Genomic DNA, 144,179 nt, shown 5'->3' with positions numbered 1-144,179 from the left:
ACCTTTATTTTCTGATGGTCTTAGACAACCCCTGTGAAAGAGTCTTTTGACCTCCCCTTCAAGGGGTCATGACCCACACAGGTCAAGAATCGCTTATACTCTAATGGCTTCTCATTGTCTGTGGAAACCTAAAAAAAAATCTATCAGGTCTCCCCACTTTTCTACTTGTCACCTCTCATTGGCCTGCCACAGTCCTGTCCTGCCTGGGACATCTGTCCACTTATAAGTCTGCGCATGTCACTCCAGCTCAAGGGCCTTAGTGTCTCTCAGAGTGGAAACAGAATCAAGGTTCTGTACTTGTATACTCTGTATTCACACACACACACACACACACACACACACATACACACACACACACACACACGTTTACTACTTACATATGCACATATACTTGTGTAGATATTAAAAAGCCAGGTGTATTGACATACACCTGTAGTCCAGCACCGGGGGAAGCAGAGGCAGGAGGATTGCCGGTTCTAGGCCAGACTTGGCTGCACAGGAAGACTGTTTTCAGAAAGAGAAAAGGCAAAAGCTATCGTTGGTAATCCTGGAGACGCTAATGTTTTCTGACTCTCCACGGGCTCAGCAACGCAGCATGTGACACGCCGTAGGGGTCACCCCAGATCTGACTGAACCTCACGCTTTGAGTGACAGCCTCAGGTGGGGCTATGGCTTCTGGTTATCACACATTCTTCATGGTCGTGCGCACGAGGGCTTCTCCTGATCTTTTGAGACTTGACTTGTATAAATAATCCCTTTCCCCCCTCTCTTAAAGCACATCAAACTTTGTGAGTGAACACTGCCACAACTGAGCTAAGTGGGAAATGGTTTTGTTTTTTTTTTTTTTTTTCCGGCACACTCTTTCACTTCCCCAAGGACAATCACTTAGAATTTATAACAACCTTAATAAAGAATTAATTGAGTACATCGTTGTGACTAGGGAAATTTATTTCAAATTAGAATTTTTAAGCAAAGTAATTTTTATTTGTACCCATGACAAAGTAATTAGTGATAGTTGTTTTGTGTAAAAAATGGGTTTGGGGAGCTTTGTAAGAAAGGTATCATTTATTTCGGTGGCGCTTGTGCGAGGGACTCTTTGTCCCGGACAATAGTCTTTTAGCCTTGTTAGTGTCTTATTCTATATAAATGCGCCTAATTGTTACAGTTGCTAAACAGAACCCATCCCTCGAGTATGCTCATTTAGCCGTGAGGAGGCATAATAGGCGCTGCATCTGAAATTTACAGCAATTTCACATTTTCTTTCCGCAGACAGTTCCCCCTTGTTGCCAGCGGCCCTGAGGAAGCACTGCTATTCCTCCCATTGTCAGGGGCAGCTGTCTCTCTGTGTTGACGCTCTGCGCCCACAAACCAGGCAGATGGTGACTGGTAGCTGAAGCCTGTCTTCTGCACACAGGACCCACTTTGTTGGCTTTGGGGAGCACAGCTGCCACGCCGTGAGGAAAGTGACGGGAGGCGCTGCCTGCATTTCAGATGCGGGAGCCCTTGTAAAGAGCCATGTGTTTGGAAAGGGTGCTTGGGGTCTCTGGAGCATTGAATAGGCACTTGCATATTCAAACCGCCAGGGCTGTGTGAAAATATAGATTGCTATTAATTAGAATTTTGGATAGGAACCAGGCAGGAGGTGCGTTGCGAGTACTAGGGCAACTGTTCCGCTGGGGGCAGGTTATTTATTGTCTCCGTGATGCCGGTACCCTAAGCTCTGTCTCAGACCAGCTAAGGCCCGCATCTCTTCCACCCGCGTGGCGCCTTCTTGCCAATCAAATCTACACAGCAGAGGCTTGGGTAAAGCACTCAGTCAACCTGGACAAGGACTTATTCTGCTTTGGGTTGGGGATCGTGATACTCAATGGCCGGAACTCATTCTTTCCTTAGTACCAACTTGAGCTTCCAAGGCGTGGCTTCAAATCTGTTTTCATACCCTTTCATACCTGTCGATGTCCAATGACCTCAGTAGTGGATGTCCATACTTAATCCAGATACATATATTGTATGCATGCAAACCATCTCATAATTCAAATAGCATCTAACTCACTGATTTGATGTATGGAAGTCAATGGTTTCTAACATATTTACAGATGTGTGCAATCATTATCACAGTTGATTTTAGGACATTTTTATTACTGCCCGTTCTTTCATTTTATTTTCTTAGTTTTAAGTAACCATCAGTGTACTCTCTATCTGTATAGACCCAGAGACCATGTTGCAGAAACAGTGTTGGGGGTGCTATAGAGGTCTGTGTGTGTGTGTGTGTTAGGGTCTCTCTGTGTGTGTATATGTAGGTAGGGTCTGTATGTGTGTATGCAGGTACGGTCTGTGTGTGTGTATTTAGGCAGGGTCTTTGTGTGTGTGTATTTTAGGTTCAGTCTGTGTGTGTGTATATAGGTAGGGTCTCTGAGTGTGTGGGTATGTAGGCAGGATCTGTGTATGTGTATGTAGTTAGGGTCTGTGTGAGGGCGGTATGTAGGTAGGATACAGGTGACGTGGAATGGAAGAGGGGTCATCTTGAATAGATGGGGATGCAGTCCTAGCATGGAAAGTCACTGAGCTCAGGGATCATTTTAAACACTGCTAGTTTTACCAAGCCAGCACGGCAGCTGATCATCATTAACTTCCTGCCAGTCTTAGTAGCGCCCTACTCAGCCTGCAGTTGACATACATTTGTTAACACTAGGGTACGTCACGCCACGAGGCGGTCTGCTTGTGTGGTTCATTCATCTTGTACCTCTAGGTAAGAGCCCACTTACTTTTCAGGACCTCAGCTCACCAAGTTGCCTGGTGAGTCAGAAAGTTCAAACAGGGATAACTCGTCCTCAAACAGGCCAAAGTAAGATTTGATATGTCTGAGGGCTGATCTGATAGTCTGCTTACCTTTTGAGAATTGTAATGCCTTGTTTTTATGCCATTTTTTTTTCCTTTTGAGACAGGTTTTTCTATATCTTACTGGCTGATCTGGACTCCCTGTAGACCAGGCTGGTTTTGAACTCGCAGAAAGTATATCTTCTTATATCTGCAGTCTGAGTTGCTTGGGTTAAAGGTGTGTGCCACCATGCCCGACTATTTTTATGTCATTAGTTTTGGCTATTTGATCTAGTAACTTCACTTCCTCTTCATTCACTGCCCAAAAGAAACAGAGTTTTATAAATTGCTTAGAGGTTCAAAGAACTTGGAACTGGACAGGACTTTAGGGACAGTTCCATCAGAGCTATTTGTGGACGTGGGTGAAAACAGACAGGGTGGGTAAGTCCGTATCTTTCTCTCATCTCTTTTCATGTGGGTACTACTCCATCATGAGAGTTCCAACCTCTAATCCGGCAGTTATCAACTCACGGGTCATGACCCCTTTGAAAGGAGTCAAACAACACTTTCACAGGGTTCATATATCAGCTTTCCTGCATATCCGATATTTACATTATAATTCCTAACTGCAGCAAAATTCAGTTATGAAGTAGCAACGGAATAATTCTATGGTTGGGGTCACCGCAACATTAGGAACGGTATCAAAGGATCGCAGTGTTAGGGGAGTTGAGAAGCACTGCAAACAGTTTCTCCGAAGCCCTGTCCCCAAGTGCCATCAAGCCAGGTCGGGCCTTCCAAGAATGATTTTGTTGAGGGAAAGCACAGTTTAGCTCACAGCATGACTCATGAACTCCTTCCTTCTTGCTAACCTGCAATGAAAACCACCTGGCTTAGAGGCCCCGTTACATTTCTGCAATGGCTTTTGGATCTGACAGGATCTGAAAAAAAAAAAAAAAACCACAGTAATTTTGCTGTCTGCTTTGGAGCTCCATCGTGAGCTCCTACTGGTGGATATGGTGGAAGGTTCTCAGAAGTTACGCTGCAATGGCGGCAAAAAGATGAAGCGGCCACGACACAGAGAAAACACAGAGATGGGGATCCTGACGGGAAGGCTCTCCTGGTTCTCTTCCCGAGGGGATGCTGCGGCGGTGGAAGCAGAGTGTGGCTGAGGAGAACCTGAGCATGGCCCCAGAGGAGGCACCGTCTTTGAATGTCACTGCCCTTGACATACCCACCATGCGGCCAAGCGTGAACACCTGGCTGAGCCTCCTGCCCACACTGTTTCTGCTGCAGGAGGAAGTGGCGTCCTCAGCGTGGGTGTTCCCTGCCAACTGGAGCCGCAAGCTAGCTACTTGTGTAAGTCAGCGTTAGCCTGGTGGCTGAGCAGGGAGAGAGATGCGCTGACTGGCAGTTCTCATGAACCTCTTTTTACACAGGTACTAACCCCACCACGAGAGTTTGCCCCTAGTGACCGCATCGAAATTTAATCACCACTCTCTAAAGCCCTACTGCCAATGCCATTGAGTTAAGGGGTAGGGCTTCTACACATGAAGCTGTTATTTGGAAACGAACAGAGACAGACATCTCAATTGGCCTCTTTATCGGGAGGCTATTCATACTTCCACGTACAAGAATGGTGCCCATAGAGGTTACACAGGACCAGTCTTGTTGATCATAAAAGTTACCAGACTGAGACATTTGACCTGTGGTTTACTCTCTAAGCAAATCAGACACAGGCAGGATCTGCAATGAATGTATTCTCAGACCTGATGCTTTGGGATTCAAATTTAGTGTCCTTCCTTCCTTCCTTCCTTCCTCCCTCCCTCCCTCCCTCCCTCCCTCCCTCCCTTTCTCTTTCTTTTTTTGCTGAGGGATAATTTGATGCTCTAAATCTATATTTATATAAAAATATATTAGGCAAGCCATGAGTATTCAGCAAGGGGCATGTTTAAGGACAATGTCAAATTCTTATGATATAATTAATATGAATGTTTCAACAAAGATTGACTTAGTACACAGTCTTCAGTCATGTGACTAAGATCAGCAAGATGAGCTTCCCGGGGTGGGCCCCAGACAGCTGCAAGCTCTCCCCCGTGCTAACTGGGAGCAGAGCGAATAGGCATTTTCTTTCTCTTTCTTTTATTGAGTTCAAACATGAAAGCACTGACCACTGAAGGCATGGTGTGTCCCTGTTGTTTCTCGGGTTTTTGCCGAGTTACATCTGTTCATGCAATATTCCAAGAAGCACATCATACATGCTGGGCTTTGGAAGAGTCTACATACGTGATGCTGTGGAGCTGTCTCGAAGCGCAGAGCTCATGAAGACCACCTAACGACAGTTTTAGTCCTGGACACAGTGCTTGGGAAGTACAGCTATGCTAGACAGTCTGAACAGATATTTGTGTAGACAGCAGACATGTACAGGCAACGTCCTTTAACTATTGGCTTTCATATTGAGTATGGAGGGTTTTTTTTTTTAACTTGTTAAGATTAGGAACAAACTATCCAGTTAACCAAGCCAGTAATTCAATTTCTGTTTGGCTCAGGAAATGGCTGCTGCTTTTAAATGACCACATGCTTGCTTTGGAAGAAGTTGACTGTTTTTATTGGACTCATACTGGCCTAAACCATACGCTTCACACTGTCTTCTAGTTTCCTGTCAAGATGAAAGTGTGCATGTGTGTGTGTATGTGTGAGTGTGTGTATGTATGTGTATATGTGTGGATGCGTGTGTGAGTGTGTGTGTATGTGTGAGTGTGTATGTGTGTATGTGTGAGTGTGTGTATGTATGTGTGTGTGTGGTATGTGTGAGTGTGTGTATGTGTATATGTATGTATATGTGTGTGTATGTGTGTATGTGTGAGTGTGTGTATGTATGTGTGTGTGAGTGTGTGTATATGTGTGTATTGTGAGTGTGACAGACAGATAAGTATCTCTTTGAGTGAGAAAGTTGTTTGTAGGAGATTTATGCACAATTTTCTCACTATTTGCTTAAAAATGTGTGTGTGTGTGTGTGTGTGTGTGTGTGTGTGTGTGTACACGTGCGTATTTTCAATGCTGGGATCACACCAGGCACTGCACTATCGATTTTGGACCAGTGGCACATTTCTCACAAGCATGGCATATCACTGTTGCTTGTTCTAGTTTCTACACGACTAGTGAATGGTTTGAGGATGGAGTTTTGAGCCCCCACTGCTGTTGACGTTTGCATTAGACAATGCGCTTCTTTGGGCAGGCCATTGGCCAACAGTCCTGCTTCAGGATGGGAAGATTAATTTAAATAAACCAGTCAGAGTTGGGATGGGCAGACCTCGACATGGTATACTTCAGCTCTTTGATAGACATAAAGCTCAAAGGTGGACAAAACCGCAAGCTCTATTGTTATACAAAACATCGTGAAAGACACACAAAGTCATCCATTTGATTACCTTGACACAAGACGTAGAATTCGTCAATTCTAAGTTCGTTGTCAACTGGTAAGACCCAAAGTAAAATGGGAGCAAGTCAGTTTTTCCCAACAATACTTTACGAAGAGGTGTTTCAGATACTCTTTAGTGACCTGAAGAGGAAGTCCGGGTACTGCAGAGCAATCTGGAATCGACAGAAGTCTAGTCAGTTAGCTTCCTTCTGCTCCTGAAACAAATACCCGCAGGAGGGAGTTAACTTAAAACAAGAAAAGATTTGTTTGGCTCATGGTTTTGGAGTTTTCACCCTGACCAGTGGTCCCGTTGCTTCCTGGAGCAGCACACATTACAGACCATCCGGTTCTGAAACACTGCTCATGTTGGATCCAGGGAACAAAGACAGGATGAGGGGCATCCTCCCTACCATCTCTTTTAAAGACTTTCCTCTTCTCTCCCCAGGAGTACCAAGCCTCCGATACAGGGACCTTTCAGCTGGATGCAGAAGCAGAGTTGCTATGGCAATTTGCCTCATGGAGCTGTAAGTGCCAAACCCTCTTCTGCACAGATGACCTAATGATCACCCCCCCCCCCCCAACCCAGGAACTTGGGTTGGCATAGGATGTGTGGTCATACCCCTGTGATTTCCCCAGTAATGTCTTCTGTACCATGTTCTGGAACCGAATCGTTGTATGTATTGTCTTTGCTGTGTCTCCCGTGACAACCGCTGGCATCTCCAGCCCATCAGATGGGGTGAGGTGGAGGGGACCGTCATCAGGTAGAAAGGCATTTTTGTTGCTGTTGCCTCAGTGACATTCAGTGGCTGAAGGTCTATTGAATATAATTAGTGCTTATTAGCTACCCTGCGCGGTAAGTGCTTTGCTGGAGCAATAGCAGGCAGTTTCAACAACATGGTCACAAATCAATCAGGGTGAGTGGATTTAGGATTAATGGGGGTTTAGCCCAGGGAGTGCCCAGAAGACCTTTTGGTCCTGGGCTCACATTTATGTAGAGTCTTGAAATTTACATTTTGACATTATCCTCAAATGAGGCTACCTGTAGTCAGGGGAGACACTGCCAAGAACACTGAAAAGAATTCTGTTGTTTTTGTCGCCCTGCTCCGGCATGCATTTCCCTTTCAATATACCGAGGGCCTCAAACTGTGGATGTGGGCCAGGAGTCTTACCTCTATTGAGAGGCCCAGGCAAGCTTTCCCATGCACATGTAGGCCTTCCACTTTCTGCTGGGGATGAAAGGAGTCAGCCACTGTTTCCACTTTTGAAGTCCCACCAGAGCTAGGATGGCAAGGCCAAAAGCGGGAATACAGGCATTTTCTGTTTCTGTAATAAAACACTCTCAAAAGCAGCTTAAGGAAGAAAGGGTTTGTCTTGACTTTCAGCTCCAGAGAGACCGAGTCCATGCCACACTGTGTCAGACAAAGCAAAGTGGCGGGATGCTGCTGGTCACATTTTCATCCATGAACAGGGGGCAGAGAGAGAACAGGAAGCGGGGCAAGACTCCAAGACACCTTGGTGAGACAGGAAGTGGAGAACAGCTTCTCTGGGACTTTCCATTAGTATCTGCAGTTTCAGGTGCTGCGAACGTCTCGCTGTTTGTTTGCTTGTTGGTTTTGGTTTTTGGAGACAGCATTTCTCTGTGCAGTCCTGGCTGTGCTGGAACTCACTCTGTAGACCAGGCTGGGCTCGAATTCACAGAGATCAGCCTGCCTTTGCCTCCTGAGTGCTGGGATTAAAGGTGTGCGCCGCTACCACCTGGTCTCAGCTGTATTCTTTTTCTAATGCATTTTAAAATGTTAGTGAAGTCGGAATAGTGTGAGCTGTTTGTGTGTGTCAATCAGTTGCCCCTCAGAGCGGTGGATGAACGTCTATTTTATCAGCCATGTGCTATAAGGAGTTTTGATTATAGTATGTTCTGGAAATCTATTGAGAGACACTGAAGAAAAAATTACAATAAAATGAAGTCACCAATCTCTTTCTGTGCTCAATATCCAGTTCTTTCTGGAAGCCTTTAGGTGCAAGTTTCCATGCGTTGTATCATCATGCAACCATGAGGATTGGCGACTCATGCATTTCTAACATAGAAGACCAGAAATGTAAGGTGTTTTTTTTTTTTTTTTAATTTTTTGCTCCTTGGGGGCCCAGCACCCAGCTCCCAAATAAATATGTGGAGACTTATTCTTACTTATGAATGCTCAACCTTGACTTGGCTTATTTCTAGCCAGCTTTTTGTTCTCTCTCTCTCTCTCTCTCTCTCTCTCCCACCCTCCGTCCTTCCTTCCTTTTCATCTTTTCTTTTTCATTTTTCTTTTCTTCTTTTTTTCTTCTTTTTTTAAAAGAGGGTTTCTCTATGTATCCCTGACTGTCCTGGAACTCACTCTGTAGGCCAGGCTGGCCTCAAACTCAGAGATCCACCTGCCTCTGCCTCCTGAGTGCTGGGATTACAGGTGTGGCCACCACTCCGGACTCTAGCCAGATTTTCTTAACTTAAAGGATCCCATCTACTTTAAGATCCTGTGCTTTTAGCTTTCTTTATTTTATGTATCCTCTTCTTTTCTTCCTGCTCCATGGCAGGTGGTGTGGCTGTGTGGCTGCCTCCTGGCATCCCCCTCTCCTCCTTTTCTTACTCCTCCCTCTTTTTTTCTCTTCCTCTATTTATTCTCTGTGCTTGGCAGCCCCCACCATCCCTCTCTTGCTTAGCTATTGGCCATTCAGCTCTTTTATAGACCAATCAGGTGTTTTAGACAAACTAACACAGCTTCGCAGAGTTAAACAAACACAACATAAACGAATGTAACACATCTTTGCATCAAGAGAACTAGCCTTGATGTAATGCCCAGGGAACTGTACAAACAAAGTGATGCTTTCCCTGCATCCTAGTTCCCTAATGGCTGTGGTTGGAAAGCTGAAGCCCTCCGATTGTTACATAGTGCTGCCTCCTCAGGGAACACAGAGAGTGGAGACTTCCTAATCTACAGACAGTCCCAGGAAATAAGCCCCCAGCCAATGGCTTCATTTTAAAACATTTTAACATTTAGATAGGAATTATATTTAAATACATTGTATGGACAGAATTCCTAAGGCAATGTTACGTATTGTTGAGGAGAATGTTCTCTTCTCCTCCTTTCCATTTCTTTTTCTTACTCTTTTCTTTGAGTCAAAGGCTCTCATTAACCCCGAAAGTCACTGATTCCAGTCAGTGCATTTAGCCTGCCTTGGGCATTGCCTGTCTCTGCCTCCCAAGTGCTGGATTCTCAGGTAGTTGCTACCTTGGCTACCTTCTACATGGGCTCTGGGGATCTAGGCCCTTTCCTCATACTTGCACGACAAACAATCAACATCAATCTATATCCTTAGCCCCACGCCCAGTTTCTACAATGCTTTTAAACAAAGATTCCTACACCGACAAAATTATTGTGTCCTGCTTCGAAAGGTCATTCACTTTAAATTAGATTGTCCATCTATTTATTGAATAATCCATTTGTTCACTAATCTTTCTTGGACTGTCCTGCAGTCGAAACCAGAACAGATTATTTAGTTGGGTGAAAATAATTTCTGTCAGAACTAAGACAACTGTATCAACTATTTCTATGTCCTTCTGTCTGTCCAATCCCAGCTAAGGAAAACACTCGACTGCCCTTCACAAAAGTGTAGGCTGCAGAATCCTTTGATGGTCTCTTTTGCTGTTGTTAGCTGTTAGATTGACTAGGCCTGGATAGAGAGCCAGACTGACGAAGATCGAAAGACCGAGAATGTCAAAGCGCTGTGTTGACTATGAACGAAGTGTTTGGGGATTAAGAGAACCATTGGCGGTAAGCAGAGCCCATTTTAGCAGCAGGGGAGACAGGGTAGGTTGTAGGACACACACTTTTACAAGGAGTGGGCCCCAGTGGACCCAGCCAGCAGGCTCTTTATTAAGTAGCCTTGAGTTGACTCTACCCTTGAACAAATGGCCAGCAGTCTCCAGAGCGCCCCTCCCCGGTGATTCTCAACCCCAACTCCAAATCAGGGAGTTTGCTTTCAAATGAAACTCTATGTAGCATGCTTGTAACGAAACAGCCCCAAACAGGGCTGTTCAGTTGACTGGAGGAGAGGTCCTAGAAGAGGTTTGCAAACTGAAGTTTCCTGCCTGCCATTCTCCACGGCAGGAGACTGTGGTCGTGTCCTCGTGCATCCTTCCCCCGCCTGCCTCTAGAGCAGGCTAATTTCCCAATCTGGAGCCAAGAGACAGAGTGAGAACTGGATGAGCTCTTGTGTTGTGTTGTGGTTAAAGACTGTGAACGGCAGAGCAGGGGGCTGACGTCAGGTGTGACTTGAATAGATTCATTCAGCTGAGAAACAAAAAAACGCAAGCAAACAAAATTTAGAAAGAAACTTAAAGACTGTCTAAAATCTGTATTAAACTAACTATAAAACTCAACCACTGAACAAAAATCTAAATCCCTGTGTGTGTGCATGTGTGTGCCTGTGTGTGTGTGTGTGTGTGCATGTGTGCGTGTGTGTGTGTGCGTGTGTGCGTGTGCGTGTGCGCGTGTGTGCGTGTGTGCGTGTGTGCGTGTGTAGCTGATTCTGAGTTGTTTTTTTTCTGGAAAATGAAGTGTACAGAACAGCCAAGCCCCCGTCCTAGTTACAGTTCTCTTGCTGTGATAAACAGCCTGAAAAATGTCTCTCTTAAAGGAGAAAGGGTTTGTTTCAGCTTACAGTTCCAGACCATAGTCCATCACAGCAGAGAAGTCGAGGCAGCCAGAACCCACTAGCCACAGGAACCTACAGGCCGGAATAGAGAGAACCGGATGCACGGTTGCTTGTGCTCAGCTCGATTTCTCTATTCATAAACAGTTCAGGATCCCTTGCCTAGGGAATGGGCCACCTTTAGGGTGAGTCTTCCCACATCAGCTAATGTGTTTAAGATGAGGCCCTACAGATGGGCCCACAGGCAGCCAGTGTAGGGCTGAGGGGGGGGGGGGGTCTGAGGAGGTGGGGGAACTGTTGGGTTCAGTTGGCTTAGGCGTTGCACCATCTTGCTAGTTATCAAGCAGACACTGAGACTTTAGTAGTTAACGATCATTTCTAGCACAGTCATAGATCAATGGAAGAGAATATGGAGTTCTAAAAGTAGAAAAAACTGGAGTTTTAGTGTTTGTATGGAAGTTTAAATCAGAATAGAAAGAGGAAAGCTGTCCTAACTGTAAACTACGGACAACAAAGGAAACACATGTTTAAAAGCACCATTCAAACTCACTGGCAGTCAAAATACTAGAAATTACCCCAGTAAAGTGCGATTGTCATCCACCGGCTTTACTGGAAGTCCACTGGCGTACAGTGGTGGTGAAGAGAACGGAAACAGGCACGCCCGCTGTAATTGGTGGAGGTGTGAATTGGTGAGGCCTTGGGGAATATAATCTTACTCAAGCTGTTTTAATTCATAGCAATTCCACTTATAGGCTTTTGTTCCAAAGAAAGATTTGGATAGGTTCCAAAAGTTTTACACACAAGGTTCATTACTGCTGTACTATGGTGATGGCAGGGGAAGAGAGAGAGAGAGAGAGAGAGAGAGGCAGCAGCCGCCAAAGGAAGCGGGAAGGGAGTGGATAAACAAACCAGGGTGCTACAGCCTCCGCAGCAGTTTTAATTATGCAGCGGTTAGAAGGGATGGACTAGCTGGGCGGGTAGCCTGACGGAACAGCATGTGCTTAGCATGTACAAGGCTGTATGCAGTCTCCACCACACACACAAACTATGGATGTACTGCCATCAAAACACAACCACTGGGTCAGCCAAGACGGCTTATCAGGTAAGGGTGTGTGCTACCCTAGTCTGATGAGCTGAGTCCAAACCCTGGAAGCCACGCATGGGTGGGAGGAGAGAACCAACTCCCCAAGGTTGTCCACTGACTTTCATGCATCCGCTATGGCCTGCCTGGACAAACACATGTGCTTACACACACACACACACACACACACACTTCCAAGTTAGATTTGTAAGTGAATCAAACAGGTTAAAGGCCAGTTTGTATTGTGTAATACCATTTGCATAAAATAAAATGTATATTTACCATATAGTTCACATAGTTAGATGTCCATAGGTACATAAATAGCTATTAAGTGTGTTATAAAAGGTACGTACTAGATTGATTATAAAGTTTGCCCTTAGTGAAGAAACAAAATTGGAGCATTGGGGATAGTGGGGAGGGATGGGACTAACAGTTACAAAAGACACCATAACTTTGGCATCATTTTGTGTTATTTGGCATAATAAGTACAACATAATTTTCAATAAAAGAAAAACCAGATGAGTGGAATTGTATCGAATTAAGGATTTTCTCATCAGGAAGCGAAATGAAAGGTGACACAGAGAAGATGTTCGCAAACCATCCATCTTCAAATGGTTTGCAGATACAAGAACCAGAACTATCAACCCAAAGGGAGCAAGAGATAGTTTATTTCTAGAGCTGAAGATGAGTGAGCCCCATGAAGGACACAGAGTCAGGGTACCCCAACCTGATAACAACTTCATGAACACTTCTTTTTTCGAGACAGGTTTCTCTGTAAATTTGAACATCATTTAGGAAAGCAGCAAGAGTCCACAGAACATCAGTAATACAATCACTAAATGACCCATCAGTGCCGCAAGATAGAGCTACACCCTTGTGTAAAGATGTGGATCTAAGCACAATCTAACTGTCCATCAAAAGGTAAATGGAGACAGAAAACACAAAGTGGGTACTTGATGGAATATTATGTAATCTTAAAAAAAGAAGGAAATCCAGAGGGCCGAGATGATGGCTCACAGGTTAAGAGTACTTGCTGGTCTTAAGAAGATCTAGTTTTGGTTCCTAGTACCCACGTTGTGACTTCCAAACCTTGTTACTCCAGTTCAAGAGGATCTGCTGCCCTCTGCTGCCCTCTGCAGGTACTGCATGCTCATGGGGTACATACATGCATACGGACGGGCAAAACATTCATCTAAGTAAACCAAAACTTATTTTTTAAAAGTATTTTTTTTGTCTTTGTGATGTCATGTGTGAACTAGAGAACACTGAAGGAACTGGAATAAGCCAGCCATGAAGAGACAACTGCATGTCCTCACTAATGTGAGATAAGAAAATGGCCAAACTCATAGAGGGACAGACAGAGTAAAAATAATGGCTACCAAGGGTTGAACGTGCCCCAAAGGGAAGATGCTGGCCCAAGTATCAGTCTTCAGTTATGCATGATGAGTAAGTTCTGGAGATGCAATGTGTAGCCTGGGGTTCGTAAGCAAACAGTGTTGCACACTTGACAGATCCTAACTGTTCTCACTGCATACGCAATACACGCAGAGGACATCGGGAGGTGGCAGAGGTGTTAACTATCTCGATTGTGTCATTTCTGAATTTACACACTTTCCAACACATCGAGTTGCACACCTTAATAATATACTGTTTGCATTTGTCAGTTATATCCAGATAAAGACGAAAAAATAATTTAAAAAAATCATGGGAAATATAAGCTGCAATAATTGATTAGTTCAGAAAGTTATAGAACTGAGAAATAAGCCAAATTTTCTTTTAAAGTTCTAAAAAGCAGACAGCTACACGGGATACTGGAGCAGGTTGTGCCTTAGGGAAGGTGGTTTTCTTGGACTCAGACAAGATAGAGATCCCATGGTCCACCCAATGTATGGCTCTTCTGTTGGGGGCCTCAGTGCAGGGCCTGGGAATGGATTTCCTGGTCTTTCCTCAATGCAGAGACCTCCTGTCTCCTTTGGATTTCTTCGATGTTTCCAGGACGGTGGGCTGCAGTGACTTTGGATAAAGGCAGACCCTGTCTTCAGCAGGCCTTTATTAATCATTATCTATTCATTCTTCTTGACTTCTCTGCGCATGTCACACACTTCTACTTGAAGCAAACATTCGAAGTATTTCCTGATCTCTCCTGCAGGAGTTCAGTGGATTTGTCTGTGTGTGAGGCTGTCATGCTGCATAACTGTAGGGGACCGAGACACAACGGCGGATGCACCTGATGTACACACTGGGGACCTCTCTGTCCTATGATGACACCCTTCAACCGTGACTCTAAGCATGTCAGTGGTGGCATCCTCACACTGCCTTGGTCATCTTCTCTAGCCCTTTCGTCCTCTTCCCTCTCTTCTGAAAACCACTAACAGGGCATATTGCTTAGTCATGTTTTCTTCTTTGATGGTGACATCCAGGATGCCGCGAGGGTGACTCTACAGAGGTCCCTGCAGCCTTCAGCGTTCTATACGGTATTCTGGCCGTCTAGAAGGCAGGGGATGTCTGATTCTGTGTCCCCATTTCTCAGTGAGGATTTGGGCAGTGAATAAAAGCAGGTACTGGAGTCACCTGCTTGTGTTTAGATCTCAGTTCAACCAGGTGCTCACCCTGAAACCAGGACAGTTCCGTCCTGTGGCTTTTCTTGGCTCATCCCCTCCCCAGCCCCCAGTAATTCCCAGTCGAGGACTCGGGGATTCATTTGATTTCCTTCCATCCCCACCCCCCATTGCGCCTCCCAGGTTTTTGGTTCTGGCTAGAAGACATTTTAATTGTCTACCTTTAGCCCATCACCAGAGACATATTGCTAACTCAGTTCTCAAACTCTGCTGCCGGCTCTGGTAGCTGTCCTGGTGTCCTGAAGCTAAGTACCCAGGAGGGAGCCAGGTCTCCTGAATCCCTGCTAACACCTCTTTGCTGTAGCATGTAAGCGCCATGTGTAAATTTCCCACAGCCTGATGTCTCCCATGGATCTGAACTCCTGGACCGTAAAAGAGTGTGCGTTGTCCTATGTTTCTGAAGAAATACATATGTCCTTTGGGAAATTGTCCTAGCTGAAGAAGGACTGATTCTTGCTGATTGAACGCATCTTGCATAGGCTGGTTTTGGAACCAAAATACCTAGCTGTTTCTTGTGACTTATTCATGGGTTCGTTCAACGGCGAGCACTTGTTTCTGATTTGTTTTTTATAGTGAGAACAATAATACAAGCTTCTAGGTCAATAAAATTGCTACTTTAAGAAATGGGGATTATATATTATTTTGAGCGATCATAAAAGTAATAAGCATCTATATGAGGAAAACTGGAAACACAGGAAGATATGAAGAAAATCGCAAAAATCATCCATGTATGTCATGCAGAGATAATCGCTGTTAATGACTTTTCATTTGCACATATATAACTCAGTATAAATGCTTTTAAAAATTGGGATCATACTTTAATCGGGATATCACTTTGTAATTAGTTTTCTACAATATAGTATCAAAATTTCCTAAGTCAGGAATCATTCTTTGCAGCATGGTCTTTAACAGCGGGATCCAATCAAATGCCCTAACAATGATTGAGCCATTGTCTATTGCTTCACTAATTGGTGGCTTTTGCTCCCTTGTTTGTACAACTCGGCTAGCTACACCATTATGCACTTCTTTTTATTATAAAATGTTCTTCTTTAGTTCCTGGTTGCATCTGGAAATAGTGTCTAGACAGACCTCTTCTACTGAAATCGAAGGCCTGAGTCCACTGGGTTTTCTCACAGAGACTGCGCTGATGCTGGTTTAGCGTGGTGATGATGGTAGCGCTCATGAGGACCTTTGAGGAGTAACTCATGACACAGCTCCGCCAAGCAGAGAGGAAAGCAAATCATTTTGGAGGTGGAAACACAGCCAAGAGACCAAGTGTGTTCACCGAGCCCCAGGGCAGAGGCTGGTTTGGAAGGGTCCAGTCCCTAACCCTACCTGGTGGAGATGGTACCCTATGGTGTGATGGCTAACTGGATCAAAACGAATGGGAAGGGATGCTCAGAGAAGAGGAGGCTTGCCGCTGGATGTGGTCCTGTCCTTGCTTGCTAATTTTCCTGGCTTAATTAATTAATTCAGGAACCGTCTGATTGACTAATTGTATATCCTTAATTTGCTAGCTGCCTTTGCTGATGAGATGGTGTATGTGGAACTACTGTAAGCACAAAGTTGCTTTGCTCTTGATTCCGATTCATCCTAATGATACAGGCTCGTGTTTTGCTGGGCTTGAGCTAAATCATTACATTAGTGAAACTGCCATCAGACATTGCTGTAAACATTTCCGTTACACTAATTGCCATGATTTAGTCCAATTCTGTGAAAAAACTAAAGAGCAAAAATGACCCTCTCAGAGACATTCGTTTTTTTGTTTTTGTTTTTCTTAGAACACAAAAATGTACCCCTAATTGCCAGATAGACAGTATTTAATCTACCAAAATGGAATCTTAAAATAAAATAATGACAGTAGTTTGATATGAAGGAGGCATGTTTGGTTTTAAGAACCGTGTCTCTTATGCTCTGGAATCGCTGGGGTTGATTGTCGCTGCACTTTAACCTACGGGATGTTGTGCAAGGCTTAAGTAAGACCCTCGGGCCAAGCTGTATTTGGAAATCCACTAATAGTGTAGCAATAACACTTGAGAGAGCTAGAACCAGGGCACCCAGCCCCCAGAAACACAACACAAGGCTAGTTACTTACCTACTAAGTCTGCCTAGCTTAACCTAAGTTCCAGGAGTTGGGTGGGGTATTTGAAGTTGTGTCACTCCTAGATGGAATTGTCCTAGAGACAATCTTTTGAACAGATGTGACTGTGTAGGATATACCTGTTATTAGCTTCTTTGCCTAAACAGAGAAGGACCAGAGAACCACTTTGTGAGCCTTAAAACCTTTAGGCTTCTTCCCTTCTTCCCCTGTTTCTTTTCTCCTTCCATCCTTTCCTGGGGTGATCTTTCCCTGAAGTCTGCTTTTCCATGTTCCTTCGGTTTTGTGCAATAATTTGAAGTCGGTTAGACAGGCTTTCAAGAGCATGGCCCCTGTGGGATTATTTAATCAACTAAACCAGACCTTATTACTGCACCACCGTACCACACACATGGCTTTGAGGTTGGGGTGGAGAGCCGCAGTACCTTAATTTCTTGGTGGTATCTTTGACGGCTCATTAGTCCTGGTATAGATGTGGATGCTGTTTTCCTGACCGCTGCATAAGTTGTTAGTGCCTGGGATTGGTCAAAGGGGTCTTATTGAGCTAAAGTCTGAGTCTTAGTCAGGGCCTCCGTCTCCCAGGGCTGGGGACTGGAGGGACACATGGCTCCCTACAGTGGAAGCAAGCATCATGGACAGTGTGTCCCCTGTCCTGAGGGCAGCACTGGGTTAAGAAAGTGCGGTGCGCGGGTCTACCCTATGGTCCAGGTATTATCAGCATACACATACTTTTTGATACTCTTGTATTTCTAATAGCAGGTTTAGCATACCCATTAACTGTGCAACAGTAATGTACCTTGAGAAGATGTGAAACCTTGATTAAATGCTCAAACCCTGGGGAGTGGGGTAGGGAGTGGGTAATAGGTGGGTAACCCGCAAGCCTCATTTTGAAGAATTTGGTTTTTCTCTAGGGCAGAAAACCCTTGTAAGCCAACCCCAAATCAGCCTTGACTCAGGAGTAAGAGGGATAAGGAAGAGGGAAGGTGAGAGACTGAGAGGGGACTCTGGAGGACTTGGTGCATGACCCACAGAAAGGGCTGGCATGTGAAGAAAGGCGGTTCCTGCTGGCAAACTGACCTCTCTGGGTTCCACAGTGAGTTAAAGGCAGCTTTGGTGCCCTTTGGTCAGTAAGGACTTTCTGAAAAAGTTCCCAGCCTTTTTCTTTCGGACATCCTCCCTTTGTTGGGTTTTTACTCTTCATTCTGCAGTTACTTTCTTTCAACGTTTTCAACATTAAAATTCTTCAGCCATGAAATCATTCGATCCACTCCCAGCCTCACCACTGAGAAATGGAAGCGCCGTCAAGTCACGTGGATCTTTAAAGATTCTTCTGGCTCTAACCTGCATCTTTACGACTGGTGAGGGCCATTCAGTTCAAGTGCACTGTTGCTTGCCTGTGCTCTGAGACGCTAGCATTCCGCCAGCTGTCTGTGTGTGACAGTGGCCCCGAGAGTCATCAGTCTTGCTGGCTGTTGCTAAGGGCTTTAAGTTGGTGATGTTCACAACTGCTTCTGCGCAGTCAAGAGCCTCGACTACAAGAAGGGCTTCATCTGAGTTTGACTGAACTCGGGTCCCAGTTTGGCGTAGCATCCACAAAGGCCGGAGCGGAAAAAGTAATCAATCCATTTAGGGCTATTTTTAAGCTAGGATTAAAATAGGCCACCTAGTGGCTGAGACCTCCGGGGCAGTGCAGAGTCTCTGTAGTGCTGGGCACTGTCTTCTCTAGCTGAGGCCACTGGCTGAGTCTTAGGTGCAGACACTTCTGCTAGCTGTGAGTTACTTACAAGGAATCCAGTCCTGATCTAAGTTGTCAGTTCTGACAGCCACCAGAGATGTCACAGTCTTTGCCAGTCCCTCAGTTCTGATGTAATTTATTGGACATACAAACCTGTAGTGGAAGAAGCCCCAACGCTGCATGACTTGTCCTTTAAGAAACAGGCACCTCAACCCATCCACTGGTATTTGGAGTTTATATCCATTATCGAAACTGCTCCTTTCTTTAGCAAAGGAACTTAAGATATCTAAAAACAGATGGGGACCAGTTATGTGGCTAGATCAGAAACCACGTTACAACCCCATGGAGAATGTGTTATTAGTACGTATCTTTCCTCTCGGTTTCCTTCCCTTTCTTTCAGATTCCAGTGCGCCCAAGCACAGAGGACAGAGCATGTTAGCTTTCTTGTTTCTTGTATTTCAAGTCCACTTGAGAGAGAAGGATCTCGTATACTGAGCTCACATTCTGTTTTCTTGCTGTCTGGAGGCAGAGCCAAAAGCTTGTAGCAAAAAGCAGTCGATTTATCCTGACATATGCTTCGTGTAACTGGAGATGTTAAAAGGCCCAGCGTAGTTGCACTGAACTGAATACAATCATCCCAGCCCGTGATCACCTGACATGCAATTTAGACAAGTGGATTAGTCAACCTGGGTCTAGGCACCTTCACGCATGAACATGGGTGCGGGTTGCCAAGAAGATACTCTCAAGAATGTCCTATGCGTTTACTGAAGCAGGAATCCAAAATTAGGAAAATGCAAATGTCTGTCGAATATGCACAGCAAAAGGATGGGCCTTTGCCAGTTTAGCTGGCTCCCCTCGTAAGCCCGAGTCTGTGTCTTCCATGGAGGGAGGGAGCTGTGGGGCCTTATGTTGGTTACTAGAGATAAAAGGATTTCAGATGTACCAAGATTCTCACCAGAAGACCCTTGAAAGAAACTGGCATGCCAAGTGTAGTCAGCAAACTACCCAGGAAAGGATAGTCCCAACCTCACTCATGCCCTGCAGCGGTCAGGAGTCGCCAGACATGGGAATGGTTCATTGAGCCGAACCTTTCCCACATCCCCATTTCAGGTCTTTCTCTCCTGGAGCTTCCAAACTCACAGGGCCTGGATACCCACTGGGTTTCCCAAGTCCATAAAATTCTATACCCATACCACTCCATCTGGCCGCATGCTATTGGCGAGAGGGAGAGTAGATTCGGTAAAACCCAGGGTCACTCACTCCCGGGTGGAGCTGTCTTCTGAGGGAGGCCTCAGCTACCTGTAATCCATTGAATGGGTGGATTTGATGGCCCCAAGCCTCAACATTCTGTGTTGTTCATTTGGCAGAAAATTCTGGGTCACTGTTATGAGCCCTGATGTTCTGGCTCCTTCTCCCTCTTCTCCGTTCTGCATCCCCTTGTGGGAGCTAGCAACAGGCCACGGTGCCGGGTGCAGGCAGCTCTGATGGAGAAAAGTTAGCACCATGATGAGGCAAGGTGTCAGATTTCTCTCTCACGCTGCCTTCCATAGTTTTAAAAATACTTTTCATTGTGCAGAGTCATCTGTCACAGCCATTCTGACATAAACATGCTACTGTTTATACAATACATATGTCTAAAACCTATGTTTTCACAAACCCAAAAAATTCTTGTGAGTTCCAGGGAGCCAAATTGAAGGATCCACCTTAAACAGATCAGATATATTGCTCTCAATTCCCTGGTCCTAATTTTTTTTCCCTAAACTTAACTTTGTCCTCTGTTTTGCCAATACTTTAAACCCTGGACACCAGACATTTCCATACCATAAACACTGAACAGGAGCAAAGAGACCAGCTATGCCAGGATGTGACCAGCACCCAGCTTTCTCAGGTTCCCCTGCCCACAAATAAGCAGGAAGCAGTTTTGAGAATCTGCCATCCCAATTCCTTTAACCTGTTGTGCCTAACTTCCTGCCTTTTTATTATAAAAAAGAAATGGGAATGTAATGGTCTGTCCTGTCCCTTTAAGAGACCAGCTCCACCTACTCCCTGCCCTTCCTTCTGCTTTCAGTCTAAGCTTCGTTCTTTTGTCTTTCTTTCTCCTCTCCCCCCCTTCTCCCCCTTTATCCCCCCATCTGTGTCTCTCACTCGCCAAGGCTGACCCACTGAGGTCTCTCACCCACTGCACGGCTCCCTGCCTGGGGCCCGCTACCACCCCTTGGGAACCTGCAGGGTTTTATTTTTACCACAACACCCTCTTCCTGACTCGGTGTTGTTTTTACAGAATATGTATCAGTCATTTTGAATGTAATTTCAGGGATAAACTAAGAAATTATGTGTAATGGGCAATTCTTTCTTGTTTAAGGCAGGATCTCATTATATAACCCAGGCTAGCCTTCATCACCATCCTGCCCTAGCCTTCTGGGGTATGTGCCACTATACAGCTCAGGCTAGCCTCAACCTTTCATGAGTCTGAACTCCTGGTTCTTTGGTCTCTACCTCTTGAATGTTAGGGTTAGAGCTGTGTACAAGCACATCGAGCTGAATCTAGTTCTTTTTCAGTGTGCAGATCAAAACGATTCATTACTGCCTGGGTCCAGAGAGGTCCATTTGTAATAGATCTGGCTTATGCGGCTGACGAAGTCGAAGCCGCTGCTTTGATGAATTCCACAGGGAATACCTGTTCCATAAAGTTTTTTTTGCGACCTTTCCCATGTGTGCCTTTTCGAACAGAGTATAAAAATTGAGCTGATCAGCTAGCTGACCCGTTATTCTTATCTCCAGTTGAAAATTTTTAGGTTACCACGGCCTATTTATAACTTTTCGTCCCTGATACGTGGGGAGCATTAACCATCCAGAGAGGCTTATGGCTCATTTTGGGGGTGAGAATTGAATATGATTTTAGATTTTTTTCCCCAATGGCCCGTGAATGTGCATTTTTCAGTTTCCTGACGATCGGCTGGTCCACTAGAGAGGATAATGACACTTTATAGAAACTCCAAGACAGAAGGTATATATTCCGGGACTATCTATAAATTTTACAATTCCATTTTACTAGTGTTCGTGTTATTAACAAACTTCAAAGGCAGGAAAGAGTCTTTTAAAGTGAAGTTTCAGGGTCAGCAGTGGCGTTGGCTCCACGAATTGACTTTCTCGTTGGATTGTAAAGGTTTTAGTCTAGCCTCGCTTAGTCTTCAATGCTAAGCAACCAAAGTGGAATTCAGTCTAATTAAAAAAAAAAACCCATATTTTAAAAAGTTCAAATATTCATTCGAGAAGAGTGAAAAATGGCAAATCCTCACATATGTATCACGATGTGGTTTTTATTTTGCTGTGGATAATTGATCAGTCTTGTCTATTGCTGAAAGTTTAGAATGAGTTTCAAACACTGACTTTACCCTGGAATTCTTCAGGTGGGGCTCAACCATAGCTCCTCCAAGGCACTCTGTGCCAGCCGGGCTTCTCGTCGCTGTGGCAGATGCCTGAGTCAGCTCTGGGCCTGTGAATGAACGAGCACCATGTAGACGGGTGTGCTCACCTCGTGGCAGTCGGCGGGGCGGATATTAAGAATAAGGCATAGTCCCCAAGAACACGGCCTCCAATGACCCACTCCCTCCAGCCAGGCCCCGCCTGTAGTGTCTTTCCCACCTGGTGACCAGATCGCCAACACAGGAGCCTGTGAGAGGGCATTTCATATTCAAACCATCCCACATTCCAGTAACAATTCCTTGGTATTGTTTAAAATGCCCTGTTCGGGTTAAATTTTCCGAATTCTCCTCCCAGTTTTTGTAATCATTTTGTTCAGATTGGAATCCCAAATCACCTTTGGCTATATGCCTGCTAAACCTCTGCAGATCCAGAGCTGTTTCAAGGGGGGAGAAGAAGCTGAGTTGGTAAAGGGCTCATCACACAAGAGTAAAGACCTGAGTTCAAACCCCAGGACTCACATGAAAAGGCCAAGCACAGTGGTACATATTTGTCCTCCTGGTGGGGGCGGTGGTAAGACAGGAGGGTCCCTGAGGCTCACTGAACAGCCTGCTTAGAGAGCTCCAGGCAGGAGGACAAACACACACACATACACACACACACACACACACACACACACACACGCACGCATGCACGCGCACACATGCACGCACGTATGGCCCTACAGCAGTTCTCATCAATTCCCAATTCATGCCATTCATTTCAAGGGATTTTTGTTCTTCAGCTGGCCCAGGTTCTGTTTTTAACCAGTGTTTAATACTCTTTCTTTTATGTTTTTATTAAGGCTTTAGCATATTGGGGTGCAACATTTGATTTTTATTTATGCTGTATTACACCATGAGGCAGGAAATATAGGGGTCACCCAAGTTTGGTGTTGTCAGGGCTAGCCATTGAATCCCGCTAGAGATAGACCTGCCCCTGCAACATATGCTTTCTCTCTCAGAACTAGAAATAATCTCCTGCAAACACACACTCCTTTATCTTTTCCTGTCTCAGCACCCACAGGTGTTTATTGCTTTTGCCAGCTATTACATTAGGGTCACAACAGGACATTTTTACAGTTTGTTCTTTGTTTATTTTTATTATCTGCAACTCTATAGAAAAGCTTCCCTCATCAATGGCCAATTGGTTATTCTAAAATATAGTTCGTGTATTAAAGTCAGAATAAACACTTAAGTCTTCCCAGCTCATCTGATTTTTAATCATTAGTTACTGAAGCTGCTTAAATAACACAGTTAAGATGTCATTGAAAATATGGCTTTGGGCTAGTGAGGTGACTCAGCAGATAAAGACACTTGAGACCAAGCCTGATGACCTGAGTTCCATCTTTGGGGATTAGAAGTTGGAAGGAGAGAATCCACTCCAGCAAGCTGTCCCCTGACCTTCATATATTTGCTGTGTTACACATGCATGCCCCTCTCAAATAGATAAATACAATTAAAAAATACAAACCTCATCCTCATCCTTTGGATCAGAACCCAATACGACAAGACTGGGTCTCTCAAGAAGTCTATGTCTGTGACATAACATGACAAAGGACCATTTATAGGGACCTGTGTAGTGTGGTTTGAGTCCAGAAAGTTTTGAAGGAAAAATGCTATTCCATCATCATTATGTTCATAATTGTTTATTTTTTCAATCATAAAATAATAATAATAAAACCACATCAACTTGCTGTCCCTAGCATGTTCACATAAGGGAGAGACCTGACAGCTGAGGTGGGATGCTGGGCATAAACTGAAGATCCCTTGAACCTTGTCTGGGCTCCATGGATTCACAAAATAAAAAAAAAAATCCTTTAAGCAACAGTCACAAGCACCTGTCCTGGCTGGTTTTACATCACTTAACACAAGCTACAGTTATCTGAAAGGAGGGAACCACAAGTGAGAAAATGCCTCCCTAAGACCCAGTTGTAAGGCATTTTCTTAATTAATGATCAGAGGGGGAAGGCCCAGCCCATTGTGGGTGGTGCCATCCTGGTGTGGAAGGCTCTGTCTATGGTTGCTTTTGTTGATTAATGAATAAAGAAGCTATTTTGGCCAGTGGTTTAGCAGAACAGAGCTAGGTGGGGAAAACTAAACTGAATGCTGGGAGAAAGAAGGCAGAGTCAGAGAGAAGCCATGGAGCCCGGCTGGAGACAGATGCTGGAACTTTATTCAATAAGCCACAGCCTTGTGGCAATACACAGATTAATGGAGATGGGTTAATTTAAGATATGAGTTATCCAGAAATATGCTTAAGCTATTGGCCAAACAGTATTGCAAATAACATGGTTTCTGTGTGATTATTTCGGGACTGAGCAGCTGGGAACAAACAAGCTGCCTCCTACAATACCATCCCTGGGTGGTGGCCCTGGGTTCTATAAGAAAGCAGACTGATCAAGCCACTAGGAACAAGCCAGCACCCTTTCACGGCTTCTGCATCAGCTCCTGATTCGAGGTCTGTGCTTTGCTTGAATTCCTGACTTCCTTCAGTGATGAGCTACAATGCTGAAGTGTAAGCCAAATAAACCCTTTCCTCCCCAACTCACTTCTCTGTCGTAGTGTTTCATCGCATCCATAGAAACCCTAAGACAGCACCGCATTATTTCATGTTTTATTCTGAAAAAGGCTTAAATTAAAACATTTCTTCATCTGTTAATCACAGTGTTCATGTTATATACTGTCTTAGGATTTCTACTGCTGTGAAGAGACATGTTGACCGTGGGAACTCTTATAAAGGAAAGCATTTAGTTGGGAGGTTTACAATTCAGACATTTTAGACCCTTATCATCATGGTGGGACACGGCAGTGTGCAGACAGACGTGGTGCTGGTGACGGAGCTGAGAGTCCTACATCTTGATCTGCAGGCGGTAGGAAGTACGCTGAGACACTCGGAATGGATTGATCATATAGGAGACCTGAAAGCTCACACCCACAGTGACACACTTCCTCCAACAAGGCCACACCCACTCCCACAAAGCCACGCCTCCTAATAGCGCCACTCCCTATGAGCTTATGGGGGCCAATTACACTCAAATTCCCCGCATGTACCTAAACCATCTTCTAAAGGTGCCCTGCTTTCTTTCGCTGGCATCTCCACAGCAGCCGGGCGTGGTATTTCTTCTTACAAAGGCTCACTATGTTTTACCACATAGAAGTAATTCGATAGTGTTGGTGATTCCAGGAATTGACATTTATGCAGGAGGAATTGTTGGCAAGGGGCCTTTGGGTTTCTGGGATGTTTGCCAGAGAGTTTATCTGTGTCTGTCTTCATACGCTTTGTTGACAGTCGTCTTCTGAGCAGGTGACAGGTGTGACCTTCTGTCCCTACTTTTCATCACATTTATTTAAAAACCCTTATCTTAGCCGTGACCCCGTGGCAAACTTCAAAAGAGACAGGTTGTGAGGAGGAAGATTTGGCTGGGGCACAAAAGCTGGACTTCCTGCGGGACCAGCTGCCCTCTGGGCTCTGCATTGACTTCCCAGACACGCCAGGGAAAGGGGCCGTGGCCTCTTCCTGAGTCCAGGAATCTGAAGAGGAAGTAAATCTCTCTCCTTGGGACCTGGAAAGAAGAGCCACGTGTTCAGATTGGAAACACACTGCTTTCCCCCTAGGGATGGCTCTTGGCAAGAGTTTTGTGGGTTGGCCAAGTGCCAACAAGGAAACAGACAGGTCCTTCTCTCTTTTCACTCTCTGCAAGTCTGAACCACACTCTCTTCTCTGGTAGGAATCCTTTCTTTTTTTTAAAGGCAGAAGAGAAAGTGTTTTTAGAGACCATAGCAACTCAAGGGCCCCTAAAAACTACAGTGTCCATGTCAACGTGGAGAAAACCAGTAAGTTGTCATATGACATGTGTCGTGGTGCAGCGAGACCCCCGGATGGAGTCTCCACTACAGCCACACACTGGAATCAGGGCTGTCCACGCATCCTCAGCGCACCCCCTCACCTCCCTGTGGCTCTCCACAGTTAAAGGCTGCTTCTCACAGACGTGGTGAGTCCGGAATCCAGAGGCAGAAGGCTTGTGTTGGGAAACTGACTTCATCACACAAGAACTTTGTGAGCTTGGGCAATGGGAACTTTTTCCACATCAGATTCTTCACTTCTACCAACAAGACTGTAATCCGACCTACGGTGACGGTGACATAGACCAGTCCAGCACTCAGGAGACTGGAGGAGGACTTTGAGTTTGAGGCCAGTCTGTGCTAGATCATGAAACCCTGTCTCAAGAAGCAAACAACAAAGCCCCCACAAAACCAAGTCTTAAAGCCTAATACTCAAGCTGGCCCTTGCCTTTTCTTCTTCCGTTGTTGCTGCTGGCTGGTGGGGTGGGGCAGCCAGGAGTTGATGTGTACCAGGCTTACTTGACCTTAAATTCTAGCTCTATGAGTTCAGACAAGTCCTTAATCTGCCCCTGCCTTCATTTCCGCCTTTGCCAAGTGGGGTTAAAAATAGCACTGATCTTACAGGATTACGCTGGTGATTAACTGGGTAACAGTGGGAAACACCCTTAGCTGTTGCCTAAAGTTGCCAGGATTTAGGTGGTGTTACGTTAGGTCAGAGGGGAGGGGACTGGGAAGATGTCATCATCCCTTGAACCTTAGGGATGGGTCACTCAGGCAGAAGACACAGGGATAGTTTTATTTTTGAGGGGAAGAGGCAGAGTATTGCACAAACCCTCCGGTCAGCCCCTCTTGCTATTGCAGGAGCAAAGGGGAACTTCCATGTCAATACTGTAGAGAAGGCAGGAATGGTGGATAGGAACCTGCAGGACACTGCTGGTGACAGTGACCCCAGAGACAGAGACGAACATCTGGTATCGGGAAGACGGGGCTTAAAGACAAGCATGGGACACGGAGACTGTAGAGTGAACCCTGCCCTGGGAAGAGGAAGGAAGAGAAAATGACTGTGTGGTCACAGGGAGACCATGGCCAACAGAGACACCGTCTGAAGTCCTCCAGACCTCCCTTGGCTCGAGGGAGCTTCAGGATCTGAAGCAAAAGTAGTCAGATCTCCACTATGGCTGTTCACTTGAGAATTTTCCATTTTCTCACTTAGCCAATCAGATCTTTAGGGAGGCCTGGTCTGTGTGTGGGAGCCAAATCAGGTACAGGAAAACTCAGAAGAAGAACCTAGGTGTGGCTGATCTGGTAGAAGCCTTCACTCACCCACCCATAGCAAATATTGTTTTGAGCGCCTGCTGTATGCTAGCTACCATTCTAGGATCCAACTGTATACCCGACAATGCCTTCCTTTCAGGTACTTGTAGTTGATGAGAAAAGAAGGTTATAAAAACCAAATAGGATATAATGTGATGTTTCTGGGTCCTGGGATATGGATATGTTCGGCTTTAGCAAATGCTCCTAAGAAATTTTCTAAAGTAGTTAGCAGGAGGTACACCCTCAACCAACAGTGTGTGAAGGTCCATATCCTTGCCAACACTTGGCAGTTTCTTTTTCATTTTAGCCATTGTTTTGTATCATAGTTTAAATGAAGTCATTTGTGAAGTTGAGCACATTTTCAATGATTTGTTTTGTCTTCTCTTTGGGTTCTCCCCTTTCTCTCCCCTTCTTTCCCTTCCTTCCCCACTGCCTCTCTCTTCTTCATCTGTGAGCGGCTTACTCCAGTCCACACATCCCGAAGTGGTTGCTTGATTTCTTGAAGCCAGCCAGGGAAGCACAGAAAGCCAGTATGGCTGGAGTAGAGGGAAGGAAATAGGGGCCAGAGAAACGTGGAGGAGGAGCACAGGTTCTGGTGAGTCTTGGTGAGGGTGTGGTTAGTACAGGAGTAGAGAGACCGGGTCACAGAGTGTAGAACCTGTTTAACAGGGTCATTCTCCTGTGTAGATTCATGGTTCCCAGAGATGTCGGTGCACGCGTCCCCAGATTCTTCTGGCAGAGGGAATTAATGCTGCTACTTGCTGGTCTTAAGCACCCCCGGTTGTCTTGATGGCCCCCATGTATTCACAGAGGTCCTTGTAAGTGGGAGACAGGCAGGTGATGAACAGCGTGAGCCAGCTCTGTATTGCCAGAATTTGTGCACGAGGAAGGGAAGGAGTTATGAGCTGCAGCGGTTAGTGTCATCTGTCACCTTGACAGAGTCCAGAGTCACAGGGAATTCGGAGCAGGCTGTCAGGGATTATCTTAATTATGTATTTTAGTCCTGAGTGGGACCATTCCCTGGGGAAGGAAGGGGGGGGGAGAGAGAGAGAGAGAGAGAGAGAGAGAGAGAGAGGAGAGAGTTTAGCAGCAACATGTATGCATTCACGGCTCTCTCCTAACTGTATGAGGCACAGTGTGAGCTGCTTGCAGCCTCCGCTGCCTTCACACCTCTGCATCTTGACCTGTGAGTTAAAAGCCTTTCTTTATTGACTGGCTTGGTCATGATATTCTATCCCAGGAACAGGAAAAGATTCCAGGACATTGGCGAGGAGTGGGAAAGGCTATGAAATGGGCTCTCAAGTATGCAGAAGGAACTCATGCTGCTGACACCCTGATTGTAGATCCTTGAGGAGCATTTGAGATATGCAGCCCAGAACTCAACTGTGCTGTTTTTAAGTCACTGTCTTAGTTCAGGTTTCTACTGTTGCAACGAAACACCACGGGCCGATGTCTAAGTTAGGGGTTCTATTGCTGTGAAGAGACACCATGACCACAGCAACTCTTATAAAGGAAAACATTTCCTTGTGGTGGCTTACAGTTCAGAGGTTTAGTCCATTATTGTCTTGGCAGGAAACAAGGCAGCATGCCGGTAGATGTGGTGCTGGAGAAGGAGCTGAGAGTCCACATATCTTGACTCACGGGCAACAGGAAGAGGTCTGACACACCACCATGGCTTGAGCATCTAGGAGACCTCAAAGCCTGCCTCTGCAGTGACACACTTCCTCCTACAAAGCCATATCCCCTAATAGTGCCACTCCCTTTGGGGGCCATCTTCTTTCAAACCAACACAGCAAGCAAGTTGGGGAGAAAAGGTGTGGGGTCCCTCTGCAGACCCTGCTGGCTGCTCGATACCCAGCCCCGGGGGTCCTGGAGACAATCAACTGCAGGGAGACACTCAGACACAGCAGGGAGTCCAGTTAAGCAGGAACTAGTTTATTTCCTTATGGCATGCAACTTTATAAAGCAAAAACCTACGAATCCCAGAAGAAGCGGAAGGAGAATTAGTTAATCACATCAGCAGTCACGTCTGCGTGAGTTTCTGCTCCTATATCCCCTAATGGAAAACACGTCATCTTACCCCATCTCTAACGTCAATCATCTTCTTTTAAATAAGTCAGATCTCCTCCCGACTTGCTCCCCTTCAGCACCATTTTGGCTGGGAGTATTCTTCATGGGCTTTGCAACATCACTGTTTTTGAATTCTGAGCCCTTTTCTAACTGTTCTGCTTTTGGCGTAGCTCTTCAGCTTTTGGCGTAGCCATCACGCTTTTGGCGTAGCTCTTACGCTTTTGGTGCCAACTGCACCTTTTTCTAACTTTTTTTTGCGCTAATTTGGCCACTCCAGCCTCCTATATGTGCATGCTCCATTCAGCCCACAAAAAAAGGATTTCTTTGGCTTATATATTCACATGCTGTTCATCACTGAAAGAAATCAAAACACGAACTCAAACAGGGCAGGAACCTGGAGGCAGGAGCTGATGCAGAGGCCGTGGAGGGGTGCTGCTTATTTGCTTGCTCTCATAGCTTTCTTGTAAAACACAGCACCACCAGCCCAGGGACAGCACCACCCGCTATGGGCTGGCCCCTCCCCCATTGATCACTAATTGAGAAAATGCCTACAGCATTTTCTCATGGAGCCATGTCCTCAGCTGAGGCTCCTTCCTCTCAGATGACTCTAGTTTGTGTAAAGTTGACACACAAACCAGCCAGTACAGTCACTAATACTATGATATTTGTTTTAGCAGCAAAAGGAAGCCAGTGCACCTCTTGTGAGTGAAGAAAGCACCCTTAAGAGGCTTTTTGATAACCAGATGAGAGGCAGAGGCAGCTCGGGCCAGGAAGAATAAGTGGAATTGAGGCAGAAAATAAACCAGGAAAGCAAAAGTAATATCACCGAGCATTTAAATGCCCCTCCCCCATTCCATCCTCACATGATGAGGCTCAGAAGAAGAAACGCTTCCTCAAGAGGTACAGGGGGCAGCAGCTCACACCCAGGTTCCAGGAGGTCAGAGCTTCTGGTTTTTGTTCTCATTGGGTGCTTAAAATTGTATCAAAAGTCTTTACTTTGTTTTTACTGTGCTTTGGAAGGGCCAGGTGGAGAGAGAGCAGCGGCTGTGTGTATTCTCTCAGGAATGGGTGAACCCCTGCGTGTGTTCTCTCAGAAATGGGTAAACCTCAGGGCACAGAATCTACAGGCACTGGCCCTGCCTAAAATGGGGGGGCTCCCTCCACCAGAGTCCACACAGAGTCTGGACTTGATTCAGCTGAAGAAGTCTCTGATAGTGAAGATGACAGGTCAGGACAGAACAGGTAGCTGCTGTAGCTGACCCCAACCCAAGGAGCCAACCCAGGAATTTCTCTGTCTGTAAGGAAGTGAATACCAGGGCTCTTTCTCTAGGATAATGTGAAATCAGGCTTACTTAACTAAAGATTGTCCATAGAGGCCAATTCTTCAGGCTACTTTGGGGCTAAAGGACCAGGCTTATGGTCCAGACCACCCAGCTGACCCAGTGGCAGATCTCCCGTGCAAAGGTGTGTGTATATGCTAGAACTGCTCAGCCCAGGGAAATTAGGAGCAGGGATATGTCTCACCTCCGTGGCAGGGGGCACACAGTTGTTCCAGATGCTGGCTTGTGAAGGTTGCTTGGTGTTCTAGTTAGTGTTTCTATTGCCGTGAAGAGACACCATTACCACTACTACTCTTATAAAGAAAATCATTTAATTGGGGTTGGCTTACAGTTCAGAGATTTAGTCCATTATCCTTATGGCAGGAAGCATGGTGGCCTCAACATGGTGCTGGAGAGGCAGCTGAAAGGTCTGGATCTTTGCAGGCAGCAGGAATAGAGAGTGACGCTGGGCCTGGCTTGAGCATCTGAAATCTCAAAGCCCACCCCCCAGTGACATACTTCCTCCAACAAGGCCACACCTAAGGACCTCTGGGGACTGTTTTCATTCAGATCACCACACTTGGGGAAGTTGAGCTGGTTGCCCTGCTCTTCCCAGCTTCTGAGTCCACAGGGTAGGGAGAGTCAAAGGTTCTTGGTGGAATTTTCTGGATGGTCGGTTTTTAAAGCCAGGCCTGAGCCCACTTCATTCTCTAATTTTTCTAGCACTGCCTTCCACTGCAGGTGGGTAGGTAGCCCTTACAAAGTTGAGAATTCTCAACAATTCCCTACTTTCTCTTGAACAAGTTCAACCTTGGATATGCTCAGAAAGAGCATTTATTGCCATCTCGTGAACACTGGCTCCCATTGGGTAAGGCTCTCCCTAGAGCAGAGGTTCTTAACCTTTCTAATGCTGTGCCCTTTAATATAGTTTGTTCCTCATGTTGTGGTGACCCCCAAAATAAATAAATAAAATTATTTAGTTGCTACTTCATAACTGTAATTTTGCTACTGTTATGAGTTGTAATGGAATATCTGATATGCAGAATGATAGCAGATGCTATTTGACCCCCCCCCCCCGCCCCAAGGGATCCTGACCCATGGGTTGAGAACCATTGCTCTAGAGAGTGTTTAATTAGACTCAGTAGACAGTTGCACACTGGTACACATTAGTATTTCCCCATTTTTTGGGTGAGGAGAAGCACATTCAGCTAAGCTGGAGGATGCGCTGGAGATCAGCAGTGGCCTTGGTAACGGATGTCTCAGCAGTCTTCCAAGTGACACCACCGACCCACAACACAGACAGTGACACTCTCCTTCTCCGGTGAGCTGGTGCTGTTGGTTGACAGTGGAATCCTACTAGACCGGACAAAGACCTTCTCTGCTGCCAGAAAAGGTGCTGTAGAAAGCTCGAAGTAGGGACGGTGGAAAGGCCAGAATTGGTGGGAAGGAGAACAGCATTTGTTTCTGAAGCCACGGCTGTCTCTCAAAGGGGAATGAGAATGTCCTCAGAGGCATGAGTGGCAGGTCCACCTTTGGTCCCACACGGGAAACTTAAACAGACACCAACCTGTGAGCACATTACCACTTACCCCTCATTTTCTCATTCACAAAATTAAGTCACGATACCCCTGGGGACGGGGGATAGGCCGTAGCATCGGCTGTACAGTACGCAGTCAATATCACTACAGGTAGCAGATTGAGTTTAACAAGCCATATGGGCTGTAATTGTCCAAGTATGATTAATTCATAATGTTTGTTCATTTTATGTCTTAGATTATGGTTTGTTATTATTTCATCTAATTACAGCGCTAAATCCCTTTTCTAGACGCTGTTGGGAACCCTTAGGGATTTTAATATTCCCCGAGTGACAGCAATGACCTCTCTCTGTCTCTGGACTCTGTCTGGGACTCACTCCTTCGTATTGGCAGAAGGGTCACAAAAGGATGGCGTGAAGTTGGAGCAGATGGTGCATCCGTCCGTTGCTGAACTCTCCTGGCAGCCCAGAGGAAGACTTGATACTGAAGGTGCTCTAACGGCTTTCTGCTCAGTTTGTTGTAAATCCTAAATGGGGTGATTGAGGGCTGTAATGAGCAGTGTTGTTGGGTGCCTCTGGCTGCAACATCTGGCGAACCCTTCACTAGCCGACAACTGTTAGTCTTGGCCTCCTGCTGTGCCATCCAGACCTTTGGTTTTCAGTAGGTTGTAGACGAGGCTAGAAGAAAGTATCACTAGTTCATGTATCAAGAAGAATAAGAAGAAAAACATACCCCCATAACTTTGTTTTCAGAATTAACAATCCATCTGGTAAAAAACAGAGCCCTGAGTATACGATTACGGAAATAGTTGAAAGCCAGACTTTTATTATAGTTTCTTAGCGCAGGAATTTAAATTGATATTCTAAGCCTTGTGTAACCTCTCTCAGACACAAATCCAAATTGCTAGCAGCACCAGGGAAATCTTGAAAAATTACCTCCTCTCCTGAATTAGTGAAGCCGATGCAGGAGGTGCAGGCAGGAAACCAAACACCCAGTCCTCTTACTTTCAGAGTTCCTGCCGTGACTGCTACCAGATATCACAGTTTTGTGCTCTGCTCTGAGATGCCAAGCACCCCCACCTGAGTCCAGTACCATAGATGAATGCTGACTTTGTGCTGGGACTCCAGTTGATGCTGCTGCTGAAGATGGGGAGGGATGCTTAAGATGCTGTTGCTGCTGCTGCTGCTGCTGCTGAGGTTGGGGAGGTCACTAGTGACGTGGGAGAGGATAGCAAATCTTATCTGATGATGACTTCTAAAGAGCCCAATGTCTGAGAGGCCCTTATAAATGTTGATAACCCAAGATAGAAACTCTACCAGTAAATCCGATACTTCAAATCCTCCACCTCCAGAAATCAACTTTGATAGTGCCCAGAAATTTTATCTAGGGAAAAATGGGTTGAATTGCATGTGCGAGCTAAAAAACGTGTGTGTGTGTGTGTGTGTGTGTGTGTGTGTGTGTGTGTATGTGTGTGTGTGTGTGTGTGTGTGTATGTGTGTGAAAAACAGGGTTAGCCCATAAGACAAGTGATTCTTCTAAGATGAATACCCTCAGTGGTCCCTCTTACTTTGTCATAACAAGGGAGACTGAGATTTAGAGAGATTAAGGCCCCAGGTCCCCCAAGTGTAAATGGTGGAAGAAGGGTTTGAGCCCATCCTCCTAATAAACTCGCCACTTCTCAACCACGACCTCCATGAAGATCCCTTAGAAGCCAGCATTGTTTTTCTTGCCAGAGAAGCTACCGAGTCTCCGTCCTGATCCCAGGCCGTCTTTGTTGTCTGGGAGGAAGGGTCACAGCAGACAACCATATTTGTGAGCTCACGAAATGTGGCTTTGATTGTGAGTACAATATTACAAAACCATAGTTCAGATATTAACACCTTCCTAGGCATGGATGATGAGTAGAAAATGAATGTCAGGGCAACGTGGAGGAGAAGAAAGAATGTTGCCTAGAGCTCAGAACAAGTCTGTCCTTCATGAGGGGTAGGAGGTGGTCAAGTTGTTGGACTTCTCTGAGACCCACTTCCCCTATCGGTGAAAAGGAGAACTGTAGAGTAAATGATGTCCAGGGTTCTCCATGTTGTAAGGTCCACAATTTAAGATGATGGAAGCCACGGGTCATATGTGGAAATAACCCCGTATTGGTTTTGGGCCATTGCTTGTATTAAAGTGAAAACGCCATTTATTTGAAGACAAACAAGCAGTATTTCAGTACAGTTTGAAAATGGGGAGAGGCAAACGGTGTGCTGGGAAGTCTTCCTTTCCAAGGGCTAGGACTCACCCCTCTGGGAAGGGCCAGCGAGCCTAGCAACTGCCGGTTTCCCTGATAAAAGGGTTGCAGTGTGGTTATGCCAAGAACTCTGTGTCGACCTGGCCCCGATCCCGGGTCTCTTGTTCATGCCTGCTCCTGCCAGCTGCTGCTTTCTGCTCTAGCTGTTTGGAATCTGGGCCTGGCAATATGGGTCTGCCTTGGCATGCCTCTTGTACGTCTCTTTCTGTGTGCGCCTGTGTGTGTGTGTGTGTGTCTGCAGACTCAGCATGTCATCATGGTGAGGAATAAAAACAGTGCTCAGATGTGGGCCTTCATCTTTACCTGTGTACTGACAAGTCACCCCTCAACTTGGACTCTCCCTCTGCAATTCCTTCCCCCTCCCTCGATTCCTTTTGCAGTTGAGCCAGCAAAAGAGGCAGCGGAGAGAAAGCAGAGACTGTCCCACAGGCTGAGCTAGCTGGTGGCCCAGCACCTGGAGGAGCGTTGATCTCAGCACATCTGGAGAACTGCATGGTGGAATTTTGCCTGTAGGGTGTACTACAGGGATTGAGGGGATTGGGCACTTGGGTCTCACCAGCTGTTCCTGTAACTCCATTGAGGGTTGGAAGCATCTAAGTGGGTTTGTGAGGGTCTGGACTTGGGAGACAATGCTGACTAAAACAGCAGGTGTGTTTTAGGCACCGTTTTATAGTACAGCCTAGATCCTGAAGCCAGCAGCGGTCTCTCTGTGCCTGGACTTTTCAACTCTCAATACAAATGAGCATTTCTTCTGATTTTTAAGTCAGCTTAAGGTGATTGAGAGTCAAAAAAAAAATCATTTAGACAACATTACCTGTAAATTTGTGGGAATTATGGATTTGACAATTTTTTTTGAGTGTGCAGACTTGAACCTAGGGCTATAAACATGCCAAGCAAATGCTCTAATATTGTTATATCCTTAGCCTGATTATTCCTTTTTTATTGGTATCTAATTTTGTCTTCATACCCTCCCTCACTCTTGAGCTAATTTTGTCGGTCTTTTGCAGCACAGGCACCTATTTCCGGGTTTTTAGTAGGTAAGCCCTGTACCACCGAGCCATGAGCCTAACTTTCAGGATAGGGTTTTACATTGGTAGCCCTGGTAGGCTTTGATCTTACTATGTGGTACAGGCTGAACCTGGTTTTCAGAATTGTCTTGAAAAATGGAGACTGCTTTTGCTTTTCCCAGCTACCCAGACCTGAATAATCACACAGAATCTATATTAATTACAGCACTGTTTGGCCGATGGTGCAAGTGTATTCCTAGCTAGCTCATATGTCTTTAAATTAACCTAGTTCTATTACTCTGTGTATTGCCATGAGGCCGTGGCATTACCTCATTCCCTCCATGTCTTGTTTCCTTGGCGATTGGCTGGCATCTTTCTCCTTCGGCAGCTATATGGCATCTGCTGGCCCTGCCTTCTTTCCTCCTCTAGCTCTGCTTGGATTTCCTGCCTTGATATAGTCTGTCTGATAATGGGGAATCTCCTTTAGCTAATGGCCGTTGAGAAGCTGGGCCAGGTTGGGCGTGGCTTTGGGTACCAAAAAGGCCCTCTCATCCTCTCTGGCTTTCCCTGCTTGCCATGTTCAATTCCCTTCCTGTTTCCTAGTCATAATCTTTGAGTTCCCTTTAATAAAGAACACCTTAGTAAACCATATTAGGAGCTAGTGTGGGATTCCTTTATTTGTGTTCCCCTCCAGCCCTGCTATAAGTCAAAACAGCTTCTTTATTAACCAATGGCAATAAAACATATTTGCAGCTTACAGAGGGGAATCCCACATCATTTCCCCTTTAGTATCTAAATAAAAAGGAAGGTTTTAACTTTAACATAATAAACTTACATGTAACAAAGCAGGTATCAAGCAAGAGGTACACTTACATTATTTAGTCTATTTGTATCTGGAAAGTTTCATATCTAATTTATCTTTTATCATAACTGAGGAAAACAATAATCGTAACTATCTGCCTTCAACTCCATCAAAGACCCCAGAAAGATATAATATTGCCTAAGTAAGCAGGTAGTGCATTGTAAGCAACTTCCAAAACTCTAGAACTGACAGAGACATTGTCCTGCTCCAGTCTTCTGAGTACGGGGGTGACAGACCATGTCATCAGGCCTGCTTCTCATTTGATCATTCCTTCCACTGGTGCTCGTGGGTACGCCTGTCCAGAAGACAGATTAGCTAGAAGCCACCTGCCCTCCCAGAACTTAGTGTGTACAGAGAACACACCCAGTGATATCAAACCCAAAGCAGGAGATGCCAAGAAATACCTAAGAGAAGTGCTGCTGTCCAGCCCTAGGTGTGCCAGGCACAGGGAAGCCTGCTGAACACGGGAAGATCAGGTCCTGCCTCAGGTATGCCAGCCTCGCTGAGGAGAGCAGCTAACATAGGAGAAATGGAATCACTGGGAGGGATGACATTGCCCAGCTGTGACTACTTAGTGTTAACACCAGTCAACTAGCATCTAGGATTAGGTCCACTCATTCTAGGTTGGAACTGACAGGTTACTGGTGATCTGGGGGCTGTGCTATTATGTAACAGATATGGCTAAGTGTGTAGCTTTTCTTTTCTTTTCTTTTCTTTCTTTCTTTCTTTCTTTCTTTCTTTCTTTCTTTCTGTCTTTCTTTCTTTCTTTCTTTCTTTTTTTTTTTCAAGGCAGGGTTTCTCTGTAGCTTTGGAGCCTGTCCTGGAACTCCCTCTGTTGACCAGGCTGGCCTCAAACTCACAGAGATCCACCTGCCTCTGCCTTCAGAGTGCTGGGATTAAAGGTGTGCATCAGTCCAGGGAGGGCTGCGCCCGTGAATTGCACTGCTTTGTCTACCCAGCTATATGCTGCATCTATAATAGTCACTCAACAAACCTTTGCAAAGTAAGTGCAGGGCATCACCGTTCCTTATTGTCATTTCATGAAAAATCCTAGAGCATGGGAAGATGGGGGATTGCAGTTACCCAGGGGCTGCAGGTTCTAGACTTCTCTTCTGCCCTCCCCGTGGCTGTTTTCCCTGCTAAAGCAACCAGCTGACACAACCCCACATCTGGAGAGGGATGACTGAGTGTAATCCCTTCTGCCTATAACGGTTCCAGCAGAGGGGCAATCGCGGAAGCATTTGAAGGGCTAGAGAGTGACAGCAGACAGATGGGCCCATTGACAAGTCTGTCCCCTTGTGGTGCTCCTGTCACAACTGAATTATTCTGTCACTTGTGCTGCCACTAAATCAGGCTGAGCCAAGAAGAGGAAAGACAGTGTTTCTCGTCACTCTGTCGGGGGAGGAGCGCTCCCTGGCTCCAGGAAAGGTTTACGGCTCTCTAGGAGTCCAGAGAGAGGGCAGAGTAGAAGGCAGGATGTGAGCAAGTGGCTGCTGCTACCGTTGGGTCCCGCTTTGTTGTCATTGGCTTAGCCCGGCTCTCTCCTGTGTCCTGCCTGCCTGTATTGAAGGAACCTGGCTTCGAGCTTAGTTGAGCTGATTCCTCACTAGCCCACCGTGCTGCCTTCGTAGTGAGGGTACTTTAGGGGGCCTGTACCTGGGAACCCTCACCTGCCAAGCTCCGATGCCCTCCTGAGTAGAACACTCAAGACCTTTTCTATCCATGTTGCTTGGTCATGCTTCAAGGGCAGCTGTCCCAGGACTCTGGGACGCTCTTGGAAGAAGGGACTAGCTGCCATATCTGTGCCTCTGCCACAGTCTCTGTAAGTGACCAGATTCGAGTCCTAGCAAATGTGGCAGCCACGGAGAATGTGGCCTGGAGTGTACTAGAGCACTTTAAAGTCAGGTCCAGATGTTAATGTGCTAAACACATTTAGAGTCACACGTCAGTCTGCCTGCCTGTCTGTATATGTGTCAAACTACCATCTTTGTATTTGAGCAAACAATTTAAATTTTTTTACACGTATTTTATTTGTTTGTTTGTTTGTGTGTGTGTGTGTGTGTGTGTGCACTTGCTCGAGTGTGCCAGGACACACATGAAACATTCAGATGAAAACTTGTGGAAGTCATTTCTCTCCTTCTGCCACGTGAGTATCAGGAATCAAACGTTAGACTTGGTAGCCCGTGCCTTTATCCCTGAGCCATCTTGCATCTCACAGTTATTTTTGCATTGCTTATTATATTCTATTTTGTTAAAGTTCCAGCCACGTTGATGTTGGTCTGCATAGTGCAACTGAGTAATAAGAGAATTTATAGAGTGCACAAGCATGCATAAAAATCATACTATATATATTATATTTAGCAGTATTATGCTACATGGTATACTCACAGAACCATGTAATTTATAAACTTGTTCTTGCAGGGGAACCAGGTTGGGTTCCCAATACCCACATGGTCTATAATTTCAGTTCCAGGATATCAGACAGCCTAGTTTAGCCTCCTTGGGAACTAGGCATGCATGTAGCACACTTACATAATATACAGGCAAATACTCAAGCACACAAAAGTTTAAAAATTAATCTTTAAAAATATAGGACTGATAAGAGACTTTTTACTATTGCTGTTGCTTTGAGTCAAGGTCTTACTCTGTAGACCAGGCTAGCTCCAACTTGAGCCTCTTCTGCCTCAACCTTCCCGAGAGCTGGGGCTGTAAGCATGTGCCTCCCTGCCTGGCCAGAGAATGGTTTTCAAGGAGTTTAATGCTTTGTGAGATTCTGGCGCAGTGTGGTGGATATTTAGTAATAGTCCAGACCAGTTATATCCAGAGAACAATTTACTGTGTTCAGAGCTGAGGTCTAGCTGAGCAGTGGGCCTAATGATGTCAGTCTAATAAAAAGCGGACTTACTCCGTGCATACCTAGAATCCTACCACTTGGGAAGCTGAGGCAGGAGGATTTCCTCTTTGAGGTCAGCCCAGGCTACATAGGGAGCTAGTATAGTCTTGGTAAAATAACATAAAGAAACAAAACACAGAAAAAAAAACCCTCTGTCTGCATTTCCTTTTAAGTAAGAGTAATTAGCCTGAGTTGTGGATGGTGTTCAGATGGTGGGCGTGGCTGCTCCCAGGTGATGCATTAACTTGTTCTATTGTTTCTATCTCACTTTCCTGAAAGTGTAACACACTACTGTTTCCATCTTTATCTGGCCTGACGCTGTGGCCTGTCACCTAAGCAGAATCCCGAGGGGAAGCCTTATGACTTGGGGTAGGCGTCTTTAGCTATGCTGAGCAGGTAGAGAAGGGCTTAGATTAGCAGAAATGCTAAGTAAGGGTTTGTGGATTTCCCCATCTTTAGCCGAGATAAAAAATTTCTGACTCCTCAAGTTCCCTGGGAATGTGTTAACAAGACACTTTGTGTGCTATAGACAAAGATGTCACCAAAACACACGGGGACATTTTTAATTTTGGAAACATTAGGGGCTTGGCGATGGGGATGGGAGATTGGTGAGCTCTATACAGTTAAGGGTTTAGACTGTCTACACTCTATGTGATCCCTGGTAGGGCACTTAGCCACTTGGAGCCTCTGTGAGTTGGGGGGCATCTGACAGTGGCATGGCTATATGAGTTACTGGGGGCAGTCTCTGAGGTGAAATCTGCAGAAGTCTGGGTACTTGGCACTCACACTCGGGCCGGCAGATATTAACGAGACCGGGTCTCTTTGGCTTTTCCACACCGCCTCTACTTGCTTGTGATATTTGGCAGTGAAAACCACAGCCCATGTCCTAAGGAGACCCACAGGGCTGTCCTTTTATTTGGGATTCCTATTCCCTGCCCTGATTTCTTTTGCTCTTCCTCCACCATCATCACAAGCTCACTGTGGAATCGCGGCACTCCTGGGCTCTAGAGCTCACGACTGGAGGTGTTTCCTGGTTCTGTCTCTACGAGCAGGCTTCCAAGCCCAGCGGATTTATGGGTTTATGGGTCCACGCCTCCAGGGTAGGGCTGAGGGAGTCTGCTTTCCTGGAGTTGTCTCTCTCAGGCACGTGCACATTCCATTGCTCTGTGGTCATGTTCTTTCTGGTCTGTGAGAGTGTGTTGAAGATTACTACCTAATCATTAAAAAGAAAAAAAGTTTCCAAGCCCCCGAAACTCATCTTGATTTAACCATTTAACATATTATGCAAATAAAATATAATGCCTACTTTTGGGATCTCTCCCATGGTGGGCTTCGCTTGATTTTAGGCAGGGTTAAGTCAACTGCTTTCCTCACCTCAGCTGACTCTCCAGTGTCTGGAATCTTTCATTTTCAAATGTAGTTATGCCAAGAAGACTTCATCATGGAGCTTGAATAGTAGACAACCGAACAAAGGATAGCTTTTATAGTCTCCCATTTCAAAGATTACGTCCTTGTAATGCCTCAGACTGAGTTCAAATGCCGTTTGTGCCGGGTGGTTGGGTAAGTAACTGGCTTCCAAAGGCAGTTGGCAAAGTTAGAGGTTGATATTTCAGCACACAGACTGTGCAGGGACAGCTCACGTGACATGAACTGGGCGCTTTCTAGTCTGCTGGGAAATGGTGATTTTTACATCACCATAGAAGTGTGTAGTTTATGTCCCATTCTTAATTGGGTCTCCTTCCTTCCTTCCTCCCTCCCTCCCTCCCTCCCTTCCTTTCTTCCTTTCTGTGTTGTTTCAGGTAGAGCTCTTTCAATTTGAGGTAGTTTCTTATTTTGAAAAGGTTCTTAATTCAGGATTGGTTAGAGTTTAAGTACCGGGTTCATAATAAAAACAACCCTAAGACATTGTGCCATCAGATCTTCGCTCTGAAATAAGTTAGGTTGTACTGTAAAGAAGTCTCTTTGACAGCTGAAGGAAATTGAGTAATTAACGTCAAGTGAATTAACTAGTTTATTAATTTATAAATTTTCTTCCACACAGTGACGTATCTTAGTGTCATCTTGTCTGCAGAGAACTGTATGTTTTGAGTGGACATTCACACAGCATCTTCATTCTGAGGAGTTTAGAGACTAGGAGGAGACACTAATTTTTATTTCTCGCACATGAATTATTCATTTGCTTTGCGTGTGGGGTGATGTATGACCAAAAGTCAATTGTCTCCTGAAAATAAGAATCTCATGAGCTGGGTAATCAGAGAAGGGAGGAGGAAGGTCATCAAATGGTCTTTCTAGGTATTATGGTCTTCTGGGGAGGAAGGTGAAAGTACCATTTTGCCTTGCCTGTTTCCTCAAATTCCAGGGAGCCGAATTTGGAGGTTGTACGTCCTGAGGCAGGGAGGCTGCCTCGGGTAGTGTGAGACTTGACAACTTTTTCACCATCTTTGCTCTGTGGGTGGTAACTCTGACCCCAGCTCTCTTTTCTTTTCTCCTCGGTATTTTATTGAGAACACATGGCAGGGGATAGCCACTTGGACCAGAAAGTAAAAATTGCTAACTCATAGATGTTTCAGCTCAATACAGAAGATGCTCTTGGTCCCGGGGTCTGCACATCACCATCTTCTATAGTTTGAGTCTGGAATATTGCCCTGAGACCCTGTGTTGGAGGTTAGCCTGTTAGGCTTCTGGGGGGTGGTGGAACCCTTAAGAAGTGAGGGCTTGTTGAAACTCCTCAGGTTACTAAAGGTGCGTGTTGAAGAGGACTGGGGACCCCCCACGTGTTTCCTCTCTCTGCTGCTATGCACCCCTATGTGTTCCTGTCATGCCAGGCTGTCTTACCACGGGCCCAAATCCATCGCCCTCTTATCAATGGATAGGAATGTCCATAACTCAGACTCTGAGAAACCTTTCCTCTTTGTAAGTTACTTCATCTTAGGTACTTTTGTTATAGTTACAGAGAGCTCGCTCATACACTACCTAAAACATTTCATTAACGCTCTCTGTACTTACCCAAAATTCCATAGATAGTCACAAAACAGAAAAAAAAAACATCATTTAATGCCAATTATGAAACAAAAAGAAAGGAGTCACCTGGGAGAAAAACTTGATTTCCCTGTACAAGTGTTTGCGTGTAACTGCAGAGGTTCTATTTATAGCCATCACGTCTGTGACAGCTACAGAGGCAGGCTGACGCGGGACTGTCATGTCGGAGCACCGGGTACCTATGGCAGCACGACAGTAGAGCCTCTCCTACCGTGAAATGACATTCCGAGCACTGACAGCTCTTGCTTAAACTCTCAAAGGGAAAATTCGGAACACAAAGCTATGCGTGTATGTAACGTGGAGGAAGGTTCCAGGCTCAAAACTGCATTCGTTTTGATACATGAATGTACAGTTGATCATTTGAATGCCGAGGACGTGGATGGATGCTGGGTGACAGACGTTTCCTGGGGAGACACAACACACAGGCCTCTTCACTCCGGAAAGGGAACCCGGGATGGACCAAAGTGACAATTGCAGTAATGTATCCAACTTGGCGAACCAATGGGACTGCCCTGGGGTTACTAACCAAGGTGTGCGATGAAACACCATGACCAAAGCAACTTGGGGAGGAAAGTGGGCTTTTTTTGGCTTACACTTCCTCATCACTATGTTTTATTGAAGGAAGTCAGGGCAGGAACTCAAAACAGGGCAGGAACCTGGAGGCAGGAGTTGATGCAGAGGCCATGGAGGGGTGCTGCTTTCTGACTTGCTCTCCACAGCTGGCTCAGTCTGCTTTCTTATAGAACCCAGAACCACCAGCCCGGGGCTGGCACCGCCCACAATAAGCTGAGACTTTCCCCATGAATTGCTAACTAGGAAAACTCCCTACAGCCAGATCTTACAGAGGCTTTTTCTCAATTGAGGCTCCCTCCTTTCTGAGGAATCTAGCTTGTGTCAAATTGACATAAAACCAGCCACCACAAACGGGGAGGACGCAAACATAGCCACATCACTGAAAATCTCACCCCCACATGGATAACAATTCCCGAATGCCTGGAGCTCTCTGTACAGCTCACAGTCTGAGAATCTCTCTCTCTCTCTCTGGAGCTTGGCTGGCCAGAGTCTCCTCCCCCAGCAAGCAGTTGCTTACTCCATTTATAAAGCCAGAGACAGGCCTTCTAGAATCTTCCAAGTTTCTATTTCCCTTTTGTTTGCCTCGGAGTCTCCCGAGCCTTTCCCTCCCTCCTGGAGGGGATGTTTCAATTTGGAGGGAACTGCTGTGTAACAAAGGAAGGCTCACTGTCATTTGAGATTGTCTGCCTTGCAGAACAGGCACGGCCCACGACCTTGGCCACTAAAGGCGTGTAGAAACTGCCTCCTCTAATTATTTTAGCCATGAGAAACACCTCACACAAGTTCAAACTTTCCCCGTGAGGCTACTCCAGACCCCACAAGGACCCCTTCAGTCCAGCCTGGGCACCCTGCCTTGACCAAAACACTCCAGGGAGGGCCACTGCCGCTGCCACTGTCTCTTCCCTTTGTCTGGATTTGTCCCTTCGGGGAGCGCTTGTTCATTTTCTGTCTGCTTTTCCTTTCAAGCTAGGTGTGATTGTTGGATGTATTCAGGCAAGACTTCTTTAGCTCAGCCCTTGGAGATTTTCAACGAGAGCCTGACTTTCAGGGGTGGTATGGCGCTGGGTGATTCTCACTGGAAGATCCCAGAAGACTTTCTCTACTCAAATTGCTCACGGTGAAGGACACTGAGTTGCTGTCTTCAAAGAGGAGACGTTTCAAACCCAGATGTCTAGTCACCTCTCTTCCTTTTCTGCCTCGGCACCAAGTGAAAGGTGTTCCAAGCTTTCCGTGACTGCTGATACCCAGCGCTCTGCAATGGTGTCAGCCCTCTTCCTTCTTGGATTGGCCTTGCTTTCGCTCACAGGATGAGATCCACACAAGTTTTGCATTTTGTTCCAAAGCCAAGGTTAGGGTGTTGAAAATGAGGCACCGAGACCAGGGATGGACAGATCCTTGGAGTCTGGGCCTTTGTGTCCAGCTTGCCATTCCTATGGCTGACAGGACAAGGGTCTCTGCCTGCTCCCTGTCAAAATCCATTAGCTTTGCTAAAGGCTAAAATGTGAAAATAACCAATAAAATTCGTGCAAACCGAATGCTTGCAGAAGTTGGACATTGCTTTGGCAATGCAGGAGTGTGAAATGACTGATGAGACCAAGACCCCTTTTCTACAGTGAGCCTCTGTTGCTGAGAGCTGGGTGGAGACACCCACTGCTTGGTTTTGACTTCCAAAGGTTCTGTTTGCCCAGCAGGGTCAAGATCAAAACTCACCAACCCAAGGCTTTTCCATTTATAGCCATAGTTATAAACTTGCTATTAAAAATAAATCCAAAAAACAAAACAAAACAAAAACCCAACAACAACAAACACCTTTTGCTCATTTGTGTCTGCATGGTGTGTGTGTGTATGTGTGTGTGTGTGTGTGTGTGTGTACATGTTTACGGGGGTGTGTGCACAGGTGTATGTGGTACACCGTACGTGCACTTGTATGAGGAGGCCAGCAGGTGACTTTTCAACTCTTCTCCATCTTAGTTTCCGAGACAGGCTCTCTTGTTGAACTGGGAACTTATAGTTGCAGCTGGGCTCCTAGGTCAGTGAGTTCTAGACATCCATGCATCTCTTCACAGGACTCGGGCTGCAGAAGTGCGCCACCTCGCACAGCGTTTGTGTGGGTGCTGGGGATCTGGACTGAGGTCCTCAGGTTTGTGTGGCAACCCCTTTACCAGCTGAGCCCCCTCAGCCGTGCACAGGGCTTGTTCAAAGCACTAAGACCTCACTAGCTGACTCTTCAGCTTCTGGAATCTTTTTTCCTGGTCTCCTGTATAATACGCTATTTCTTCATTTCTTTAAAAATGGAGTTGGGGGAAGGGCCCGGTGCTGCAAGCTGCACAGCTTTGGGGTTGATCTGACCGGGGTGATGAGGGATGAAGGTAAGACACGCAGACATTTGTTCAGGGAGGTTGGTATCAGACATGCCAGGCACCCTAATGGGGATCCACCAAAGCCTGGAAATGCAGTGCAATTATTTATATATCTGCACGGAGGAGGCAGGTTTGTTGTATGGGGCTGAACGAGGAGACAGGTCTACCTAATCTTAAAAGGATAAAGTCCATACAAAGGAACAGTTTCAGGTTCTGCTTATTGCGTAGGAGGAAGTTGTGGTTGATACTTTCTGGGCATACCATCAACATCTGTGCAAAGACCAGATGTTAGTTCCCTGAGCTGACCTAGGTGAGACTTGGCCATTCTCATGGGTCTGAAGCACTGGGATCCGTGTCACAGTTGAGTTCATATTGGTAATACACATCCACTCAGAACTTTGTCTTTTCCCCACTTAGCATCATTAATATCTATTTTTCCTTCCTTAAATGACTCATATCCCTTACCTTCCCAGTAGATGAGCTGAGCACAGGACGTTGCAAAACAGAAAATATGAACATATGCATTCTTCTAAAGCTGTACGTATGGTATGCTGGGAAACTCACTGTCTGTTCTTGTGTATCATACATGAGAGCTCCAGCATGTAGCCCTCAAGGCAGATATGAAACTTCTTTACCCTGTGTAATGCTGACTGGGAACATTTATTTACTCTATTCTTTTGTTTGTTTGTTCGTTTAGACAGAGTCTCACTGTATAGTCTTGGCTATCCTGGAACTCAATATTGTATGTAGATCAAAGATCAAACTCACAGAGATCCACCTGCCTCTGCCTCCCAAGTGCTGGAATTAAAGGTGTGCACCATCACGCCCAACTATTTGTTTTATTTTTAAAGTTGCATTTTTACCTTATAATTGTATTAATGAGATTATTTTGAGTACTTATCAATCCCCAAACTCTCCAAGAAGAGATGTACTCACCTTTTTTCATCTTGAGAGCCAGCTTCTCTTCCATTAAGTTGATCATTTGGAAAGTCACGGATGGAAAGAAGAGAAACAAAAAAGTAACTCTTGTGCTGATTTCTTATAGCCACTGTAATATTTTCATTACTACAACAGGAAAACGGGGCAAGGAGAAAAGGTCCTCCTCAACTTTTGACTTATCATTGTTTTAAAATGAATACTCAGATCTTCATAGCAATGTCAATAACAAAGAAAATGAACAGGAAATAGTGCTAAGAGCAGATGCAATCTCTGTGGGGTGAGAAGTTTGACTTTCAAAGAGCTACATTAGGCCATGGTCCAGCTGTCTATTACCTTGTGATAAACCATTCCCCAGTTAACACCGCAGCACACACAACTAATGTAGTTCCTTTTTTCCCCCCAGAAGGCTATCTTTAATCTACAAACAATGCTGGCAATATCCTCAGATAAGAATTAATCCATACTCTCATACCTCATGGATTTCTTAATCTAATCTTCTTCTGAAGCATTGCCTCTGGAAATTAAAATGATTTTTTAAAAAGTTTCCTTTTTAAATTTAAAAAATAGTTGACAGCAAATGCCCAATTCTTTTCAGTACCTTTCGTCCCAGCCTGGTGTGCTACTCCCTGAGTTCACCTCAGGGTGCTTGGTTTGGTTTCACATTGAGCTTTAACAGATTAGCCAGGGCCTGCAAGATGACTCAGAGGATGACGGTACCAGCTGCCAAGCCCGATGACACGAGATCAGTCCCCGGGACTCTCACATGGCAGAAGGAGGGAGATGACAATCCCCAGGTGACCTGTGACTTCCACACACATGCTGCCACACTCGTGTTCCCACCACATATGAAATAAACAAATGAAGAAAAGTTGTTTTAAAAGATGAGTCAATATCTTAGGTTTAGTGCAAAACTCCAAATTTTTAACTTCTAGTGGAGAGTTGTGTCATGTGGTTGGGCCAGACCTGAGTAACAGCTGTCACCACAGAAGACATTATTATCTCTCTACCACTTCCTAGTGCTAAATGTCATTTTCATGTGCTTGCATCTGCCCCACCCACTACTTACGATGAAGAATTACACATCTGGACTCAACCTTTGTTAAAGATAGGAAAACACAATATAAATGTGTGTATGTTTGGGGTAGGTAGTGGCGGGCAGGCTTTTCCTACATGTTCACAGTGTCCCTGCCCACATGGCTTGGATGAGTTAGTGTCTGCTTCTGCTTACACTCGGAACCTTCACGATAATGACTAGATGGTAGTTTTGTTCTTGACGCTGTTGTTTGGTGGGGGGGCGGGGATGGAAGTCAGGCCTTTACGCGGGTTAGACAAGGGCAATCCCACGGAGACACATCCCCAGATCCAGGCTGCCCTTAAGTGCTTAGCACCTCAGTGCATAGCAGAACCCAGGGTAAAAGCAGCCGTGAGAGGAAAAAAAATAAGTCCCTAAAACTCTGGCTTTCACTCTGCCCGTGGTGGCGTTCTGAAACTAGCCCCAAAGAAGAGAGAATGGATTAACAGTCGATAGACACTCTGCCTGGAGAGGTGAATTCATTTTATTAACCCTTTGAGTCTATTTGGGGTTTTTGCTCCTCAGGATATGGGGTTTTAATCCCTTTGTGTCGTTTCAGAAGAGTGTCAGCATCTCCTTCTTTGTCTTGGAATCCTGTCACCTTGTTATAAGGGAGCCCAGGAGGCTACAAAGAGACGCCTCTGGAGGAGAATTGTGGCCTCGGCTGATGGTTTACCATCACTTTATTATTCCCGTGAAGGAGCCATCTTGGAAATGGACCCAGGCGTCCTTGCCCTGAAGTCACTCAGCTGCCCTCATGTGGAGTAACGATGAACTGCTCCTGCGGAGTCTTAACTAAACTGTAGAGTTGTACACAAAAGCAAGAGAGTTGTTTGAAGCCACGGATTTAGACAGATGACTTAAATTGTTATTTAGTTTCGAATCTATGGGTGTCTAGTGTCTGTATTCCCAAAACCTTGTGTGGGTAGCTCTGGTTTCTTACATGAGCCACTTCTTCTTCCGGCGTGTGTACCCCACTTCTTCTTCTGGCGTGTGTACCGTGGCTTCTGGGGAGAGCTTGCCATTCAGTTTAGTTACATGGGAAGTGTTGGCCGCAGAGGTATCTCTGGCACCAGGCACGCGGTAGCCTCTGGGATGCACCAGGTAAGTAAGACCTCTCTGCTGCATTCGTGAGAAAGGTCTCTGCGTTTTCAAATGGATCTAAACCCGAGAGAATATTGATCCTAGAACTTCCAGGAGACTCCAGGTTAAGCACGGAGAATGAGGCCAGCACAGTGGGGGCTGGGCTAAAAAGGAAAAGAACCGAGACACAACGGTACTGGGTTTGGCCCAGCTGTGTCTTAGGTCATCTCTACCCTCAGACAACAAGGACCAATAATAATTTCTGTTTATCTTGCCTGGGCCAATTTGAATTAGATTTTCGATCACCTGACCAGGAGTTCCAGGCACAGGGTCTCTGAATTTGAATTGTGATGCTGATATTAAAAAAAAAAAATGTATTTGACACAATTTCATATTACAAAAAAAAATGAAATAATGATACAAAAGATTCACATATCCACCTTGTCCAGATCTCCCAAATGTAAACAATTTTACTTTTGCTTCCTATTTTCTCATTCTATCTACATACATACATGCATATAACATGTATCCGTGTAACTTTTTCTAAATGGATTGACAATAAACTTAAAACTCAATATTCCTTTGTTCCTAAATACCTCAGTGTGTTTCCTGGCTAGAGGAACATTCTCCTACATAAGCACAGTGTAGCTACCAAAGTCAGGAAGTTTGCGTTAGTAGAACGCTATTATTTCATCCATTGGCCTTGTTTAGGGTTTTCTGCTTGACCCCAGGAATGATCCTCACAGCAGAACCTGGAGATTTTGGAGCATGCACCCCCATCACTATCGAGTCTCACTAGTCTGTCTCAGTCTGAAGCAGCCACTTGTCTTTTCATAACAGATGTATTTTAAGACTGCAGGCACTCACTTTATGTCCCATCATTTAGGTTCATCTAAAGTTCCTCATGATTAGACTCAGGCTGTGGGATTTTAGCAAGAACACAGCAGAGACTCTGCACCAAATTAAAGCAGGAGGCACAGAACCCTTTGTCCATTACTGCTGATGGCCATGTTGAACCTTTGACCGAGGTACTAAATGCCTATTTCTCCAGTATAAATGTGTTATTTCTTTTTTGTAATGAGTAAATGTCTTGATACTTGTGTGGATATACCTTGCCATTCCTCAAACTTTTACCCATTAATTTATATGATTTTTCACTTCTAAAAATTAGTGCTATGCTAGTTATCAAATGGAAACTTCCCTAGTTCTGTATATGTGATTGGCTTTCTAATGTAACAAAGAACATTCCCATCCAATAAACATCCAATGAACATTTGATTAATCAATCTAATCTCTCTCTGTCTCTCTCTGTCTCTCTCTCTCTCTCTCTCTCTCTCTCTCATATGGGCTTGTAGAACTCAGTTCTATTCAGATGTCAATTTGAACTTGCTTGGGCTTTGTAGCCATTCACAGAGTTGCAGAAGCATCCTTAAGGTGAATGACAGGTTTGTGACGGGAAACCAGCACCGCGTCAACTCTGTCCTAAGGAATACGAGAAGCAATTTCAGAATGAATACCCCCGTCTAGCAAGCAAGAACCTTCTGAGTACATCTGTTTATATTGTGCTGACTTTCAACTGTATGTATTTAAACAGCTTACCTTACCGAGCTACCTTCCTCACTGGGAGCTGTGACGCTAGTCACCCTATCTAGTGAGGAAGGCAGGGCACAGAGAGGCTTTCTTGGAGGGATATTATCCTTGACCCCCAGCCCAGGCTAAGCTAATGGACAGCCCTCACCTGCAATTGGGCCGCTTGGGCCACCTGGGAACTGGGTCCTCTGACTCCCTTCTGCCCTGACAAGCTGCCTTTGGCTCATGTTGCCGAGAACAGAAATGAGTGTCCCCTGCTGAACCTTGCCTGCATAGAGGAGTCTGAAGTACTAATAAATTATTACTGGCATTTTAAACCACTAAGTGGGACCTATCTGCTACGCACCAGCGAACAACTGGGACTGGCTTTGGTACCCAGAGGTGACATGGCGCTGTCAGAAAGCCTAAAATGCACACCAGTGTGTTTGGAACTGGAGGAAAGCAGAATCTGGAAGGACCTTGAAGAAGGGCTTAGTTGGAGCTTGGTGACTTTGAGGACATTGAGTGAGGATTTAAGGGAAAGTGAGGCAAGACCTTCTCAAAAGTGGTGGGAAGAGGATTTTGCCTACAGCGACATAAAAAATAGAGCACACAAGGCGAGCTGGTGAATACCACTAAGGGGAGGTTTGGGAAGAACAGGGGAAGTGCCCGGTGGAGCCGCGTGCAGGGTTCTCTGTCAGCGCTTAGAACACAAGGCCTTTTAATTTTAGACGTCACAGTGCCCTTGGAGGATAGATCACTGTAGTGGAAATTCTAACTGATCTTCATAATAAAAGCCCAGAGTCAGATATTAGGGGGTGAGCGCTGAAAGATCAGAGAAGCAGGGCAGCCAGCCACTAGTTCTTACCTCTATGAAATCCTCAGGCCGAATTGGGTATGCTGTCTCTACGAGTCCTCAGACTGGAAGCCTTGAGCTTCTGTCTCCTCCCACTTTATATCCCTCTATCTTCCCAGCCATATCATTTCCCATCTCCACCTCCCTAGTGCTGGGATTAAAGGTGTGAGCCACCACCACTTGACTCTGTTTCTCTTTTAGACTGATTCAATCTCGTGAAGCCCAGAGTGGAACTCACAAAGATCCTTCTACCTCTGTCTCCCAAGTGCTGGGATTAAAGGTGTATGCCACCACTTTATGGCTAACTAGTGTGGCTAACTCTGCACTCTGATCTTCAGGTAAGTTTTATTTGTTACAGCACAAACAAAACATCTAAGTCCCATGGTGATTTGTTATGCAGTAACTGTCAGCTGGTACGAGTTGAAAAATAGTAAATTCTCCAACTGAACACAAACACAAACTATTTCTGTGTATATTAATAGTTGTATTTGTCGAATTAGAATATGTAATTTATTAATATGTAATTTATTACATATTCAAATGTAGCAATCTGTGTAATAGATTATATAGCAGAAGGAAACTTTGTGTCTAAAATTCAAGTGCTGTATAATGCCTTTAAGTAGTGTTTATTTCATTTAAATAGTTGGGGCTGAGAAGATGATCACTCTCAATGCATAGCTTTGACCTTGAAACTGGGAGTCCAAAGGCACAATCAGAGGCTTTCCCTAGAGCTCATCTCTATCAGGGAGATGCTGAGACAGAAAGCAGTAGCCTAGATCTCCCTCAGAGTACTGTCATCAAACAGGGAGGAAGAACGGAGTCACACCACATCCGTAGCTGAGATATGATTTGCCATTAGCTCTTCCTGCATCCCGTTTATCCCCAACAGAAATAATTTCCTCCACAACTGCCTGGCTCCTCCATGTCCTTCTGCCCTTTGAAGAGGGCACATAAGTTTCTAAGTCACCCTGGGCTTAGGGGTGCTCGCTTTTCATCCCTGTGATTTTAGTGTGTGTGTCCTGTAATCTGTGAGCTGGTCTGCCAGGCTGGTAAACTCGATAACTGAAACGTTGAAGGTGGGGACAGGGAGACATTAGTGGGAAGAAGGCTTTCTCTGCAAGGATGGGGACCTGAGTTTGAAAATCCAGCATCCACATGAAAATGCTGGGCATGACTGCATGTGCCTGCAACCCCAGTACTGAGGGAAAGAGACAGGCACTCCCCAGAGCTTGTCTCAGTAAAGAGGTTTAGCTTGGGGAGAGACCCTGTCTCAACATGTCAGCCTGTGGAACACTTAAACCATAACATAAAGTTTGGGACGATTCTATTAAGTTGTAAAGATCCAAAACCAAAGAGGGTAACATTCCTAAACAGTGTAGTAACAAGAAAGGGAGCTGGGAGTCAGTGGGGAAGTTTTCACAGACTTTGGATCCCTTGGCTCTATCAGGTTTTATGACTGTACCAAATAGTTGTCCCTACCAGACAGTTTTGAGAAGCCCATGAGGATGTTTTCAGAATCACTCTGAACCATGTCTGTGTGGTGTCAGGGTCTCCTTCTCTGCTGGATCCTGGCAGCGGATGGGGCTTCTAGCCCCGAAGGCTTCAGTGGTTGGTTCTTCTCTTCCGGTTTCCAGTTGAAGGGTTCCCCGAGCATCACTGCGTACATAGTGTGTGCTTGCTGTGCTTTCTGACACATAACCTGGAGTTCTTCACCAAGGAACCACGCTCCCTTCTCTCGGGCGCCCTGCCAGGACCGCCACCATCCAAATTTGGGCCTCAAGTAGGAGATAAATTCAAGAGCAAGGCTTTGTGCTCCTTCCCTTTCTGTAATCCGCTCAGTCTCAGAATGCTAGGGCCCATCTTTCAAAAGGACAAGCTGTGGACTTCAGCTCCCCAGGCATTAAAGAATTTTCTGGCTGACTCTCTCAACCATTTGTCAAGTATTTCCAGGCAAGTTTGATGCTCTGAGTCTCTTAACCAAGCAGGGGAACTGTCCTCCAAACATAGCTCAGGACGATCCTGTCGCACTTTACAGAGTTCTGGTCAGCAGTGGTTAAATGCTCTTGTCTTTGGTAGCTTTTTAATTGATAGTTAATTTCATTTTTGCTTTTACGATGCTGAAACACCCCGACATCCTCTCCTACCTAGAAAACAATGATTTTTCTCTCGGGGTTGTAATTTTCCTCCCTTTGGATGGTTTCTCATTTTGTCTCGATTACAGCCGAGTAGATAGTAAATACGTGCTAACCCCGAGGCACTAATTGAGGGGCCCTGTGTGAAAATAAAAACTGGGGCTTCTACATGCGTTCTGTGATTTCCCTCTCTCAAGTCCAGTGCTTGAATTGGAGATGTAAACATCTTGATCAAAACTTTTCAGGTGGTTATCTTGGCTTCTTTGTGATTTAAACTGTAAGCTCAACATTTGTTGTCTCAAGTACCCTTGGAGGGAGAAATACTCCATCACATCCTCTTGCCATTCCACTCCCCGCTGCCTCCCCCCACATGTTTCAAACAAAAGCCTGAACTCAAAGGGCTCACGCAGAATTTCAGAAGCCCATGATTACTCTTCAGAAATTAAAAAAAAAAAGAATCCCCACATCTGACAGAAATTGTTAAGAGTCTACAATTAACAAATAGATATGGCATTAGCGTTTTTCTAATCAAAATCTATTGTTCTGCCGAGGCTCCGAGCCGTTGTTTTAACTGACAGTGGCTTGCCCTTCCAGGAAGCCCGGGGAAAGAGTGGCTCACGGAGAGGTGGGTGAATGTGTAACCACGCTCCCGTACTGGGGTCCTCATCTGTCAGCTCTCCCCACAGTAGCTGAACCCCTGCCCCATCTCAGGAGGGTAGCAATGTGTTCCTCAAACTAACCCTTTCTTTCCTGGATGTCCTCAAAAGGAAAGAAAAATAAAAGACTCATAAGTTCTTGTTGCACCCAAATAATGGTAATAATAATAACAGCAACAACAAATTTAAAAAGAAAGGAAGGAAGAAAAGAAAAAAGAATCAGCGGAGCGGGATATGGGAGCATCTAGACAGTGTCCCTTCCGATAGAGAGGGCCCGTTCCACCCTCATCTGCAAAAGTCAAGGCAAGCAAAACAAATTCTCTTGAAGTTTTCAGAGGTTTAAGTACTTAACTGGGCCATATAATTTATTTAATGGCTCAAGGACTTCAAGTGTTCTTTGGTGAAGGGAAGTATTGCCAGGGATGTGATTTGTTGGTAGACAGGTTTTCATAAACAATGGTCCACCTAACTTAAAAAAAATCATAACTGCTGCAAATGAAAAAAGGGGAAGGGAAGGGGGAAGGAAAGGGGAGGGAAGAGGGAGGGAAGGGGAAGTCCTCCATTCAGTTTAAGGAACAGAAACTGGTTCTCTGCATCAACGATTTTGATGTTTCTGGGGTATTCTGCAAGGATGCTCCCAGACATAGTCACCACACTGGTGGCAAGCAGAGGTTGAGCATCCAAGACCTCTCCCCGACCCAGTATGCATGCCAACCATGTATGCTGGCAGGTTTCCTGCCAGCCTGTTTAGTGGCAGGGACAGAGCCTGGACCTTCCCTGGTAAGCGAGCGCCTGCCCAACTCCATCTGAGCAGGGCCCCTGAGAGAGCTTGAAGGTGTTAAGTCCTTCTGGCCGAGACTGCTCTTCACCCTTGAAATCCTGCCTGGGGAACTTGGCTCAAGCTGATGAGAAAAAGGCACATTCCAAGGCTGGACCCAGTGCCTCTTGTCAGAACCATAAACAAGACCAGGGAATAGACTATAAACAAGGTGTACATGTTTTATTTAAAAAATTATCCCTTAGAAACAGGTATCTCTTTTCAACATCATTTAGCTGCTTGGCAGTAGCATCAAAGGAACAACCCTTCCCTGGAAGGTGAGTTCTGGGTTCTTCCAAAGGCAGACGGTCCTCAGTTGTCTCCATTCCTATCCCTGTGCCAGCCTATGGAATCTTGCTGTTCCCGGGTTACCCTGGCCTGTATTCCCTATGACTTGCAGACTAAGGGATCCTGCTCTGGGCCATGAAGTACACTGATCACTACTATTTGTGTGACGCTTGGCATCTGCCACTCAGAGTGACTCTCTCAGCCTGTCTGCCTGGCCACCCGGGATTTCTGTTCTCTCTGGCAGCAAGATTAGGACATTGGGAGGAGGAAGTCTGGAGACCTGGGCACTGGATAACAGGTGTCAGCTAGACGGTGTGATCTGAATATGAGTTTGTAGCTCCCGGGTATCAAGGGGCCTCCATCTCATGGGCCACCTGCTTGGTGGAGGGTGATGGTCAGAGGATGACCACAGCAAGAGCCCTCATGAAACCACAGAAAGTTGGGTAGAGGTCCTTTTTGGCTCAGACCAGGGCTTTTGCCAAAAGTCATGTTCAATTACTGAAGCTGTGACAAGAATAATCTGGTGGGTATGGGCATGCTAAGATTTTCAGCGTGCCTCAAACATGATTTGAGCAAGAAGGTAGAGGCAGACGTGCGGCAAGCTCATAAAGGGTGTGGTCAGAGGATACCTTGGTGGTCAAGGGGAAATTTTAAGCATGAGGCCAACATTAGCATCTAGGAAGGAAAAACCTGGAGATGTGTGAAGTCAGCATAGTGGGAGGTCTTTCAATACTGTTGGAATTTTAGCAAATGAGAAATTCAGGGATGAAGGCAGGTCAGGCGGAGGGTGCGTGGTCAGGGCAGATCCAACAGATGCTCTGGGAAAGGCTTCTTCAGGAGAGTATTATAAGATAGACCACCTTAGTAGATGTGGAGCTATTGGTTTCAGATGGAAACACTGATTTAGAGAACAGCAGTTCCTAATCTGTGGGTTGTGACCTCTTAGGGATCATACATCAGATATTCTGTGTAACGGCAAGAAAGAAAATCACCCCCAAGGGAGTGATACTATTAGGTGTGGCCTTGTTGGAGCAGGTATGATCTTGTTGGAGGAACTGTGCCACTGTGGAGGCGGGCTTTGAGGTCGTATCTGCTCAAGCCATGCCCAGTGTTTCAAATCACTCCTTTTTGCCTTTGGATCAAGATGTAAGACCCCTCAGCTCCAGCACCACCTCTGCCTGCTGCCATGCTCCCCACCATGACAACAATGGACTAAATCTCTGAACTGTCAGTGAGCCACCTCAGCTAAAGGTTTTCCTTTATAAGAGTTGCTGTGGTCATGGTGTCTCCTCACAGCAATAGAAACCCTAATGAAGACATCCTGTATATCAGATATTTGCATTATGATTCATAACAGTAGCAGAATTACAGTTAGGAAGTATCAATGGAATACTTTTAGGGCTGAGGGTCACCACAACATGAGGAACTGTATTAAAGGGTCACAGCATTAGGAAGGCTGAGAACCTCTGTTACAGAGGGAAGATAGATAGACCCTCAAAAACTAACAAGAAATTTCCTCAAACTAAATAATCTTTTCTCAGCATCCCCAGTGCTGGGATTACATGACTCTGGTTGGTGACAGGCTGGCAGCATCTCCCAGCCAGCCTCTAGTTGGTACCATCTTGCCGGGAGCTGGTTTGTGGAGTTCAGCGGGTTAGCTACATTAAAGACACTTTCAGCCTATGCTGTGCTCACTTCTGATGTACTTGCTGAGATGTGCGTCCACCAAAAGCCTCTGCACTTGATCAGAGCAGCAATAGAGGCCTCAGTGTGTCAGCCCATCCTTTGCTAGATTCTTAAAACATGCCAATCAGGTGGCCTCCGGCATCTAGCTTGTCCACTGTCCTAGAGGCGGGCTGCAGCTGGTGAGTGAGCCTGCTCGGTTTCCCCAGTGTTGAAGACACTGGGAACAGAAAGCCTTCCCCTGCTGGCATGTAAATTCTGAATAACGGAAAAGTCACTGATGTGCCTAACTTGCAAAATAAGATAGCACTGACTAGATCTGTGTTTTCCGGGCGCACAAAAATAGGATGCAAGATGCCATCGTAAACTGACCATCTAGAAGCAAGCCTGCATCTCAGCACGCATAAAAGCTGGTGCTTCGGATTGTCAGTTTTTCAAAGGGCTCATTTCCCCGAGACAAGATTTTCTTGTTCTCTTTCTTACCTTCTTGGCTGGTAGCAATAGGATGGCATGTTGTTATTTTCCAAGTTGCCAAGATTAATGCTCATTTTCTGGTTAATTAGAATCTTTTAAATAAAAACACTCCAAGTTCAGACCATCGTTGCACTCATTACCATGTCTGCAGTATCTTTGCAGGCAGCTATTATGCAAGGCTGCAGTAATTCTAACACGGCCCTTTTATTCTGTTTGTCTTTATTGAAGACTTGGTGTTCATTATTGGCTTGTCTCCTGACAGCCCAGAATACTCCCCCAGACTCTCCTCCTGAACTGTGAGAAATCTATTTTGCATTCTCAAGGGCCTTCCCAGATCAGGTAAGAGACTGCATTAGAAAACTTGGTGGCTACATGCTCTGACCATGAAACCCTTTCGGCCAGGTCCTCAAATCTCTCCCACGCTTCAGCGTTTGCAGGCCGCTTCTGTTTGCAAATGTTCACTATTTGATGGGTTCCTATCTCTCTATCTGCTTTTTTTTTTTTTTACATTAATTGCCTCAATGCTTTGTTTCAAGAGGCAACTGGAAGATACATTTGGACACGTAATCTACCATGGAGTAACCTACTTCATGTTTGGTAATTCACAGAAAGAGCTTCAACTCAGCTGAAAAACTATCCCATGCTCCAAGTGTTCTTCACAAGAAGCAAAGGAAGATGAATTTTGAATTCCCATGGATTATCTACTAGTACACAGCTCTGACTATACATACAAAGTCTGTGGCTGAGGTGAAGTGGGGCAGGCTTGAATCTGGCCTGCTTTTAAATTTAATCCCTACCATCTCCATGGTGAAAGTCTTTCCACCGAAATAGGAACTCGGATCGCTAGATTCAGAGTCCAGAGTGCTAACCATTACACGTGTCTGTGGTGCTGGCACCTAGTTACTGAACTTCGGGCAAGGGGGCTGGAGGTTAAAATACACAAACACACACAGAGAGACAACGACAAGGGTCATCTTTGAATTCCCCAAGAATGCCCCCTTTATTGTGTTCAGGGGCAGAGTATATAGAGGTAGCCACGCCCCAGCCAAACCCACCAGAAACCACTCCCCTGCCATCAGGAACTCCTGAAGGTCTCGTGCTCAGAGCAGCTGTAGGCACTCAGATCAGGGGATTACAAGAAATTCAGGATCTGGGGTCTCACTGCTCCCAACAGTACACAGCTCTGACTATACATACAAAGTCAGTGGCTGAGGTGAAGTGGGGCAGGCTTGAATCCGGCCTGCTTTTAAATTTAATCCCTACCCTCTCCATGGCGGAAGTCTTTCACAGTGTTCATGGCCTGGTTGCTCTTGAGCCTAAATGTCCTCTGCTGATAGACCTCCTAGGGGACTGCTAGGTAGGGGTGAGCAGGACCAGCTGTGCCTCTGGAGTCCCCACTTTGGCTCCCTGCCTAGTAGTTGCTCTCCTGTCCACACAATGTTTTCAACGTGGTCTACTCGGAAGTATGCAGGAGGGCCAGGCGTTAAGGGAGGATCTGTGACTGCCTGTCATATTTTGGCCAGTTGTTCTTGTTCCCTCTCTTCATGTTCCCATTCTCCTTCAGAAGTTTTTGCCCAGCCCTAGGCTTCCAGGATGCCAACAATTTTAAATGTGAAGTTAAAACCAATCAAATGAAGGTGTATTTTCCCCATCCCACATGGATTCACTGAATGAGTCGATAAGTTTATCCCTGAGCTAATCCCTGGTTATTCAGGGGACTATAGTGTCACTAGCCAAACTCTGGGCAGGAAACTCCTCTTTCCAAAAGTGCCAGGAGACAGGTGCTGGTGGCAAGCAAGGAAAGACCTGTGGACTTTCTGGGCAGAAAGCTTACGTGGGCTGGAAAAATAAAGCCATCAGTCACATCGATGTCCGAGACCGTGGTGGCCCTTTTATTTCTCATTTAAATCCAGCTCTACTTGGAGTCCCCATTGCTTCAAATGGCTCCCGTGAATATGTAGAAATAAGAGGTCTTTGGAAGCCCCGGGACAGTCCTCATCAAAGGCCGATGTCTCTGTCCAAGGGTGAGTTTTACGAGAGGGAGAATAACGGGCAGCTAGCCACATTGTATTCTTTGACATTCCAATTACATTAAGCAAGGCAGGCATCAGAGATCAATCCACAGGTCGGCCCAGTGATGTGAGGGCAGAGAGAGGCGGGTCATGAAGAGATGGCCCAGGGTGGCCACAGGGCAGTGGTTGGTACCTCTGAACAGAACTCGCCCTCTGCGAGCCTCAGGCTGCAGTTTCTAAAGTGCTGTCCCCTTGATTACCTCCCCGCTGTCCCTTTCTGACAGTATGAGCCTGTCAATCTGGACCATCGCCTGGGCTGGAAAGCCGGTTAACTAGGGTTCGCCTCACCATTTCAAAAGGAAGTGTCTGTTTGTGGGAAGAATAAATGAGTGCACTCCCTACTCCTGGGCGTTTTCCACTGAAGCCCGACCGGCCGCCAGCTCAGGCTCCATCAATCTATTTCTAACTTCACCAGTCCAGGTGCCCACGGAGTTTGTCCTTCCCAGCGCCAACTAGCTGCGCGTCCTTCTTTAATTTTACAGCTGATTGACTATGGCGTGGAGTTTAGTAGATTGGGGATCAAATAAATGAGAACCATAGCATTTCTTCCCTGGGGGCTAGGTTTTGATTATTTTGTTGACCCTGGAGCAAGACATGCCCTGGTGGGAGGGGGAATACCCTCCACATGGCCAAGACCAGATGGTCCTGCCAGGACTGATTCAATTACATTTAAAGTAAAAAGGTAGGAAATGCACCCCTCTAACCCCCCTGAGAATTAGCACATACCTGATGGAAGAGAAACCGGGAGTGCCTGTCGTGGTGAAGGGCCTGATGGTCCCTGGAATATGAGGGCTGATTTGGCTCTCTGGCTGGAGTTGGGGAGGACTCCCAAGAGCTACATCAGGGTTAATTACATAAGTACAGCCACAGGGGGATTGCCTTCGCTGCAAGGATGTAAAAGCCTTGTAATTCAATTACGACCCAAATCTAGTGCTTTCTAAATCAAAGGAGAGAATGTGGGATTTAGCAGCCTATTCATAAACACTTTATTAGCCTACCTGCTCTGGAAGTTTCGGCATCCCAAGTGCCTGCTGTATGCCAAACGGTGGAAGAGGGAATGTGTTAGAAATAAAAGAATATGGTCAGGGCAGAGAGGATCTTGGTCAAAAGTCTACTTGGTATCTATCTGTTTGCACTGGGAGTCAGTCATAATTAGCATACCATTGGCATATTTAAACCTTAGAGTAGTATTACTTGATTATCAGAGATTGTTGGGAGTGCAGGAGAGGCCAGCGTCCATTTATGGGGGTCTCTCTGTCAGGCAGTGTAAGTTCCAAAAACGTGGTTCCTTTGGTCCCATTGGTCTCTGGTCTAAAAAGGGCCCCATTCTCAGATGGTCTATTTTGAGTTCTTAGCAGAGGTTAAAGAAGGGGCTCTACACTGTCATGTGATCTGGGCTCTGCACTGTCAGTCATGTGATCTGGGCTCAGCACCTTGCGTGACTGGTCCTTCTCCATGGATGCTGTGCCCTGGACTAAGGGAGACGAGTCATTCAGAATAAATCTGCAGTGAAGCCATACTTCTTAACTAGACGCCAAGAGACCTTCACACATCTCCCAGAGATGCTTTCTGGTCTAGGCTGTCTGAATGGTCCCTGTAACTCACAATGAAAATTCCTACAGGCTGTCCTTGGTTATTATGATGGGAACGTCACAGCAGACAATGTGCTGAGTGGTCTTTTTTCTGTTGTATGCCGGACTGAAACTGATTCTTGGCCCAACAATCCAAGTGTCTCTCGCAAACATGAGAGGGTGGGGAAACTCAGAGACTGCCAGGCAGCCATCTTGTTTTATTGGTAGGGAGAAGCAAAGAAGGCCACATGGCCAGCCCTAAATACAGACATACAGAGACTGAGATGAGAGAGTGTGGCTTTGCTGAGGGGACACCATGGATTTTGGGTACCTTTGCTGAGGGAACACCAATGGTTTTGGATGGGTTTCCAGATCCAGTGAATCCGTAGCTTCATTTCCTGTTCCTCAAAGAGCAGACCTGTCCTTGCTGTCCTTGAGTGTCGAGACCTCAGAGTTCCCAGTTGGGTTCAGTCATGAGGCTTGAACCCAGAACTCTGCACACAGCAGGCAGAAGCTTTGCCCTCAGCTACGTCTCCACCTCCGTGCCGACTCCCTCACCAGTCACAGGCCAAAGTACCCAGGCTGCTGTGTTGCTGGCTCACACGCTGTATACTTTACGTTCCCCAAAGCCGTGGCATTCCATCGGTTATAGGATGAATCAAGATGGAGCCTAGCTGTGGAGAGTATTTGGTGATTATTTAGAAGTTCCATTTATCAGAGAATGTCATTCAATCTCTCATTTCCTAAGACAAAACTTGTGGCCCACAGTCATGGCCACAAGTCATGTGTTTAAAGTCATTTAAAATGTTCATGGCGAAGATGCCACATTAATCATATAATTTGGGCTAATGTGAATATTTTTATAGGGTTATTAACATTTCAAAGATGTTAGAGCTGTTTTGGAATTTAAAATTGGATTTATGGATTTGAGGAACACATAAAAAATTAATCTGATTTCTTCTGGTTTGGAATCGAGAATGAAAGAATCGGCAGCAGTGGAGTTAGCAAACGGGTTGGAAAAGGCAATTTAAAATATAAGAAGAAAAGGTAGGCGCTAAGGAACCTGGGGGAAGGCTGCTGTGACTGACAAGCAGGGAAGTTAAGATTGGGAAGTAAATGGAAGACAGTGGGTGTTGAATGGAGGTACGGAAGCGCCAAGGGACAGGGTCGGGGCTTCTAGTAAAGTCTGCTGCCTGGCGGCATCTTTCCTTCTGTTTTTACTCATTTTTAAAAATTCATTCTTTTGATCATCCATTCATTCTTTGGGGGTTATGTTGGTGTTTTCATCGAGTTTGCTCTCTGTAAGATTAGAGAGATGAAAGAACCCTAAGTTCAAGCTGGGCGGGACGACAGAAGATCGGAACACCATGTTCAGTTGCTCTTGTCCGTCCTTCCTTCCTTCCTCCTCCTCCTCCTTTCTCTCTCTCTCTCTCTTCTCTCTCTCTCTCTCTCTCTCTCTCTCTCTCTCTCTCTCTCTCTCTTCTCTTGATTTCTAAGACAAGGTCTCTCGACATAGCCCTGGCTAATCCTGCAACTCACTATGTAGACCAGGCTGGCCTCGAACTCGTGAAGATCTGTCTGCTTCTGCCTCCCGGGCACCATGCTCAGCTTCGCTCCTCTTACTTTAACTTGGATTTCAAGCAAGCCAAGAATGATCTCAGAAATCTTGTTCATCCAGGACCTGCCTGGATGGCTCCTGTAGGGTTAGCCGAAGCCCAACGTTTGACCCAGAGTGGCTTTTCTGGCTCTCAGGAATGTCCTGGCCTCTCCCAGCATCTAGTGGAGACAGACAATCCTGCTAGTTCACAGGGTCACTATAAGGTCAGAAAGTTCCTATATTTAATTCCGGGAGTCCTCAGCTGGGCGAGGAGGTAGGTTGTGGGGCAGCCGTTGTAATAGTATCTTGAACTACTGCTATTCCGGCAGTGACTTTCCTAACACGGAAGTTAGGAGGGAAAATATCCATGCAGTTTAGTAAGTGGATAAGGCTGCCAGCCCCAGACCATAAGTCACGCCCCTCGGGGTTGGTTCAATTCTGAGGAGAATATTCCGGTGGTCTACTGCCATGTGTTGGCTCCAGCTAGCCTGATCCTCAAAGCCAGCCATGGACAGCCCCTCTCTGAGTTGGCATGGTGTATGCCCACCCCGGCTTTGCTTAGCTCCCTTCTCTCATGTTCTGCAGTGAACGAAGTCAGCTTGCCTGGTAGTTTACATGACCCAGTTTGTCCCCCTTCTGGGTGCGGTGTATGACAAACAGGGACAACCATTCGCCAAAGCACAATAGGCGTCTCTTGATCTTCGTCTGGCCTAGGGTTACTGGAGAATTTTCAGCATTGGAGGACGGGAGACCATTTTTTACTACAAGCCTAGGTTGCTGTCTGGGCTTTCTGGGGTGTTTGAAATCTTTTCTGTGCTTTGACATTGAGGTTCCAGGAGGAAGCTGACTCCCGACCCAGGAGACTTTGAAGAAGGGTACTTTGTGGAGCTGTGGACAAGGTTAAAGGAACTGGGGATGGATGGAGGTTGAGGCACCTGGAGGGAGATGGCAGGGAGAAGCCCTTATAAACCCCTGGCCTGGGGCAGTAAATGGGATTGGTGAGAGCCTGGATCAAGCAGGAGTCTCCCCTCTGCCTCCACACCACAAGACAAGACCGGATACAATCCCTGCCAAACCATGGGATTGAAGTGTGTGTGTGTGTGTGTGTGTGTGTGTGTGTGTGTGTGTGTGTTGGGGGGAGCTGGTAATTCCCACCTCTTGCTAGTCTTGTATTTCGCTATTCTGCTAGTGCCTCCCATTGGCCAGACACACCCAGGAGTCAGAGAGCCACAGGGGCCTCAGCAGGGTGGTTGCAAGGACAGTATCCTGGGGCAGGCAGAGGAACAACAGCAGCAAACAGGTCAGGGGTCAGATTGAGCATGCTGACCTGAGGCTGTCAGGGCCTCCATGGGCTCACCACTGAGGCCAGAGGAATGGGACACATGGATTCACCTGGGCTTATCACGAGATGAGGATGGGGTAAGACAATGCAGTCATTGTCCTGCCTTTTGAATATCTACCATTGGCTGCCAGTCCCATTGAGGAATCTTTCTATTGCCTGTTCCTGTGAATAAGCTACTCACTCATCTTCCATTTTAAAAAAAAATTTTAATTCTTTTTCCCCCATATTTTAAAATTTGACTTAATAATAATAAAAAAAGCCCTCAAGGTTGACAAGGACTAGGATTGACAGTAACTATGGCTTTTAGAAATCCCTGTTGTCCAGTTAAATTTTAATGTTTCTATCATTTGTTCCTCAGTGTAAATTAACAGCCGTGGCTGTGTGTGGGGTTTCTTTTCTGAAGTAGAGACTTTAAATTTAATTCAATAGCGGAGATTTACGGCACTTCTATATTTCACACGGCAGAATCAATAATGTGACTGAAGTGAAGAAGATAAAAATTTATGGTATCTTGCAATTTAATGGTTGAAAAGATGCAATTGGAGAGATCATAAATTGTGAAGGAGTTTATGCTTCATTGCTCCTGATTCAGTGCGTGCTGTTGGAACTTGATTTGTGGCTATTCACAAGGTGTGATTAATGGTGTGATCGATGCCGGCCTCGGCGCGGTAAAGCGGTTGGAATGCTCTTCATTAGAATAAATAAAATAAATTGACTGAAGCTTTATAAAAACTGTGTAACATTTAAAATCTAAAATGTCAATTTTTTTTTTTCTCCCTGTTACAATTTAGGTTTCTTCAGGCAGCTTCCACCTACGGCACATCACCCAGCGCCATTCTTTTTGGCTATTACAGAAACCCGTGTGGGTTCGGGTTGGCTTTATGCAAAGCTCACTGAAGGGGAAAAGGAGGCGAGTTGAATAGGATCGCAGGAGCTGGGACATTGTGGTGGCTGTGCTCTGTCTTGTTCCTAATGTGCATTTTATCCCTCTTAAACACACAGAGTTTAAAGAAATCAAGGCAGAAAATGACCTCTCTGTTCGCCGATTTGTCGCAGACACAATCAGAGCGGGTCACATCCATTTCTGAAGCAGGTGGCCTTCAGGTGTCCCGGCGGCAAGCGCCCACCCTTTAGGAAGCGTGTTCTTCATGTCCAGCTGCTTTTGTTACATGTACACACTGTGATTCAAAATAGGGAGGGGCAGGGAGTCTCCCCAGGTTTGGCAAGAATAAGGCACATCTAGGTACTGCCTCCGTGCCTGGCTGGGCACCGCTGCCTTTACAGGTGCACGCAGGAATTCTTCCAACTGGGGGCTTATTCAGGGCGCTCAAACACCAGCTAGCTAGCTGCCTTTGCCTCCATTTCAAACTCTGAAATTAATACTGCCAGTTAAAGCAAACTTTTGCACATCCTGGGGAAGGAACATGACTGCAGAAATCTCTTTGCTTGCTTCATTTCATGTGGCCAGTTTGTCTTTTCATTAACAACGCTAAAGTCACCAGCCAGTGACCAGCTTTGCCCAGTAGAACTCAGATGGTGGTAACTGACTTACGGGGGGGCCCCAAGGCACCAGAAATCACAGACCGGCACCAGGCCTTGGATCTGGGAAGCCCTTGAAGGGTGTTTGCCCTACTCAAGGGGATTCCATGAGGACGAGTGTAGAAAGCTTTGGTGATACGACTGTCCCTCAATGTCAAGGCCTTAAAAAGGGAAAGACATGGCCGTAAGCCTCCCTGTCGTTTGATTTTGACATCATGTTGAAGTTCTATTCCTGTTGCCTTGAGAGTCTCCAGGAGGATTGAGTGGAGAGATGTACAGAGGTGGCCCATGTGTTCTATTCTCAACTCGAGCGTATCAAGTCCACTGGCTTCCTGAATTTTCTTTATTTCCCTGGAGAGGTCCTTCACTGAATCTCTATTTTCAAAATGACTGCATCTTGGTGTAGCCAAGATTTAACTTCCTAAAACAAGTTCTTTACCTTGGCCACCCTCAGCTGAATGAGTTGCCTTCTTTAAAGCACTGGTATCTAGAAGTGAAGCAGGAAAGAGGGCTGCAGCAGAATTCCCTAGTAGGGCGGACATCTCAGGGGGTGGGACTTCCTGTGCCAATCATGCCTGTGGAAGCTAGAGAGGGAAGACAAAGAATTCTCTGATTAAAGGGAACAAAAGAGAGAGTAGAGAGACTCAGCTGAGCATGAAGGAAACCAAACTGCTTACTTCTGCTCGAGGCTGAATTTTTGTGGGTGCTAACTAGCACCCATCAGGCTGGAGATGCTGCAGACCCCTTGTGGAAACCCCTCAAGAGCTGTGTTGTGTATATCACGTGTGACAGTTTGTTTTGGTTGCCACCTTGACTAGATATAGAGATACCATAGACGGTCAAGTTTCCCTTGTATATCCGTGGGGGCGTTTCCAGAGAGGTTTGAAACATGGGAGAGTAACTAGGAGAGAAAGACCTCACTGTGGGCACACCTTCCAGAACACCAAGTCCATGCGAAAGCAGGGTGTGCCCATCCGCCTTTGTTTTTTTGTTTTTTATTTCTGAGCTTGGTGTCCATTACTGTTGCTGCTGTCCTCCACCTCTTCGGCCACACTCCAAACACCAGTCGCTTTGGCCATTCAGTGTGGACTCAATTCCAGCAACTCTCTGCGCATCTTTCACCCCTTCAGAACCTGCTTGAGGCTGTTGAGAAACCCTACTGGGTTCTGCCTCTCCAGGGTGCAGACCACTGCAGTTAGACTGTATTGGGTAAGCAAGCCACTCTAATAATCCTGGTTTATTATTTATAGGACATTGGTTCTGCTTCTAGAAAGACCCTTGCCTAATACACTATGTCTGTCCCAATGACCATTCTGCCTTGAATAATGGCTGTCACCTACAGCAGAGCTCAGCACATATTCTTTTGTAAAGGTAAGGTGATGAACAAATCTTAAAGACCGCAGACAAACTCAGCAGCTAGAAAAACTGTCAAGAGCCATCACTGAAAGTCTTAAAAAACAGAAAGGCTTGTTAGGATGGGGCGGGGCCTGAAGTAAGTTGGGTGGTGTGGGGAAAGCCAGCACAATCGTGTGTGTGTGTGTGTGTGTGTGTGTGTGTGTGTGTGTGTATGTGTGTATGTAAGTATGCGCACAGGCATACATGCTCTAGGGATCACTGTGCTAGGTTGGGTGGTTTTGACCAGGCTTCCAGGCAACAGCTTGGGGGAACAAACAGAGTAAGAAAACCCAGTCAGTTATTTGGAGAAGGGAGTAGTGGGTTTCGGCAGGAAAACTCCTGATAGTATATAAATAAGTAGGAACATTTGCAACTTGGGGGAAATAGATAAACTTCTCTAAATTTGCCTTCTTATCTGTACTGGGAGTGGGGGAAGATGGGTAAGTTGTTCCCCAGGGTCTCGTTCTGCCCTGTACCCTTCACTATCCTGCCTGTTTCTAGATCTAGTAAGTCCGGCTCTTCTACCCAAAGGTAGACTAAGTCTCTTCACTTGCCAAGGTACTGCAGACAGCAAGCCTCTAGGCTGCCACAAGGGATACTCACGAATAGCTGGAACTTCTTCCCATGGTGGAATAGCCTGGCCTTTCCTGGGACGGCCTTGCTGGCCATCTTGATCACTAGTATCCTATTCCCTTCTTCCTCTGACCCTGCGCTATTAAGAGCCTCTATCCATGCGATTCCCAAAACCATACCTGTACTCAGATATCTGGACACGGTGAAGGGGAGAGTCACCAGCGAAGGGGGCGGTCACCGGCGAAGGGGGCGGTCACCGGCGAAGGGGAGGGTCACCGGCGAAGGGGAGGGTCACCGGCGAAGGGGAGGGTCACCGGTGCTGGGTCCCCATGTGTGGCTGAAGAGATTGGAGTCTAATGACAGCAATAGTCATTGGCACAGAGCTCAGCAGGAAGGCAGGTGGGCACATGCTGCTCTCCCCGTGGCCTTTGTGCTTTGGAAGGTGCCACCCATAGTGAGGGCTTGCTCTCCTAGCCCCTGTTCCACACGTCAGCACCTGAGAACACCCCCACAGAGCTTATGAAAGGGCACAAGTTGCTGAAACTCAGCCCAAGTCCAAACCAAACTTTCACAGGCGACTCTAGCTTTTCCCAGCCCCGGGTCTCCCATTCCAGAACAGGATTTGAGTTCCATATTTGCGGGGTCTGTTAAAGTATTTTGGGGGGCTGGAGAGGTGGCTCAGAGGTTAAGAACACTAGCTGCTCTTCCAGAGGTCCTGAGTTCAATTCCCAGCAACCACATGGTGGCTCACAACCATCTGTAATGAGATCTGGTGCCTCTTCTGGTGAATATATGTTAACAGAACATTGTATGCATAGTAAATAAATCTTTAAAAAAAAATAAAGTATTTTGGGGCCTTTTTTTTCTTTGACCTTCAATGTAAGCCTCCATTTCTAGCAATAAAAAAGTTGTGATTAGCTGTCCCACAGCAAACCCCAGGGATGTGATATTTTCTGAGCTTCCGGGACTTTGGTAGGTTGGCTTCATGATTATGAAAATTTGAGCTTCTAGCCTTGGGTTTTAATAAAGAGAAAGGAACTGTGTAGAATCTGTGGCTGGCAAACACTGTTTACTCCAGTGGAGTTGCGGGTGGGGAAGAGGCCATTTCTTCCAGCTGGGGTCTCTTTTGGCCAGGTAATTGTTCCGAGGCAGACGGTGCAGAGATCTTCTGTGAAGGTGCCTACTAGGCCCCTGGATGTTTAAGGAGAAAGACACCGAGAGCACCAGGTCACCCCTATTTCCCTTCTGTCTCTTCCTTTGTTGAATTTTGCTTACAGTTGTACTGAATGCTGTGGAAATGACCACTGTAGACTACTGAAGATTTTCTGAGCGCTTTGGCATCTACAATCCCTCAATGACTTCCTCACAGCCGGGCAGGCAGTCCCCAATGCTTGATTAGGCCCATTCTGCAGAGGACAGCGCTAGTCTATGGCTTGGTGCCGGTGCCCCAAGCAGGCCATGGCTGGCTGGAGACCAGTGAGCCTCCCCAGATCACCCATTCCCCACCTGGCTCAAATATAGTGCTCAGTCAGAACAGTTCCCTGACTGTGCAGAAGGCCTTTCTGCAGTTTTGCAGGGCAGAGGTCTAGCCCTTGTCTTTTACAGTTCAAAGTAATTCCTTTGAACACATTTTTTACTGGAAAGCTTGAACTCTGGCACAAACCACCTTTCAATCCAGTGTTTCCTGAAAGAACCTGTCAGTTCCTCAGAGATGAGGTGACAGTTCATGGTGAACAGTGTCTTGCTTTCTTATAAATCTGTCACAACTGAGGGGACAGGCAGAGGGAAAGAAAGAGGTTTTTCCCACATTCAAATAGTTTCCACACCATTCCTACTTCGGTGTTTTGGGCTTACCAAATTGCCTCCTGCTGAATGCCCACACACTCTTAGGTCAGAGCGACAGGCTCTGGTCCATCTTTGGGGGTGGCAGCAGTCTGTTCTTGTGATTCCTTTGTGAACTGATGTGACAGGAGCTTTCGGGGCCAGCAATGGAGCTCACTGTAGAGGATGGAGCCCTAACTTCTTTCTCCCTGCACTCCACCAGTGGGGTGTGGTGGGGTGTGCCTGTGACCCCAGCACTCAGCAGGTGGAGGAGGGCAAGAAGATCTGAGGATCAAGGACATCCTTGGCTACATAAGGAAGTTTGAGGCCAGCTTGGTCCAGAGACCCTGACTCAGAAAAGAAAGAAAAAGAGGAAGGAAGGGAAGGAGGAAGGGGAAAGAAGGGAGGGGAGGAGAGAAAGAGAGAATGAGAGGGATGGAGACGAGATGGAGAGAGAGAGAGAAAGAAGGCAAGAGAAAGAAAGGAAAGGAAAGGAAGGGAAGGGAAGGGAAGGGAAGGGAAGGAAAGGAAAGGAAAGGAAAGGAAAGGAAAGGGAGAGAAACATTGTTCCTAAGTCTGTCCTCACGTCCATTTATTCTAGAAACCAAAGGCATCATCCCGTTAGCATCTTTAGCTACCTACATTTCAGTGACCCCCTTACATAAGACAAAGTGGATATATTTATCTCATCAGGCAACAGCTAGGTCAAGGCTGCCAAGAATCCCTCCCTCTTCTGCTTCCTCTGAGTGGCCGGCTGATCTCAGAGGGCAGGGACCCGAGGGAAAACAGCCCCACAGGCAGGGAGGGCTGTGCTCATTAAGTCTTCGGTCCCCAGGAATGGCTGGAGGCCTTCTGGGAAAGGTGCTTAGAAGATTGCTAGGGGGACTCCTGCTGTTACACTGAGTTGAGTTTCTTTCCTTTTTCTCCCAGTTATCTATCTCCTTATTAGAGAATCCTCTAAAACCAAGAGGAAGGAGAGGCAAGCTTTCTGGCTAGCTCACAGTCCGTCTGCCTCTCATTAAGGCTTCCTGCTCAGTGTGTTCTGTGATGTGAACTTGTGAACTCGATACGGCTTACTTCACCATCAGTACTTCAAGCTATCAAGGACCCAATGGCAACCAGCTCTCAGGAGGCAGGAACAAAGGCATCTGCCATTGTACTCGGGTCTACTTGTCCTTTTCTGTGGCTCATGGTTGGTGGCGTTTCAAGGAATAGGAATTGGACCATGGGATGCATTCTTACCCATCCTTGAGCTCCATGTATCATGCGAGAAGAGAAGCCTCGTGGTGTCTGAGATGAATTCCGAGCACTTAGGAACAGGGGACCGGTTTTCACAAACCAGCTATGCTTTGAGCTGCTAGGAAAACCCTCAAGATTACGGTGGTGAGTGGAGTCAATACAGGGCAATTAGGGACAGAGTGAAGCAGAAGGAAGCAAGAGAAGCATTCCAGCTTAGGAGAGTTCTGAGGACATGTCTACCAGGGTGGGGCATGGGGTGTGGGATCGGGGAGGACATGTTACCCTAGACCTTTGGTTTGCTCTTGCTTGTGTGACTCGGTCCTGGCCACGATCCCTAGGCTCCATCTCTGTCATTCTGATTCAGCCATGGAACCAAGTGGATGCAGCTATCATCACAAGACCTACTGCTAAGGACTTCTAAATCTAGAACAGGGGCCATCCGACCAGCTCCAAAGGCCACATTCAGCCTACTGCCAATGTTTGTAAGTAAAAATTTACTAGAACACAGGCCAGCCTTGTTTCTTTGGGTGTTGTCTGTGGCTGCATCCACACTGCTGGTATTTTATGGAAAACAGTTTGCTGGATGTTGGAAGAGAGCATGCCAAAGGCCAGGAGGAGCTGAAAAGGGGACGGGTAGAATTATGTGAAACAAGTCATCTCATAGCTAAACAAGTGGCAGAAAAATGACCTTTCTTTCCTTCTGGATTTTTCTGGTCAGGACAGGGGCCCAGAGGGACTGTCTGGTACGTGTATCATGTTGTGGGCAGTCTCATCTGGAAGACGAAGAAGCTGAGGGCTCCACGGGCATCTCCCTGTGCCCTCTTCACGTGACCACTGCAGAACTCCTCTTTGGAGACACGTGCACACAAATGAAGGTTTGGTGGAGTGGTGTGAAGCCATACGACCTCTGTGGCTCCACCCTTCAAGCTACACAGTGCCACTTCTTCCGTCCTGGTTGCTGCAGTAGCCACCCATATTCCCGCCCCATTTCCAGGGAAGACAGCCTGGACCCCATTGTAGGTGTAAGGGTAGCAATGCCCCATTTTAAGAACGTGTGGTGGCTACACGCAGGGACACTTGGTCTTTGGAAATCTGATCTAGAGAATGTCTGCCTTTCCATCACTCAGTCCTGAGGACTCTCTTCCGCTGCCCACACATATGTGCCCAGTTGGCGTTATCCTTCCCAGGACCCTCTGCAGGCGCCTACCCCTTGTGGCAGCCTAGCCTACAACCAGGAACCGTTGTCTTCCTTTAGGGGTTTGTCCCGATCCTTAGGCTGTTGTCTGGGCTTCCCTACTGTTCAGGTCACAATGGTACCCCATGGACTTCCCCCTAAGGCCCTCCTCCTTTCTTCAGTAGACCTCAAGCAGGTGTTCTTTCTCTACTGGAACTTCCTGATATTGGTCTGCTTTTTTTTTTTCTGATTTTATCTTGGCCTAGCAATAGTCTTTTAGTCCAAACTAAAAGGAGTTTCATCCCTTTGATGAACTCTCCCTCTCCTTCCTGGTGTGAAGCAAACCATCCCTTTGTGTCCATCGTCTCGAGCATAGGTGTGGCTAGGGTGGGTGCTTCATTGTCCAGAGTGAGGATTCTTGGCTCGTTCTTATCTATGTGCCTCTTGTATGTTCTCAACACATTATTTCTTGATGTTGGTCTGCACAGCACATCTTTTTCTTAGCTTCTTACTGAATGACCGTGTCGTCATATACATAGACGTTTCTAGTTCATATTTACAATTCACCTGAGTTTATCAGAGAGCCAAGGAATCAGAAACAGATGTAGGATGCTTCTTACTGAACTAGTTTCTTTATGATGCTTTTGTTTATTCCAATACAATATGTATTGACTAAACCCCAAAGAGAAAGGACAGGAGATGGGAATAGGAGAGGGGGGACTTTATTTGTTCAAATAGCTAAGACTTGCCCTTTGCATTGGCCATGCCTCACCTAGCAGACAGCGAAATGTTTCCTCGAGGATTTTTGTCCACACGCTTCCCTGAACGCCACTTAGGCATGGTGGCTAAGCCATACTGAACGTCTTCCAAATGACAGAGCTCATATATGTTTGGATGCTAAATTAACAAACTTATCTGGGTTCCCTGAATTCTTTTAGGTCTTTTTCCAACCAAGTTAGCATGTCATAAAAGGTGGGGAGATCCCTTCTTTCTCCACATGCTCTCTCTCCCTATTTGTCTGGTTTGCCGTTTCTGGGACTGGTGCATAATAGTTCCTCTGTAGATTGTTCACAGTTCATTAAGGGGTTGCTCAATTTATTAGGAAGCAATCATGCATTTATACTTTCTTTTATCTGAAGTGCACTTTTAAATGTTAGACCATGCACTAATCACACTGAACATGATAATGAGCGCACATTCACGTTGTTAAGGTAAATGACCCAACGCACTTAGAGTGGGGGTATATTTGAACTACAATCTGCACTTTTCATTGCAATATTGAACAGTCCCAGCAAGGGTCAGGATGCCATTAGGAACTGCCCTGGGAGGAGTTGATTAGCTTCGCACTTAGAACTAGAAAGCAGTCACCCTATTTTCTGTTATCCTTTGAAAGTACAGCAGGAAGAGGAAGTAAACTTTGGGGGAACAAGGGGAGTTCCATAGATTGCAGACGACTCATGTTTTGATAATGTCTAAGAAGCAGGGAGAAGAACAAATGTGTGGACGGCCTCAAATGGCTGAGAGTCTGAGAATACATCTGGTTGGAACACTCTTTGGCTTCATGGTTACTTGTTCATTGATTTTTGAGATAGGTTTTCATATATCCCAGGTGCTCTCATATTTTCTATGGAGCAGAGAATACCCTAGAACGTCCTGATTCTTCTGCCTCAACTCCTTAATGTCGGGATTACAGATACGGGCCACCACTCCTGGGTTATGTAACTCTGGGGTTGATTTTAGGCAAGCACTCTACAAATTAAGCTACACCCCCAGCCTCCAGTGCATGGTTTTAACTGAAAGGTATTTGTCTAAAAAAGTCTTGAAGCCACATATATAGAAACCACTAAAAGCCCAAAGTTTGTCCATTTTTTCCATTTGACTGCACTTGGCTCCACCCCTCCTTATTCTGCTGCATGGGAATAGAAGGGTTGAGCCTCAGGTGCAGGCCACGAGTTTTGAACCAGGCTGCCACAGAAAGAACGGAGGCACATTTGAGGACCAGGTTTCTTGCTCTTCTTTCTTATGTAGTAGGACTTTCTTGTTGGGACTGCCTGCTGGCGAATAATGACACAGAGACTTATTATCAATTATGATAGCTTTGCCTTTAGCTCAGGCTTATTTCCAACTAGCTCTCACAACTTACATTAACCCATATTTCTTAATCTACGCTTTGCCATGAGGCTTGTTACCTCATCTCTGTTCTGCACATCATGTTTCCCCGTCTAGCTGGATCCATCCCTCTCATTTCCTCTCTCTGCCTGGAAGTCCCACCCATTCTTTCCTGCCTAGCTATTGGACATTCAGCTCTTTACTAAACCAATCACAGTGACAAAGCTTCACACAGTGTAAATAGATACTCCTCAACGGTCTTATATACGATGTGCTAAGCAAGTGTTTTAAGGAGAGACAGTCTACACACGAAATCAGATGTCCCTCCTGCAGATGGGAATGGATGTAGATGGTCCTCGGGTTGACTAAGATACCCCTGGCACATCATTGAGAGCTGGATGTACAGAAGTCCACCGTGAGGGGCTTACTTACTGAAGAGTAGGGATGCTATAGGTAAGACTTCAGGGAATAGGCAGAAGGTTCTGAACCAAGGTAAAGGAAACACAGAAGGAAACAGGCCAGCTCACTCGACAAACATTTATGTTCCAACATGCCTTTCCGGTATTTAGAAGAGAGAAATAGGATTTTATCCCCTACTCATGTAAGACTACGCTGCTTATGTGTTTGCCGCACAGGTTGGTAATCAGACCATAAGCTCACACACAAGCAGTTTAACAGTAAAGCACATCGCTCAACATTTTAACTGGAGAGGAACTTGGTTTCACTACCTAAATGCTTTCTGGACGAGGAAAACAAAGACAAAAGAAGAAAGGACCACACATGGTGCGTGTGGGAGGGTGGGAGGGGGTGAAGGAGAGAGAGAAAGGGACTCATTTTCCCCCTGGGGAGTTTCAGGAGCTACTCTCTGCCTGGAGCCTCCATGGTCCTGTAATTATCATCACCAGGTGATGCTCATTGGGCACCCTGGTGAGCATCTCTCTGCTGGCCTGTTCCTACTCGCTTAAAACACCCGAGCTGCTGTGCGTGGAGGCTTTATAAATGAATGCACAATGGGCAGTGAGTCCAGATGAGGAATTCTAAGCAACTGTGGTCAGCTTGCTATGTGGGGCAAACTTCCAGCAGGGAGGGCCTCTGTATGAGAAGCAGGACTGTGGTCGTTAAGGCCCACGTCAGTTATAAGTTTCCATTATTCTTATTTATTGTTTGAGTTTTCTATTTGACGAAGAACCCATACAATCCTAAAATTAATCAGGCACCATTGTAATGTGTGACTTCTTCGAAAGCATAAATCCATATGTCATCTCCTTTTATCCCCGTGACAAGGCACAGATAACAGCTGGAATGTCTATGAGGCTGATGGGAAAACGAGGTTCTCTTGGCCACCTAGGAAGTAGATGAGCTGGGATCTCTAGAGCCTGGGGACAAGGCCATCAAGTTCCACTGTCTTCTCTGTCCCCATTATTACAAAACAATGGACAGTCAAAACACCCTAAGCATGCTACTCTATCTTAAGGTTTTGAGTCACTAAAATAAGCATCCATTCTCCCCCTACATCCTTGACACAGATTCCCTCGTGGTCCACTCTAACACAACACTGGAATATGCACAACCCCTTTGATCCCTGAACATCCATTTAGGTCACTTGTGTATCATGTGCTGTTGCAGCAACTAATTCTTCCCAAAGCAAAAACACCATGGATCCGAATTGCTATTGGTGATTCTGACCTGGACTGTAGTAATAGGGGCGGCAGGGCTGCGTTCCCAGCACCCCGGCCGCCTGCTCGGCTAGCTTATGCCCCGAAATAACAACACACAAACTGTATTCATTTAAACACTGCTTGGCCCATTCTCTTCTAGGCTAATTCTCACATATTAATTTAGCCCATTTCTAATCATCTGTGTGTAGCACCCCAAGGTGCGCTTACCGGGGAGATTCTAGCCTATGTCCATCCTGGGTCGGAGCTTCATCCCAGGAGCAGGGCATGGCGTCTCTCTCAGGCGTCTGCTCCCGAGAGGAGAGCTGTGGAGTCTCTGACCTCACTTCCTCTTCCTCCCAGCATTTTGTTCTGTTTACTCCACCCACAGGGCCAAGCAGTTTCTTTATTGGCCAATGACCTTCCTCCACCACTGGACCATCTGCCTACCCCCATCCTCAGCTGCAAGTTGATCATTAAATTGGAAAATCATTTTGTTCTCTCTGAACCTGCTGCCACCACCTGGGCCAATTCGTACTTCTGTATATTCTGCTTTAAAATTGAACAACTTTATTTGTTAGCTTGCTACTGATCAAAGCAACTACTTTGAGAATTGCTGACGTCTTGGTCTATCTGAAAGACTGTGAGTTTAGTCTGTAAGATTCTCCCTCCCTCCCTCCAGGAAGAAGCCTTCATTCTGGAATAAGAGATACTTTTTATAGTATCATTTGCTTCTTTGGTTAAAAAAAAAATCAGTAGCTTTCCTTTCTTTGATCTTTGGTTCTTTTGTTCAGTATTATGCTTTTGGTTTTCTTTTTGTTTCCTATATAATGTAGTTATTTCTTTATTTTTTTTGAAAATCACAAACTGCAAATGAGCAAAGATGTTTAGAATGAGGAGGGAGGAAGAAAGAGAAGTTGTGTTTTCGGTCTCTCCCTGCTATATAAATATACGCAAACTTTTGATCTTTACCAAAATAAGACCATTCTATTTCCAACAGAGATACTGGCGAGTAGTTGATAACGCACACTTTTTTTTTTTTTGTATTTTGCACTGATTCTACTTTATGGTATTATAAGTCAAACGTTTGTGAGCATGTATGCCCCAGTCTTTCGTGGACATGACCTTACCTGTCTTGGACAGATGGGCTGGGAGTGAGATTGCTGAATAACGTAGACTCTCGGTGTGCAGTGTTTCCAGAAGCTGTCAAGTTATTTTTGAGTAGTTATGGCCAACCCAAAACAATGAGGTTTTTAATGTTTAGCTGTTTGAGTAGATGGGTAGTGGTGTAAGCAGCTTCCAGCTGAATCTCAGTGCCTGTCTGCTGTCTTCTGTCCTCTACTCTCTTGTTTTGAATTTTTTATTTAAAGAAAATTAAGGATTCTTTCTCGATTCTGGGTGCAACAAGTGTGATTTGAGTGCCACGTGTAAGAAATCGCTGTCTAACACGGGATTTCCTGTGTTTCACCTGTGCTTTCTTCCCGAAATTCTACAGTTTAAAGTTACCCCTTTAGGCCTATCATGTGATTTCAATTACTTTTATAAGATGCTAGATATGTGTCAGTCTCCTCCTCCTTCCTCTTCTTCCCCTTCATCTCCATTTCCCCCCTTCCTGGATAGTGGACAATTGTCAGAGCATCCTGTTGGGAATCCTATCCTCCTGTACTTTACGTCTTTCTCCAGAATCCATTACTCACGGGGGACTGCATTTGTTGGAAAATGTCACAATAGTATCTAACACATATGCTGATTTTTAAGAGGAATAAGTTATGGCTGTGTGTTGATCTATTTTGGGAGCTCTTATTCTTCTATGCTGATCTATTTGACTGAATCTTCCCTGGTCCCACACTCCATGTCTTCATAACACATTCTAGAGTCAAGCAACGCTAGCGTCCAGCTCTGTGCTTTCTCGGAGCAGTGAGCTTGTTCAGGTCCTCTGTATTTCTACTCCACATAAAAACTCATAATCAGACTGCCAATTTCTACTAAAACAAAACCTGCTGATATTGGGCTAGGATTATTTTGAGAGCTTGTTTGGAGGTTCTAGCAGGGGAGCGCAGCTGCTTGTGTACTCTTGACTGAAGACCGATCCTCCTCTATTTGTGGAAGGTCGTCCTCTTCGACCAAGCACACAGCTTTGGGAGGGACGCACATGGAGTGGTAAGGGAGGAAGGGGACACCCGCCTAGCCAGCCAGATCAGCCGAACCAACCCTGGCCATCAATGGAGTGACGATGTCGCAGCCAGATCTCCCTCACATCCTAGGATTATTTGAAACTTCAGACAAGTTTAAAGAGAATGACATCGTTGATGATTGAACAGTCTGACTCATGAATACAGTATTTCAATGTATCTCAGAGAGAGGCTTTACTCCTGTAAGCGTATGCATTTGCATGTGTGAATGTGTTTGTCAGGCACATGTATTGAGGTCAAGGATGACCTCGGGTGTCAGTCCTCATCGGCCACTTTGTCTCTTTGTTGCTCTCTTCTGCAGGGTGGGCCAGGATAGCTAAGCCCATGGGCCCTGGAATTTTCCAGCTACCTCCCCACAGGAGTGTGGGTGTTGTAAATGCTTATGCTTTTTACTTGAGTTCCAGGGATTCAAACTCAGGTCCTCAGTGAGTGCTTTTACCACCCCAGACCTGGTTGTACAGTGTTTAGTACATAGACCTTTTGTACTTCAGTCCAGCCAACCTTAGACTATTATAAACAGTTTGCTTTAAAATTCTCACTTTCTAAGTACGCTTAAAATTTTTAAATTTTTAATTGTTCTTTGCTAGTACAAAGAAATCCTGTGTGTGTGTGTGTGTATATATATATATATATATATATGAATATACATATATGTGTCCATATTGGTATATATATATGCCTCTAATCAATTAGTTCTAGAAGCTTCCTTCAGATTCAGTTTTACTCTGTATAAAGCATTTGTCAGTAGGCTAAGGTCACTCTGCAGGTGTCCTTCTATAATTAGGCCTTTGTTTCTTTTTTTCAAACTGCCCAGTCCACTACTGAATTCAAGATATGAGAGTTGTTCACATAGTTAATAAATTAAAATTAAATGTAAAAGTACCAAAAATAAAACACATTGGAAAGAGGATTGAGTTAATCAAAACATGGATAGAATTTCTGTGGGCTTTAAGACAACATCAAGCAATCAGAATCTCTATGGAAATGTACTTGAATCAATAATTAATCACGTTAAGATATCTCAAGCTTTATGAAACCTATAAACGTACAGAAGCAAGAAACTGAACAAAACCCAAGTACTCAAAGAAATAAGAAAAAAAGTTCCACCAGGGTACATCGTATTGTTAAAAGCCAGTGACAAAGAGAAAATCTTAAAGAAAGTTGGAAAGAGAAAAGGAAAAGAGAGTTACCAGTGGAACGAGGCAGCCTCTCCCGCAGGAGCCGTGCAAACGGAAAAGCCACAAAGCAGCCTGTAAGCTCTGAAAGAGGAAAGAATCAACCTAGGGCCTGTGTAGCAGTAATAAAGACACTTTCAACCATACAACGCCCAAAAGCCCACGATTAGCACACTCATACTATTAAACGGTACTTTAAAAACCCTTCAAACAAAGGAGGATTATTCTAGATAGAAATATGCATTTACACGAAGCAATGGGGAACACCGGTCGAGAAGACACAAATTCACAGGGAATGCGGTCCAAAGGCTTACTTCCCTTCCCAAGAGCTAAAAAAAGATACTTGACAGTTTAAATAAACACAGTGTGGCCTGGAGGACCGGAGTGGCTGGAGAGGGCTTTCCTGCTGGTGGAGATGTAGGAGGCGCAAGGCACAGGAAGCATAGTAAGAGACCCCGGTTCCAAGGTGTGTTTATTTCTTCTTCCTCCTCCTTCTCCTCCTCCCCATCTCCTTCCTCTTTTTCCTTCTCCAAAAGCCTTGGGGTGTGCATCCTGAAGACTTTATCTAATCCTAATCTCTTTCAAAGACCTCCAGCTCTACGTGACACAATGAATTACACTTCCACACTCTTAGGTACCTCACCATGGGGATCAAATTTCAACATGCGAAACCTCTGTGGGCAAATTCAAACCACATCCAAACCGCAGGACACGCGAATTGGAAGCAAACACACAGCTGGGCATGCTGGTGCACGGCTGCGATCCCGGAGCTTGGCGGTGGAAGCAGAAGGGCTTTCGCTAGGTTAACAGGCAGTGCAGAGGGAGTTCACGGCCTTCCCGAGAGACCAGGGTGGTAACTGAAGTGATGAGTTTAATCAATCTGAAAATAAACAAAAGCCCCAAAGAGAAACTATGGGACACCACATACACCATGGCATAAGAATTAGACACAACCTACCCATAGCACTATGATGGAAGGTAAATTGGTTATATTTGCCATAAAGCAATGGAGATTTCAAACAAAGGATAATTGTTATCAGAGCTAAAATGGAGCTTTTCATAAAGCTCCTTCAAAAGCATAAAAATTCTGGATGTTTGAAGTAATAAGGGCGGCGGGGCTGCATTCCTAGAACCCCAGCCGCCTGCCCGGCTAGCTCAGTCGGTAGAGCATGAGACTCTTAATCTCAGGGTCGTGGGTTCGAGCCCCACGTTGGGCGCCATATGAAGTAATAAGGGCGGCGGGGCTGCATTCCCAGAACCCCAGCCGCCTGCCCGGCTAGCTTATGCCCCGAAATAATTACACAGACACTGTATTCTTTCAAGCACTGCTTGGCCCTTTAGCTCCAGCACTTACAGGCTAATTCTCACATCCCGATCAACCCATCTCTAACAATCTGTGAGAACCGGTCTTACCGGGAAGATTCTAGCCTAGTCCATCCTGGGTTAGAGCTTCATGCCGGGAGCGGGGCATGGCGTCTCTCTCAGGCGTCTTCTAGCCTATGTCCATACTGGGTCGGAGCTTCATCCTGGGAGCGGGGCATGGCGTCTCTCTCAGGCGTCTGCTCCTGAGAGGAGAGCTGTGTAGTCTCTGAGCTCACTTCCTCTTCCTCCCAGCATTTTGTTCTGTTTACTCTTCCCACCTATCCTCTAACCAATAAAATGGGCCAGGGCAGTGCCTTTATTAGCCAATGACCTTCCTCCATCAGATGTTTATGGCCTTAATCACTTACCCATGAAGCAAAAATTGCAAAGACTTCAAGGAAAGCCAGAAAGATCTTTAGCTTTGCTCCATGGTTTCAAGGGAGTTCTCTCAATGACTGATAGAAGAAGGGGTCAGGAAATCAGAGACCATGCCTTCACTCAACAGCACTGTCAGCCTCCTGGAGAGTGACGGTATCACCATCCAACAGCAGCCGGCCAGGTTTCTCTCAGGCCTAGGTGGGACTCTTGTCAACGCGGACTGTGTTTGTCCACTCAGGCAACTGTAACAGTGCACCGTAAGCGGAGGGCACAGAAGGAACAGCATTGATTTCTCCTAGTTCTGGGGCTGGGAAGCCTAGCAGCAGAAGCCAGCAAGTTCGCTGCCCTGCAGTACCTCCTTACTGCCCTTCCCATGGCAGAAGGAGCCAGTGTGTCTCTGAGGTCTCTTTTACAAAATCTTGTCAATACTATAGAGCTTTGATTTTGACGTCAAGTTACTTGTGGACAGTTCAATCTTTTGGAGGCACGAACGCTTATGGTCTGTGAGATCAGAAGTAGAACAATGTCTGGTGTGGGCTAGGTATTCTCCTTTCCTGAAGCAAGGCCCCTTTGTGCTATACACCCGAGGTCTATGTGTGTGTCGTGTCTAGAGCCCCTGCACGGGATGGGGAAAAGCCACTCTTCCTGGCTCTGTCCATGCCTTGGGTGTGGTCCTGCAATCTCCTGGAGCGGCTCCTTCCCAGGTCTCAGGTAGTGCGTACACTGCTCCTGGCCTGCTGAAGACAGGCTCTCTGTTTGGCCCTTCTGTCCATTCAGATGCCCTGGCCTGTAAACAGTAGTCGGTCCTCACCCTCTGCAACACAAGGAACCCATCTGTCTCTGGCTGGGCATCTTGTCCTTGTGTAGAAAGACCAGAACCCCCACGGCAGAACTTTAGGGAGCTTCAGGGCCCTTCAGTTGTTTCTGTTTCTGGGAGGTCACTGCTTTTTGGTGATGACCCAGGAGCAGGGTGGGGGCAGTCTGGGGCGCCTCAAACATGCAGTCATGGGGGCTTTTATTGTTGTTGTTGTTGTCATTGTGAGTTTTTGTTTGGTTGGTTTTTGTTTTTGCTGTTTCCAAAATATCCAATGAATACATTTCCTGCTGCCAGTCTCTGAGTTACACCAAGAAATTTATGAGGAGCCTATGGCTCCTCCAAGATGAAAGATTGTGGGGTTTTGTTGTTGCTGCTTGATTTGGTTTGGTTTGGTTTGGTTTGGTTTGATTTGGTTTGGTTTCTCGAGGCAGAGTTTCTCTGGTTTCTTTGTGTAGCCCTGTCTGACCTGGAACTCTCTCTGTAGACCAGGCTGGCCTCGAACTCACAGAGACCCACCTGCCTCTGCCTCTTGAGTGCATGCACCATCACTACTCAGCAAGACCGTGTTCTTGACAGCTACTATGGAAGAGGCAAGAGTTAGTTACTAAGGCAGAAAAGATGTTTAAAAAAAAAACTCTTACTCTATCACATACCCACTGCTATGGTGATCTGCCCTGTCACAAGCCCAGAGCAATGGAGCCAAGATACCATGGATGGCACCAATGAAGGAAGTTGTACGCCAAAATCAACTTATCTTTCCTTTAAGTTGATTTACCTTAGGCGTTTGTCACAGTTCCAGGAAGCGATTAAAGTAAGAAGATGCTTGTGAGAGCCTCTTTATAATCGGCTTCACTGTGACTGAAGGTCACATTTGAAGGTGGAAAGAATGTATTGGAGAGGCGCTGTGCTGGCCTGATGGGTCCAGAAACTTGGAGGCTCCTCATGGGCCCCTCCCGGAGGAGGGGAGAAATGAGTTTAACAGCAAGTATTAAGTGGCCGTCTGTGCCCTTCCTCTCTCCCTGCCTCCCCCATCCAAGATCTCCATTGCTTTCCTTGGTAAAATGTCACAGTGTTTTGGCCACGCTAAACGGTCCTTTTGGAATGGTCGCTTCCAGACAAGAAGCAATTTCCGCGCTTTCCAGCCCGTTCTGTGCGACAGGCAGCGTCTGACAGCTGGGCTGCCGCGGAGGCCGGGGAATTCCCTCCCTTTGCACGAAATACAGATTTTGTACAAAATCTGTCTATTTCACTTGCCAGCCACCAAGGCCTCTGCTTTTGCTGAGGGCTGACGGAGATAATGAAACATTAACGGATCCCTGTATTTTGCCTCTTATTTGGAGCTCTTCAGCCGTTGCTTCTCTTTCGTTTTAACCACCTTGCCAGATTTAAATTTTATCACCAATTGCGGCTACCATCTTAGCTCATTTCCGCTAGTGATCTGGCTATTTTATACAGTGCAGAGGAAGTGCCTGGTGAGATAAATAGGAGCGTGCAGCTTCAATTTCACTTTAGAAGAAATTGGTGCTTTCCTCGGGTTAAAACTATCGCCACAGTATTTACTCAGTTTTCCAATTATGATTCCGGTCTCCATGCCAGAGGTACCGGTCTCATAGCAGGAAGAGCACAATTCGAAGGCATTTCTCTTCATTTGTGTCTCCGCTGTATTATTCCAACATAATCACGCCGCAGTTGGATGATTTATGTTTATAGTGCGCCATTTATATTTGAGAACGTGTATATAGATATTGCAATGATCCTAATAACTGCATTTCACTCTATTTTCAGTGGCCAGAAAATGCAATATTCCACCACATTGAGTTACAAAAGCTACATAATGTAATCTTCCTGGAACATTTATCCAGCGCCTAATCTGCGCACTGTCAAAAATTTTTCATTGTTATTGGAAAATTAAGACCATAACAAGCCTCACATTGGTATATATGTGACTGTCTTACCCTTCCCGTGGTTAAAGCTAGCATAATACATAATTCATTCTTTTTCTCTCTCCATTAGAGAAATGATTAAAACCAAATGCAAGCGATTTACATTAGAATTTGAGTTCTGCTAATTGCACAGAGCTATATCTTTTGAGAGAAAGCCAGCCCGGGTCTTTATTGCCCTTTTTGGAGGCAGGGTGCTGAAGAGCAGGCTTCTCCGAGTGTCTCTGTGAGATGAAAAGTCGAAGCATTTGTTCTTCGAAGAGGGCAAAGTCAGTTACAGCGAGGAAAGGTTCATTCAGGAATTGGCAAAATAGATCTGGGGGTCTGACAAATTTTCCAGACTATCCGAAGATCCCACAGTAGTCAAAACCTCTGTCTGAGGACTCCGCAGTCTGTTCGGGTCATTGCTGATGCAGACCAAGAGATCTCTTGGTCTCTTTCCTTTTGATCTGGTTTCAGGTTTTTTGAGACAAGGTCTTGCAATTTAACCCTGGCTGGCCTTGAACTCATGATATAATTTTCTTCCCTTAGCCTAGAAGTGCATGCCCTATAGTACCCAGCTGCCTCATGATTTCTGTTGGGTTGGGGGTTCAGGAAGGGTTTGATGAGATAGTTTTGTCTGTAGGTGTAGATAGGTCAATCCTGCCCACCTCCAGCAGGATCTCTGGCACAGCCAGGTGAGACAAGTCCTGCTCTCTTTCGAATTGTATGATCTTCAGTTTCTCCATATGATGCTACGGGCTACTTTGGGTGTCTGACAGCATGGTGGCAGTCACCCTGCTTCCCCGGCAGAGAACAGGGCCAGTGTCCGTGTTGCCAGAGCCCAAAGCTACCTGCAACAGCTTCTTCAGCCTGGCCTCAGAAACCATGCATGCTCATTGCCACCTCGCTTGACTGGTTGTAGCTAAGTAAGACTCTTGCTCAAGCTCAAGAGGAGAAGACATAAGCCATCTTTCCCCAGGGGAAGACTATCAACTACTCACAGTATGACAGAACACAGGCCTGTACCTCAGCACCTACATTATAGTCCTCAGGCCTGGGGAGCATCCTGGCAGTAGGCTAGGCGACATCTCATGGTTTCCTTCTGCTTGGGCCCATCTTAAATGTTTATTACATCCAAACTAAAGACCTGCATGTCAGGGATCACAAATGACAACACTCTGCTGTCTTCTGAGGAGGTTGAGATATATTTTATCCTCCACGGCAGTGGTTCTCAGCCTTCTATTCTGCTTGTTGTCTGCTCAGAATTTGGTTGGCTTTGACTGTCCACTCAGAATTTGGTTGGCTTTGACTGTCTGCTCAGAATTTGGTTGGCTTTGGCCCTTACCCTGAGCCAGTCCTTTTGTCATAGGACTGGGATTGGCCATATCCACATAGGAAGGGAGGATGCTGTAGGAGAACCTCAATCCCCCTGCAACAGCACCTATCAGACTCTCTTCCAAACCCTAGGGTCTCAGTGCCATGGACTGGCCTTCTGCCTCTGGCGTCTCTTGACTCCTCTTCACAGGGTCACCTTAGAATCTCCCTTGACCCTGCCACTCTCAAAAAACTTTCAGGGACTCCTAGATGCTAGCCCAGAAACACCACCACACACTGCCCTGGTCTGTTCCCCTCTCTCCCTCACCTTTGGGATTTTAATCCCTTCCCCCAGCTCAGTGTATCCCCCCAGTTTTCCTAAGTTAGAAGGCCTTGGTTGCCTCAGCTTCTGAGACCCTTCCTTACCCTATCTTCTCAGGAGGCTTCTCTGATGCTACTCCCCACCCCACACACCGTCATGCTAAGGGAAATGGAATTCTTAGGATCTACAGGCATGGGGAACTTTACCTTTTCCCAGGGAAATCCTATAGTTCTGAAGACACTTTTTTTTTTTCAGAACCCATTCCTGTGCCCCAGAGCCCAGGGTTCCTCACTGAGCGAGAATCTGGGTGGCAGAGACACCCCAGTATAGAGGAGGCCCAGGATGTGTATGAGATGGTCTAGGTCCAGAGATGGGTAGTCCAGACAATTTCACCTTAATTTCCTTTCAGAGTGTTAAACAATGGGAAGTCAGGGAGGACACTTGACAAATGAAAGCGAATGTGTTGTTAACAATTCTCAGTGAAGTTAGCAAATGTGGGGCAGGGAGGCTTTGATGGATTTAAGTACTCCTTTGGAACATTTTGTCCTGCTAGAATAATCCAGCCTATTGTGTGATCAAGTAATTATAATCACCACTCCGTGTCCCAAGTGAGAGCAGAAGAAAAGAAATATCTCTCACGCTGGCTTTCTGCTTCCTGAGAGCTAGAAAGTCTCATCTCTTTATGTCCCGATCAACGGGGCAAATGCTTACTGAGAATGTAATTCAGCTGCGTTGGGAAGCTGTGGCGTGGAGAGGAAGGACCAGAGATGTGTGTGGGCTCAGAAGAAAACCCATCTGGAGAAGACAAAGTCTCCCTGGTCAAGGGAAAGGCATGCTGGAGTGAGCTAAAAGCAAGCAGAGCACAGAGCCCCAACTGAAGCTCCAGGTCACTAGCGGGGTGACCCAGGGCAGGGGGAGAAACAGCTGGAATCACGGGCCAGGCTTTCCTAGACCTAGATGGCGTGAGACCATGGTTGGATTCACCTGAAAAGTGAAGTCATAACCAAGGGCACGTTCCAGTGTGTGAATGACGGCTGGGAAATTCTAGGGAAACAGAGAGGCATCTTGGCAACCCCTTCTGCCCAAATGAACGAAAAAGACAGGCTGTATTCACGGATGTGGCATTGTATGGAGAGTGAACCTTCTTCGTGCTTGACTTCTCCCTGTAGTTCTAAGGGACACTGGGGAAGGAGCAACCTCCTTGCATCCAGAATTGCTAGTATACATGGATGAGCACTTCTAGCGAGGGATATTTATACATGGACTCATCACAGTGACAATGATGGACTGGGTGGCCAATAGCTTGCAGTATCAGGGACAGGGCATCCCGTGGAGATTCTTGGATGGGCTCATGAGATCTTTGTTTTGGCTGGCCTGGAACTTGCTATGGAGACCAGACTGGGCCTTGAACTCAGAGAAATCTGCCTGCTTCGGACTCCCAGGTGCTGTGTGTCCCAGGGCAGAGAAGGCTCTTAACTATTTGGACAGCATGCAACTTTGGCTAAACACCAGCCAGGCCTGTGCTGAGTACCTGGCATCAGGGAGTATGGTAGGGATGTCAGGATGTTTGGAATTGGGCTTACTGCCAGGGGCTTCTGGGCTCCTCAACCCAGCAAGGCAGCAGACAGAGAAAAGAGCTTTAGACTGCCCTGATAGCCTCTTGCATCAGACGAAGATGTACAGGTCACCCCTGTCTTTCTTACTGTCCATTCCTCAACTAAAGACCAGCCATGAGCAGAGAAAAGGGAGAATCTCAGAATGGAATGTGTTGGGAGTAGATGCATAGATCTAGATTAATTGATCCTTGAAATGGTGCTAAGTGGAATTTTCATCTTGGAAGTGCTGGGATATGCCTCAGGGGTTATTAATGGTGGGGCATTTTGAAGCCCACATCTGGAGGGAACTGAAGGCATTTTCTGCTTGTATATATTGAATAGAGATCAAATGGAGCCTTTCCAACAAGCCAACTGTGGTAGTTTGATTGCAATTGGCCCCCATAATCTCAGAGAGAGAGCCACTATGAGGAGATGTGGCTTTGTTGGAGTGGGTGTGGCCTTGTTGGCGGAAGTGTGTCACTGTGGAGCTTTGAGGTTTCCTATGCTCAGGATACTGCCTAGTGTCTCAGTCAACTTCCTGTTGCCTGCAAGTTGTAGGTAGGACTCTCAGGTACTACAGCACTGCATCATCTGCCTGCATACCATGCTCCCATCATGATGATACTGGACTGAAACTGTATGTTTTCTTTATAAGAGTTGCTGTGCTCATGGTGTCTCTTCACAACAATAGAAACCCTAACTAAGATACCAGCTATGAGAATTATGCAGAAACATGAGGGGTGTTCTTCAAAGAAGCAGCTAAAAGACAGGAGAGAGTTTCCACTGGGTACCACTGTGAAGAGTGGATGGAGAGCAAACTGAGCTTTGTGATGTGAGGAGGCTAGTGGAGAGACATCTTTAGAGCATGTTCTTATGGAGACAGACTCCTGGTATGGAAAGCGGAGAGACACAAAATGGCCTTGCATTTCAGATTCCAGGCCATAGCCTTTGGACTGAAGACCCATCGTCCAGTTTCTTGGCCTGGAATTCCCATATGGGAATCTGAGAGTGAGTTTCAAGTGGCAGAAGGACATTCCTGAATTTGCACATACATTTAGGGGAAGAGAAGGGAAACCTTAGCTTTCAGTGGCTTCTTAAAAAATCTAAAAGTGGAATAAGAACTACTACTACAATCATCTATGTAAGAACACTGTCTTAGGGTTTCTATTGCTGTGAGGGGACGCCATGACTACGGCAACTCTTATAAAGGAAAACATTTAATTGGTGCTGGCTGACCGTTTGGAGGTCATGGAGAGACATGGAGGTTTGCATACAGATATGGTGCTGGAGAAGAAACTAAGGGTTCTACATCTTGATCCACGGGCAACAGGAAGTGAAGGGTGTTCCACGCTGGGTATAGCTTGAGCATAGGAGACCTTAGGGCTCATCTCCACAGGATACACTTCCTCAAACAAGGCCACACCTACTCCAACAAAGCCACACCTCCTAATAGTGCCACTTCCTTTGGGGGCCATTTTCTTTCAAACAACCACAAACACCAAAGAATTTGTATATAATTTGTTTCTTTAAAAAAAAAAAAGGAATGTGGAAGTCAATGTTTACACGGTCACCACTCAAGGGATTGCTGGGAAGTCACGGGGCTGTCACTTTATCCACTGTGATTAGGTCCTCTTTAATGATGATAATTCTTACACATTACCATGTTAACATTGTGACCACCATGTAATAGATTCTTCTCACTGTGCAATAGAGTCTAAGAAAGAATTGAAGTCATAAGAGTTCACTGTCCATCACACGAGCCGTTGGTGGAGATGAGACAAAAGCTCCTCCTGTGCCCTGTGACTCTCTAAGTGGTTTAGGGGATTCCCCACCACTCCTAGGCTTGATCCCTCTGGCAGACACATTTTCAACTAAGTAGATTATATTTGCACACACATATACAATTATTCAAGGTAGTTTTATCAATAACCTAAAACACCATTTCTATTCTTAGGTATGGAGGAGGTTACAAAAGAAATGAACTGAAGGAATAGCGCATGCCATGAAGGTATGGGGACCTGGGCTTCACCTCAGGCACCCATGTAAGAAGCTGGCTGGTGATACATTCTTGTCCCAGTGTTCAGGAAGTGGAGACAGATGGGTCCTCGAGACTCACCAGCTAGCCAGCTTAGCCCCTGTCTACAAAACACAATGGACAGATCTTGAAGAATGGCATTTCAGGTTGACTTCTGACCCCCACCTGCATAGACCCATGCATTTGCATGCATACATACAAATACGTACATACATGCACAGTAAAAGGGAAAAAAAGATGATTGTTGGTACAGGATCTCAGAGTCAGGGGCATCCTAGAGCTTTTGATATCCGAGCTCCTGATTTGGAGATTTCTGCCGTGCTGGGGTCTGATCCCAGAGAAGCTAGACAGGTGCTATACTACTGAGTGGCATACCCACTCTGGCATCTTTGTGTTCCACGAGGTCATTTCACCTCTTCAGCGTGAGGCGACACTTCAAAATTTAAGTGGTAAGAGTCAGAAACTTCTAGTGGGCAACTACGGGTGATGAAGAGTGGGAGAACCAGGCACGGGGAATGCATGTCTGGAATTCCAGGCTTCTGGAAGCTGAGGGGGGCATTGTGTGCTTAAGGCTTCCCAAACTGGCATAGAGCCATAAGAAGAACAAGTAAGAAAAAGTAGGGGCTTCAATGTCACACGACAGGCTCGATCCTTTCACCCACTTGCCTGCTGTGCAATTTGTGCAAGTTAATTCAGCTCCCTGGATTTCAGTTTTCTCTCTATGAAATGAAAATGACAATATTTCTGAGGGTCTTTGTAGTGTGAGTGAGGGTGCTTACGCTATGGCTGGGGTAAATCAATGCCAGCCATTATTCTTTCTGGAAGATTCCTAGCCTCTTTGGAGAGGAATGGGAATTCTGAATGTGGATCGGAGACTGCCAGAGACTGTGTCCCAGGTGAAGGATGACATCAGAGCCACACCAGGGAGAACTCGCTGCTCTTCCCTTCCTGACGATGGCCACTCTTGGAAGGTCAAACACCAGCCACTTCTTATCCTTGGATTCTGACTCAGTAGTGCAGAGTTAGAATCTGCCTTCTCTCCTTGGCCACTCAGCCATGAGTTTCTTTATGGTGTTGATTTATCAAATAAGTCACATCAATCTAAGATTAGTCCAGTCAAGATTTGAATATTATTTATTGATAACTTTGGGTTAGGAAGAGCTCATAAAAATTTCAACGCTCACCTAACACAAGCGGAAGGTAACATTTTTATGATGCAATAAACTCTCATTCCCCAGCACGACAGATAAGCTTGCCTGAGTGTTAACGGATCCTTGCAGTGATCAAATTTGTTCTGTTCAACATTTCAAAGAAAATTACCATCATGAAAACCTTTTCACACAGGCTAATGAGACTTTAAGTGTGATCAATCAGGAGGCAGCTCTAATCACTCACAGAAGGCTTACTATGTAACTAGGGCTCTCTGGTTTTAAAAAAACCAGAGGGCTGTATGAGAAAAAAAAAAACAGCAACTTTATAGAAAAAGGAGGCCCATTTCAAAGCAATGTTCAACCACTCTTGCTCTCAACAGGGTAAAGGTCAGGGAGTGACGAGGCAGAGATCTCACATGCTGCCATGAGGAGACACAGCAAAAGGGGGAGAGGTGCTGCTTAGAAGTTTGTCAATGTCTATCAAAAATTTAAGGGTAAAGCCAAGCATGGTAGCTCATGATTGCAATCCCAGTACTTGAAAGACTGAGACAGGGGGATTGCCTTAAGTTTGAGGCAACATTGCATTTGCTGCATGAGTTCCAGGTCAATATGAGATAAGAGTTAAGAGTGAAATATTATCTCAAAAATAATAATTTAAGGGTGAGGAAGTAGACTTAGCAATTTTAGTTTCCGGAAGTCTTTGTGCCCCAGGTGGATGCTCGGTGACAGAGGCAGTCTTGTTCTGCCAGCAAGTGACTGGGAATGATTCAAACATTTACCAATAGGCTACCAGCTAAATACTCTTGTCTTTCCATATAATGGAACAGCATTCAACCACTAAGAACAGAACAGCTTCTAGAAAAGTTTCTAAGATCATTAATTAGGTGTTGAACTAAAATTTATTATTTTTCTTATAGGCAGGATTCCAAATCCTTCATATCTCCTGATTGGTCAGTCATTAAATCATACAGAGTCTATGCCATTAACACCTGAGTTTCAGTGATGGAGAAACAAAGGCCCAGGGAGACTAAACAATCTTTCTCAAGGCCACACAGCTTCTATACAGCAGAGCTGGGATTTGAACACTAACTCAAAAGTTTATGCTCTTAAAGAACAAATGTAAAAACAATAACGCTTGTTTAGGATGATGTCATCTGGGCGTCAGAGATCAGTGGGGAGCAGACATCTTAATGGCGCTTCATTCTTCTCTGTTTCTTCATGGGCACACTTGAACTCCTATCCGTTAGCGCCGGCTTAGAAACAGAGAGACAAACAAGCAAACACTGCGACCACAGGTTGCAACCTGTGCTGTATACATCATGAAAGAAGGGGCATCTCTGAGGGCTGCAAGGATTTCCTAAGCCCAGGGACCTTTGAAGGCCTGCTTTGTTAAAATTCAGGGATTTTCTAGAGACTCCAAACTGTTGGTCACAGGGTGCAGGCAGCTAGAAAATGTTTGCAGTTGTGGTTTGGGTTTTGGTTTTGGCTTTGGCTTGAGTCAAGGTCTTACTCTCTAGCCCAGCTTGGGCTGTAATTTGCTATGAAGCCCAGGATGGCGCCAAACTTGCAGCAATCCTGCTGCCCCAGTCTCAAGTTCTGGGATCACAGGCATATGTCAGCTCACCCAGTGAGACCTGATTTGTCTGCTTGACTCTTCCCATTTGTCCTGGAGTGTTGTCCTCTGGGGGTGACATGGTTGTTGCCCCTATTGAACTGTTAGCAACCTTGAGTCTCCCAAGGAAACAAGCACAAGATTGGATCTAGTATCTTTCCATCATCCCGGAGGAGGGTTCACAAGGCTCAATCGCTTAAGGAGTTAGGGACAGTTAATAATTGCTGGGAGAGAGAGCATTTTTTTTTCTCTTGTAGTAGCCCTTAAGGAGCCCCCAGCCCATAAATAACCCCTCCCCCATACTCCTGTAAGGAAACTCATTGTTTCTCCTGTCTATACATGAATGGAATTGCTCCCGTGATCTGTTGTTGGTGTCCTATTAAGTAGAAGTTTGTTCAAATATTGACCCTAAAAATGTACCTTCAACACCATTCACGCACACACAGTATCCTAACAATTTCTCTTAGTGACCCCAGATCCAGTATGGAAATCTCAAAGGACAAATTCCTGATGGCCCAAGAGCACTTGAGAGCATTAGGGCCCCCCTGGGGAGGTCTTGCCCTCTCTCTGTCCAGTGTCCACTCTCCCCACGGTCGGCTTTGGTGCTTATGTAAGCAGAAATGCTCGGAGATGGGAGATGAAAGAAGCTTTCAGTTTACACCAACGTGGCTCCCAGCATAGAGCTTGCACAGCTATGAAAATAGGCCAGACAATGAATGAGTGGGCTCAATGGGCCTTGGAAAGAAAGATGGCTGCCTCTGACATCCAAGTTCTCTTTGGCCCCAGATAGCCACACGACATTGTCAAGGCTGTGCCCTGTGCAGATCCCCACTGTGTTCCCTCAGGCTGCTAGGAAGGACCGCCATGCTTGCTGTCTGCAAAGGCTGGCCATGAACTTACCCTTGAGGCTCTGTCTGGAACCTCTACATCTGTAAGGCGAGGCACACACACACACACACACACACACACACACACACACACACACGCCGGCCGCCGCTAAACCACACAGGAGGCCTGGACTAGTTCTGAGTTTATCTCTAAAGAAGAAAAGAAAAGAAAAAAGAAGCGAGGGGAAGGGAAGGAAGATGATAGATAGATAGATGATAGATAGATAGATAGATAGATAGATAGATAGATAGATGAGAGAGAGAGAGAGAGAGAGAGAGAGAGAGAGAGAGAGAGAGATTGATTTTGGAGTTTCACTTCTTCTAAAGATTTAATATCATTTTTACGTGTACGGGTATTTTGCTTACATGTAGGTCTGTGCACCATGCGCATGCCTGCTGCCCTAGGAGACCAGAAAAAAGGTGCCACATCTCCTTAGAACTGGAGTTAAAGATGGCTGTGAGCTACCATGTAGTGCTGAGAGTCTCCCCAGGTCCTCTGGAAGAGCAGCCAGTGCTCTTAAACACTGAGCCGTCCCTCCAGCCGCTCCATCTCTTTGTAAAATGCTCCCCCCAGTTCCTTCTGGAGAGCATACTCCACAGTGAGCTCAGAACGCTTCGGCCCCTTGGAGAATCACCTAAAATCACTGGGTTCACCCTGCTGCTGGGGAACAGAGCTATGAGCCCTTACTCACGCAGTCAGCTCTCCACCTCCCACAGTTGTTAACATGGCCGTCGGGAGCATTGCTCTAGTTCCTTACTCTCCCACCCTTATTCCGCCTCTGTCTCATTTCTGTTCAGCTCGCACGTCTGTGGTGTTCTGTGAACAGGTAGCACCCAGCATGCATGCAGTGGTGAAGCGACTCACTGTGGCCTCGGTGGCACAGGGCAGGGTCCCCGTTTCTCTCCGCCTCCACTTCTTTATCTATAAAATGAGGGTGGTTTCTTCATAGGTTTGATTTCTGATGGCAAGCCGATGCCACCAAGTAGGCAGCCCTTTTCCTTTACATGAAGAATTTACACAAATAGGACATAAAGTATAAGGTTTAAGACCAGAGAAACCCAGCCTTGCCAATAACAGTCAGGGCTAGCTTGGCTTACTAAGCCATGGAATTAATTTAGAAGTTTTTCTTGAGCTATTTTACGGGTTCTAACTTGACAATGATCCATGAACAAATGATTGCTCACAACATCTCTCATCCCCACTCCCTTTTGCTGGCCTAAAACTCACTATTCTCCTGCCTCAGCATCCAAGAGCTGGGATTAGATATTCCCACCCTCACAGACTCACCCAGCTCTTGACCCAGAGGCTTGCTGGGTCACAGGACTCTCCAAGTCCTGCTTTCTTGGCTGTGGGAGCAGCACTTGGGAGAGCTACCCTCCCTGACTGTGCTGCGGAACCGCCGGCTGAGGGGAAGGTGCACACTTCCAGCTTGAGAGCCGCACCCCTCCGCTGCTCCGTCCTTATGTTTCTGTTGCACAAATGCAGCGAAATGAGTAGCAATATTTTCATTGAAAACATGCCTCATGCAAATCAGTTTGGTAAATATGGAATTTAGCCTTTATAAAAGAGCACCTGTTCCCCCCGCCCAGTTCCTCCGTTTAATTTTTTTGCATTCAGATACACTCCACTCTGCCACGAGCCTAGTCCCATACACTGCCACGAGAACAGACTGGCTGGTTTTGAATCGAGTCGAACACCCACTCCTCTTTTCCAAGAAAAAAAAAAATCTCAAAAAATTAGAGGCACCTGCGGGCTGATTTTCTCGCGCCTCTGAAGAGTATTTCCGTAGTAGCAAAATACATTGATGGCTTTAAAATGAGAAAACCCTTCAGAGTTGGCAGTGTCTCAGTTTCTGAGGCGTGGGTGCAAGGCAGGGAGGAGGGTGGCTCCCAGCCTAGCCCTGCCTGGTACTCCAGGGGCTCTGGCTCCCCCTCAACCGTTTGGTGATGGTTGGGTTCATGGCTCTCTCTCTCTCTCTCTCTCTCTCTCTCTCTCTCTCTCTCTCTCTCTCTCTCCTCTGGAGCTGGATTTTAATTCAGTTCTGTCCTGGCCAGGGTGTTTTCCTTTTCACCATCAGAGGGATATTTTAAAACTACGGACAGAACCTGGGGAGAGGAGGCCCAATTTGACACCTTTGAACCTCTCCGGGACCGCTTCATAGGCTGAGATTTGATGGGCTTGTTGGGTGGGGACTGGCTGCCCGGGAAAGCCCTTCAGAGCTTTCTTGGAGGGACACAGATTCAGTTTCCCGAAATGGAGGGTTTTTTTGTGTGTGAGACCTATCAATAGAAATATCAAACTGTGAATATACAATTGAACTTTATTATCCCCTTTGATTTTGTAACTACATAGGTATGACAGACAGAAGCCGAGTTTGAAAGAAACTCACAATTGCCCACATGTCCTCTGTGTGAATCCCCCGGCTGGAGGTTTCTCTGTACATTGGTATCTTCAGGTAGGGGCTGTGCAGGTGCCTCCCACCGACTCCTGAGCTCCGTTTTAATTAAGGAACAGAACATCTCTTGGCTTTCTGTTACAGAGAGGCAGTGGCCTGTGATCCCAATTGTGCCTCTGGGCTCATTGTGTGCCCCCATGTTTACGCCCTGCCCAACTTTCATTTCAAAGATTCTTACTTTGAGAGCCAAAGGGACTTTTTTTCCTTCCTTCTTTCTTGTTTCCTTTTCTTTTCACTTATTTCCAAAATGGTCTGCACCTGAAATTCAAGAGGCAAGCTGTGCTCTTTCTGCCTCTGACACCATTAGAAAACCATAGGGTGGGAACTCACCTTCAAATGGTTGGCCTTACATAAAAGTCCTTCTCACCATGGGGTCCCGAGAGGTATAACAAAGGTTTCATCTCACCTGAGGGATCAGGAGGTCAAACCCAAGGCAGGTGCTCTTCCTCCGTCAGACTTCTCCATGCTCCTGCTTTGCTTAGGTTGTCTAAAGCTCTTCTCCTCAAAGCCACCATCCTGGTGAAAGAGATCACCACAGATTATCCATGCGGAGTTGCTATTCAGAAGGCTTTCACTTTAAGCCACTTACGTGGAAGTTTCTAGAAGTTAATTCGGAAAAGATTATCTCCAATTAAGGACCACACAACCAACCAAGACCCAGGTCATAGGTCAAGCCTTTGATCTATTTTCACACCCAACACAATAAGTGGGCTGTGCCACAGAGTCAACAGGAAGGCTTGGGCTCTCTACAGCATCGGTGATGTTGCTGGAGGGGCAGAGGGGACACAAAACCCTGCCAGAGATGCCCATCCCCTCAAACTATGAAAGAATAAGCCTCCAAAAAGTGCACTCGACTCTTACCGCAATGACCAACAAGGAATTTATATTTGACAGGAATTTAGATTTATCTCTACTTTAAATTATATAGTTTGCACAGGTGCTATTGAGGACATTCCCCATATTAAATCTATAAACACATATGCACATGTACAGACTCCTATGCCTAAAAATAACTGGAGATATTCAAATGTGTGGAAAAACTGAAAACTAAAAACAATCCTTAGGTCCCGAACCAGCAAGCTCGGCTCAACTCCTTTGGAGCCTTGCTGACGATTCTGCTCTCTGTGACCTTCAGCATGACAGTCTCTGTTTTCACTAACCTCCCCCCCTCCCTTTAGGGACCAGCCTGATGTATGATCGAAACTGACATGGTGGCCCCTCCCTCTGCCACTGTCTCAGAGGGTAAGCTTGTGTCCCTTATCCCCTGTGCTGTTCTTCCTCTCACCCTGCACACTCACAATCTCCAAGGACGCCTTTTCTGTTTCTTGGCTATGAGCATCCCTGAGGAGCCTGCTAGAGCTCCAAGTCCTGAGATCTGATCCCGGCCATTGCCTTGGCATCATTAGGCAGGGAACCATGACTCCAAACTGTAGCAGTTGCAACTGGGAAACAGGGATTCTGAGATCTGCAGTGATTTCCCCATTATCCCTTAGGAAAAAGGAAACCCGTGTGGCTCCACCAGGAAGAAATGGCCTAGACGGTCAGACACTCAGAGATCTTGAAAGGAAAACTGTTTGGAACTGTTCGCAAGCCTTTAGAAAGCGAATAGACCCTGAAGAGTCATGCTGAGGAGAGGAAGGAGGGATTGGAGCTAGAGGGTTGGAGATATCACAGGAAAACCCACAGAAACAGCTAGCCTGACTCATGGGATCTCACAGAGTCTGAACCAACAACCAGGGAGCCTGCATGTGACTGACTTAAGCCCTCTGCATATATGAGACAGTTGTGTAGTTAGTCTATTGGTGGGACTCCTGGTAATTGGAGCAGGGACTGTCCCTGGTGCTTTGCCTGACTTTTGGATGTTGTGGGATATTTGTGCACTGGGAACCCATTCCTCATGCTGGATTGCCTTGCCGAGATTGAGTACAGGGGCACGTGTTCGGTCTTATGGCAGGCAGCTTGATAGGCCATGGCTTGCTGATGAGCAAGGGAGGCCTGTCCCTTTCTGAGCAAATATGGAGGGGGTGGATTGGGGCAGGCAGAGGGAGTGGAAAGAGAAGAGGGAAGGACGAGAGACTAAGGTTGGGATTTAAATAAATAAATTGGTCAACTAAATAAAATTTAAAAAGTGATTAGCCACTTACAGTCTTGCTGATGAAAAATAGTCAAAAAAGAAGATAAGGATGCGTGCAGAGATATTCATTGTACGGTTGCTTATGGCTAAGTCCAAAAATGGTTACATGGAGCTAGTGTCATTCCACGTAGGGATGTACATAGCTGTCAACAAAGAATGAAAAGAAGGACAGGAAGTGGGGAAAGAGGAGGAGGGGAACTGGGAACTGCCGAATTATGCTAATGACTATATTTTAGGGACGTTATCAGGGATCTGAATTGTCTCGTGCAAATGATCTTTCTAGAAAAAAGGAGAAGATACTGGAGAACAGACAAAAGACCACATGAGGAGGAGAGATGGCAGAAAAGAACCTAGGAGAGAGTGATCCCGCTAATTTGGCGTTAGCTGGCAGAAGCCATCCCCGTCCAGGGAACCATTCAAACCCTGTAGCCGAGGCAAAGAAGGAAAACCGGGCAGACAATTTGGCTGACGAAGTGGGAGGCAGAATATCATACAGCTGCCTTCCCCACAGCTGGATTGGCTTTACAGTGTTGACAGTTTGAAAAGAAGGGGGAGAGAGAGAGGGAAGGAGGGAGGGTGGGAGGGAGGCAGCTGGGATGTGACCCTCACAAGGCGCTTAGGTTTGATCAGTAGAAGTTATTGGTTTATCGTGAATTATATATAATTTTTTAGCTTTAATGAAGTTTTCATTATGTTGGAGCATTTTTTTTCTCCTTCTTACCAGGGATTCTAAGCATTTTTTTAAATAAAAGTATTTATTTCTGCATATTTTATTCCATGCTTTGAAAACTCTCCATAAACAATATCACCGTGATACACATTTTCCTTACCCTTGACCCTGATTACTGGTTTCCTACCACACCCAAACAGTAAGTAAACTGTTGAAATTCTAGGCAAAGAAAGAAAGAGAGAGAGAGAGAGAGAGAGAGAGAAAGAAAGAAAGAAAGAAAGAAAATCTAAGCTCACACAAACAGGCAAAGTGAAGTGGAGATCAGCTAATGACTTAGTAAACTTCAGCTGGGTAGACAATCTGCCAAATTGATACCATTAAAAAAAAAAAATCCCCCCATAGTTGTTCCCCCACCCCACCCCGCCCTGCTCTCAGTCATGGCCCAAAATCTATGAACGACAGCTCAATTCTCTCTTTCACCGTGGCTTGGGTCATCTTGCTCTTGCCACTTAGGTCAGAGGTCAAGTAGCTGCGAGCATGATATTAACACATCAGTTCTGAGAGTTCTCTGTTTTCTGGAAGCATCTATTTTAGAACTCCTGCAGGTGGCCGCCTCTCACAAAGTCTGTCAGATGCTACTGGACGCAAAAGGGTTTAAGGGCTTGTGTATTTCAGACGCTATCTGTGGAGCCTTTTCACAAGTCTCTGCTATTGTTCCGCATAATTTTCATGGCTCTTGGAGACTTAAATGCAAGTGAGCAATTTTAAAGGAACCAAAATATGACAAAGGGAATAATGGCCCCCTATTCTGAAGCATTCCCCTCTCGTCTGTCCTCCACCTTCCAGCCGCCCTCGCCGGTGGGTGCAGCCAATGCTTGAGAAGGGCTGAAACTTCTTAAAAGGATTTGACCAGACCAGCTTAATAGAGTACTCGGAGCACACATTAGATTACCATAAATTAAAGGAATGAAAAAAAAAATAAGACCATGACATTGAAAAGCCCTGTATGACTGGCGTGCCAGGCTCATTCGATTGGCTTAGTACCAATTTGATTGTAATTACAATCATTGCAAAGTGAGGCCTTCAGGGAACTGGAGAGTTAGCTTTCCATGCTTGGCCAAGGAAGGTTTCAGAGTTTGAAATGACCAGTAAATTTTGATAAACAGAGTAATACATATATTTCTTCCATATTATTCTTCTCTGTTATTTCTTATCCCAGGTCTTTCCCATGACTTGAAAAAGACCTTTCTTTGGAGTTTCTGAATTTCTACTTCAGTCTCTCCTCCCCCCAATAAAATAAAAATGAAGCCAGCGATGACGACGACGATGATGTTCACATTTATCAAGTAATGACTACATTCAAGGATTGGAACTAAGCACTTCACACGTACCGATTCATTCCAAACTCACAACAGCCCTAAGAGGTTAAACCAACAGGCTCTCACTTCCCCTCTCCAGATAAGGACATCGTTCACGGTCTATGGCTGGTAATTAGCAGAGCCAGGTTCAGAACCTAAGATTCCGACACTTGACTTCACCCTCTTCAGCGCAGTGTATGCCACACAGACACTTTTCACGCCGAGAGGGATTGAGCTATTTTCGTTTTCACCCAAATAGGAAACCATTTGCCTAAGGAGGAAACTTTCCTGCAATACTCACTCAACTCGATGAGGTTTTCGGCTCATAATATCTGACACAGTGGACACACAACGCCACTTAGATACTTGACTTTGAGGGCATAGCATGTCTGTGTGCTGGCTCGTTCGTTTATTGGCTTGCTTCTTTAGAATTACTTGACTTGTAGTCAACTTCTCACAGTGGAAAGAGCATCGTAAATTAAATCAAAGTACAGCACACTTACTGAGAGAGCTCCACGGAGAAAAAGGAAGATTTCCCCTTAACCAGAGCTCACCTGAGAAGTTTGTTCTAGGAAGGAGGAGACAAGGGACAGAAAGGTAGGGTTTTCCCTTCAATCTACCATGGTCCACGTTTGAGAAGAACAGGCTGTCAGTAGAGGGGAAAGTGGGGACACTTTGTGGGTCTAGCAAGCTGTGGGTCTAGCTGTTTTTGCATTTAGTGTCACAAAAATCCCTGACAGGAACAATGTAAAGGCTAAGATTGAATTTGCTTCATGGTTCCAGAGGGCTAAGTTCATGGTCACTTGGCTCCAAGGTTCTGAGCCCATAGTGAGGTAGAACATCTTGGTGGTGGTGGGGTGCTGGTGGGGTGGTGTTAGTGATAGGGTGGTAGTGTGGTGGTAGTGGTGGTGTGGGGCTGGTGATGGATGGTGGTAGTGTTGGTTGGTTGGTGGTGTGGTATTGGTGGTGTGGTATTGGTGGTGTGGTGTTAGTGTTGGTGGTGTGGTATTGGTGGTGTGGTATTGGTGGTGTGGTATTGGTGGTGTGGTGTTAGTGTTGGTGGTGTTGGTGGTATGGTATTGGTGATGGGGTGTTGGTGATGATGGGATGATGGTGGTAGTGTGGGGTGGGGGGTAGTGGGAAAGCCTCTTTATCCCTTGGTGACTGGGAAGCAGAGGGAACAGCAGGAAGGGACCAAGGTTTACATACTCCCAGCCACCTGCTCCTAGTGGCCTACCTCTTCCAGCTCTTGGACATCCAGGAGCAAAGAGAGCTGCCTTGTTATTAGAACAGCAATAAAAGCACATCAAAGGAAAAACATCTTCTCAACAAGAGAATAAAATCTGGATTCTGAATTTCTCAAAAAAAAAAAATACAACTTCTCCTCTTTCTTCTCTTTTCTAAGCACACTTCTCCAGCTCTGGGCTTCTTTATGCTTTCTCTAAAGTTCCCCTCCCTGTGGGTGGCTGTATGTGCTATGTGCCAGTGTCTGCATGCACATGTGTGTGTCATGTGTGTGCTTGGTGCCTGTGGAGGCCAGAAGATGATACTGGGTTCCTTGGAGCTGGAGTGGCAGGCGGTTGTAAACTGCCATGTGGGTGCTGGAAACAGAACCTGGGTCCTCTGCAAAAGCAGCACGTGCTTTTAACATCTGGGCCATCTCTCCAGCTCTAAATGTTTCTTTTAAACTCTAGTAAAAATTATTCTTAAGGTACCATTTGAGTTTGTTCTTAAATTCTCTCAGTAAGAAAACTAAGAGCCCCAAAAGGAGACCCTGATTTCCTTGGTATCATTTGGCAACCATGAAAGGAGTCCCTAAGATTATGGATACCAGGTTTCTGAGGAGGCCCCTTTGTCTGCAACTCCTCATTCTCCTCTTCCTCCTACACCTCTGCTTATAAAAGCAATGTTTTTTAAATTAGCCAGTTATGTACACTATTCAGCCCCTGTTCCTTTATCCTTCCTGCAGCATGTTGGACAACCCAGATAAAAAGCTCATTATTTGGTTTCTTACAGAGACTACCAGAATCCCAGGGTGCTCTAATATTTGACCAAATCACTCTAAACACCTCATTTCTTATGGGGATTAATTAGTGGCTTCCTATTCTCCTTCTAAGCAAAAGTACCACTATAAATACAAATACTATCTACATAAAACATTGCTCTCCTTACAGGAGGTTAAGTTAAGGTCAGGTTCAGCATTGCTCAAAACTACCCAAAGTGCAGACAAAATCCTGCCAAATGAGCTTAGACTGTGGTCGCTTCTCTTCTGAGACAGAGCAGAGCTGGGGTTGCCAGCCCGCTCCTCTCAATGCAGCTGCCGTCTGTGAGAAGGTTTTCCTAAAGAAGCTCTACCCTGTAGCACCTGGAGTAAAATACCCGGGGTCAATGAAACACACTCAAACGCCAGCTCTCAGAAGTGGACCAGCACTGGGGTACTTCAGAGACAACAACCAGGATCTGAAGTTATCTAAACAGAGCATGGAAGGGCGGGTGACTTGTCTGGTGTCACATAACCTGAAAGGAAATGAGGACCAGGTCACTTTTCTCTCCTGTTCAAGCACAGGATCTTAGTCTCCTCCTATAGAGAATGAAAGCTGAGCGTGGTCACATCTAGGATGCCCCTTCCTACCCCAGCTTTCAAAGGCCACTAAATACTATCCAGTTTCTGGTCAGTTCTGACTGGGAGGTCAAAGCAGTACGAGGATCTAAGAAGCTTTGTTCGGTCCCTGTCAGTCATCAAGAGGACAGACATGTCCGAAGTTCCTGCCAGCCTTAGGTGGAGGATGCTAAATCTACCTCATTAATCTGTCTGTTAATCCTCACTTTGTCCAAATCCTTTCTCCTGGGCAGAAAGGCCGTCCTCTTGTCTAAGGGACAGTGTCTATATTCTTTGGACTCCAGCTCAGAGCACCCTCTCTGGTATGCCGGATGATCCCCAGTGCTAACGCTCACGTGTCTTCCAATCCAAGAGGATGCCTTCGAGGAATTCTGGGGCCAAGGTTAGCTCTCTCTAACTTGCAGGTCTCTGTGCAAAATGAAAACATCTTTAAACACACTAAAACATGAAGAATTTTCCTTTATCCCAAGGTCTTTCTCGTCTCATTATGGTAGTTCTTATTTGCTTAATGTCATTCTAGAGAAAGAAAAAATCTAAATTTCAAATTATTGACATGAGTCTTACCATTCGTCCTTATATTGGGCGATGCCACTTTTAAATGCAAATATCAGAACATTTACCACGGATGCGCAATCGTTGGAATGACACAATTTGTATTTTCAGCTCTTACATGCATATGTATTTTGTTCTTACCTCCGGATGAAAACTGCACGCAATCCCACAAGCACCTCGAGTCTTCCTTTTGCCTCTTGCTTGGTAAGTGTGTGTAGTAATAGGAGCGGCGGGACTACGTCCCCAGCACTCCGGCTGCTCACATGGCTAGCTTATGCTCCGAAATAACAACACACAAACTGTATTCATTTAATCACTACTTGGCCCTTTAGCTCTAGCCCTTACAGGCTAATTCTCACATCCCGATCAACCCATCTCTAATAATCTGTGAGCACCGGTCTTACCGGGAAAGATTCAGCATGTCTAACCTGGCGGCTTGCTTCATCGCCTACATCTGCCTGGGAGAGCGGAACATGGCATCTCTCTGAGGCGTCTGCTCCCGAGAGGAGAGCTGTCGAGTCTGAGCTCACTTCCTCTTCCTCCCAGCGTTCTGTTCTGTTTACTCCTCCCACCTATCTTCTAACCAATGAGGACCAAGCAGTTTCTTTTTATTTAACCAATGACCTTCCTCCATCAAGTGTGCATTCTATCAACCCTCTGTCTTCAGCTTGCTATTGAGAAAGGCCAGACAGAAAGCATACAAAGCTATGGCTGCCCTGCCTTTCTCTTTCCTTTGATGCCATCATTTTCAGCAGAAGTGGATGGAGAACTTAAATAGCTCAGGTAAGAAAGAAAATGGAACTATTCCTTGATCAGCCCGTTTACCTTCCCGGAAATCTCTCTCTCTCTCTCTCTCTCTCTCTCTCTCTCTCTCTCTCTCTTCTGCGTTAGAAGCAAAGTTCATCTCAGACAGAAAGTATGACCTCGTGGACCCATTAACATCCTCTCCAAAGAGAGGTGCAATGGGGAAGAATGCTCTTTCCTAGGATTTTCCTTATCAGTCTTGGTGACCTCCTGCACATCAAGGGTCCATGCGAGTGTGGTGCTCGTGACCACAGGAGCGATGGCACCAAGTAGGGCACCAAGGCATAGTGGATGCACACAGCCATAGTATCTCCCCCGCTCACACAAACTTCACTGCCACACTGAAACAACCAGAGAAAGGATTCCAGTCTGACTTTGGCAACTGATGAATCCAGAGCCTCTCCCCCCTCTCTTTTCTGTTCCCCCTTCTTCTTCCTTACTTCCTGAACGAGACCTTCCTTCTCTGCAACTTTCTGAAATGGTGGATAGAATGCTAAGGCTCATGGGAATAGGTGCAACAAAACTTCCCATTTCTCTTCCTAGTTGGGAGATGGAAGGAGCGATGGTAGGAGATGCTGGAAATGCCTCCCATTCCACCCCAGGAGTTTCTGCTTGACACTTCCCTCCCCCCACCCCCCCATGTTGCCGGGTTTATGCAGTATTTGTCACCTTGCTTGATGTCTGCAGTACTAGACAAACCCAGGGCTTCATGCCCACTTGGCAGGCATCCTACCAACTGAGCTACATCCCCACCCCTAATTTAAACTATTTCTTTTAACTTTGAAAACACAGGTTTGCTGTGTGCCTGACGCTATCCCAAGAGTGTTATAAGATGTACTTACTCCGTCCTTACAGCTAGCTGAAGCAGGCAGCAATGAATGACTCCACAGTCTACCAATAACGTCAAGTAGAGAGAGTGCAGTGGTGGCCAGCGGCACCTCGCTGGACAGTAGCACAAGTATAAGCTCAAGCAGCGTGACACACAGAGAGCACACTCCTGAACACGCACAGCAAGGCACACCACCATCAGGCTAGGCTGGCAGAAGGACCATAGCCACCAACCAGTCCAGTTGCTTGCAGCCTTGTGATTTCTGCAGCCACCCTCCCAAAGGGCTCAGAGCTGCCACAGGCTGCTGCTGACCCGCTGACCCACTGACCCTGTATTTGCTCCTCCTCCAAGTCTGGGTCAATGGTGGTGTGGAGAGCTCTCCCTGTACCCCTTGGCCCCATAAAAGGGTTACCAGTGCTAACTGTTTGCTTCTACACTTGTGCTTTTAAAGTCTCTTCACTCAGTAACACTTTCCATTTTCTAATGACACTTTAAATTCCATTTCTATTACCTGAACATCAAGCACAATTATGCCATTCTGAGTTTCTTCTCGGCAATTAATGCAATCATATGATGCATCACTAATGCCAGCCAAGATCCTTACCACAAAATAGTATGAATTATCATATTTCTATATACATTTGCAAATCTCTTATTAACATTCCAATCCTGTGTATATTTTTCTTCTGGGGGAAAAAAAAAAACCTTCTCTGTTAGGTTTCTGGAGCTGCTGCTCTCAGCTAAACTAGACCAGCCGAGTGCAATGACTGGTTCAGTCTGGTTCTGTGAGATCTCTCATGCACTCAAAGGGGCTCCATAAACTGGTAAAATTCTCCTGAGGCCATGAGACCATCTTCTCGTATAGATACATATGGATATAGGCCAGCCACACAGATGGATCATATGGAGACACACACAGTTGTTTTCTCCTGTGGGGGTATTTTATATGGGTGATATTAAATATCAATAGTTGGATATATACAACTAGCAATTCATCTATATACACATCAGCACTGGTATTAAGCCTTTAACATCTTATAACACTCTTGGGATAGCGTCAGGCACACAGCAATGACCTTTCTTCTCTGTCACTGATTTTCTTTCCTAGTTACCTTTTTCTCACTTTGTCAAAAATACCAGACCCAATTTAAAGGAGGAAGGATTTGCTTTGGTGATGTGGGATTCCCCTCTGTATGCTGTGAATACCATTGGTTAATAAAGAAAACTGTTTTGGGCCTGTGCAGGAAATAGAGGTAGGCGGGGGGGGGGACACGGGACACACGACACACTGACATGACTAAACTGAATGCTGGGAGAAAGGAGGCGGTGTCAGAGAGAAGCCATGTGACCCTGCTGGACTGCTGGAGACAGACTCGGAACTTTAGCTGGTAAGCCACAGCCACTAACTAGCAGCCCCCTTCAACACTTTGGTTCTCACTGTCAGAGAGCTCAGGCTATGGTCGCTTGACTTCATGTGTTGGAGTAGAACACCATGGCAGTGGGGACATTAGTGGAGGGGCATCTTTATTTCATGATGGACAGTTAGCACAGAAGGAGGATAGGACCAAGGACTGTGTATATCCCTCAAAGACACACCTCTGTGACTACTTCCTCCAATTAGGTCATTTCTCCTCTGAAACAGCCCAGCAGGGGACCAAACATTTAAGATACAAGCCTGTGTGGGGGACACCACATGTTCACACCATGGCATGATATCATCACCTGATCTCATATATGGTTCGCAAATATTTTTTTCCCCGATTGGTGGTTTTCCCCCTCTCCCTAGTTTTGCCTTTGCTATGCAGAAACTTTTTATTGCTTGTGACATTCTGTGGGGTAGCGTATGTTGGGGACAGGGAGTGCATGGGCCCATGTGTGTGCTAGCGTGGAAGCCAGAAGAGAATAGGAGAATAGGAGGAAAAATCACTTTTTTTCAGCAAAAAGTCAAGTAACAAAGGAAGAATAATGGTAAAATCAGAAATAGCAACAGGCAGAGACTATCATGATAACTTTCTCTCTGTGCAAGAACAGTCCAGGGTGACAAAGTTGCATTCGAAGGGTAAAGTGTTTACCTAAGGTCACTTTCCCTGTGATTAACTACATATTAATTACACAGGAAATAAAGCAGTGGCTTTAGAGTGAAGAAACACCTTGACTAAGCGACCACAGCGAGCCTCACCAAAGGCAAGACACGGACGTTGTGTCCTTTCTGCCTTGAGACTGAGAGAGACAGCTTGACTCAGATATTTCGATGTAAAAATACATAACCTCGGTGTCATAGAAGAAAGTATCAGGGGAACCAAATGGAGGTCAATTCTGCAAAATTACTATCTGGTGCTTTTCAAACCTATCAAAGTCACAAAAGACAGGGAAAGAGTAAGGCGAGGTGGTCCCAGATTTGGAAAACCAAAGAGATAAACAAAAAATAAAAAATAAAAATAATATATATGTATATATATGATAAATAAACACAACGTGTTATCCTAGTTTGAATTAAAGGAACACAGAGGATATTTTTTTCTGTTATTATGACTATTATTGAACAATTAATTAAATGTAAATGGAATCCTAGATTAGGAGAGAAAACGTATCAACATTAATGTATTGATTTTGATGTTTACTCTGTGGTTCAGTGGAAACCTATCTTTGTCTTTTGGATACACTGGAGGGGATATTCAGAAGCTTTCAACTAGCTTTCATTTGATTCGTGTGGGATACACACACACACACACGCACACACACACACATGCGCGCGCGCGCACACACGCACGCACACACATTCATACAACAGAATGAACATGCACACTTGGGAACAGAGTGCTATATAAAATTTGCAGCGCACATCTAGGTTAGGGGTATAGGGTATGTTCTTCTTCCCCCCGTTTCCATAAATTTAAAAAGATTTCACAATTGAAAGTTCAAAAGGACAAAGAGAATTGCTGCTTGCGATTCATTCCTCGGGGGCGGAGAGTCCAAGGCCGGTGGGATCGCCAACGGTGCCCCGCAAAGCCTGCGGCTGCCCAAGACCTTCACTCTAAAGAGAAACTTGGAAGGGTTTTCTGTGTGAGCAAATCTTCGCAGCCCACCATGCTGAAGTGAATATTGCACGGGGAAGACAGGGAAAGCTCACATCGTGGTGTGCGTGCTGATGAGCTCTAAGGCCTCTGAAGGGTTGCAACTTCGCATCCTGCCCTCCTGTGGGGGAGAGTCTGTCTGCTCCCTGGAGGATTGAAGACACCTGCCTTCCCTGGTCTGGCCCCCTTCCCAGGCGCACAGGAAAGCTGGCGAAAATAATCTGTGATTACCCTTGTTTTAGCTCGTCACTAGATTGGAAAATACCAGAGGGCTTCGGCCGTCTCTTACCTTTCTCGATCGCCTTGCACAGAAAGGAATGCTGCTGTACAGATGTCACGGTCCGATCTGGGGGTGGGGGGTGGGAATACCCCTTTTCGTGCCAGGGAAAACAACTGCAGCCTTTGCGGCTCTGTTCCCACTCCCGGGCCTCTGAAAGCCCGGGTCCAGGTTAAGCAGCCCTTTGTGGAGCTGCATTCTCTTAGAGGACCGTGTGGCTCTGCAGCAAGTCACCTTTGGCAGGGCGCCTTCGCCTTGGTGGGCCGCCATCACCCTGATGAAGCACAGCTGCAGTGTGAGAACGATGCCATTTGCACTCGAGTGGCTGCTGCCCCTCCAAAAGAGCAGCTCCGTCCCCGGTTACAGCAGCATTCCCAGGCCAGACGTTAGCCCCGGAGGGTTTTCTGTCTGGATGGGATGTGGTCCAACAGGGAGTTCTAAACAGCAGCTGCTGATAGAGAACCCTCCAGTCTGAAGACGTTAAAAACCCTACCCGGAGTGACAACCGAGTCCCATGTGAGTTTCAAACCCACTTCTGCATTTTTTGGAAAAACTGTGTTTCAGAAGAACCTGACACGGATCTGTATCACCAGACAGCTGTCCTGTGCCCCTTCAGGCCCCATTAGACACAGAGGATGCAAGAAGGCAGCTCTCAGCCCGGTGATCGTGGAACAGCTCCCAGCTAGGCGTGGCATCTCGGACAATACTCACCAAAGCCTGTGGTTGCCCAAGACTTCCACTCTGAACAAAGAAGTTGAGTGTTTTTCTATGTAAGCCTGCGGGCCACTCACTATGCTGCCCTTAGCATTTCATGGTGAAGACAGAAAAAGGCTGTCTGGTAATAACCAGAATTGCCTATCACTGTGTGCACTCCAGCACCCTGTGTGGTTATCTCATTTGACCCTGCTATCCTCTGGGGAAGGATCTGTCTGCTCCTGCCACTAAAGACTAAAGACACCAAAGGAGTCATGAGAGGCATGGAGCTAGGAAGTTCTGGAACAACCAAGATTTGAACCCTGAGACTCAGGTGATGATGTCAATGGCTTTGTCAACATTTCAGAGATGGGCACTTTTTAAAGAAACTTTGGATTGGCAAATAGGAGACTGTGTGAAGGTATTGAAGGTTGTTTTGAACATACACATGCAGGCACGCACACATGTAGATATACACACACTTTCAGGCACTCACACACATGCAGGCACACACACATGCAGGCACACACACATGCAGGCACACACACATGCAGGCACACACATGCAGGTACACACTTTCAGGCACTCACACACATGCAGGCACACATACATGCAGGCACACACACATGCAGGCACATACACATGCAGGCACACACACATGCAGGTACACACACACTTTCAGGCACTCACACACATGCAGGCACACACACATGCAGGCACACACACATGCAGGTACACACACACTTTCAGGCACTCACACACATGCAGGCACACACACATGCAGATACACACACTTGCAAGAACAGACAAATGCAGGAACACACACATACAAGCATATGTTCATATAGTGCTTTGGACATAGAGCAGAACTAAGCAACACTGCTGACAGAGAAAGATCAGAAATGCTTATTTTGGCTGTTTAGGGTGCCAGCAGGGACAGAAACCAATGTTTAAAGTACAGAAGGTGACAACGCTAAACTCATTCTGGATGAAAGGGTTGGAAAGGCGTCCTGGGTAATTTGCGGGGAACACACCCCGTGTCTGGACGATGAACCTGGAAGTGTGACAGAGTGAGACAGGGAACAAACCCAGGGCTTGTCAGTGAGACTCACAGCACTTCGGACAGGACAGCCAGGTAGGAAAGCACAGTGTGTGGAAATGAATGTTTCACTTGGGCCCAAGCCCAGGGACCGCACTAGCAGGCATAATGAATGGGCTGGGTGTGCCAAAGCCTAGCTAAAGAGGAGGGAGCGAATCAAAGGTTTTAAGCTAATGTGAGTGAGTGGCACAATGCTTCAGGGAGGAGACAGGTAGATGTCCCTATGCAATGATATGGCCTCGGTATTTAAGGTTTCTGCCCTGTTGATCGTGTGAAGGAATGAACCACACATTTTCATGAATCCAGCAATCATTCATTTCTTTAACCGTGTCAGTGAGCTGTGCAGAGCAGGGCAGGGGCACCATTGGCAGATGAACCCCGCCCAACAGTGCTCAACTGACTCAGTTTACTCTAATAGCCCCAGGAGCCGCCCTGATACAACTGGGCCATCTCACACATAAAAGGAAAGAAAGCATTTTGAGTTCTTGATTCTTTCTAGAAATATGAAGGGCCACCTCTCTCACTCAAGAATGGCAGCAAAGGCCACCAAGGCCAAACACCCTGTTCTCAACAGCCCAGGTGGTTGCAGCACAGGCCAGACTTCCCTTTTGAATTTAAGTTCTATCACTTTAGAAAAAAGAAAGACAGTATCAAAGAAATGGGCAGGAATTTCTTTTTTTTTTAATGAATAGAACTTTTAGTAAGATTATGGATATAGGGCTGGAGAGATGGCTCAGTGGTTAAGAGCACTGGCTGTTCTTCCAGAGGACCTGAGTTCAAGTCCCAGCAGGCATATGGTGACTCACAACCATCTGTAATGAGATCTGGCGCCCTCTTCTGGCCTACAGGCAAACATGCAGGCAGAACACTGTATACATAATAAATAAATCTTTTAAAAAACAATTATGGATATAATGCTATCTTGGAAACAGTTATTACAGAATTATAAATAGCTTACTAACTGGGGTTAAGACCATACATGACCACCAAACCCATAATAAGTTGAGAGAACTAGCAAGACCCTAAGAAATAATTTCCAAACTATAAGGTTGCTATGACTTTGGAACAATTTACCTACATTTTGTTAAAGATGGGGTCTCATGTAGTTTGGGTTAGCCTCCAACACTTCATGTAGTTGAGGATGACCTTGAACTTCTGATTTTCTTGTCTCTGGAAAGTCTATCCTGTGTTAGGGTTTGAATTCAGGGTCATGTGCACCCCAGACAAGCACCTACCAACTGGACTACACCCCTCAACCAACCTACATATTCCATATGTATGTTTGTGCAAGAATGTGTGTGTGTATGCAAGCATTTGTGTGTGTGTGTGTGTATGAGTGTGTGTGCCATCTCCCCAGTCTCTAACCTACATATTCTAAGTCCTTCTTTCTGTAACAAAAATAAAGACATGACTGGAATTGCTAAATCCACCCAAAGAAGTTTAAATCAATATTAATCAAACTGAATTCTATGGGGTCTGTAAATGCTTCAATTATTTTAAATGCCAGGGCTAGAACCCAGGGCCCTACACATGCTAAATGAGCTCTCTACCACTGACCCTCACACCTAGTATGTAGTTTGACTTTTTTTGCTCATCCCCCAACACTATTTTGCACCCCCCCTGGATGTGACCCAAGTTTGACGATGATTTGAATTCCTAGTCTCTCCTCTCTTGTTCCGCTTCTGTTTTCTGTTGCTCCGGTATAAAGATCCTTTAGACTCAACACTCACCACACGATAGAGATGTGTTAGAGCGTACATTCAGGGCCTCCTTTGGCTAAAGGTGATGACCAAGAGTCAGAGTGGTGGAGAAAAGGGAGATGTATTTACCGCCTATGAATTGGGCCAATTGAAAGTGTATGTGGTCACTGGAAACATTAAATGCTGAAACCCCTGGGATTCAGGCTCCATTAAAGATTCAATCAAAATTCTTCAGGGAAGTTATTTTAGCTCCTCACATACTTTGAAAAATTATAGAGAATGTTTTATCTATTTAATTTGCTTTTAGATATTCTATACACTTAGTCACCGACAACCCTGGGGGTGTTGTTTCTAAAGAAATGACTACGCGTATATGCAACATCTCAAATACCTCATGGATTAACGCATCTGACATGTTGTTTATTTACCCCGTATATTATTACTTTCAGATAATGATGAGCACATATTTATCTATAAGCTACTAATTTGGTGTCACTCTGCCACGATGCCTCATTACTTTTCAGGATCTGATTGGGAAACGCTGACCAGAATTTTAAGAGCTGCGCTGGAGCAGTGCTGCAGTGGAGCAGTGCAGCCGGCTCGATGCATGGGGGCCATGTTCTCCAGAGGGATGCTGGCTAGCACACGTACATGTCTGTGCAGCAAGCACACTTGCAGGTTCATCCACGTTAATCGCTCACACGTGAATCCCTTAAAGCAGCGGCCGAGAGTGAGGTTTTCCAAACCCTCAACACTTACAAATTACAAATGGAGCACCAAGACACAAAACTTGAATAAAGCATTCATATCCATATCGCCTATTCTTGGGTTTAGTCCTATTCTTTCATGCTTTTATTGTCTGTTGTCTGTTTGTTTGCTCTGTTTTTGAAACGGGCTCTCACTGTGTAGTGCTGGATAATCTTAAATTTGCTAAGTAGACCCTGCTGGCCTTGACTTCCCAGAGACCCATCTACCCATGCCTTGTAAGTGTCCAACTCATTGTTTTCCATAAATAAAATGCTTTAAAAATAAAAACAAATTATAAAATGACCATTGAGACATATGTTAAATTTTGAATAAAACAAGCATTATGCATATTTCCCATTATTTACCTTAAACCCGTTTATTTATGTCTGATGTCTCTTTAAATGACATAACTTACTAATTTAGAACAGTAACATATGATATCACTTAAAAATCATTTTGAGTTAACGATACTTTTCTTAAGTAAAAGGTGGCCTTTGCCCATTGTAAATACTCAAGATTTAAAAAAAAAATAAAAAAACAACAACTTTTTACACTTTAGAATTTGCATAATATAAAGTAAATATTTATGCAAAATACATTTCTGAAGGCTGAGTTATTTAGAATGTAGGCATCTCCTAATTCCCGAAGGCAGATTTGATGGTAGCAGGATGGGTCACCTAAGATGAGAAGACCCATCAAAGGGATGCATTTGTTTCTGTGTATGAAGACATCTAAAGAAGTGTTAGATGCAAACCCGAGAACCAAAAAGGATCCGTCTTCCGCTGCAAGGTGGTCCCCAAACAAACTCCTGAAGCTGGGTCCCTTTGGTCAGGCAGACGGTCAGATAACAGGTAAAGTGGTAGGTACATAGCAAGCTACTGTTTTGTTCAGAATCATAATCTAAGTAACAGATGACTGTCGGAACGGCAGAGCTGTGCCCTCCTGTTTAATATGAGGAGGTTCCGAGGCATTCGGCACTGCCTGTCAGCTTCTGGGCTCCAACTTGTTTAAGGCCGTTCCCAGAGTGAGAGTTGATTGGCCACGGTTAGGAAGCTCTCAGGACATAAACTAGAAGAATGACAAATGACAGCAGTTGAAAATGTGTCTTCAGACACTCACCTGCAACTCCCATTTATGCCTCTCAGAACAGAGAAACGAGGACCAGGGGACCAGATCTGGCCCAGGCAGTAACGGCAACGGTAACACATCAATGTTAATGTCCGCCGCAGTTAGTGTGGAACGCCGGAATAGCAGAGTATAATTGTTAACTGCCAATACATTCCATTCCCGTTACAGAGGAATAAGCGAAAAGCATTTTACTATAATTTCTAAATGATTCCATGGTAATAATGATAAAAGATTCTTTCCATTCCTTGCATTGTTAAAACTGGGTATTCTGAAAATTAACCATTGGCATGTCACCTTTCCAGACACTTGTGTTCTCTGCGAGAGAGAGAGAGAGAGACAGAAAGAGAGAGAGACAGACAGAGAGAGAGAGAGAGACAGAAAGACAGAGAGACAGACAGAGAGAGAGAGAGAGAGAGAGAGAGAGAGAGAGAGACAGAGAGACAGAGAGACAGAGAGACAGAGACAGAGAGCATGGGTGTGTGCATCTGTCTGCTATCGGGTCAGCCGGTGAAAGTCTCTGGTTGTTGCCAGTTCTCAAGGCTGCCTGTGCCCTTGGTATTCTTTGTAAAAAAAATAGAAAATGCTTTACTGCAGACTGTGGTGTTTTAGGGCTGATTGTGATATTGAGGAGAAGCAGGGGCCTCTTCTTTGCCTCACCTCCAAGGCACCTGCCAGACCCTTTCCTCTGTTGGAAGCGTTTTCTACTTAGGTTGTTCTGTTCTTCCTAAACCTCCTCTGTTCCGGTCTTCCAACAGCACTGTGTGTCTGTCTAGCACCCCAGAGAGCCAGATGTTCTGCATGTACCTTAAATTTACTACTGTCTACGGCCATACTACCCTGAACACGCCCGGTCTCGACTTAAATTTACTACATCTTTACCACTGAAAGCACTCATGAAATACGAGGCTTGAATCTCTACAGTAAATCTGTCTTGCCATCCCCCTTCCCCAAACCACTCACTCTCCTTTATTTCTCTGAGTAGTGGTCGTTGCCTCAGGTCATGCGGTTCTCGAAATAAAGACTACCCACCAAGGTCCCGATTCTCCCTCTCTGCCAAGGTTTGGACACTCAGAGTAATCGTGACTCAAGCTTGCCCTGAGTGACCGGGTTTGGTTATATTCTCTCTAGGGTTGTGTGAGATTGGGTTAGTGGTTGTTTTGATACTTGCAGCTGAAGTATCCCCACTGACATGTTTTCAGATCCCAGTCAAAGGAAAGAAAACCATGACTTAGAGACGCTAAGTCGTTCCTCCAAGGTAGGTGGTAGCGCTTAGACGTGCCCACACCAGTAAGCTTCTGAAACAGAGGGACAGCCATCACGCTAGACTGACCAGCAGGGCCAGCCAGGGGAGAAGTGACGAAGCCCTGGGAGAGAGCAGCCCACTCCATTCTTCTCCAGCTTTCTAGACTGCACATGATCTTCATACGAGATTAGATTAGATTCTAATTAGACTAGATGCTACAAACCCCAGGTTTGCACCCTGCAGGAGCAAACTGAAGCCCAGCAAAATGGCTGAGTGAAGCCTCTGCTGTTTTCTAATGGATTTTTATTTTATTTAATCTGTTAAAATTAATTTTATGGGTAAGACTATAAAGCAACAGGTTTTGTTATGGCATTTTCATACACATTTGCCGCTTGACGTCACTGTCAACTGTCACTACTCCTAGGATGTGTAGTTTTGCTGGGCCTGGTGGCACAGGCCTGTAATCCCAGCCACTGAGGAGACTGGGGCAGGAGGATTGCAAGTCTAAAACTAGTTCAGACTCCGTGGAAAGAACTTGTCTCAAAATAAAAATAAACAGCGGAGCTAAGGCTGTAGTTAACGGTCGACTGTTTGCCTAGCAAGCACGAAGCCCTGGTTTAGAGTCCCAGGACTGCAAAAAGAAAAAAGGAAAAACAAACGCTATTTTAATTCTGAACACAGAGCCAAAGCTCTGCTGTCCTTTTGCAGTGTGACAGGTGGCATGGTTCGGGGAAAACAAATCAGACAGAGTCCAAAGGCAGGCTTCTTGTTTCCCATTTGTGCTTGCTAGGCAGTGGAATCCAGAGAAGTGTCTTCTGTCGGTGTCTGTCCACCCAGCCTTGGAGTGCAGGTGTAATGATTCTTACTGTGTAGACAAGCTGAGAAGACCCGGTGAGACCACAGGCGTCTTTACCTCTAGTGTGCTTCGAGCCCCATAAAGTGCATCATTTTGACTCCCGGCATCTGGAGACCTGCAGGGTTCTATGGCGATTTCAAGAGCATGTTCTTTGCTGCAAAGACCATCATGGTTATGCTAAACCAGTCTTATTCCTCCTCCATTTTTCACTAAGATGAACGACAACGCGTTTATAATAAAATACATATTTCAAGCTTCTAATTGGTGAGCATAACCATTTGTGATTCTGCCCCACCTTTGTAAAAACTCTGATTTCTTTGGAGGAACTATGATCTGAAAGAAGGGTCACATGCAGGAGAGAGAGGACAAATCCCGTGGGTCACAGGCCATTCTAGTTCTCACTGATGATGGCGATAACCTGTTCCCACTCAACAAGAGGTTGGAGGCTCTCTGGGAAAACCAACACTTCACATTGGTTTTCAGAGCGGGCACAACATGAGAGAGTATAGACATGGTCCAGCTCACCCGCACACCATGGTCAGGGTCAGCCAGAAGCAGCCCTCTAAGTCTGGGTCCATCTCATCTAGTGGTGATTGAATCTTATTAACTCCGAACATGAATTCCTTCTGTCTGATTTTTTTTCTTGCTTAAGATTCGTTCATCACTGACGCTCTATTCCATGCAAGGTTTTGGGTTTCAGTTTTGCCAAGAATCCCAGAATTTCTCCTCTCCAAGAGCAGCCTATATCCAGGAAGGGCTATAAGATGCAATCACAAACATCCTTAAACAATACAAGCAGGTGAGGTGCATGCATGCCACAGCACACATGTGGAAGGCAAAGGACTATTTGTAGGAACCAATTTTCTCCTCCTGCCATGTGGATCTCAGGGATTCAACTCAGGTCGTCTGGTTTGACCACAAGCATCTTTACCTGTTGAGCCTTCTCAGAAGCCCAACAATAGGTATTTCAAAGCTGGAAAATACATTTTGAAGAGGAAACGATTTTTTTCTTTAGGCAGACAAGAACAAAACAAAAACACACACTAAAACAAACAAGCAAAAAAAAAAAAAAGAGCAAAAAAATCCAAACCAACAACCTGAGGCAAGCTCTTCTAGGAGTGAGGATGAGACATAACACTCAAGTTCTGGGTGGAGAACAGAACTATGAGGAACTTGGAATTGAGAAAGGGGAGAGGAGGAGAAATTGAGCAAAAAGAGAGAATGGCACAAGTCAGAGGGCAGGGGATCCACCCTTAGAATACAGAGTCCAGAAGCTAGTCCTATTCCAAGATGGGGAATAGATACAGGGGAGTATCTAGCACACTGTGTGTTATAGGAATATAAACTCTCTCTGCTGCCTGAACTCATTAGCAAACTGTTTACACAAATACTTCCTGCCAGCAGCTGGTACGGTGAGAAATTTCGCCCCCCCCCCTTCAGAGAATGGGGTGTGCTCCACACCTTCAGAAAGAAGAAAGGGCTCCAGAAAGTAAGACACAGAGAGAGCAGAAACTGGAGACACAAAGCCCATGAGTTTGTGGTTCCCTAGGAGGCAGAAGCAAGAGCTCAATCTTACTGAACTCTCTAGAGCATGTGGTTTCTGCTGATCCCAACGAGAAGCACAATTGTGGTAGAGGTTGCTCTTTCGTTCTTGGCTGCCCAGACTCAAAATAACCACACAGAAACTGTTTTAATTAAATCACTGTTTGGCCTATTAGCTCTAGTTTCTTATTGGCTAGCTCTTACGCCTTAGATTAGCCCATTTTTATTATTTTTATATTTACCACAAAGCTCATGGTTTACCAGGAAGATTCTAGCATCTGTCTCCTCTGACTCCACCTACTTTCTCTGAGCATTCAGCTTAGTTTCCCTGCCTAGTTCTATTCTGCCCTATCACAGGCCAGAGCACTTTCTTTAATCATTAACCAATAAAAGCAACACATATACAGAAGGGCTTCCCACACCACAGAATAGGAGGGGGAGTGTAAAGAGACTGCGAAGTCCTTATGAGCAACAAGCCTTGCAGGGATTTCACAGGTCCAGGTATTAGCAAAGGCCAGTGTGGCTGTGGGCAAGCAAAGGCTATGTGTTGGCCTCAGCTGGTGTCCAGAAAGAGACCGTGAGGATGGTGAACTTGTTCACGGCCAGCATAGCAACCCAGAAAGCCCCACCCACACATCTTAAACTTTAGCTCAATGATGTTTCTGTGCTGTGTGCATCCATGAATATTCTCGTTGAATAAGCATGTCCTGGGAGAGTCAGACAATTCCCCAAGGAGGTGGGGCAGTGTGGTGGGGGGACCACTGGGCATGCATGGACTGATTTTCTTGAGAGCAATTCTAGAGGAGAATTTCTGATGAATAAAATTCTCCACCTCATTACACAAGTAACTAATCTAATCAACCAGTCCAGTAAATGGGCTAATTTTTGGTGTTTGATCTTCTGCCTTGGCCCACCCACTCTCCCCAATGCCCTTCTTCCCAAGTTTCAAATGGCTGCCAGCAGGCCGTTCCGTCTAGTGCCGCTCAGTGCCAGGCACTCTGGGAGGTGCTGGGAAATGACCTTTGGGGACAGTGATCCTATTGCTGTCTGCTTGGAGTCTAAGGATGCTTTGATGAGTATGCAGAAACAAGGCACTGCTACTAAAACCCCTGTCTCAAATGTGCAAGTAGAGGGCATCACTTGTTTTCAAGGTTCTGTGTGTGTGTGTGTGTGTGTGTGTGTGTGTGTGTGTGTGTGCATGTACATCTGTGTGCAGCTTAACTGACCAAGTGGCAGGCATCACTTATTTCCCAGGTTCTGTGTGTGCACACATCTGTGTGTTGGTATACTCAGAAGCCAGAGAGTGATAAATACATCAACTGTCTTCCTCAATTGCTCTCCACCATTTTTGTTCTCAACTGATTCCTAGGGCTTGCCAGTTTTGGGAGGCTGGCTCCCAGCAAGCCCTAGGGACCCACCTGTGTCTAACTCCTCAGCCCCGTGATTACAGGCCTGTGCCTCCACAACAAGCTTTGCATGTGGCTGCTGGAGACCCAAACTCAGGTCTTCACGCCTTCACAACAAGCACTTTCCTGAACGAGTCATCCCCAGCCTCCTGTTCGCATTTGCATTCTCGTGTTTTGGGTTCACAGTCAGGAGGGAGGGCATGGCTGACAGCTTTGCCATTCCTGACCCTTGAATTCTCCTGCTGAACTCACTTACTCTGTGTTTACTCCTGACCAGAAATCCCATTCCAAGGAGTTTACTGCGGATGCTGTTCTGGGATGGATGGTTGTGCTCCAACATTGTTGACTCGGACTAAGGCTGCTTGTGTCTCTGAGCAGACTGGGGTCAGAACAAGGCTGCAGCCGCCTCTGTGTAGGACCATTATCCCATCAAGAATAGTTAACCATAACAGACCCTAGCAGCAGAAGGTGGATGCCAGTTTAGGACACGCGTCGTGCTGAGCCATTTCTGATTCAAGACTGAACTGTCATTGCCGAAAGCCTGGGATGCTGTTAGCTACAGTAAAAGCCAATTGCAATTATTTCAGGACACACGACATTGAAACATTGCCTGCCTGTGTGCCTGCCCTTCAGAGGCCTCTGTGAAGATGGTTCTCTCTGTTGTCTTGCCCACTGCAGGCATACCATAGTGTAGTTAACAAACTCTCCACTTCTGGCCTTTGTTTTAGTAAATTCCTCTACCCTCAGAGTGTTGCCAGGCTAAGGCTGTTTCCAGCTGACCACTCACCGCCTGTCACACCCATGAAAGTTTCCGGTTGCCTCTGTAATTGTTCATAAACTGAGAACCCCTCAAATGTCCGTCAGCGGATGAGTACACACTCACCACATGGCTCGTTCATGTTATTTAACAGTAACAATGAAATCACGGCTTCCAGATGTCACCAAGTGGAGCCCTTAAGATCTGCGCATGTCATTGCGTGACGTTTTACCTGCTAAACCTATCAGTAGCTCCTGACCCCTTTTAAAACTATGTAGAAATCACGGTCCCAGTCTGGACACTCATAGAGTCGATAGTGATTGGCAAGGATTGGTGGAGAAAAGACAGGGGTGGCGGGTTACTGCCAATGTGTAAGAGGTTTCAAGTTTGGGGAGTGATAAAAAATATTTTAAACTTAGATTGTGCTGTTGACTGTCTATGTCTCTGGGTATGCTAAATGTTGGTCAAGTTTATTCTTTGGGTTTGATCATCAACAAACTATATCTCAACAAATGAATCATCTACCCAGCGTTGTGGGCAGTCCTGATGTGGCCCTTCACTAGCTCACATTGCAAACTGTGGATATCTGAACATCCCACCCCACTCCTCACATGGTTCCTTCTTCAGAGCACCCCAATATAACTACATCTCCGTGGCATTCGAGGTCCATCTCAGACAGCAACTCTCTCCGGCATCCTGTGGACTACAGCTACTCTCCTCTGCTCCCTGGAATGCGGAAGACTTTCTGCCTCACATTGTGTTTATGTGGCCAGTGTCTAGTCTTTCTCCTCAGACTAGAAGATCACTGTGAGAAAGAACTGCGCCATTGTCTGCTCATCTATGACAGCATAAAGAAATTGCTCAATAAATGTACTGGGCGCTGGTGGCTCCCGCCTTTAATCCCAGCACCCGGGACGCAGAAATAAGTGGATCTCTGTGAGTTTGAGGACAGTCTACAAGAAAAAGAAAAAGCTTGATGAATTGATGGAGTGACTCAACTATCAAGAAGAAAACGTTATCAACCTTTCTCATTCCTACTGCCCACTGCCCCTCCCCCACCTTCTAGCAGTCACCCCTGTAATCTTAACCAATGAGATCAACTTTTAGATTCCACATATGCATAACTTATCTTTCTGTACCTAACCTACTTCACTTAATCTAAATCTAACTTCTGGACAAAGGACAGATTTCGTTCCTTGTTACAGCAGAGTGATGTTCCATTTTGTGTAGGAACCAAATATTATCTATCCACTCATCAGTTGGCAGACACCTGGGTTGGTTCTATGCCATGGCAACTGTGACTGTTGCTGCAATGTGGCAATCCCTTCAGCACGTAACTTCCTTGCCTTTGCACGTATACACTAATAGAATTGCTAGGTCATCGGTTCTTGCATTTTTTGAAGAATCCCTAGCCCTAGAACAACCAGCACAGACAAATACTTTGAAAACACATCACAAAGGTGGCTTCTGGCTCAGTTCTTTCGTAGGTCCATGCTGCCCTATGAACCCCCACAAACAAGACCTCTGCTGTCTGCATTTCTCCCAGCATTCCTAGCTTCTGATCTCCCACAATAGCTCTTTAGGTTCAACGGTTCTTCTGATGCAAAACTCCAAGATCTTCCACAACCCTAGACCCAGACAACCCAGAGGCTTAAAAAACCTCACGGCTGGGTCCATCACAACTCTGCACTCTCCTGCTTTTGCTTTTTCTGTTTGTGGCCTTATCTCCCTTGACCATTGCTTCCTTCTAGAAGGTCTTTTGTTTCAGGTCTTCTGGGCACATCTTTAATCTAGTTTGAATCAGTTTTTGTAACTGAGGGAGATGTGGGTCGTTCCAGTCTCCAGCATGTGTGTGCTCAGTTGCCAGAGACCCAGTTATCAAAAAGGGCTGTCCTTCCTCAGGCGCTTGACGACTGCACCAAAAGGCTGTGCTGGGTGACTGACCCGTGAGGGTAGCTCCGTGACAGTGCATTCCATGATGGTCACACAGCCATGACTCACCTTAGCAATGGACTCTCAATGAACCCCAGTCGTTAGGTGACTCACAGCTTTGAGATGGTTCTCCTGGACAAAGACAAAGGAAAAAGGCTGCCCTTGCAGTCACCGTATCTGTAAGAGGCTTTAAGAAAACAAGTGTTCAGCAATGGTCTGACCTACAGAAGACTCGTGATAGCCTTTTCCATACTAGAGAGCTCTGAAAAGAGGCAAAGAAACACACTTGGTCTGAAACACAAAGAGCTGAAAGAGCCAGGAATCCTGCTCTGTTCTTACGGCCTTGTTTACTTGATTTTTCATCTATCTATCTATCTATCTATCTATCTATCTATCTATCTATCATCTATCATCCATCCATCCATCCACTTAACTACCTATCTTTATCTATCTATCTACCCATCTATGATTCATAATAGATGGATGAATCGATAGATAGATAGATAGATAGATAGATAGATAGATAGATAGATAGATTCTTCTCTCACACAATACATTCCAATCACAGCTTCCCCTCCCTCCACTTCTCCCAGTGACCCCACTCTCTTTCCACCTCCCATCAGAAAAGAGCAGGCCTCCAAGAGACAACCAAACACAGGAGAACATGGCAAGAAAATGAGCAAACAGTAGCGTGGGGGCTCTTGCTCATTTGTGTCTCATCACATCTCCCTGATGGTCCTACACCAAGAATCTCCCTTAGGACCCCCAGGGGTCCTGGTTGCTAAGCAGCAGATGCCGTTGCAGTGATGTGTCATCTGGTTGAACCTCTGGCTTCCTTTGGGTCCCACAGCGATAGACCTCAGCTCTTCCTGGTCCTGCTCACCAGTCACTCCAGGAAGGGATGGTGGATAAAGCCTGAGCACCAGAAGACTGCTCGTTCAATTCTCAGAAGGAAATGAGGGGCTTGGAGAGGCTCACGCTGTCTGGTTTTTGTCTAAAATTGATGGCTGTCACATTCTCATTCCTGCTGTCTGCGAGACGGGACTTTCAGAGCACACTCCGACGCATGGGGATGCAGACTACACTGAGGCGGCTGGGAATGTGCTGGCAAGACTGGACGTCGACACTGGAGTAAGATTTACCTGCCTCTATGATTGCAAATGGCTTCAATCCTAGCCAGATTATCCTCCGATCAATCTCATTAAGAAGCCTAGGGTGGTGGGTAACAGGATCCCCGAGATACCATTCTGCTGGATCCCAGTTACCAGTGATACCGGAAGCAGTGTAGGGCGGTGAGCAACAGGATCCCAAGAGACCATTCCAGCTAGATGCAATTTACCAGTGATGTGAGAAGCTGAGAACGAGGAAAAGCGAGGTGACTACGGAGTAGCTCCGTGCCATCCCTCCTACCCCCAGCGCTATAGACAGTCTCAGCTCTACCTTGCCTGACTGAAGGGGATGGCAGAGGAATCCGGTGATGAACGCTGCTGAGATGAACGTGGCACAGAAGCCTCGAATACATGCTGGATTTTAGAAGCAGTCTGTGGCCTGGAAAATCCTGGAATGTGGTCAGAAGTACTTCAAGGCTCACTTGGGGGTGGGGGAGGGGGGGCGGACCTCAAAGCTACCGAGTGTCTAGAACCACTGTTCTGGAGCCGCTGCTATTCTAGACAAACACCCAGCCCATGTTTACCAAAGGCTGCCCCCTCCAGGTCATCCTTGAGCAACTTGGGTTTCTGCCAGGGACCACAGCATCTTTAGGAGGTTGCGAATCATCTCCCAACCGCCAATCTGCTGTGGATCCTTGGGAAGCTGCTTAACCTCTCTGAGCTTCAGTCTTTTGTCTTTTCATTTGAGGGAGAAATGGACATAACAGCGGCTAGATGATGTAGCCAGAGTTAGCACCAGCACTGAGCCTGGGTCTGAGCACACAGACTGTACTTATTTTAAGCTTCCATTGTTACGCATAGCATGCAAAACTGACGCCATTAATGTGGTCCAGCGATGATCAACCCTCTCTGTGTCCCTTTGCCACTGGTGCCAAAGGTGGACAGAGCCGCTTTGGGAAGGGTTCTCAAGTGTGGGAGTGTGCGGCCCCCTAGCGCTATGACACCAGAAGCTGTAGGCCTTGGGAGAAACTGTGAGCGCTGGACGAAAAGAGGGACAGGAAGAGAACAGTTTTCTCTGACGTACAGAGAGTGTGATGGTCTGGGCCAGAAGGAGGTTGCTTTCCCAAGAAGAAAGGGTTCTAAATACTGGTGGTATTTCTTTCTTTTCTGGGGCCACGAGGACTGAACCTAGAGACAAACATCCTATAATTGAGGCGCAGCCCTGCCCGAGAGCAAGGGTGTTTCTAATTCGTCCCTTTCCCCACCTGCAGCCCTCATTTCTGTGCTGCAAGTTCTCCTGGGCCCCTGCAGGCAGTAGCAGGGATACGCATCTCTCCCTGACTTTGGCTGTACCCTGCTGGCAGTGAAGAGTGCATTCCCCTGACTGTCTGAAGAAAGAAGGACTCTGGGTCACACTGAGCCATCCCAGGTGAAACTCTCTAAACACAGCAGCTGTGCAAAGGAAGGAAATGACAAGCAGCATTGCTGTGGAGATTGGACTGTGCCCTGCCCTAAGTTACTCCGTGTTGTGTTAACAGCAGTGCTTTGGACTGTGATTTGCCCTCAGGGAATCCACTTTCCAAACAGCTTTCGACTCTGTTTTGAGGATGGAAGATGATTTCACACCTGATGGACATGTGGACACCACTGTCCAACCACTCCCACATGGTACAGGCTGAGAAATGACTGAAATATGTATATCACCCTATAAATTTGTCCAGGTGAACTGATACTGCAAGATGGATAGACAGACAGACAGACAGATAATCTACTATGATAGATAATTTATTGCTGTAGACAGTTTACTATATAATATGTGATCTGATCATTATTAGTAATTAAGATTTGGATAAAAGAACCCATGTTTGCCTTGGTCAGGATTGCCAAAGAAAGTGGGAATGTTTGGCTAATTGCTGCCGTGGAAACATCCCTATTGTATGGAATTATTGTTCAATTAAGTTCTGACATTGCAGAAAGACACACACGTGTTCATCTGTGTTTCTGACATAGTATACTAGGGACATAATTCCCTATTGCACTATGGGAATGCAAGTACAGGAAATACATGAACAAAGAAAGTTCTTTGGGGACAACCCCCCTTCCCTTATCACAATATTTAATAAAACTAAGAGACTATATGCTGAGAGTGGGCTCCTCACTGCTCTCCAACATTTTTTTTTAAGACGGATCTCCAGCTCCTCCACCCTCCAGCAAAGGATACTCCTCCTTTCTCCTCTGACTTGGGAGCTGACCGAGAAGGCCAGGGTGTGATGCCTGGTAAGATGAAACATCCTCAAGGCTTCAAGCCTAAGCCCAGGTGGGCACAGGCAGACTCTGAAAGCAAATACGGTAGCTTAGCTTATAAGCACTACCTACCAATGCACTGTAAGGTCCATGGAAGACTTGTGAGATCAGGAGCCTTACGACCTAGGAACTCTCAACTGAAAGTTTACATCTTGTTGGAAGGCAGATTCTGAGTTTCTATTTCCATTCTTCGACGGACCATCACTGTGAACTCAGGTGAGCTACAGTTATGTGAATTCCCTTCCTGGGAAGACATGAATAAAAATCTATTTACTCCAGATAAGGCACCAAAGGAATCATTTCACCCTAGTCTAGCTTAGCAAAATATTACATTTATTGGGGTTACTTCCAGAGACATATATCCAAGGCAGCTGTATCACCAAAAAACCTACTTGAGTTTGAGTAATTGCACAAAGACTACACCCCTGAGGTTTTCTATATGACTTACAGTAAGCTGGCCATAACACAAAAACTGCATCCTCAGAGTTCTACACATGACTTTCAAGAAACTAAAATTAATCCAAAAGCCACTGAAAGTCTCTAGCCACTGGTCCTCACTGTTTATACAATCATGGGAAGGGGTTTTGTAGACCTTGTAAATTTCAGGAAGTTCCTGAGACTTGTGGATTGTGGCTTCTTAACCTTGTGACTTGTACTTTCTTCCTGAGTCTTAATGAGCCACCATTCAAGATGGGAATGCTTCAGTTAAGAGGAAGTTGTTACATAATAGCTATTGACAATGGCCAAACCCACCCACTCATGGCTCATGTTTTTGTTGTACAAAACACATAGAGCACAAATACAAGCCAATGATATTATTACCACAATTCTGAGGCCTTGAAAGAAACAACGACAAGGTAATTATTTTACAGGGTCCTTTGAGAAAAAGAAAAGAACAGAAATAGCTCATTGTAGGTTTGGATGGAGGAAGTATATTGCTTTGTGTCTTTTTAGAAGGACACTCACTGTTGGGGAAATATTATTTTAAGAAGTGTACTTTCGTTTATGTTGCAGTTGTTTAACTCTGTGAAGTTGTGTTACTGTGCCTGCCTAAAACACCTAATGGTCTAATAAAAAGCTGACTGGTCAATAGCAAGGCAGAAGACAGGAATAGGTAGGGCTGGCAGGCAGAGAAGATAAACATGAAGGGAAATCTGGAAGGTGAGGATCTAAGGATCAGGGAATGAGAAAGGAAGAAGGCGTCGGACTTCAGGGGCCAGTCACCCGGACAACCAGCGACACAGTCAGACACGGAGTAAGAAGGAAAGAAAAGGTATCCAGGAATAGAGAAAGATAAAAGCCCGAGGCTGAAGATGAATGGGATAATTTAAGAAAAGCTGACAAGAAACAAGCCAAGCTAAGGCTGGGCATTCATAACTAAAAATAAGGCTCCATGTGTGCTTTATTTGAGAGCTGGATGGTGGTCCCCCCAAAAAAGACAAGAGAGTAAGAACAAAAACATCCGACAACAACTCACTAATTCCATTCAAGTGGCATGTTGACATAGAAGGAAAAAAATCAACTCAAACTCAGTTCCTCCTACTGGAGTCCACAACACACAGCACTTCTGACACCAGGCATTGGGGATTTCCTCTCATGCAAGGAAGCAATTAGTTCTGCGGCTATGGACAATAGATAGATGTCCTGTAATCCAGTTCTCATCTGACGCTGTATTTTGAGGTAGCATCAGACTCCACCGACTGAAAGCTCAGCCCCTAAGACTTTGCCCTCCCTCATTCCATGCTTTGAAAACCAATTGCAAGGCCTAGGTTATTCTATGTGTACTTGTGAGTGGTTTTAAATCAGAGTTCCCAAACCCCCTCCTTGGGGGCTCACAGAATTCAGGTGAACATTTAATTTTTTACTGGTTTATTATAGAGAACACAAATAAAGACACGCACAAGTGAGCTGTGAGGGATGGGCAGAGAGTTTCAGAGTCCTCTACAGGGACTCCAACCCCCTGAGGCCCCACCCTCACCACACCCTATTAGGCTAAGTTGTCAACATTTAGGGGTTTCAGAAAAGCTTCATTACAAATGCAGGGGTTGTTAAATTCCTACCATTAGAGGTCAGTTTCTCCACTAGCCCCTGGACCTGGAGACAGGGATACGTGGAATTAGATTTTGTTACAGGGAGGACCTTAAAACACCCCCACCCCTCCACCCCCTGATCTCACCCCATATAGTGGCCTCCCTCCTAGGCACAAACCACACCCAAACGCTTGTTTTCACAGAGAGGCCCTTTATTAAGTGGGGAAGAAAAGTTAAAGAGGCTGCTTTCTGACTCAGGCAGGCAAGAGCAGCAAATGACCTTGCAGGTGTCATTCTTTAGAGGAAAAGGGGGAGGACTGTGTTAGAATGGGCTAGGATGCAGTGGTAAAGGAAATAGGGGATGGGGATGAGGAAGAGGGGAGGGGGACAGGGGAAGGTGGGCAGTGGTATTTATCCCTGAGGGACAAAGGACTGCCTCTGGATAGAGGAGTCAGATGTGGCGCATAGGCAAATGGCGGTTTATAAAGGTAAAGGCATAACCCCGTATTAGGATGAGATGTTTAATTTTAATTGGCAGCGGGGCGGTGGTGGCGCACACCTTTAATCCCAGCACTCGGGAGGCAGAGGCAGGCGGATCTCTGTGAGTTTGAGGCCAGCCTGGTCTACAAGAGCTAGTTCCGGGATGGGCACCAAAGCTACAGAGAAACCCTGTCTCGAAAAACCAAAAAATAAATAAATAAATAATAAAAAGAAAAAGAAAAAATTTAATTGGCATGTTAATTAGATGAGCCAGAAGGAGCTTCCGATTGCTGGACTTCAATACCTCCATAGCTGGACCTTGGTAGTCAGCCTCTGGAGGAGGAAGGGGACAGACCTTGGCGGCTAGCTTCCGGAATGTAATCTAATGGTTTTCAGCACGGTGGAGAGAATAGGGAAGAGAGCTAAGGCCTGCCAGAGCCACGTGCTCGAGCGAGCTGGTATTCCTCTGAGTTCCCAGGGACCTGATTAAATATCCAGGTTCTTGAATTTCATGGCAAAGAACTGAACAGAAACACATAATTAAAAATGGAAAAGCGACAGTGTAACTAGAAACAGAAACCACTGAAGAAAGGGAAAGTGTGCCCCCAAACGGGAGAGAGGTGGTGAGTGGAGGGAGAAGCCCCAAAGTGCTGGACCTGAGCTTATGACCTCTTACAGGACATTACATAGCACCCACCTCCTCCATATTTGTACATCCTGGGCTTTTCTTGAGCATGCTCCGTTTGTACTATGAAGCCCAGGTGGGAAAGGGCTTCCAGTCTCTCCGCGAACTGTCTTCTTTAATATGTCAAACCTTGGTCCTGCCATACTTCTGGGCCATTTATTAGCAAAGTGAGGCACCCTCACTTTGAAGATTCCGTGGACTTTAGGAGTTCTGGGAGCTGCCAGGAGATAGACAAGGAGCAAACAGGTTCTTTCCAGTTCACATGTGGGCTTCACTTTCGTGGTCCGATTACTTCTCAAAGCCACCCCCCCATACTACCTGACTGAATCTTACCATTCTATGTATGAAGGTGGGGAGAGTCTAAATGTTCAGACCCCATCCCAATACCAGAGGTTTTTAAGGTGCCTGTGGAGAAGAAGGTTGGAGGTGACTTTCTGAATAATAATATCCTATACTGCAGGACTCATGGACTGATGTCATCTGGGGCTCCAGGGACCGAGACTACAGGCCCCGGGCTGGTAGGAACCGTGCTAGGAGCTGTGTTTTCTTCGTACAAGGTTACAGCAACTGAATTGCCACCCCATGTGCTTGTGCCTCATGAGGAGGTGGCCTGAAGGATACAAGGATTCATAAGATGTGAATCCCATCCCTTCCCACCACCATATAGAGACCCACACGCATATTCAATATGAAATATGAAAGGTGGATTTAAGCTAAAAGAGAGAGATTTAGGCAGTCACTCTTACCCACGCCCTGGTGACACTGGACTGTCATCTGGAGGCAGCACTAAAGCAATCCCTGTTTTACAGGTGAAGATGAGCAGAAATCCTTGGGCCTCTTGAGTGGATAGGGCATCCACCTGCCTCAGGCCAGAGCCTGGTTCGAGGAGTATCACCGGGTCCCTTCCCCCGTATAATTCTAAGACGCCCTCATTTCCAAGGCGCTAAAAATAGACACCTAGCGTCTGGTATGTAACAATATACAATATTGCAGCTGTGCCTTTATGTGGGATAATAATACTGCGGGCTGTGTGATGAAGCAATCACTTCGGAGCGCAATCTCATTAACCCTCGCGGTATTCTGATTAGGTAGGCAGGTGGCAGGGATCTGAAGTCACTCCGCGGTAGTGGAGCTAAGACACACGTGAGAGAGGCTAAGAAACTCCTCGGCAGTACAGGGTTCCCTGCCCCTGTCAGCGAGGGAGCCAGGGTCTTCCTTCCCGATCCCGTCGTGGCTTGAAGCTGCGATTAACACAGCTCCTAAGGTTGAGCCAATAGCAAACTGAAAATTGGTAGTCCTGAATCTATGCACTGGAAGGTATTGCTGATTCTGTTGGAAAAAAAAAAATGGCAGCCTCGTTCCAAGATTTAGGCTTAAAATGTAACGTTTCTGCTCCTGCCCTCTCCCGTCCCTCTAGCAGGTAACCGTGTCCCCTCCACCTAAATCCAACATGTCTTTGAACAAACCAAATTGCATTCCAAACCATACCTAAGCTTCTGACTCCTTTTCCAGCCCTGTGAATCTCTCCCGGGTTTTTGTTTTCATTCGTGAATCAGTTTTTAGGAATGCCCCTGCCCTAAAAGTCTTTCAACACTCAGCCAGGCGCCCTGCCTAAATGACTCTCTTTTCCCCAGCTTTGATTTTTATCTGTGTCTTTGTTAAGGAGTGGGGTGTTCAGGTGCTTCCCAGAGGCTAGAGGGACAGGTTTGGTAGCGCAGATATATAAAACCAAAGAAAAATGACACTGTAGCCGTGGCGTTCCCTCGCCAAGAGTAAAGGTGGCTCCCAGCTTCTGGAGAAAGGCCAAGATCCTTTATCGAGAGATTAATACAGGCACTCGCGGTTTAGGCTTTGGGAGACAGGATTCCCCAGCTCCCTTTGAGACAATGACGAGCGGCCAAGTCTTCAAATTGTTAATTATGTACTGCCCCCTAGGGATTTTTGTTTTGCTGGTGGCAACCCGCATCCAATCCTCCGGGAAATATTTATCAACCTGCCTCAGCCAGCCTTTGCCACAGAAAGCTGCGCCTTTTTGTGACCTAGTTGTACCGGACCCGCCTCCTCCCTCTAGCAAGCCGGGTCTGGGCACTTCACTTTTCCTTTGTTGCGCCCCCCACCATCCCACCCCGCTTCGGTCTTTATTATTGTATTTGCCCGGGATGGCTAGATTTGCATAATCTGGAATAGACTCACTCCCTGCCCATTTTAAAGCTTTGCTTTCCTTCGGTGGCGATACTCTACCAGCCCCCCACCCGTAGGATTTGTAAACATCTCTGGATTGGGGGGGAAAAGAGGACCAGCAAACTAGGAATTATAGGCACTTACACATGGGCGCTTACATATTTATCTGCACTCACCGGCGGAAGATTTCTCTACACTCTCAAATGTTCTCTATGAAATCCCATTTAAATCAAAAACTTTTATCAGAAAAATGAAATTGCTTCGTGATTGAACAGCACTTCTCCCCTAAGTGCCAGCCATCGAGGCTGATGAAATGGCCGGAGCGCGTGCTTCCCTGGAAAGACATGCCCTTTATTTGAAAGTTGGAGCAAGGTAGAAAAAAAAATCAACACCCTATTTCCTCACACAGAGGGCAGGAGAGCCATCTCCAGCTGTACGGAAAGACTTGTTGGTACCTGATGAGAAGTTTGTAAATGCCCATGATTTTTACCGTCTATACAGTGGGTTTCTTCTTTTAATAATGCATGAAACAGCCATGGCAGGGATCTTTCTTCGTGTGTTATATGTCTTTAAAAGCGCACGCACGCGCAGGCGCACGTGCACGCACACACACACACACACACACACACACACACGCAAATCCCATACACAACAACTTCAGAAAATATATGCATGATCAAAACAGTTCAGAAATATCCGCTCGGCAAATGAGCAAAGGGCAGCAGGTTTCTGAATAGACTTCATCAGCGGAGGGGAGAGGTCAGTCGTGAAGATTAGTTACAGGAGCTATTGAGTCTCCTCTGACACCCGCAGAACAAGCTACTTAACATAATCAGCCGCAATCAGCAAAACTGCTGTTTATTACAAAACGGTTTTCGCTTTTAATATTTCATATTGTTATGTAAAACGGTGCAGTGTAGGGACACACACATTTCACCAGGGACAAATTGTACAAATTGTCAGCAATAATAATTTGTGGCTCTTCTTGTGACATCTTTTGGAGTTAAAACCACGGAGGGCTAACTCTTCAGGGCTCTCTTCTCTAATGTGGTTAATGGTTGCCACTGGAACTGACCAGCGGCTCTCTGTACTGTGTTGTGACCGTTTGCTGGCATGAGGAAATGTTTGTGTGGCCGGCCATTTGGCAATCAGACAAGTCATGAAGCTTGGCTCTACTTATCCTTCCCATTTGGAAAGAGCCCTCATGTGTAAGTGTGTCTCATAGCGAAATAAAGACTGGCAGAGATCTTTGCTAGCCTGTCTTAATAACCAGAGTAATTCTTCACTCAAAACCTTCTCACTTAAATAGAGCTGGAGGAAATCTGTGGAACTCCACACAGTGGGGATTGAGACGTGAGAGGTTTCCCAACTGTCCAACAGGCCTACTTGCAGGCCTAGATTAGCCAAAAGATTTTTGGATTTTATCCTCCACTTTGAGGAGGAGGAGCAGGAGGAAGAGGAGAAGGAGGGGCAGAGGCAGCTATTACTGGCTCTCCTTCCAACCCACTGAAGGTCACAATCAGGATGTCCCCATCTAGAAGTTGAGTCTCCTAAGGGCCCATCCCTATGGGGTCTTCCAGGGAAAGCTAGGCCGAGGCAGCTCTGCTGGAGTCAGGCATGGGGCTAGGTCTTACTGACACAAATCTGCCAGTATGGAAAGGTTAAAATAGGCTTGTCCTTCCCAAAGGAATCACCTTAGCAAACCACATGCTGAACTTTACAAAGCCACTAAAGACATCCAGTTATTCTCTGGTCCCTGGCTGGTGGCACTGTTTTGGGTGGCTTTGAAACCCTCCTAGCTAGAGGAAACCGATCTCTGGAAAGTAGGATTTATGCGTAACAAGGTCTGGGGGCTTCTGCCTCAGCTCTCTCAGCTCCCTAATCTGCAAGAAAGGCCCCACTCCTGTCCACAACTCCTGTCCACAGACAGAGCCTCGTTTGGCCACCATGCCCAACAAAACTGTTTCTCCCTAAACTGTGAACCAAAATAAGTCCTTTGGGTCAGGAGCTGTGTTACAGCTGTAATGGCTGCTTGAGGGAAGAAATTTCTCACGTACATGCGTTACGTCGCTGGGCCAGGCACACAGACGTTCCACTGCCATCGTTGAATACTGGAACAGATTGCAATAGATAACCCTCTGCTTCCGTTGGACTTTGCATGCTGAAGACCAGAAATAAGGGACTTTATCATTTCGAGAAATTTGTTTAAATAGTAGAAACTTCTCAGGGATCAGTGCCCATGAAAAGCATGTCACCAAAATGTAAACATTGCACAGACATCCAACTTTCTAGACCAGGGCAATCTAACGGAAGTCTAATGTAAATCACTTCTATGATTTGGATTTCCTAGTAGCCACGGTAGGGGGGAGGGGACGTGAACTGCGTTGAACTGATCTTGTTTAAAGTATGAGTGATAGATTTTTATCTAACCTAAAAAATCCACTAGTATTTCCACACACAAGCAAGTTAAATATGACTAACAACTAAGGTATTTTGCAATGTGTTTTGACCTTCATAAATCTTTGAAATCTGCAGCCAGTTATGAAACTACAGCTGATCTCTATGCTGTTGGGTTCAAGGTCCAGCAGCCAGCTATGGCTGGGAGCTACATGATTGGTAGTGTGGTTCAGATCCACCTTCTCGGGTGTATTTGCCCTTTTCTCCCCAGCTGAAGCAAGAAGGCTAGAGACATGGGCATGGGGTTCTGTTCAAATCAGAACTCCAGAAGCTCTTGAAACACATCAGCTAGCATCACCAGCTGCATTTTGGTGGTGTGTGGGGGAGCGGAGGGCGTTGGCTTGATTTGGTTTGGTTTTTCAAGACAGGATTTCTCTGTGTAGCCCTGGCTGTCCTAGAACTCGCTCTTTAGACCAGGCTGGCCTCAGACTCAGAGATCTGTATGCCTCTGCCTCCTGAGTGCCAACTGCATTTTTGAAAGGTTAACTTGTGTGTGTGTGTGTGTGTGTGTGTGTGTGTGTGTGTGTGTGTTAGTACATGCTAGAGTTATATGCTGTGTGAACCACCAGGCATGGGTTCTGGGACTGAACTCAGGTCCTTGGCCAGAGCAGCACTCATTTCTAACTGCTGAGTTATCCAGTCCTAGCTTTTCTTCACTGGTTTGGTTGCTCCTTTGATGTTTCTTCCTACTTTCAAGCCAGGCAGTCACAAGGAAGCTGAGAGCAGAGTTGAGGATGGTTTGGTCTAGAGCAGCACCGGAGGATCCTCTAAGACTCAGTGGTGCTCCTGGTCCCACCATGGTAAACGTGGCATAGTCAGAGCCCGCTCAGGAGAGGATGTGGGGAGAGGGTAAGGTATTGTCAAGTTCACAGCCTGGGGACGTCAGTGCTATGGTTAGAAGGAGGTTGAGGAGAAGAGGAGTGACGGTCACAGAGGTGATGAGCTCCATTTGAAGCCGGAGAAACTTCCTCCACATGGGGAAGCAGCCAGCTCCTAGATCCCTGTGTCTGGCCAAATGCAGGACACAGGAAGTAGCCTGGGAAGGGTAGTGCTGGCAGTGAGTTGTAGCGGGATGGCATGAGACCAGAGTAGGCAGAGAATACTGCTTTAAAAGACCTGCCAAGGGTCAGAGCTTAGATGTTAGGACCCAAATAACCAGCACTGGACAGGGCCAGACAAAACAAGATGGCACTGGGGCTTTGATGTTGCTATGTCCCTCATTCGCCTAGATAAACTTATTATAGAACAGGGTATATCTTTCCTTCACTTACTGGTGACATTTTTTTAAAATCTAATGATGCATCCTTTACCATTCATTACTGACCACAGTGACCAAAAGGCAAAATAAAACCAAACCCCCAAAACCCAGAAGTATTATTACTAAGCCTTTGGGAGGGGAAACAGTCATAGACCTTTGATCTTAAATTTATTGGAGTGGGAATACGGCATGAATTAATATCTTCAAGTAAACGCACCATTGAGACTACCACCAAGGAAAGGCCCCTGTTCTTTGAACGGAGTTTACTATTGGACTTCTTTTAACCTGAGCATCCTTTCCTTTGCCTTGTGTGTCTAGACTCCAAATAAAATCCAACATGGTAGGAAAGCCCTACCATTTCTTAGGGCATACATGTGTTTGTAGCCTTAACTAGTTCAGCTAAGAAAACAGAATGGTTTCATCCCTGCCTCCTCCAACATTATGATGGCGTTATGTCCTTCTAGAAAGAGTGCGCGGCCATAAAGATGCAGATGGAGGACAGAACATATGCCCATCCAGATGCCTTCTCTGCTCTATATTGTGTTCCGCCAATGCATATGAATCCCATGTATTTTAAATGTATCTATAGAGGAGAAACACTTAGCTCATTATACACTAGACGTTGCATCTCTGATGGACGTTAAAGAAGATTACAGTCCATTGCTGCCCTGGGTGTATTGTTTTTTCTCCCTCATTAGCTAAGAGCTAAGATAGTTGGCCAGGGCCAGCAAGAGCCAGACACGGGAACTCACAGACGTTAAAAAGTGTGTTTGGCTGAAGAGTAAGTCAAAATTCCCTCCTAATGAATTTCTGCTCTGAAAATGCTCTTCCGTGTCAGGAAACGGTCCACAAGCAATGAGCATCTTGCGTCTCTGATTTGCATTGTGGGAAGAAAGGGAAAATAAATAGCACAGATGCATTCGGCATTGTACAAAGAGCATATATGGGCATTTCAGTCCCTGGTATCGTACTAGTTTCTGATGCTAATGTAAAATATGTCCTTTCTGCATTTATAATCATGATGAGCAGATGGCGAAGACGGTTTAAAGTAGTACTGTATGTCTATTAAAATAATGTATGCTGTTAGTGAGTCTCCCTAAAACTGGAGTTTAATTGCTTATAAACACATACGCTAGAAAGCACCATGATTCTAAGAGCGACTCGCTTTGCAAGGACAATAGTTTATACAGAGCTTCCTGTCGCAGGCTTTGGCCAAAGACTCCTTATGGCAGCAGATGCTTCGCTGTGCTCACTCTCTACTAAAGAGATTTAACTGACAAAAAAGGTAGGATTGGCTCAAAAGAACAGTGGTCTCTTAAAATGAAGCAACCCCTCTAAAAAATTAAGCTAAAATGGAAAATTTGAGGGCAGCATGAGCTGGGGGAGGGGACAGAAAGGAACCAAGTAGGAAGCCAGTCTAGTTTTTCTTTTCTCCTTAACTGTCCTGCCTCAAGCAAAGCATCAACAACGGCATTTTGTGGTTTGTCAGGGACTCACATCGACTGTACGGTTGCTGGGTTTTCCCAGAGTAAAACCTTTCTAAGAGGAACGGCTCCTTGTCTCCAACCAAAGGGCTTCATTGCTCAGTCGAGGGAAAGGAGTTAGACCTTCTGCCTCTGAGGTCTATAGATAGACCTCCTACTGGGTCTCCTCAGAAAGGGGATGGTCTCCCAAGGAGGACCTGAGACAATCAAAACAGATGACTAAGTCGAGAGGATGGGTTCCCTTGAACGCCAGCAGCCGGGGAAGGGGACTCACGCTGTTTGCAAACCAGAGGAGAAAGGAAAGCAACAGCAGACGAGGCAGGCTGAGAGCCAAGGACCCTAAAAAAAAAGGCAGCAAGTTTGAGAAAATACTCATTTGACTAATTTGCCTAATATAATAAAGAAAGGACGGTTTTGTTTTCAAAGTGCAGAAGCGGTGATTGATTAGGTGGGCATTCCGCTTGCAGCGTGTGGAATGAGTAATGGCTGTGGATAGATACAGAAAATAACTCACCAAGAAGGGGAAAGAAATCCATAAGTCATACGAGGCAGAGCACAAAAATACCAACAGACTGACATTCAGAGAGAGTTTAAATAATAACAGACTGGATCTTGGAAGGGGTCCAAGGAAACAGGGATAGAAAGAGAGCTACACATAGCATAATGGCTCCGAGACAATAGGCATTGAGGGAGGGTCTGCACATGCTCGTGAATGCGGTATTAGCTCTTTCATTATTATAATCACCTAAGTTTAAGGTCAAGTCACATGTGTATTGCTGATAAAGTGAATGATTTCTTCTGAAACAGAAATAGCTCTTAAAATACCCAGGATGTTGGAGGAATAGATAACCCACGCGGCTGAGCTATGAGACAGCCCCAGTCTGGAGGAACAACGTCCCTGGTAAAGAATGGCACAGAACCCAATCACATCTGCACCCTTCTAACACAGATGCCCAAATGTGTGCTCCGCTGGCTTAGAATAGGGTTTACCTTGGATGAGATGCAGCCAGATTTGGAACCTTGAACTCAAGTTATACAAGTTCTGGTCAGTCATCAAATCAGAGCCTCCATTCAAAAAGCCCCGACGTAAAAGATCTATGAAATGTTTGTACCTTGAACATCTCTGGATGATGACATTCTGCAAAGTCTGATTTCAGTGGCAAAAATCAAAGGTTTTATTCTGTTATAGAAATAACTCTGAGAGTCTATGATTTGATCGTTCATGATTTCCAACTAGTGGAAAATAATTTCTTAAAGTCTCTGAAACAAAAACCACAGGGGCTGGAGAAACGGCCCCATGCTTGAGATAGCTTCAGATAGCTGGCTGCCCCCAGGATCTGACTCAACACCCACAAGGAGGCTTATAACAACCATAAGTAACTCCAGTTCCAGGGAATCCAATGCCTTCTTCTGGCCTCCACAGGCACCAGGCACATATGAGCACACATGATACATGCAGGTAAACACTCACAGACATAAACTAAAAGTAAATAAACTTTTAGAGGAAACTATAGAAAAGAGCTATCATATTAACTTACAAACACTTTTCCTTTTTTTTAGCTTTCTTTTTATTTCTTCTTTGTGTCTTTCAACCTCGTGTCTCCACAGCATGTCTCCCGACCTCACCCATCTCCTCCAGTGAGTCATGCAGTAAACCCCTTTATCCATGTAGTCTTACATGCAGACATTCTTTTCAAAGAATCATTGGTCTGGTTTGAGGTCCCTGGTGTCTGCTACACCATCAATGCTGGGCCATCACTGCGTCTCTTCCTGGACATCCCCTTGCTGCCCTGTGTCATGGAGTTCCTGTAGTCCTGGGGCCACAGGACTGACGCCCCCACCCCTGGTCTCCAGGAGACCACAGATGGGTTGGATGTTGGGGTCGACCAACACATAGCTCTGATTCTGGGCCTGGGTAGTTGCAGGGTTGGTCAGTCCAACAGTTGTCCTCTGTCTTCGCCCCCAGGGTGAACTCTCTGGCATTGCCCTTGCAGGGATGAGCAAAGGGCGGGGCCATTTCTCCTGCTTTCTCACCCCATGGTCTGTTCTTCCACACCTACGCCTTCAGGGCCAGCTCTACTGTGTTGCCCAGATGAGGTGTAGGGGCCGCTCTCCTGAGTGCTGCAGCTGATGAGCGGCAGGGACAGCTCTCCTGCTCTCCCATCTGCCCCAGGTATTGATAGGGGCATCTCTCCTCTCCCCATGCTGCCACATGGCAGATGAGTAATGGAGACAGTTCTTCCATGCTCACAACTCTGGGGATGGTTCACTCACCCCTCTGCCAACAGGGCTAACTCTTCTGTGTTGCCAGCATGAGATGTGAGGTCCACTTTCCCAAGTCCTAAGGCTGGTAAAGAGGGTCAGTCCCTCGCCCACCACAGATGACAGGGGCAGGTAAGAGAGGGCATCTTGTCCTTGCCCTCACCACCCCACGACAGATGCAGGGGTACGGCCAGCCATCCCACTTTCACACACCCAGGGCCATCTCTACCACACAGTTACTTAGTTCTGCTATTGCAACACCAACCAGCCTTAGAAAATGTGGATGAGCTGGGCATGGTGGTACACCCTTTAATCCCAGCATTTGGGGGGCAGAGGCAGGCAGATCTCTCAAGGCCAGCCTGGTCTACAGAGCGAGTTCCAGGACATCCAGGGCTACATGGAAAAATCCTGTCTTAAAAATAACCAAACCAAACCAAACAAAAAAACAACAAAAGAGGTATCACCTGAACAATGGTATCCATGTGCCCTCGGTTCTCTGAGCTGACCCATTCAGATGAAACTGACTTCTGCGGTCACAGATTCTCTACCTTCTCCTAGGTGGGCTCTGATGTCACCAACAATGGGGCTACATGTCTCCTCTGTTCACTGAGCCTCACCTTTGGGTTCTGTTCTCTTTTTTCACGGGTCTTTTTTCAGACGGTTGTGAGCCATCGGGTAGGTGCTGGGAACCCAGTTAGACCCCTGAGCCATCTCTCCAGCTCCTAGATTTCAAATTTGAATCTTCACTCAACATCTGGGGTCTAAAGAGTCTATCTAGCAAGAATGTCACACACTCCTACCCCGGTAAAAAGTGCCCCCACACATCCGTGGCTTACCCCCTGAATCCAGCCTCCTTTTCAACCGTCATGTTCTGGCTGTCAGTAAGTGCTGTTGACCCAATTTTCTATATAGGCTTTTAGTCTATTTTGCTTAAATCTTCCCTTTCCCTCCCTCTGTCCTGAGATCTAGGCCACACAGCCCCCACCTGGACTGCTGGAAACTGCCCACACGGATCCAGCAGGGACTCTTCCCCTTACCATCCACTTCAAAAAAGAAAATCTATTTTTAACCCAATTTTAGGTTTAGAGAGACACTGAACGAACGGAAAGCACAGAGCACATCTCTATATAGCCCTCCATGTCCCTTCTCCCCTGTTTCCTCCTATGACCAACGTCTTAGATTAGTGGGATACACTTATTTGTTACTGTTCGAATTGAGCCAATATTGATGCATCCCAATGACCTAAACTCCAGAGTTTCCACGAAGGCTCATGGTGTTGTAATGGTCTGTGCCTTTTGACAGCTAGACAGTGACAGGCGGGCACAGCGGTGCAGAGAAGCTTCCTCTCCTTAGAGCACATCTCCAGTCCTCCTCCTGCTCCCCTCTTCCTCCTGCTGTCCTCCCAGCTTTATCTCTTCCAGAACCACACAGCTGGAAGGAGAGCCAAGGGCATTAGATTGGCTTCTCTCACTCGACAATACGAACGTCAGGTTTCTCTGTCTTCACCTGGCTCACTTACATTACCTGCTCCCAGTGAAGATCTCCCCAACTTCAAGCCAAAGTTAATGATGTCACCCCATGTTATGGTATCTTTCAAATCCATTCCTTGCTGCTTAACTCTATTTGACAGACATTTTTCAGTTTCATTGTTTCTTCCTCCAATAAGAGTCTTACCTACTGACGTACTCAGAGACCTCAAACTATGCTGGATTAAACACTTTATTTTTAGATGGTTCCCATTTTCTGGAATTCAGTTGAACATAGAATAGTAAAGTATCTGGTGAAGTCAAATGACCCAGGAGAAAGAGCTGGCTTGGTTTTAAAAAATAACAATAAAAGCTGTTTAAAACTCTAGAGTTTTCCAAGTGTTTGAATAAATGAAAGGAAATATACATTTGAAGAGGTGGTTAGCATCCTAAGATACTGTTTGCTAGAGGCCAAGGAAGAGTTGCTTCAAATTTTATATTCATGCATTAAAAAAAAAACTTTAAATGCAACTGATAATGGGGGACGTCAGTGCTTAAGCAAATGCATGGCGCCTGGTGGTAGTGCACACCTTTAATCCAAGCACTCAGGAGGCAGAGGCAGGCGGATCTCTGTGAGTTCAAGTCCAGCCTGGTCTACAGAGCTAGTTCCAGGACAGGCTCTGAAGCTACAGAGAAACCCTGTCTTGAAAAACCAAAAAATAAAAAATAAAAAAATGAAAAAAAAAGAAAGAAAAAGAAAATGCCTGGCTTTGAATTGCACGGGCTTATGATCAAACTGACTCTGAAATATGAACCTTAATACCTCTTTCCTGCTGTAAGGCCCTAGAGTTCTGCAGGAGGCTGTCACTCCTAGCATTTAGCCATTATGAAAATGTAGTACCAGATAAAATGTCCAGTGCACTCTAGGCTACTTTAAAGTTGGTCAGCCTTTGAGGTGGAGGAAGGCTTTCTATTGTGAAGAGCTATGGTGCTCCTCACAGTCCAGCACCTGTACTGACCAAGCTCGAAGGTGGAGAAGAGAATGACAAGAGGAAACTGCTTGAGGACTGGGGAGAGGGGTCTATTGGGAAAGACGAATCCTCCAGGGGGTGAACAGGTTTGCTCATAGGTGAGAACTTATTATGAATCATGGGCAGCACTCGCTCCTGGGACCTCACATCTGCTATGATCTGGGTCTAAAATATCCCCAGCATTCACGGCCCAATAAAACACAGCCCAGGAGGGGAGCTTCTTGGTGACAACTAGATCTTACAGGCTCTAAACTTATCAATCCAGACAGATGAATTCAAAGCTTGGTGGGACAGTAGATGATGGTGAACACTTTGGGGAATGGCGCATAGTTAGAGCAAGTGAGATCACTAGGGTATGTCCTCTCTCTCCCTCTCTCTCCCCTTCTCCTCTCCTTCCCCCTTTCTGCTTCCTTGATGTGGGCTGTTTTGCTCTAACGCATGCTGCTCCATGAGGTTCTGCCTCCATACAATCTTAAAAGCCGTAGAGCCTCCAGAGCACAGACCGAAAACCAACAGCCAAAATACACGTATCCCCCTTTGAAGCTAACGTGTCTCAGGTATGCCGTCAACAGTGTCAACACGCTAACCCTCGGGGGAATATTTTGTGAGCTGTCCCTAGTCAAGATCTCTTTTAATCAGCATTGCTGTCCAGATACAAAACATATCAGTTGATTAGTTTGGAAATGGGTATCAGGTTTTTTGTTTGTTTAATTTTTGCTTTCTCGAGAGGTGGTTTCTCTGTTAGCCTTGGCTGTCCCAGAACTTGCTCTACAGGTCAGGCTGGCTTTGATCCTCCTGCCTCTACCTCTCAAGTTGGAGATGGTTATCAGAAGAGTGTGCATGCTTTTGTTGTAGTCCTTAAACTCTCAAGGATGCTATGTTTGTTTTTCCTTCATGTGGACCATATGGTAAAATATTCACTATGTAAAATTTCCCCATTCTCTGACTTCTTATTCACGGCTTTTTGGGTTAAACAAATCAGTTGTTGAAGCCTGCAATGACTAAGTATTCCCCATCTTAGAAAAAAAAAAATCAATGGACAGATTTTCTCTTTTTACTAGTAAGAATAATTAACCACGAATCCTGTTATGAGAATTCATTCCTGAAGAATCTGTCCATTGGAGAAAAAATTATTTTTCATCCTCAATATCATTTGCATCACTTTTGCCTCAGTAAATTTTGTCAATAAAAGCTTCTCAGTGGTTCTTTCCAGAATCGGCTCCCCTGTGTCAGACAGAACAGGCTTGCCCAGCTCCTCTTTATTAACAATCCCTGACATTTTCCTCCTGCCTTTTTAGGTCGGCGTTATGTGTGAGATTTTTATTATTCCTGACATTTTGTTTCTTTTGAACAACAACTAAGTATCCAGTCCCACCACTACCTGTGAAAAGCCCTGCTCTGAAGTATCTCATTAAGTTTTCAACAGTACATGTAACATTCTGGAAAAAAAAAAATTGTGAATAGCAAATGTTATTTTCGCCCAGATCTTAGCTATACCCCCCATTGCCATTTGCTAAACATCAAGAGAGCCATTTCCTCGCCCTGTATAGGAAGCTCTTTTCTTTCAATAAACCTTCCAGGCAGTGTGGCTTTGCCCACTTCTCCCTTTTCAGGGTTTCTTAACTGCTCTTGACTCACTGAAAGCTTTCTCGGCTGCCTTTGGCTGCCTAGCCCTCAGCCGTGGAGTGGGAGCTCTTTCGCTGCCTCCTCTCCCACTTCAATCAGAACAATGGCACACTTGCCGGGGTCTTCAGCTCCCTTGGCTGGGTGGCAGCTAATTTCTTGCTTTTATCCAGCGTAGCACCATAGGAACTCTGGAATTTTTTTCAGCACCCTGGCTCTTGACCATTTTCAGGGGTCCTCAGATGAGCACCTCACTTCAGATGCCAACAAAAATGATGCCCAATCCCCAACTCGGTGGAACGCGTATCAATCAGCAGGAATGTTCATGATCAGGACATGTCCTTCATCAAAAATACTTCATCTGTTGCAGATAAACTCAGGAGAGCCTAAATGGCTGCAGAGATGTGCCCCCATCAAGAACCAAAAAGCTCCTCTTAGGAGACTTCAAAAAAAAAAATAACTTAAAGGTAGATTCATTTCTTATACTCTCTTTCCTGCTGAGGATGTATCTCAAATACAGTGATCAATTAACAGAGCATCTTCTACAGTGGCGCAATTGCAAGATCAGAGGAAGACAAATTCTGTTTCCCTTTTATTTTGTCTTGCTCATTTTAAGTCATATGAATGATATCCCTTCCTGATAATGGTCAGAATGTAATCCTTTCAATTTTTATAGAGATTCTAAATATTAAGACGGATAAAGTCATGCTCAACATTACAAAATTATAACAAGTGTTTTATCTCCCCTTCCTCCCTAAACATCATTAAAACGGGCAGTTTAAAGAGTAGAGCCAAAGATGGTGTTATCATACCAGGTTAGAAAAGCCGAAATCAGATGAGCAAGAGACAAGTTTCTGATCTGAAAACAGGGTTGGAGTGTTAGTTATAAAGACTCAGCAGAGTCCGGGGATAGTTCGGCCACCAGCCAACCCTAAAGAATCCTTATCCAGGAGTGCTCTACCCCCTCCCACGCCCACTTCCCAGCACCAGTCCTGCGGGGAAGTCAAGGTACAAGTTGGGCAAACTGAACAAAGGAAGCTGGGATGCAGCGCATGAAGAGCGAGGCTTGGGTTCCAGCAGAGAGACACGGTAAAGGTCTGTAGAGCTGTGGGGACACTTCCCCTTGGCCTCTTCTGACGACTGGAATCTCCAACAGGACCAGAGGATTTTCAAACAAAAGCTGAAGAGCCTCAGGGGAAAAAAAAAAGTCTCAGGATCTGACATTTAACATTTTCCCAGTAGGAAAAGTTCTGAAAGTTAAGACCATCTCGTGGTGACACCACCACACAGCAAGTCTGTCGCCGGAGCCCAGATTTTCTTCACAGTTCTCAGTGCTTCCGGCACTAATTGAAACCACAGTGCAGAAGACAGCCAAGGAAAATCGCCAGCGTGTTAGAGTAGAGACAACAGTGGATAAAACGCTGAGCTGACACTGATCCTGCAAGCAGACGGCAGGAGGCACCTGAAGAATTAAAAAGGACCACTTCTGAGGAGGACAATGCGGTGGTAAAAAAACCGCCAGGCGCAGTGAGGGAGACTCCTTGGAGGACAAGACTTCAGGAAGTAACAGCACAAGCGCCTGCAATTAATAAAATTTGTAAATGATGTTCTGTATATAATCAGATTCTTCTGGATACTTGAATTAAAAAAAAATCTCAGTATGGAGACGAGCTGAGGCATGATTTAAAAATAAAATTAGATCAAACTCTCAGCTCTTACATGTGGTTAATACATTTCTCAGAAATAGAAGACAGAGAAAATGAAGGGGAAAAAACCCAAATTATCAAAGAGTTGGTGAAATTCTTCTAGAATTTAAAACCATGAGTCTCCAGTTTCTCATTTCTCCTCTTGCAGTTTAAGGGGAACATCACACACAGTCAACAGACACAAAGTTCAACTCCGAGTGCCTCAGTCAATAGCACAGAAACTGGAAACTACCCCACCTCCTCCAAGGCTCCCAGCATCCCTTGCCTGCATCCCCGCAGAGGCCATTTATCCCCTCTTCTGGGTGTGCTGAGCCAGCTTCACAGAAACTACCCCTGAAAGACAGAGTTGAACATACTTCATAGCCCACACTCAAAACCTCCGAGTGGCTTTCAGGGCATCTGAAGGAGACTCTTCAACGCGCCTTAGAGGTCTGAGTGATCTGGTCACTTGGACATCCAGCTTCATACTGTGGTCCTCTCGGGTCTCTACTCAGATGCGTTATCTTCCTCTCTGTTGCCCTGACTGCACATCACCTAGGAAACCACCGGTTTCCAATACAGAACTCTGGAATGCTTAGACTCGCACAAATCTGGGCACGAACCCAACATGTTTGAGCACCCTGCCCCTCTCTGACGCCCAATTTCCTTATCTGTAGATTGCTGACAATTACACTTGCTGGTGAGGTGAGTTTTTTTTATAACGTATCATGGTGCTTGACAGAAAATAAGGAGCCAGGAAATTTTAGCTGTCCAGAACTATGCAAAGAGCCACCCACACATATCCCTCTTTCAATAGTAGTTGGTCATGTTTGTCATTTGTTAATCAGTCTAAACCTTTACAAGCTCTATTCACATCTTTAGTTTGTATAATTCTCCAGGATAATATTTTTTTTATAACTTTATTACTTTTAGGACAAACAAAATGGTGCCAGAGATGTGTTAGAGCTGGTTCAAACCAGTTTGGAAGAATGTCAGGATTTCAGAGGTTCAATTGTTTAGGATTTCAGTGGGTCAATTGTTAAACATGCCTTCTATTTAAAATAATAATAATAAAGAGGCACAACACCTGGGGAAATGGCCCAGAGTCCGCAAAGCACTTGCCGTGTAAGCCTGGAGACTGGCAGATGGAAGTTTCTGTCCAGCCCAGTCCCGCAGCCAGTCTTTTCTCAGTGAGGCATTCTCATCTTGCTTCCTCTGCATCTGGCTGATAACTGTCTATCTGCCTTTCCTCTTCCCAGAATTCTTTTAGTCTGGTTGCCCTGCCTATACGTCTTTCCTGGCTACTGGCAAATCAGTGTTTTATTAAACTAATACGAGTGACAAATATTTACAGTCTACAAGAGCTTGATCTCACAGCAGAGACCTGAGTTCAGATCTCCAGTACCGATAAAAAAAATCCAGGCATGGATGCAAGGGTCTGTGATAGTAGCACTGGGAAGGCAAAGACAGGTGGGATTCACTAGAGCTCTCTGGCCAACCAGCCCAGCTAAACCTGTGAGCTCCAAGATCAGTGAGAGACCCTGCCTCAAAAACTGAAGAGAAGAACAACCAAAAAAGAGACCTGACACAGACCTCTGGCCTTCACACACATGTATAAACATATGCACATACACAACACATATACATATGCACACACACATAGAACGAGATAGAGGTGAGAAGACTGAATGGTATAAACTTCCTATTGGTGGAATTAAATGAAATTATTGTGTTGTGGCTTACGTGTGAACTGTCCTGCATAGCTTCATGTATTTAAATACTTGGTGGTAATGTTTTGGAGGGTTCTGGAGACTTTAAGAGGGAGAACTTGTTAGAGGAAGTGGATCATTGAAGGCGGGTCTTGAGAGCTTAGAGCCAGTCCCATTTCTTGTCTGCTCTCTGCTTTCTGACTTCGGACACAATGTGACCGCTTCCTCATACTTCTGGGCCCATGCTTCCGCTGTCATGATGACCAGCGCTGCTCTTAAGCTATGAGCCAAAATCAGCCCTTCGTCCCTTGAGTTGCTTCTTGTCAGGCATTTGGTCACCACCCCAAAAAATGTCAGTAAGTAGTTTGATAGTAACTGTTCAAAATGTCTCTTTCCCAGTTCTTTCCCATTACCCTTGTTCTTATAAACAACAGTCCCAATCGTGTGTGACTATTATGCCTGGTTTTGAAATATTCTGCAGTATTTCTCTACTGTATCATTTCTTCTGACGTCTACATCCAGTGATGTCACACTGTGTTTAAAACTGGCCGTGCTGGGAGTATTTATTCTATGAAAATCAGCACTTGTTTATAAACCGATGCTTCCACGCCCTCCCAAGAGAACTTAACCAGCTTGCCAGGTAGTAAAGCCCATTCTGTGGACATGAGACACAAATACATACTTCCACACAAATGACAGCAATCTCTTCGCAAAGTCAATAGCTCTTGTAAAGTCCCTTTATCAGAGCATCTTTCCCTCTGGTCTATCCCTGGAGTCTCCAGCTGTTCCCTTACAGAAAGGCACTGACTTTAAATTGATACACAATTCTTGTTAAGTTTGTGTTCTGAGATCCCTCACTCTGCCCATTGTCCAGTGTGGGCCTTTGTATATGTTCCCATCTACTGCCGGAGGAAGTTCCTCTAATGATGGCCGAGGGAAACACTGACCTATGAGTATAGCGGAATGTTGTTAGGAGTTCCCAAGTGAGTATTCTTCATATTCTACAGCCTTTAAAATAGCCAAAATAGCAACTTTCATATCAAGTGTGTTTGACCTTCATTTAAAATGTTTTATAAGCAAAAACGTTTATAC

Source organism: Microtus oregoni, unplaced genomic scaffold, assembly GCF_018167655.1.
Source record: "Microtus oregoni isolate MIOR12 unplaced genomic scaffold, Mior012 000060F_ref0000265, whole genome shotgun sequence".
Lineage (NCBI taxonomy): Eukaryota > Metazoa > Chordata > Mammalia > Rodentia > Cricetidae > Microtus > Microtus oregoni.
Note: the sequence above shows the minus strand (reverse complement) of the source record.